The 113618-nt window shown below is 39.3% G+C and overlaps 4 protein-coding genes across 4 annotated transcripts; 1 reads left to right on the forward strand and 3 right to left on the reverse strand.

The window, feature by feature from the left end:
- Window positions 1–481: 481 nt before the first annotated feature.
- On the forward strand, window positions 482–63689 carry gabbr1a (gamma-aminobutyric acid (GABA) B receptor, 1a). The gene is made up of 24 exons (XM_072691608.1): window positions 482–929; window positions 5777–5863; window positions 9398–9462; window positions 9594–9732; window positions 11490–11675; window positions 13238–13255; window positions 21368–21528; window positions 30059–30193; window positions 31342–31512; window positions 34567–34668; window positions 35259–35324; window positions 35697–35888; window positions 37007–37252; window positions 37620–37683; window positions 38109–38186; window positions 42611–42761; window positions 47483–47615; window positions 47830–47946; window positions 52469–52576; window positions 54724–54820; window positions 56779–56906; window positions 57935–58063; window positions 59152–59295; window positions 60206–63689. Exons 2-24 carry the CDS (start codon window positions 5785–5787, stop codon window positions 60473–60475), a joined length of 2979 nt encoding a protein of 992 aa, XP_072547709.1. The 5' UTR covers window positions 482–929; window positions 5777–5784; the 3' UTR covers window positions 60476–63689.
- A 1710-nt stretch (window positions 63690–65399) lies between these two features.
- Window positions 65400–68183, reverse strand: tnfb (tumor necrosis factor b (TNF superfamily, member 2)). The gene is made up of 4 exons (XM_072690979.1): window positions 67920–68183; window positions 67747–67816; window positions 67475–67537; window positions 65400–66458 (listed from the first exon to the last, which is right to left on the reverse strand). The coding sequence occupies exons 1-4, from the start codon at window positions 68091–68093 to the stop codon at window positions 66022–66024; spliced, it is 744 nt and encodes a 247-aa protein (XP_072547080.1). The 5' UTR covers window positions 68094–68183; the 3' UTR covers window positions 65400–66021.
- Window positions 68184–90460: 22277 nt separating this feature from the next.
- lta (lymphotoxin alpha (TNF superfamily, member 1)) lies at window positions 90461–94119 on the reverse strand. The gene is made up of 4 exons (XM_072691742.1): window positions 93978–94119; window positions 93785–93817; window positions 93058–93105; window positions 90461–90851 (listed from the first exon to the last, which is right to left on the reverse strand). Exons 1-4 carry the CDS (start codon window positions 94117–94119, stop codon window positions 90472–90474), a joined length of 603 nt encoding a protein of 200 aa, XP_072547843.1. The 3' UTR covers window positions 90461–90471.
- An 11476-nt stretch (window positions 94120–105595) lies between these two features.
- On the reverse strand, window positions 105596–108308 carry apom (apolipoprotein M). The gene is made up of 6 exons (XM_072691743.1): window positions 108207–108308; window positions 107632–107771; window positions 107147–107220; window positions 106645–106749; window positions 105763–105864; window positions 105596–105624 (listed from the first exon to the last, which is right to left on the reverse strand). Exons 1-6 carry the CDS (start codon window positions 108306–108308, stop codon window positions 105596–105598), a joined length of 552 nt encoding a protein of 183 aa, XP_072547844.1.
- Between the last annotated feature and the right edge of the window lie 5310 nt (window positions 108309–113618).

Consider the following 113618-nt stretch of genomic DNA (forward strand, 5'->3'; position numbering starts at 1 on the left):
CTAAGAAATAAAATAAATTATAAATTGAATGTTTATATATTTTCAGTTTATATAAGTTCAGTTTATATAAGTTCAGTCTTGGACATCATTATCTTTAAAGTCTTTACACTATTATTATCTGTAATCATTTTTTTAACATAACTAAACCCTATTCCAGTTAAATCCTCACCCTTGGTCACACTGCCTGGACAGGCTGGACTTGCCCTTTAGGTCTGAAGGATTTCTCCCTCTGACGCAGCGAGATAAACGGGAACAACGTGACACTTCATCACGAAAAGCAGAATCTTCTGCTATCCTCAATTATTCATCAGCCATGTATAAATAGACGAAGTGCAGAAGATGAAGGGGGAAGAAGAAGGAAAGGGCGGAGAGGGGTGGAGAAGGCACCATCCATCAGCACACAGGAGATTTATCAGACGGCTGCTTTTTTTGGGGTCATTTTCCAGCCAGCCGGTCGATGTGTGACCAAAATAGAAACATTTGTGCTTATTAATATTATTCTTTTTTCATTATTATTATTATTACATATTTTGACGTACGTTTACGTCCCCTCGCGTGACGTCACCGGCGAGAGCGAGCGAGCGCGCGCGCGAGATGAGGGAGGAGGGAGGAAGAGGAGGAAGAGGAGGAAGGAGGAAGGAGGAGCGATGTGGAGTGTAAACTGTGTGTTTTTATGTAGCTTGTAACATACATTATCAGATGGGGTTGATTTCTGGGTTTTGGGCCACAGCAATATACGAGTGTAAGCCATTCATCCCTACACCCGCCTATGCAGCTACGCTGGACTTGCACTGATCTAAACAGCAGGGAGGAGGACAGTCATTAGTGGGGTATGATGTGAAGATCCACTGCACCGACCTTATTTATTTGCCCTCCTGAAGTGGATGGTGAAGGACGTTGCCCTCTCGGACCCTTTCATTCTTACGTCTGTGAGTAAATCAGTTTGGTGCTGATGCTGCTGCTGCTGCTGCTGCTGCTGATGTTGTTGTGTCTATGTGTGTGTATGTGTGTGTGTGTGTGTGTATGTATCCCCGTGTGGTGAGTTTGCCTTTCAGCCTCGTCCCGTCTGGCTAGTTGGTGCTGGTGCTGATGCTGTAGCTCAGCTCCTTGGCTTCAGCAGGGCACAGTTGTTTGTGACTGTGCTGAGTGCACAGATTCAAGTGCATTTGGCACCCATTTCTGCTCCAAGGATGATGATGGACAATTTCCACAGGCTTGACCTGCACTGACCTTAAGGCTCTTCCTAGAAACTTCACTCTAGGTCTACTGTCATGCTGTATTTGAATATGTGTATGAAATATAATCTAATATGTTCTAGCAAAACATATTGTTTGGTCTTGGACATACTTTCAATATGTTGTCATTTACACTGAGTCAAAATATCATGATGAATAGACCAATTAAAAATACTCCATATTGACTTAGGATATATTTTTTTGATTGGTTAGTGTAGTACTTTTTACAACTGACATTGTCACAATAGAATATTGTGCTGCTTTACATGAATCCAGTTAGAGGACAAGAGGCCAGCAAAGTATAAAACATCATAAAGACCCCCGCTGAGCCGTCAAAGGCGACAGTGGCAAGGAAAAACTCCTTCAGAGCTGGAGGAAGAAAACTTGAGAGGAACCAAGGGAGTCCCATCTTCCTCTGATCAAAACTACTTAGTCCACCACATAAGACTGTTCTCCTGCTCAGGTGTGCTGATATAATCATAGTATAATATTACTAATATAATCATAGCAGAGATGGTAAGAATGCTGACAGTAATGGAGGATTTTGCTGGTAAAAATAATAGTAGCGAATAGTTAGTAGGTAGACTAGATGTAAACATCAACATAGTCAGTAGGCAGATACCTGTAGCAGGAGGGTGGGCAGCTGGTCTGATGTAGGTCGTAGGGGAGCCCAGTGGAGTCAGACTGGACAAGTAGGCAGTTATTACCTGGAAGGAGGTAAAGCGATTTAGTAGAATTGTCATATTTAACACTGACTTCCATTGAAAGTTACATTTTCCTGTAAAGTTTCTGTAAAGTTGTCACTTGGCATGATAGTAATACAGTACTGTGCAAAACCACTTGAATAAATAGACTGAATTGAACATATCTGGGCAGTAAGGGGGGGTTTCGTGCATTTGCTCAGTAAAACACAAGGAATAAATATAAATAACATTCATACAGAAATGGGTAGTTTTCCATCACTGTTCATTAAAACATCTCCAAAGTTCTCTTCCTTCCTAGGAGTCTAGTATTATTTTTAGTTATCTTCCAACACCTGATTTGGTAAATCAGGCGAGTTGCTAATGGAACTGGCCTCATCCACGTGCTAGCTGGTCTGGGACGTCCAGGAGAAACCTGGAACCAAGCTTTGGTCTTTGGACTAGTTCACAAGATCTCAGCTACATTCTCCAAAATAAGACAGTCCTGTTCCTCTGTATTTATGTTTACCTGCATCTGTTTTAATGGGATCTGGAGTTTCTACAGTAAAACTCTCTTATTGCTGAGATTAATACTGTTTAATAATGTGCTCATGTGCTACACTTCTGCACAGTACTGTATATAATGGGCTAGTCTTGCTGTTCACACTGTAAAAGTGCAGTGCTGCAGTAGGTGAAACCAAACAGACTCTGAGTGGTAAGGGTGGGCTGATTGCTGGAATAGCGATAGTTCCAATACTGATGTTTCTTCCCTGGAAATACTAAGCCAGTGAGCACCAACTGACCATGGACTTCAATTGGCCCATTGTGCTGTTCACGTCTCTGACCAACATATGGATACCAGATAAAAAGGTGGTGGCCACCAAAGCCATTTAACAAGGGATTAAGACTAATCCTGGTCTACGTTTTATTTTCAGTAGAGAATCTCCATTCAGAATGCTGTGTAGTCCAGGCCAAGTTTAATCCCTGTTTGGGACACTGAGCCAAAGTCTGTCTAAAATATGCTAACATGCTCATTTCACAGCAATATTTACTGGTGTTTCGGTACTGGAAAGGGTTTTGGTTGGGTTTAATCTCAATCTAGTTGCTAGTCATTGTTTTTAACCACAGTTTTTAGAGCATTGTCTGGTGGCCTCAGGACACTTAATGGGCATTTTTTCCCAGCCGGCAGCAGGGCGGACGTTCTCAGAAACTGAATAAAAGAGTTGAGGGTCTGCAGTGTGGAGCTATTTTACAGTGCAACCTGAAAACAGACCATAATATCTGAACCTTTATAAAAGTCTCACTGAAACGCTCTGAAGCGCATTTAGATATATAGATACCCAACTCACAGCACATTCACCCACTATAAACCAGTTATTACACACCAGTAGACCAACAGCTACAGATATCAGTCCAGAGTGTGTACCACTACACACACACACACACGTGTGTCAGAGAATCACATAAGTGATTAGACTGCAGTGTTGTAAAGAAGCTGGGAGCTGATTGGTCAGGGAGGAGAGTTGGATTATAGACTGGATTATAAGATATTAAACACACTATAAAACAGTATTTTAAGAAAGGTCTCCACTAAACTAAATCAGTCAGTCCAGAACGTCTCATTATAGAAACTGAGACTAAAAATAAAGGAATTTTACTGAACTGATTAATCAGCAGCTCAGCTTATCGAAACTGTGTTGTTGTATTATTTATACAACACGAAGATCGGGTCGGTATCAGCTGATACTCAGCATTAAGAGACTCTGAGAATAAGAGAATAGTTTGGGGGCACAGTAACCTGATCAGGTCATCCCTAATTCTTATTTACATTTACGGCATTTAGCTGACGCTCTTATCAAGGTTACCCGTATTACAGAGGTGGGCCAATGTAGTGTTAGGAGTCTTGCCCAAGGACTCTTATTGGTGTAGCGCAGCATACGGTCACCCAGACTGGGAATCGAACCCCAGTCTCCAACATGGTGTGGTAGCTCAGTGGCAGGTAGTGGTGTTATCTGTTGCGCCACACCATTATTTGAGCAATATTTATATGTATATATGACAGATTTTATAAAATAAAGCTTCTTCTTCCTTCTTCTTTTTGTTTTGCTCTACTTAGTAATTCCCTCTGGCTTTGTCTTTTCACCTGTGCACTCGGTCAGCAAATTAAACTGCAGCTGGACTTCTGCTTACAAATCACCTACAAGGTTGTAACAGCTTAAATTAATGCAAGTAGCTCATGCTGCTCATGTACTTTAGGTAAACAGAGCTCATAATGGGGTGGTGCTAGGGCCTTAACAAGACAGTTCGAGTGGTTTCCCACAGAGCTGCGTGATTGTGGACGTGGAGCCACAGGATGAGCTTTTTAAACTTTAACCAGTCTCTTCTGATCCTCACCTCAGAGTGTGTATCACCCACTGCGAGCCTGGAATGCTCTAATGTCCTCTCTCACTCTCGCTTTCTCACTTACACTCTCTCTCTCTCACACTCTCTACCTGCCTTTCTACTACCAGTCTGGCAGCTTGTCTTCTGTCTTTGGATTTATATTGATTTCAGTAGGGAGTGTGCCTGTTTCCGCCTGTAGTAAAATAGACACAAAATAGAATAGTAATATAGTTAAATAGAAAGACAGTAATACATAAAACAGAAATGTTGTATGTATGTGAGGTAAGTTTCTTTATTCCAAGTCATTTTGGAACATTTCTATTCTATTTGTTTTATTGTGTTACAGTGACTAAATATATAAATATATGTCAGGCCCTCGTAATCGCACCCTCACCCGGGGCAATTTCGATCAAATCTCCCGTTTTTTTACGTTCATGTGTGTCGATTCACTGACTCAGTTTGTTTATGTTCATGTGTGTTTTGGTTCGGTTGTTTGCATTCTTTGTTTGGTTTATGAGTTTCACCTGGAACTGGGGAATATTAAAGGAGCCTCCATACCACCATTCGACACAGAGAATTGTATCGTTTGGGACCTCGAGGTTTCACGAGAGGTTCCCCGTACTGTAGAAGTGTGTTGGGGCCAGTTTCTGTTCAAAGTTCTCTTTCAAGAGCAGGTCACCCTTCTATCCACATTTCTATCCACCCCCAGTTCCAGGTTAAATGCGGAGGACACATTTCGCTGTACAGTGTACAGTGACGAAAAAAAAAAAAAAAATAAGAAAAAATAAATAAGAAATAAGGTTCGTTTTTGGTTCGCCCTCTTGTTTGCCACGTTTGTGTTGTATTGGAGTTTGTACCGCTGAGTTGCTTCTTCGTTTGCCTCGTTTTGCCCTGTTGTTTATCCTTGGTTATTGTAATAAATCTGCTTGCTTTGAGAGCATCACTGCGAGTGTTCATCCTATCTTGGTCTGGCCTAGCACACCATGACAATATATATATATAAGATCTCACCTATATATATACAAGATCTCACCTACTTTCTACTTTCTTCTTAGTGTATTTATGCATCTGTTCTAATCTGGATCTGGAGTCTTTACAAGTGACAATAATTTCATTGTTGAGATTCATGATCCAATAGAAGTTCATCATAAAATTCTGATAGAAGATTCGCATTATGTCAAAAAGTTGAAAACAGCAAAGATTAAGATACAAGCAATGATATATATGTATAATATCTGCAGATATATTTTTAATAAGTTTACTTTATACTGTGGTGGAAAAGCTTAGCTAGATTGTGCATTTATGTTCATTTTCTGCCAGCTGTTTTTTACAGCATTTATGACAACTGTACTGTAAAAGAGCTAATGTACTGAAATGAGTTAATGTACTGTAAATGAGCGACTGTGAGTGTTGAAGTACTCTACTGGACTGTAATTGTTATTTTTAACCCATCCTTTTCTCTCTCTCATCCTTTATTAGATGCAGAAATGGCGCAGCTGTTGTTTCTTTTAATTTTCAACATGCTTCCCACTCTTGTTGCGTCCATACATAATTCAACAACCGGAGGTAATGTGTGTATGTGTGTGTCTGTGTGCATGTGTATATATGTGTGTGTGAGAGAGATGTGATGCAATACCATAGAGAGATGTTCAACAGCATCCTCTTCCTGACATGCAAAGTGGTCGGCCGCAGTCACTCTATGACAGTAAAGCGAAAGAGTGTTTTGCATGCAGAAAGTGCTTTATGGAATACTGAGCCTATAATGCAGTGAGCTAGCACAGAGATGGTCATAACACTATATGACATGATCTGTATATGAATGTATTAGTTAGATAAACACATAAATTGAATAAATTAATTAAATTAAATGAGTTTTAAAATTTGTACAGTCTATAGCAGCCTTCTGCCACTTTTAGCACATAGGTTTAAAGCAGCATTATGTAGAATTCTTACCTAAAATAACAGCTGCAAAATCATTGCGATGCTCCACTGACTGAAATAGGGAGAGTAGTGCCGCTATCTTGGATACTCCTGGCTCGAATTGCTGCTAGTTGCAGTATGTAACTTTGGAGAAATGGGCAGGTTAGCGTTCACAAGAACCACATAACACTGCCTATCCTGTAATGTTAGTCCCAGTCTCAGGCAACATGCTTCTTTTGCTTTCATTGATAGTTCTGTATCTCTCAAAAGTCCAGAAAGGCATATGTGCAGTATGTCCTTCTTGAGGAGTGTCTTAAAGCCCAAACTCCTCTCTCTGACTGAAGGGGGAACCCTGGAGCAAGAAATAGCAATTATTGCATAATGCTGCTTTAAAGTGGTCCATAGGGTTAAAAGCATCTTTGTGATAGAGCGTTGCATGTCAGTGGTACTAGATTGTAAGTAATTATCTACAAATATCATTTATATGTATAGCTAAAGACTTCAGGTTACAGTTGTTCATGCAGAAACGGTTCAAAGCACTTCAAAATACGCTAACGTCTTGGTAGCAGATGCCACAGGACAACTTCAGGGGTCTTATGGAGTCAATTCTTAAACGGGTCAGAGCTGTTGTGGCTGCATGAGGGGGACCTACACAATATTAGACATGTGGTTTTAATGCTGTGGCTGATCGATGTATTGAGGTAGATAATATTACACACAATATAACACACCTGCATGTGTCCGTTACAAGCATGGCTCTTCATGAAACCAAAAGTTCTTCCATTGGCATCGCTCAAAGAACCTTTTGAAGCACCTGTATTTTAATGGTTTTGAGTAAAAGTAATTTCTAAAACTGAAGGAATTGTGGAATTCCTTGATGCGTTCAGCGTCTATCCGCATAGAAACTGAGAGGAGACATGGTTGTCTAAATGTCTGAACTGTTATTGACTAAAATGTGTAAAAAAAAGTGTAAAGAAAAAAACAACACTGACAGTTGAAGTTAATAACATTGGTCATCTGGTGACAGTGGCATCTGTTAAGAGGTGGGAAATATTAGACAGCAAGTGAACAGTCAGTTGGTGATGGTCAGGAGAAATGGGCAGGATGACTGGGTCAGAGCATCTCTAAGACATCAGGCAGGGCTTGTGGGGTGTTTCCAGTATGGTCAGTACCTACCAAAAGTAGTGTTATGGAGGACAGCTGTTGAACTGGACTCATGAGTTTCATATATGCAATCCATGGAGGCTCCACATCACAACTTGCAGGACTTGGCTGATCGATGTACTGATATTTGAAAATTCTCAGGAAAGTACAAATCCTCCCAAAGTTTGCTTGAGTGCATGTAACGGTGTGAAAGGAAGTCCTCACATCCTGTAATCCAGTAATTACATCCAAGTTTGCTTAGTGTATCCTGATGGTTGCAAGCTTCCATTACTTGTCAACTACTGTCATGCAAAAACCTTGTATCTCTAGAACTGCAACTTAACCCATTAACGTTCAATGGAAGCCAATTTAAAAATATTTTTTATATTCCTTTTGGAGCATTTCAATTGATTCTGACATGTTATCCCAATGTAAGCCAATAGATCGTTCCTGTTACTCAAAAACCTTGTATCTACATTTTTGCCATTTTTCTTTTTTTTATATAATGTGAATCTGGCACTTAGAATTACATTATATATAAAAAAGAAAAATGTCAAAAATGGAGATACAAGGTTTTTGAGTAACAGGAACGATTTGTTGGCTGATTATAATTAAGGGGAAAACAATCAATTTCCGGCCAGACTGTGTGAAAGTTACATTTTTTTTTCTGTCCTTTAGTAAATGTTCACTCCTTGGATGAGAGGATGTGCGCTCATTCACAGAGCATACAAATTGCTTAGTCAACTGAGGAACAGCACATTAAAATGAACTAAAATATTAAACAAAATATAATAGATTTATATTTATCAGCTTTGTAACATCAATTTAGGTTGGATTTGACTCATAAAAACACAGCAGTGAAAAAGAGAGAGTTGCACACTGATCACCACTGCGGTAGCTTTATGAACTGGAGGTATGTAGAGTTTTAGAAATCTGGGCCCAATATCTGTTACAGTGAACATGATAACTTAAAAAGTGAGTGAAATAGCACACCACTTGTGTGATTGTACACATTATTGTGTTAAAAAATATAACCGAGGGTGTACATTTTAATACAGGTTTAAAAACTGAAACAATTGAAAAAAGAAATACTGTTACTGGTGTGGATTTTGGGGGCTTGTGTTACCTGATATCTAGGGTTAATTTAGCACTGCTCCAGTGGTTGAAGTGTAGCTGTGAACATACATTGCATACATCCCAATGTTTAAATGATAAACAATTCTTCATTAAGAAGCTTCTTTTAAATAGATAACTTATACTATGTCCAAATGTTTGTGGACCCCCTTCTAATGAATACATTCAGCTACTTTAAATTGCTGACAATCTAGAGCTTATCCCTGGAACAGATAAACATGAACCTATTGGCACCATGCTGCCTAATACCAGGCGTGGGCTAGAGAGGTATAAACTCCCCAGCATTGAGCCGTGGAGCAGTGGAACTGTTCTCTGGAATAATGGATGGTGCTTCATCCAGTACTTTTGGGATTAATTGGGGAGTTGGGGATGAGGTGGGGCGGCGATCATCCAACATCCTGACCTCACTAATGCTCTTGTCACCGAATGCAATCAAATCTAGTAGAAAGCCTTCTTCCCTGGACAGTAGAGACAGTTACTCCAACAAAAGCAAGGTACACTCTTTTTAATACCCTTGCTTTCAGAAGAAACAATAAATAAGCAGGTAACCCAATACTTTTGTCCATTAAGTGTAATGTATGGTTCTGCAGTGTGCTTTAGCAGGGTAAATCTCTGGCATTACAATAGTTCAGTAAGATTATGATTATTTATAGGAAAAGATAAAAAAACACATTTCAGTGCAGTTCATATGGCTTGTTTTAATATTACTCAGAATTATTATTAAAATTTCTTATTGATTAAGCCATTCTACAATTGATGATCACCACCTGGGTACATCTGTGCATTTTTAAGTTTTATTGTAAAGATTTTGCTTCCACATACTTTGTCCACATTGTTGCTCTCTCTTTCTCTCTGTCTCTCTGCCCTTCTCTCACTCTTTTCTTTTTCCTTTTTTCTCCCCAGGATGTGCCATCATTCGCCCCCCTAGAGATGGAGGGATTCGGTACAGAGGACTGACTCAGGAGCAGGTAGAGTTGGTGCAGTGCATTAGACTGACAGTTCTACGCTGCCGCATTAGCCTGGAGAGCACATCGTTACATAACAAAGAAATCTCATATGTCACCTCTATCTCTTCTCTCTTCCCTCTCTCTGTCTGCAGATCCGCAGTGTGGAGATTTTACCAGTAGACTATGAGATTGAGTACATCTGCCGAGGCAGCAGAGTGATTGTGGGCCCAAAGGTCCGCAAGTGTCTCACCAACGGCACCTGGACTGACATGGACCTGCAGAGCCGATGTTGTAAGTCCTCCCTCTGCTCTCTCTGCTGCCCTCTACTGCTCATAACCAATCCATCAATGTCACTATACTCTTGGTTCCAGATGCCTTGAGTTTCCAGAGGATTTATGGGCACTGGAAATTCCAAAAACATTGGTGTCCGTCAGATAAAAGTAAATCTTACAGTCATGGCCACAAATATTGGCGCCCCTACACTTCTTTTAGAAAATAGACAACTTCTTCCAGAACATAGTTGCAGTTGCAGATGCTATGGTATTCACATTTTCATTCTTTTTTGTTTCCATTAAACCAACAAAAAAAAGCTGAGAAAAAAGGGAAAATCTGATATAATTCCACACGGAATTCCAGAAACAGGCTGGATAAAATTATTGGCACTTTTAACTTTATTATTTGGAACCTTTTGCAAACAATATCTGAATCAGAGATCACTGGAAATTTGGACCAATCTTCATTTGGCAACCTCTCCAGGACTCTCAGACTTGAAGAATCCAAGGTTTTCTTTTAGTATGCCGGATTCGTTCATTTCAGTTTATGAAGGACACCACCATTCTTACGGCCAATTTACCTACCCGTTTGAAACTCCCCATAGCACCAGCAATACTCCTGACACTAGGAGGATAAGGACTTAACACATGTCCCCTTCTTTTGCCACCCTGGGCCGCAATGGCGGTGCAATAGACTGCCGAGCCACTCTGAGCCCCTGGTTGCTTGATGCACTTGCGCCTTTGCTCTGTAACTGGTCTGCCAATTCGTGATCGAGTTACTGTGGTTCCTAAACGCTTCCACTTTTCAGTAATACCACTCACAGCTGATGGTGCAATATCTAGGAGGGAATAAATTGTACAAACGGACTTGTTGCAACGGTGGCATCCTATTACAGTACCACGCTGGTACCACAGTACCACAATTCAGTGAGCTCTTTAGAACAACCCATGTTTACATTTGCGGCAAAGGGGCTGAATGAAACACCTGAATTCAGTGATTAAGAGGTATGTCCCAATACTTTTGTCCATAGATTGTATACAGTCTAAGGAGTATATAGGTAATATACAATATATGCTGATGGGAGCAGGCGAAAAGAGGCAGATTGTCGGTGGGAACATGTAGGAGCAGAACTTAAAAAGCAGTCCTGTGTAGACCTTTAATTTACATTCATCCAAAACTGCTGACCAAAACTGGTGTGTAGGAGAGAGATGTTACCATTAAACCCCTCTGCATTCAGTTCAGTAGTGAGATTACCTCATTTCCTGGCACCATTTCAAAATTCCAGTTTCAGACATCCTGACTGCAAGTGCTTCAAATGTAATCATAGCTGGTAACTGAAATCGCCCCAGAACAAGAGAATATGGCTGAATAAAAAAAACAAAAGCTTTGCTTCTAGGTAAAGCCGTGGCTGAATCTTTTATATGGTGTTATATAACTATTTGAGCAGTGGAACTGGAGCATTTTGAAGTTTGTAGGTTGTGTTTTATGACTGGCTTATGTGAGAAACACACCGGTTCTGGTTTGTGGTTGTGATAATATTTTAATAAAAGGCTGAATTTTCAGTCTATTACATATGAAGGTTTTACAGATTGCTTGTGAAGCTCTGTTAAAGTATCAGACTGCTCATATGTTGCTAGAAGAATGATGTCTTGATTAAAATACAAAGACAGTGAAGGAGTACTTGGTGTTACATGCTGAAGAGCCATGGATCTGCTGTTGATGTTATATGATGAACAGCAAACCAGATGTACTAAAAGAATCTCTCTACTCCTCAGTGTTGCTGTGTCCACGTGTCTGGACGTCTTTGGAGAACGGAAGAGTCACAGTGCTGCCTGCTGGACCTCCTGTAGAAGGCGCAATACTGCATTATAGCTGTCATGCTGGATTCCTACTGGAGGGCAGGAACATCTCCCACTGCACCAAACTTGGCAAATGGGACTCACCCAAACCACTGTGTGTTTGTAAGTTATCTTAGTTATTCAATAAACTCACACACACATCACACATGTATATATATACATTATATTATAAGTGAATTTTGGGAGATGGATCTCACACCAAGTCCTCCTCCTCCTCCTTATATAAACCCTGGTTTTGAGTGGTGGAAAATCCTCAGCACATCAGTAATACCAACATGGTAGTGGAGTGGGGGTTTGTGTCGCTCTGTGAAATCTCTCAAATCAAATCTTGACATCTTGACTCGATGCACAAAGACTTTTCAGCCTTGTCTAGACCTAACCACAGAGACCTTAACTGGGACTGTCACCTGTCACCTTGTACTAGAGGTATTAACATAGCAGTAAGGAAACTGAAAAGGGCCAAGTATAATAATGGTTCCATAAATTTCACCCAAACAGTTTGGTCAGGCCAGTCTGATTCAGGCCAGTCTGTGATAGCCTTAATCCATAGATTTTGATATGTATTACTTTCATTTTGCTATTCAAATATAATTTTATAGTTACATGTTTCAGTAGGTTTAGGTCTGCACTTCTTCATATTGTTTCAGTGTCAGACGATGGCAAAATATGTCAAAACGATGTATACACAAGTATCACTTTTCATTCAATGGTGCCAAAATCCATTATCTCCTCTTCTATTAAACGTTTAGAATTTGGTTTGAGTGACCTAACATTACTAATTACATCTTGCTTTTGTTATTGTTGACAATCACTGTGACTTCTAGGAGCTACTACTACTACTAGTAATGTACTGTAACTACTAACACAAAGTTAAATACACCTCATAAGTCTGCCCTGCTTTTCCACCTGCAAATGCCCAGGTATAGACTGAAGTCGTGTTGCCATTCTGAAGTCGACACCAGGCCCATATTTGGTATTCTGGGTCTAATTTGGATCTCTGTATGCCAGTAATGCAAGCGATTTTCAGAAAACGCTTCTCTAGTAAACAAATGGGAATGTCCCACACCCGATAGAATTTGTCCTGTTTGCAATTTTGTCCTTGATGCCACTTGATTCTACGAATTATGAGGTTGATAAAGAGTGGAACTATAAATATTGCTATATACGAGCTATATTGCTATATACGCTACCGTGTACTGATCTGAAATCATAATACTGGTATCCTCATCATAATATGCACCAAAAAACAAGCAAGCGTTTGTCAGTGTAGGCCAGTTGAATTTCTTTGGCAGTTGCTGTAGCTGTATGTAATGTTATATAAAAGAAGTGTTAGCTTGCTCTTTTGCCTGCTAGCCTGGATGTGCCAGTATTCATATTTCCACTTATTAACAAACTCAAAGGATCTAGTGCCGTTCAAGAGAAAACTGTACAAAAGGACAAAATCATGAACATCATAATGCGTGACTGGCCATCGCTTCCTACACGTTTATACACATGGCTAATCAATGTGTATAGATTTTGAGCTGCCAGTCTTTTCCTTTATTTCCAATCCCGAAACAGATCAGCTCCTAACACAAGCACTGGGGTCTCTCTGTTGTGTCTATATAACGCCTTCAATTCTTTAACTTCAGTTCTGTTTGCTCTCTGTTTCTGCTCTCCATCAGATGACAGGAATTATACAGGTAAGACCTGAGATTTATTTGACCTGAGATGCCATTGAAATCCAGAATTAGGGGCTAATTAGTTTATTTATATGTATATAAGGTATCAAGGTAAATTATAAAAATCAACTAAAAAAATATATCAAATCAACTAAATCTAAACTTAAATATTGTACTCTTGTATTCCATGGCTCTGACATTGCTACAACTAAAATTAAAAGAAAGTTTGATTTATAAAGTGTTTTTTTGCTGCTGATGGTTGATATGTAAGACTGGGCCTCAGATGTAATGCTTTTGTTGCCCAGAAGAGGGCTGTCTTTTACTGTTAATAGGCTTGCAGTGAGAAGGAAACAAGACTGCCATGTAACAGAAGGAAATGTAAATGCTTAAAAATGATAGAAACCATGTGCAGTTGTGGTTTATAAATGGTTTAAGTTTAAGGTTTTGATAGGTTTAGATAAGTTATTAATGCCAATATGAAAGCTTGGCATATCTTTTTGGGCTTAGAATGAATTATTAAGGCTTACGAAGCCAACCTGAAAGCATCAGTATTGTTATTTTGTGTTATTTTCAGATTTCTGCACCGTCTGGTGATTTTGTTGCTCAAGCCTACCTTTTTAAACTCAGCATTTAGATAACATCAGTCATTTTTAAGGTGTTTTTGAGCTGCTGTTAGCTCATTTTCACATTTTATACACTATTCTGGATTAGTATTCATCTTATTTAAATTTTGGGCTAATTCCTAATCCATCCATCCATACATCATTCATCTATCCGTTCATCTATGCTCCATCCAATCTTCCAATCTATCAATCAGTCCATCCAGTCATGCTGTTTTTGTCCTTTCCATCCTGACCCCCCACATGCTCATCCCACCATTAACTCACAGGGAGGGAATCACTGCATATTTACAGTAGTGCAGTCTCAGCAGGGTAGAGATTAACTCTTGGCCTGTGTTTGTGTGTGTGTAAGCATGTGTGCGTGTTCATGCATGTAGGATCATATACATACAGACATGCTTATATTTCCATGTGTGTGTGTGTGTTTTGTGTGACTGTCATTTGTGAACGTGCAAGTCACATTACTTTGTTAATGCTGCAGTGAGCAGCACACAGATCGTTGATCTTAATCACTGAATGTGCCACTAAAGAACTGCTGTAACCTGCTGAATTTCTTCATTAGGGGTCAGTGCAAGTCTACTGTAAACTGTAAATAAAATGAATCAGGCCAAACTATAATGATAAAGTATCTAAATACTAGAGTTAACTCAGCTTGGTTTAAATATTGTGCAAGATGTCCACCCCCCTCAATCTGTCTGCTGTTTATTCCCATCTGTACATTAGAATGTCCCCTATCACATGACATCCCCGGACTGGAAAGCTTTTGACAAAGCAGTGGTGAGCCACTAGAACTCTGAAATTACACCATATGAAAACACAGTTTTTAGATATGTACCTGGTTTCAGAGCTCTACGTGAAAATTGCCTCCTTGTCAAGACACATCCCATCCCATCCCATTGTTTACATCCCATCAACACTGCAGCCCACCATGGTCTGGAGAAAGGCCTCTCCCCATGTGATAGCGGGCAGACCAAACATCTTTCACAGTATTTAATCAGCTCATTTGCTAATGCTTTAAGGCTCAACTCAATATGTATTGTTGACCAAACTGAGAGGCAGAACAACAAAATGTAAGTTAAGAGAACTTCTGACTAAAATAAAGTTGAGTTAACTAAAAAACTAAAGCTGTGTAATCAGGGACTGTATCATTGTAAGTTGGCCTGCAGTTGAACTGCAGAATCATGATTGAGGAGTTTATGTATTTGCAGGATTGAGGAACAGCCGCCTTTTAATTAGGAATCACATCAATCTTTTTGCAATTTAGGAATGTTAAGGTTTAAAAAGTTCATATATGGGGCAGTGGTGGCTCAGCGGTTATTGATGAGCTCCGGACTATTGATGACAGGGTTGTGGGTTTGATACCCGGGCTTGACAAACTGCCACTGTTGGGACCTTGAGCAAGGCCCTTCACCCTCTCTGCTTCCCTTGTGCTGATGTTGGCTGCCCACCGCTCTGTGTGTGTGTGTGCTCACTGCCCCTAGTTCACTAGTGTGTGTGTGTGTGTGTGTGTGTGTGTGTGTTCACTACCACTGATGGGTAAAATGCGGAGGACACATTTCGCTATACATAGTGCAGTGACAAATACATGCAGCTTTTTACCTGTATTTTCAGTATATTGCAGCTGTCATCACCAAGTCACAACTCTTTACAAAAAGGGCTGCTTTTTATAGTGTGAATATTTTTATACATAATCAAAATGTTCCAGCATTACTTGGAATTACATCTATTTCTTTTCCTTCTCCATCTCCTTCTGTGAAAACCTATATCAAAGTCCAGAATGGCTACCAGATGTCCCCGAGATCAGTCTGGTCTATTTTACTAATTACATAATAATTAATCATCACTTTTGGATCAGTGAAGACCAGTTTCCTTCATTTGAGAATATTTCCATTCAGGGATTTAAAGCCTAGCTTTAAACACACACACACACACACACACACACACACACACACACACACTGTTTTTTTTTTAGAATGTTATATACTGTATATATAAAGACTTTGAGAGAATTTGCTGACAGACATGGAGGTAGTTATGCTGAGACACTCGTATGTCTGTAATTATCTGGCTTCATGGTAGGTGTCACCTGGTGTTCTTTCATTAAATATCAACTAAAGATCAGGAGTAAATAATTCATGAGTGGCATGTGGAGAGACTGAAATTAAGCTCACATGGAGAGGGGGGTGGAGAGATGGAGAGTGTGAGGAAAGCAATAGGAGAGAGAGAGAGATGGAACACTAAATGTCACAGGAAGAGCTTGGGTCTGCTGGAGCTCAGGAAAGGCTCAGGTTAATTTCAAAGCGTGCAAAGCTGCACCAGTCTACTTTGTGCTCAGTCTATATTGACCAGTAGATGATAGACGCATGGACCACATAATAGACACCATTTGCCCCCAAAAAAATCCAAACCCCTCTTTTAATTGGTGAGTTTGAATTTGGTGTGATGTTTCTAATGAAAAGCTTATCAACCTACAGTTACTCCCTGTACGCAATCAAATCGTCACAGAAACATGTAGTGTAATGCCTTTTCTGGGCTGTTACTGCAGCACAGTGCAGTAAACGTCTTTTTTAGGTGTGATGTTGGATGAGTTGATGTAAGTGTGATGGTCACTTGTACTCTGACTTGCTGTGATTGAGATTGATGAGTCCAGGTAACAGCGTCTGTTAATAGATCTATGGTAGACATTAGATTTGACCTTTGTATTGCTGCTGTTTGCATGCTTATATGTCCTATAGTGCAGTACAATATAACACACTTGGAGAACAGATTGTGTATGTATATGGCTGGATATACATCAATCAGCCATAACATGAAAACCACTGACAGGTGACAGGTCAGTGGTTCTTGAAATTGATGTGTCAGAAAAAGGAGACAGACAAGGACCATATTAACTGTGATGGCTAGATCAGAGCATCTTCAAAACATGTGCAGTATTGCTTGGAGAAACATAATCTTAATGGTAAAGTCAAAAGAAGGAAACCTTACCTCTGGCCTAGTCGCACATTGAAGTACACCACAGAACAAAACTAGATCAGCCAGATGAGTTTGGGAGTTTGTGATGGAGTCAAAATAGTCAGACTCCTCCATCAGCAAAAGTGTGATGGGAGAAAATCTTATTTCATCAAAAAAAAAAAAACTCCCGGACAAGCATGGGGGTGGATCTATCCTGCTTTGGGGTTATGGTGCCACCAATGGCAATTTTTGCTTGGGTGGAAGAAAAAATAGATTCAACAAAATACCAGCAAATCCTGGATGAAAAGGTCAAATCATCTGTTAAGAAGCTAAAGCTGAAGAGAGGAAAGTTTCTGGAACAGGACAACGATTTAAAATACACCTCAAAACCACCATAGACTACCTAAAGAGAGACCCACACTGAAGCCAGATGGCTCTCACATTCCCTTGATCTAAACATTGTAAAAAAAAAATGTGGATAGACAGGCTGTGAATGCTGTGAATGCAAGACGACCCAAGAATATCTCTGATTTAGAGGACTTCTGCAAAGGGGCATGGGGAGAAGTCCCAACAAGAAGACACCAGAGACTTTTAGCTGTAAGGAGCCTTAAGTTCTGTACAGATAATTTCAAATCAGTTTGTTCATTTAAATTCTTGTACATAACTATATTTATGTTTACCCGTATCTGATCTGGAGTCTTTACAAGTAAAAACCCTCCTATTTGCTCAGATAAATGCTTTTAAATAGTGTGCTTATGTGCTTAAAACCTTTGCACAGTACTGTATGTGAGTATACACACACACACACACACACACACATATATATATATATATATATTTACACTGATCAGTCATTATCTCATCATCTCCACTTGCTGTATACTTGCTTTGTAGTTCTGTAATTCCAGACTGTAGTCCCATTGTTTCTTTCCAAACTTTGTTAACCTCTTTTCTCACTGATCTTTAATGGTAAGGAGCCCACAAGACTGACCACCACAGAGCAGCTATTCTTTGGGTGGTGGTGCTGCAATGACACTGACTGACATGGTGGTGATGTGTTAGTGTGTGTTGCTCTGGTCCGAGTGAATCAGACGCAGCAGTGCTGCTGGAGTGTTTAAACACCAACCAGAAATATCCAGCCAACAGCGTCCTGTGGGCACCGTCCTGTGACCACTGTTGAACAACTAGAAGATGACCAACACATGAGCAACAGATGAGCCTCTGTGTCTGACTTTACATCTACAAGGTGGATCAATAGGTAGGAGTGTCTAATAGAGTGACATGGTGTTTAAACACTCCAGCAGCACTGCTGTGTCTAAACAGCATGCCGCTTTGCATGCATGCAGCAACAGTATGCAGAGAAACAGGTGGACTATATTATATTGTAAAACTATAGAACTATACAGTGCTCCTACATGGTAAGTGGAACTGATATAATGGACAGTGAGTGAAGAAACAAGGAGGTGGTATTAACGTTATGGCCGGATAGATGGATGGATGTGTGTGTATGGCTGTGTATACAGGGTTGTGTACAGTGCAATAACTCTGTACTGCATAAGGCTTAGACAGATTGAGTGAGAGTGAGAGCGTTGTATATAAAGCCAGTGCATGTATACATCTGTCTGTAAACAGCTCTGTGTACTTGGCTTAGTATATATGACGGTGTGTATATGGCTGTATGCAAATTGTCTGTGCGTGAGCATTTGTATGTAAACGGCTGATGGAAGCTGTGAGAGGATTGCTTTTGGCCATCAGCTCCACAGTGCTGACAGGTGCTTTAAGTAGGCTACAGTGTGTGCTAGCAGTATGTGTGGCTGCACCTGCCTCACAGCCCAGTGCAGTGTGTAAAGCAGCAGAAACAGAGCTGCTGGAGCGGTTGGTTCGCTGTGTGCCGCAGCACATCCGCTGTGTGGCACAGAGCTCGCATTATTCTGCCGTTTTCAGCTATTTGAAAGAGGTCACGTAGGCTGCTGCTTGATTTAATGGATTCCAGCTTGGTATGAGGTGCTGGCGATAATGACTTGAGAGGTTGATTGTTGAGCGTGATTGCGTGTGGAGGGGGGGCTCTGTGTGTGTGTGTGTGTGTGTGTGTGTGAGAGAGAGAGAGAAAGAGATGGTACTGAAAGCTTATACCGGGTTATTCTGATAAAGAAACCCATTCAGTTGTCTTGGACATTATTGAACGGGTTGAAAGCAGTATGCAAATGTTATGTTCTTCAGTCACACCAGAACAGGGTGTGAAAAAGTGGTGAAGTGTGTATCGCTTTATGTTGGGTGAATGTTGTGTGCTGGTTCTTTCATGGCCCCAACAGCTTACAGAGAAGACAACTTACTTAACTCAACATTATGTGGCATTTTACCTTAAAATAACAGCATTTGAAGCATGTTGATGCTCCACTGACTTGGACTTGCTGTTGCTGCTCGTTGCCATTGTGGGCTGGCCATGCCAGAAACTGCACTGTGGAACTTTGGTGAAGTAGGCAGGACAAAGCTCTCAAAAACTGTGAGACACTTTATAACCCGAGTCACATTAGTGTAAAATGATGTAATATCCAGGGCTCTATTTGAAGGGGAATAGTTGTACATGGGCAGTGGGTAATGTAATTATTACTACAGTTTCTCAGTGATTTTAGTCCCGTCTGAACGCCTTGTCAGTCACTTTTATATACTTTGCGCACCTGCGTCAGTAAAGATTCTGGCGCCTTTTACCTTCTGTGAACCGAGCAGTAAAAATAACCTCAGGTTATATGAATCCTGCGTGAATCAACACATGGGTGAATATTCCTCCTATCCTGAGGAAAAATATTTTTTCATGTTTTTTTCCAAGTATTGATCTGTTGAGGAGGCATTAGCACAGATACCTGGGGTTATTTTAGTCTGTGGCCAACACAGGTCAAGTACAACACTCAAATCCAGAAGAGGCGAGAGGCGAGATACTTCTGGCAGCTTTAGTTAAGTCATTGTGTAGCGTAGCCTATAGCCTTCAGCCTACATATGTGTTGCTGCTAATTTTCACAACTACAATTTTATAATTACTATTAGTTAGTTTGGTTTTCCTTTAGTAAAATTGTATTACTCCACCTCCTCATGTAAAACTAATCGCTAACTAAGATGCTGACTCTATGGACCATAGATCACAATTTCAAATTCTGGGTCATGCTGCTTTGCCATCAGCAGCCAGAGTCTGAGAGAGCACAGTCTTTAGGTGGGTAGATGGTGCTCACTCCCCTTATTACCCCCATTGCAATGCAGGCCGGCACAGGCGTCTGTTGGTTGACGTTTCAGAGTGATGCGACATTAGCGGCAGTTCGAAAAGAGGCGGTGACTGACTACACATGTATCAGAGGAGTGTACATGTGCACCCTCCTATGTCCTCACATAATGTTGCTGTAAATACAGATAGAAAAGGGATGGAGAAAAATGAATGGAAATGAAGACTCATAACTCCACTCTCCGCCCCCTTTCTCTCTCTCTCTCTCTTTCCCTCTCCCCCTCCTACCTTTGCTCTCGCTCTCCCTCCCCCTCTCTCTCTGTATATAGAGGTGCTGTCTCTCAGCTCTGCTCTTCTCGTGTCTCCTGCTGCTTTGCTCAGCTGCAGTGCACACACACACAGCTCCACGCTCTGCGCTCCACGCTCCTCGCTCTTCGCTCTTACCCACTCTTTTGCGATTCTCTTTCCATCGGATTATAGGGTTATTCTGCAGAATAATTGCTCTTTTTCACTCTTCCGATCAAATGCTGGACTAGCATGCTGGCGTGTAAAACTTCATTCTGTCTCATGCAGGCAGCTGTGAGTTTGGGAGCGTGTTGAGCGTGAGCTTCTCGGTGGCGGTCGCCCTCATTTCCTCTTCCATCTTCGACTTCAGAAAGGATAATCTGATCTGAGTCTGATTTCTGAGGGAAAAAAAGAACACTTTTTATGACCGTGGGAATGAAAATCCTTTCCTTGAGTACAGTAATGCAGTAGCTCACCTTCGCTCTCTCCGTTCAGGGATTTATGTTTTTAGGGATTTAAAGCAGCAGGGAAGCTCATGTTAGCTTTCTCCTAGTAGAGAGTTAACCTCTGTGCATTGATTTAATCTTTTTTGGCTCTTTTAGAAGACATGCAAAGAATTGGATGGACTAGTGCCGTGAAAAAAGACCAACGGTAGACAGACAAGAGGCACCCCTGAAAGAGTCTCTCCGAACTACATCTATAGTGCTTTAACTGCTCCTTTGCACTGAAAACTTTGGCAAAGCTTTACACAACTAGAGTGGACCCTGTATTTTACCTTTACCAGACCTGTATGACACCTTTATCACACCTTTAATGCATCAGTAACACATGTTTCAGATGCTCGGCTCTCTGTAACTGAGCTGTGTTAGATTGTTTTACAGTGTTATCAGTTATCATTGAGCAGAATCAACCCAACCATAGCCTACTTCACCTGGGACAGAAAATCAGAAATTGAGCCACCAGAAGCATCAATGGAGAACCTCAGTGACGTAAAGAGACTTTGGAGGAGAGTTGCTATCTGCAGTATTTTTTTGACCCTTCTGTCCTGGCCATGTGCGGTTGCAGGAAAGAAGAAGCTGTACATCGGCGCTTTGTTTCCGATGAGCGGCGGCTGGCCCGGTGGACAAGCATGCCTGCCCGCTGCCCAGATGGCCCTGGACCTTGTCAACAACCGGAGCGACATCTTACCGGATTACGAGCTGGAGCTCATACATTACGACAGTATGGTAAGCGAACAACTGAAAGTTTCTTTTGACTGAAAACAAAAACAATGAACACACAAGTTCAGCACTCTCGTAGCTTTATAACTTATACATTGCATTTTATTGTAGGCAGGTATTTCTTAACTTGCTATAATAATTCATTGTTGGATTTAAATAATAATTTCAAGATTTAGAGCTGAATAATTTGCCTGAGAATTGGGCAGTTGACTATTAGGTTATAACTTAACTTAAATGGTATAAAATGATAAAATAAATGTGATCATTTTAACTAATGTTAGCATCTGAAAACAACCTCACAGTATACCATATTGCAGTGATGTGAATGACCATATGGTCTCTGGAACTTCATCCAATGTTGGTGCAAATTCCTCAAGGTTTCACATTTCTTCAAACAATATACGTCCAAATATTTGTGGACACCCCTACTAATGAATGCATTCAGCTACTTTAGGCTGCACACATTGCTGATGCATATGTGCAAATGCACACACACCAAAATATGTGCATATGTGCAAATGCACACACACAGCTTGTCTAGTGCCTGTTGAGAAGTATCGCCATTAGAATACCACTCTCTGGAGCAGAAAACCATGAACTAATGCCATGTGTTGACTGTGGTCTCTGAAATGATGGTTCTCTGGGATGACGTCTTGACCACACTAATGCTCTTGTCGCTGACTGCAATCAGATCCTCACAACAGTGATCCAAAATCTAGTAGAAATCCTTCTTCCCTGGACAGTAGAGAAAGTTACTCGAACAAAAGCAGGAGAAACTCCTTGATTTAGGAAGAACCAATGGATGAGCAGATGTCCCAATACTTTTGTCCATATATCTTCAAGAGTTTTAACATATATACAGTGCATCAATATTTAATATTTGCAGTATGAATAGCTCAATAACAAACGTCACTACAGCAATGCAGTTACCGTACATAAAGGCTACACACATCTTACTTACTGTGTCCATAATAGCATTGGTTGATAGTCCTTCTGGTATTCAGGTTCAAGTCCCAGTAGGAGGCCGAATCAGAGAAGGTTCTCACGGGTTCTCTATAGTTTTATTTCTTCATGTGAAGACGTTACTGTATGCATAACAGTGTCCTCTTCCTTATGAAGTTCTAGATGCAGTCATTTATACATTAGTAGCCCTAACACTCGTATGGCAATGACTTAAGAATTCTGATGGCATCTACAAAAGAACAATTGATCACTGACCTCTTACTTTTAGAGAACACCATTCATTAATTGCAACCCTCTACCAAACCCCAAATACTTCCCCTACGGAAAACCAGAAGACCCCAGTGAGTTCCAGCCATTGTGTCTGGTTGATAAACTTCTCCATTACATGCATTATTTGAAGAACGTGCTGAATGAATATTTATAGTTCCACATCAGTTATATTAATAGCTGCAACTGGTTGTTAGGAACACACACAGCTTGTCTAGTCCATGTAGAGAAGTACTTCCAGTACAATAGGACTATTTGGAACAGATAAACATGAACCTATTGGCACCATGCTGCCTAATGCCAGGTGTGGTCTCAGTATTGAGCTCAGTATTGAGCTGTGGAGCAGTGGAACTGTGTTCTCTGGAATGATGGATGGTGCTCCAGCCAATACTTTTGGCATACGTAAGGGAGCTGGGGATGTGATGGGGTGGTGACCTTACTGAACGCAATCAAATCCTCACATCTGTGCTAAAAAATGTTAGAAAGCCTGTAATAGACAGTAAAGAGTTACATGATAAACCTTGATTTCAGAAGAAACAGTGAATGAGCAGGTGTCCCAATACTTTTGTCATATAATGTATCTGTATGCCCACTGGAGAAAATTTTAAAGAAAAAAAAGCAGCTAATAAGCTTCAGATTTGAAATCTAGGATGAAATTGGAAGTATGCATGGCTAGTTGAACTGTGGAAGAGGTTTCTGGAGTTAGACTGTAGAGGGAATGTGATTGGTGTGCAGCACTCTGCATTGGAATCGCACTCAGTGACGGAGAAGGAGCAGAGTGAAAGGAAAGTTGGCATGGCAACAGCCACAAATGAAACCACTGTTCAAACAGAAGTGCATTTCTGTAAATCTTGCAGCGATAAGGAGAGGAGATACTTCAGCAGATTACTGAATGCCAGCACATCCGTTTTTCAGACTGATTAAAGCAGAGTTAAGAATTCCATAAAAGCAAATGTGACATCCTCTGAACTGTTCTCCTTCAAAACTTCATAGCTTTAGCTTTGACCCCAAAATGCTTTAATAAATTTAGATATAATAGATATTCTGCAGAAATAATTAATGTATGCTAGAATTGATGTTAAAATGGGCTTGATTATGTAGGCCTTCTGCCGAAATATAAATCTGGTAGCATGACTGCCGAAAACACCAAAGTATTAAAAATATACGGACAAAGCACAGAGTTAACAAACGAACCCAGTCGCTCTTGACTAACTAAAAAAACGTGCCCCTAATCCCTCATGAGTCTGTGTGGTCATATGCCAAAAGTCATTTTCTATAATGCTAATAAATTATAAATTAAATTCTCACTCTTATTATATGATGTTTTCATATACTAAGAGAAATTATGCACCTATTATTTTGTATTATTATTATTATTATAATTGCTATGTGTTTATTTATTATAATTATTAATTGTATATATTTTAAATATTTATTAATTAAAATATTATTATTATTCTATTATTATAAGTTACAAGTTGTTGTACAAGTGCTATGACTATCTCTCCACTTATTAAATACCACAAAGTTCCTCCTACTTAAGCTCAGTACATATTGCGGAAAATTACGTTTGGTAATATTTGATGTCAGAGAAGATTTTTTTTAAGGTCAGGAGTGTTTAGCCCATTGACATTTCAGTGCCGATGGGTATTATAAGCATTTGCATTTGATCGGTGAGTGCTGCATACCTGAATGAGATCATAATCTAAATAGCTTTCGGTGCCAGAAAAGTAATTACAAAGAGGGGAAATCAAATTTGATTTGGGTTTGCTTTTAATTATTGTTCAAAGGGCCTGGGCAACGTGGGTTGCTTCGCTTAATCCTTTTCAAACAAGCAATTATCACACCCCGCAGCATTTCCTTAAAAAAATGAAAGTCTCTCTAATTTGCCAATTCCATATGACATTTGATTAATATTTATTTCTTAGATGAGTATTATCAAGCTCTGCCATGCCATGTTTGCAAAATTAAGAAGTCTTTTATCCAGTTCATTATTTTATGCATTTGAATTAGAAAGTAGGCCTTTTGCTTTATCGAAATATTCCATGTGGATGAACAAATTATAACTTTGGGTGTCTTTTGCATTACAGTGCAAATACTGCAATGTGCTGATGTCATAGAAATGAGGGGGGCAAGCACTGAACACTACTTTTTGTCCTTGTTTCCTCAACATGTTTACTCAACATTGCACTTAGTAGAACTGTTTATGTAGTTTGTATGGATTTAAAGAAATGAATGGGATATTATAAATGTTAACATTATATATTTATCGTTAAAAACTACTCAAAAAACTCAAATACTGAATGAAGCAAGTCTATAAAAAATTTGAATTGGTTATATCCAGCCACTTCTTGTGAATGCTCATGCAATATTATTGTCCAGTTAGGTCTCTTGCTATTTTCATTTCTTGTCTTAAGCCTTAATTAAACTAAATCAAGTTTATTTTCAGTTCAGTATTTACAGTTTATTTTTTTATAACTCAGTGTATTAGAAACTGGGATAGAAGCTGGGATAACTACCTATTACACATAACACGTAATCCATTATTAATTATCAAATCAAATTCAATTTATTTGTATAATGCTTTTTACAACCAATGTCGCAAAGCAGCTTTACAGGCACCCAGTATTAAAACAAAAGATTAGCAAATCATAAAACAACATAAAGACCCCCCCGAGAGCAGCCAAAGGCCATAGTGGCGAGGACAAACTCCCTCAGAGCTGGTGGAAGAAACCTGTCCAAAAACTGCTTTAGGGACAGTAGCTGCAATGTGGCTACATTCATTTAAACTGTAATGTTTTATTACAGGAAAAAGTCATTGCATACCTTTGCAGAGATCATATAAAAATGTCCCTTGCTTAGACTAAACAAGACAAGATAAACCATATTCACCCTTTGTGACGGACACAGATGGAATTTGGCTTCTGCTTGTATCCCATCCGTGTAGTGAACACACACATACACACCAGTGAAACACAAACAGTGGACAGTGAGCACACGTGCCCGGAACAGTGGGTAACCATTGCTGTGGCGTCCGGGGAGCAGATAGGGTGAAGGGCCTTGCTCGAGGGCCCAACGGTGGCAGCTTGCCGAGCCTGGGTATCGAACCCACAACCCTGCCATCCATAACCCGGAGCCCTACCCGCTGAGCATGTACAAAAGTGGTTGTCTCTATTTGTAGACAACGGGCTACAGAAATTGGAATTTCAATAGACTATTGCCAAGAGATGCAAAATATGTTATTTCTGTCTATGAAAGTAAGATCTGCATTAGATAGATACCATTCTTACAATATCCTTGTCAGTGGCCTGTGAGATTGGGGTTTAATGGGTCGGAATAGAACCTGGGGTTGGTTGATTAGTTGATGTCGGCCAAACACGAGTCATAAATCAGCAGATGGCAGCAGACGACATTACACTTGTTAGTCAGCCTAATGTCTGGGGTACCAAATTCAGTGTACTTGAATAGTAGGAGCAAACTGACTGAAGAGAAAGGTAGTTATTCAAATTCTGTGTGTATGGCACTGACTTGTGTATGTGTTGTCTTGGTGATTTACAGGGATGCTATACACACATTCCTGCTCTCCAGATTGTTGGCATGATTATATCAAAGCTCAGACTGCAAACTTTGATCAATTATTAACTGTGATGGAGGAAGACAGAGGTAGAGGCAGCAAGAGAGCACGACATGACTTGATGAGGTACTTCGGCTCCCTGCAATTTAATTGGCAGCTGTTGTGTCCAGATTGGAAAGAGTAGGATATCCACATGCGTGCCTTATTCATATCAGTATTTCAGAAAGAGAATCATGGCACTGAAATAACAGACCAGTACTTGCAGCCCAAAGGAAAATAATACAGGGATATTAGCTCTGTAGACAATGATGAAGTTTTTTAATTGTGCACCACTCTGTGAATGATCTGGCTCATGCTTCTCTGCACTGCAGGGGAGCCCACATCATCTATTTTTTATTTTTTTAAATAAAAAATTATTTAATTGGATACAAATCATATGCAGACATTATACTATAAGCAGCCCTTTTTTAATTCATTTGTTTTGTCATGAATAAAATAAAAATCAATATGTATATACACTTCATAGGCTACAGCTCCACCCATTTATGCTGAAGTGTTGCTAACTAAGTGGCCCACAATGCAGACCAAGCAATCACTACAGGGGTCATTAACATACACTATATGTCTAAATGTTTGTGGACACCCCTTCTAATGAATGCATTCAGCTATTTTAAGACACAGATGTGCAAATGCACACACAATAGGACTCTATGCACCTATTGGCACCATGCCCAATGCCAAGTGTGGGCTAGAGGGGTATAAAGCCCCCCCCAGTACTGAGCATCAGTTAAACTGTGCTCTTTGAAATGAGGAATGGTGCTCCGTCCAATATTTCTGAGATGAGATGGGGGAGTTGGGGGTGAGGTGGGGTGGTGATCATCCAACATCCTGACCTCGCTAATGCTCTTATCACTGAAAGCATTTAAATTCTTACAGCAATGCTCTAAAATCTAGTAAAAAAAGTCTTCCCTGGTCAGTAGAGACAAGTCAGTACTCCATCAAGGATAAACTCTTTTTTGAGAAAATTGACCTTGATATCTGGAGAAGCAGCAAATGGGCAGGTGTCCCAAAACATTTGTCCATATAGTGTATGTCAGGCTTAAGAAAACACCCCATTTAATTGTAAGACACAGTATTGGAAATTAGTCCTGTAAAAAGGACATTTTTACATGCACTAACACCCACGCAAATTTAATAGTTGTGATAAATACACAGAAGCAAAATGTAGGGAATACTAATACTGGAATTAATTCTGTTTATATGTTTTAAAGTAGCATCATGCTTTTATAAGCATACCCAAACCCATTTTCAACCGTGGCGACACGCTACTTTAGCGCTGTCAAACTCGGCAGCCTACTTCTTACAGCACTTCAGAGACCTCTAGAATTTGTCCCATTCAAATATTTAATTACCCTCTTATTATTAGACTTAACTAATACCTGTCAGCATTACCAACAGGCATTACAAATAGATGGTGTCAGTGTTTTCTGTGGGCACTTAGCAATGCAGGCCTTGTTTGAAGCCAGAACACATTTCGCCTCCTCCTGTGGGTCCCCCCAGTTCCTCGAGGTGATTGAAATGACTGTGCTGAGACTGGGCTCTGGATTAAAAGGCACAACTCCCGAGAGAACTTTGGGGAGAGTGCAGGAGGAGAGGATGCCTCCAACTAGTCTTAAATGTTTGGCCTCAGTTTCCCAGTGAGGGTACAGGAAGGGCATCTTAAATGAAAGAGGTCATTATGGACAGTTTTAGTATAATCTTAATAATTATACTTAAATATCTTTGTGGAATTTCCTGCGCTATATAGGTGTTATCAAAATAGATTAAAGAGTAATCAGTTCTGTAAAACATAAGATGGATACCATTAATACATTTAATTTTCAGTGAATTGGCTCATTGTGTGTGTACCTGAAAAATCAACTACACTGTATGTGTAGACGTTTGTAGTTTGTCTCTGTCTTCACTAAAGTAACAGTAGATGTTGAAACATCACTGTGAAAATGTCATTGCATTCAGGCACAAGAGCATCAGCGAGGTCAAGTACTGATGTTGGATGACTGGATTCTGGATCGCAAATTTCACTCTGACTTTCCCCAGAGGTTTTTGGATGGAGCTCTATCACTCCAGAGAACACAGTTAGCTTACACTTGGCATCAAGCATAGTGACCTTAGGCTTTGGTTTGGGTGGTCCAGAGAGTCACATTGTACAGGCAGTGATTTTTTGTGGAGATTATGCAAGCTCTGTGTGCACAATTGAAATGTATATGTGAAAAGTATAGTATATTTGAAAAGTATATTTAGTATTTCTTCTGAAAGCAAGAATTGACAACTAAGCTTTTGATAAATAAAACGATACTTCATACCCCATGCATATGAGTTGAACCCACAATCATACAATGTGGCTCTAAATCTCAGTACCGATATGAAAATATAGTGATAGAAATTTATTTACCACCTAAAATCAGAGTCACTTCATTATGCTTCTATTTGTGTTTTTCTAAAAACCGGTGTGGAACTAATGGAAACTGTGTTTACACTATTCCCGACTTAAACAAGCAACCAAACAAATGCATGAATAAAGAAAATCACACCAACATTTGCACTTGCACATTTGCACTGCGCTTATTGGAGTGCCTTTCTGCTTGTCACCACTGCAGTGAATCCATACGTCACATGCCTGGTAACAGTCATCACACTGTTTGAGAATCATTCCCTGTGAAGGGAACATGAAGACTTGCTGCTTACTGCTTTACAGAATATACAAAGCCTATTGAAGCTCCTTCAGCATTTCAGACTTTTAGGTGTTATTTTAGTGGAAGAACCATTTTGTGGTGGTTTAGAGGTGTGTATTGTCTCGTTGGGTGCATGCAGAGTGCTGGGGGATGCAAATCCCTTGCGGATTAAACAGAAGTCAACATCATCATCGTGGTACAGGATAATTCTGTATTTGTCGCTCTGTTTACCGCTGTAGCTCTTCATCTGCTTCTGAAGGCCACCAGAAATAAGGTCACTTACTAAATAAATTGGCCATGGTCATTTTATCTCTGTTTTATTTTAATGTCCATTATTTTTTTTTTGTTAAAGTTGACCGTATTGTATTTGTATTTTGTTTACTGCATTTATGACTATTTTACTATTATTACTGTTATACTCTACTATTATGACTATATCTGCTATATATATGTTATTGCTGCCATGTAAAAACCTTTTATTTGCCACATTTACAGGAGAACCAAAGAAACATCCTAACTTTCAATGGAAGTCATTTTGATTTGGACACAAATGATGTAATGCATACATTGTGTCCAAATGTTTGCGGACACCCCTTCTAATGCTACTTGCTGAATTGCTGACACAGATGTGCAAATGCACACACACAGCTTGTTCAGTCCCTGTTGAGAAGTACTGCCAATAGAACAAGAGCAGATAAACATGAACCTGCTAGCAGCATGCCTAATGCCAGGCATGGGCTAGAAGTGCTCCAGAATCTAGTAGAAAGCCTTGCTCCAACAAAAATGGCAAATTTATTTTTTAAGACACTTCATTTCAGAAGAAGCAATGAATGAACTGGTGTCCCAATACTTTTGCCTATGTAGTGTATGAAGATACAAGTATTTTGTGTGCGACAGTATATGAATATTGCTAACAAAATATGACCCATTTTGATTTGCATAATATCAGTGCTTTAATCTTACGTTATTATGTTTCTCTCACTCTCTCACTTTCTTTCAGTGTGACCCGGGGGAAGCCACTAAGCTCCTGTATGACCTCCTCTATACCGAGCCAATAAAGATTGTGTTGATGCCAGGTTGCAGCTCTGTGTCTACACTAGTGGCTGAAGCCGCTCGCATGTGGAACCTCATAGTGGTACGCTTCGTCTTTGCACTTTTATCCACTTTCACATTAAGCCTTGTCATTGGTCAAGGACTTGGTCTGATCTGTATCTGGAGAGGTAGCCCTGAACTGACTGCTCTGGCTGTCAGTTTTTTATGTACTGCTACGGCTGTGTTTATACATCGTACTTCATACGTTTGTGAAAGGGCTGTAAATAGATGCTAATGATGATTAAATATTGTGCAGTATATATTTTTTGCAAAGATTGCTTGTGGGAGAAGTAGTGTGGGGCCCATGAAGCTGAGACACTGACAAATTGCTTATTTCTGAGTGTAAAAGAGTTGCGGGAACAGATAGAGAAAATTGGAACGTAAATTGGAGAGAAAAAGGGGGAAGAAAGAGGATCTGGGAAAGAGATTAAGTTCAAATTAATTTCTTTCAGTCTGTTTGCATCCACTGAGGTTTGGGTTATGAAGTAATTTCCAAGTAATTCCCTCAAATCTGACTTGGTGGCACAGCATTGAAAATGTGGTTTCGCTGCATTGCATTCTCTCATTAACGGTTCACTTCCCTATAGACCTTCAGAAGGCCTTCTATACATTCTCTTATGGTGGATTTCTCTTCAGTCAAAGACTATAGCAGAGCCATATGGTTATCTAGAAACGTAAGAGTGATGTATTATTCAGCCTGTCGGACAGCTCGGCCTGTTATTTTGGAACAGCGACAGCTTTGTGTTTCAGTTCCACCGCTGCCGATACACTGACTTTCAGTTCATTTCTGTTACGAGTCGCTGTGGAATATAATTAATGTCAAACCTACATGCTGTGCCAAGTATTGGTGGGCTGTTGATGCCAGAAATTGATGCAGGCACAAAGTGAATTATTTATTGAGGCATGCAAAAACATCTGGTCACACTGGGATGACTTTAAGCTCACCTTACAGCTTGCTGAAAGTTGGTTGCTATTTGGAAGTAGTGCGACTTCCCGAGAGGTGAACTGAGGTTGTGTGTGATTTCCGTTACACAGTAACAACAATGCAGCCCTGAAAACCTGTTAAGAATAGCATGCTGCAGTTTGCTGAACATGGCAGTCACACAGCAGTCCTTAGAAACCTACAGTCATACACTGTCTTGATCTGCTCTCTCTCTCTCTCTTTGTTTTTTTGCTTTTCTCTGTCTGCAGTTCTCCTACGGCTCAAGCTCCCCGGCTCTGTCCAATCGCCAGCGCTTCCCCACCTTCTTCCGCACACACCCATCGGCCACCCTGCACAACCCCACCCGTGTGCGCCTCTTCCAGAAGTGGAAGTGGACCAAGATTGCCACCATCCAGCAGACCACCGAAGTCTTTACTTCGGTCAGACTCATTGTTAATACACTGCTTTAAGCCTGGTATTATTGCACATGGACATGGAACTATGATGACTAAGAAGACTTCAGCCTTCCTAAAGATGCCCATGCTAAGCAGCTCAAACCTGTAGGCTATAATAGTCTTATGAATAAGCGAACCAGAGTTGGAAGCACAAATCGAGCACAGTTTAATAATTCCTTTGCTCTAACACATCAGTTAAACCAGGGGTGGCAAACATTCAGCCCTGGGTCCGAACTAACCCCAAAGGCCCGCCACTGTTAATTGAGTTCACCTGTTGATTAACAGAATTTCACCCACCATAAAATACAAAGACGCTGATCTGAAGGCCATTGTTGACACAGATGTGCAAAAGCACACACACCACACAGATTGCCTAGTCGCTGTAGAGAAGTATTGCCAATAGAATCTGGATCAGATAAGAGTATCTGGAGCAGATAAACATGAACTTTTGGCACCATGCCGAATGCCAGGGGCTAGGGGTATACAGCCTCCCCTAACTGTGTTCTCTGCAATGGTAGTGCTCCATCCATTTCTTTTGGGATGAGGTGGGTCATCCAACATCCTGACTTCACTAACTCTCTTGTTGCTGAATGCAATTAGATACTTACAGCAATGCTCCAGAATCTAGGAGAAAGCCTTCCCTGCCCAGTAGAGACAGTTACTCCAGCAAAAGCTGGATAAACTCTTTTAATACCCTTGACTTCAGAAGAAACAATTATTGAGCAGGTGTCCCAATACTTTTGTCCATATTGTGTAGTTATTTGAGTCCTATTTAAGAGTCTTCATGCTGCTAAATGTGAGTAAGTGAATGAGTGAGTGGGTTACAAGCCTTTAGGCGTTTCACCTCTGAGAAGTCAGTTGAAACTATTGAGTTAAAAGATTCTTTATGGAATTGAAAATTATTCTTTTATAGCATCACTTCCCTTTTTGAGAAAGAACCACTTTGACATTTTTATGAGCATATAATTATAAATACATTACATTCAGTCAGCCAGTTGGCTGCTGGGGTGTCTCTTGGCCAGCTTCATCTCACTGCATTGTCAATTCACTAAAGGCCTATAATTGGTGGTAGATGTGCCATTCAGCATTAGCTCTCAGAATGAGGACCAAAGGAGTGTCGGTGTCAGTAAAGTAGGCAATTTTGACACTGACAACTAAAATCAATCAGAAAAACAGAGCCGGAGCTAGAAAATGGTTTGCCAGTTCAACTTAAAAAATGGACTTAATGTGATGGCAAGCTGTTTATCAAGCCGAGGTAATTCTACTCACATAAATACTTTGAATGGGAAAAAAAGCAAAATGTTTATTTAAAATAAACAAAAGCAGCATTTTATATCAGTTCAGACCTCAAAAACACATCAACTTCCTCACTGTTTCACCTGTTACTGACTAGAGAGCACAGATATAGCAAACACCCTGGCAGACCATGGAAGGCTGCATTAGTGCATGTCCAAAATACTTAACCAAACCTTAGATAGACCATGCACAGATTAGCCCAATATGACTTTGTAGGGTCTACACTAGGGGTGAAAGTCCAGCACAGTCTGCTGATTTCCCTGCTCTAACAGACCTACTAAATCTGGCAATTAACAGGTGAGTTAAAACAAGTGTGCTTGGACTCCAAGTGGCTTAGCGGTCTATACACTGCCACTATGGTCCGGGGGCTGCAAGTTTACATCTCGAGCCGTGCTGCTTCGCCATCAGCAGCCGAGTCTGGGAGAGCACAATTGCATGTGATTCCGCTGGGTGGGTAGATGGTTCTACCCCTTATTGCTCCTGAAACTCTCGATGTTGGCCAGCACAGGTGTTGGACCTGACGCTTCTCTCCAAGCATGTCTAAAAAAAAAGAGGAGACGTGTAAAGTCCTTACCCTCCTAAAGCCGGGAGCATTGCTAGTGCTAGGGTTGCGGTGCCAAATTTGATTAAAGACTGCTTGAGCAGGAATCTGGCCCTCCAGGGCCGGAATTACCCACCCTTGGTCAACAAAAAGTGTTTAGGTGAACCCCCTAAAAAGGAAGATCAGGTTTCAGTTATTATAAAGTGTGTAAAAATGTTGTGACGTAAGAAGAACGCAGATGAACTCCTACCACCACATAATGCTAAAGCAACAGTGCAGCTTCTCTGAGGCAGAAAGTCAATCATTTTGGCTAAGCCAGAGCCAAAGCTACAAGGGCAGAGTCAGTGCCAGTTACATACATACTGTGCCTTCTCTTTAGGCTCTGCAGTCTTACATGGTTCTATGCAAACTGCCTTTTTCATCTCGGAACTGCTTTATCGTACCAGCCTGCTTGTTTACAAGTTTTCCTCTGTAGTTTACATCATGAAGCCACAACCTAAGCTTGACTAACTCAGAAAGCTTGAAATCAGAAGGCATGGGTCGGCTCTTACTATTTACTCTTTTCATCTCTCTTCTTTTGGATCTCCTCTAAACCTCTTAAGTTCGTTCTGCTGTTGCTGCTCTCACCTTCATCTGCTTGCTTGTGTTTAGGTTGCTCTGCTGGATAAACATGCCCAGCTTGCTCTGGGGACCTTGCTCTGTAGTTTCTGATTCAAAGAGTGAGGGAAAGGCCTCACTTCTCATGAAGGATCTTTGAAGTCATTTGTCAGAATATTGGATGTGAAGAATATTGACCTGGTCATAAATCTCTCAAGCATTGGTTCGATATTTCGCCAGTCTAATTCAGTTCTCTAATGATCTCCTTTCACCCTTTCTCATCCCTTTCTAATTTCTCTCATCATTTTCTGCTTTACCATCACTTTTTCTCTTCCCTTCTCATGTTCTGGGTTTTAGCTCTTCTCTCTTAGGTCTCTTTGCCATTTCCCCCCCTTTTTTGTCTGACGAGGCCTCCACGATCCTTGGCTTTCATCCCACCTGCCTCATTCTTAATTCCTTCATTGCAAGTTACCTGAACTTTTATGCTCATTTGTTCTCTTTATATCTCTTAAACCCTCACTTGTGTGCTTTGTCCTTCCTCTCTTTCTCTTTCTCCCTCTTTTTCTCTCTCTCTCACACACTATCTCTATCTCTCTTTCTCTCAGACGCTGGATGATTTGGAGCAGAGGGTGAAGGAGGCTGGTATAGAGATAAGCGTGAGACAGAGTTTCCTCACTGATCCCGCCGTGGCTGTCAAGAACCTGAAGGTGCTTTGATGAAAAATTCACCAGCCGCTGCGCTTCCTCAGCCTGCGCCGCGCAGTTCGGCAGGCTGCAGACGGCGGCGCACATGAAAACGTTATGTGAAATAAATCAACACTCTTAGGATCCGCTCCCTGTCGTCTGATCGGGTGACAGCTCGCGTGTCGTATCTGTGACCAGGGGCTAAACTGACAGCCGATGATGAATAGGCATCATTTTTCTATGCAGCATTATTTTACATAACAACCTCATGAGATTTTTAGGCTCACTTCTGTCGAGGTCCAGGCATGCTCGCGCCTTCTATAGCCCTGCCCATTAAACATTCAGAGCCTCGCATAGAAGTGTTGAAGCCCTTTAAGGCCTGCTATCAAACATTAGCACAGATATGAAAGGAACATAGAGAACTTTTGATGCACTGGAAATTTATCATCTGCAAACATTATTTAGTGGCACTAAATATTTAGCAGTGACACAATGTTTATACAGGCAGACTTGTTGAAGGAGAAGACAGCGATAGACTTCACTGCTTGTTTTGTCCGTGTGTTCTGGCCCACTTACTTGAGGCTCACTTTCTTTTTTTTGTTTTTATTCTCCAGCGACAAGACGCGAGGATCATTGTAGGTCTCTTCTATGAGACTGAAGCAAGAAAAGTCTTTTGTGAGGCAAGTGCTGAATCGTTTGGTTGTCAATTCTGTCAAACTTTGTTACATTAAAAGCGTGACATTCTGTACGATTTCCATCAACACAGCTTGAGTTGAAGGCGGCTTGTGCCAACATGAGTACAGCTATTCAGTTATTTTCAGCTCAGTCTGGTAACACACAGGTCTGTTACTCCAACATTCTTGTGTGGATGTTCAGATTACATTCTGAAATAGAATAGAATAGAACTGTGGGTAAAATAGCTGATCGTCTCTTAGCCAAGGATAAGATGGTTTCAAAGAAGCAGAGGCCTGGAGTTTTTTAATGGAAATATTTAATCCTCCAGTCAGAATCCTAAGTAATCCAACACTAGTCGTAATCTCTTCCTCTGCAAGGTCTACAAGGAGAAACTCTTTGGGAAAAAGTATGTATGGTTCCTCATTGGGTGGTATGCGGACAACTGGTTCAAAATCAAAGACCCAGCTATAAACTGCACTGTGGAGCAGATGACGGAAGCTGTGGAGGGACATGTCACCACAGAGATCGTCATGCTGAACCCCGAGACTGTTCGAGGAGCCTCTAACCTGGTGGGTGAAACCTCAAAGCCTGCTTTAGAATTATGTTAACACTAACAAAGTCAGTGTCAGAGGTGGAAAATTTGGGTCTAGACAGAAAAGATTCTCCCGAAGATTTTGTGTTCCACCTGCCCGGACTGCTCTGCTGCTGTTTTGGGCTAACTAAATCTGTCCAGGCGGACTGAACAAAATCCTGGGATTTGTACCTTCTGAGCAAGAATTTTCTACCTTGTCAAAACCGTTGATCTGTCCAAGAGCAGCTATTTAATGCTGATAAAATGTACTATTGCTAAGTGGTTGAAAATTCAGTCCTGCTGCATGTGTAACTCCGTCACAACGGATAATGAAATAGAGGAGGGGTTTGTCTCTATTATTTAGCAGTGGGCGGCAGCCTTCCATATTTTGATGCTCCCACGTACGAAGCGGAAAAGTCTTTGATTGGCTTTATTCTACCTACCCCCTACTCACTAAGCCCTGCCTCTGCACGCGTGCTATCCTTCAAACCACTTAGGATGAATACTTTCGTTTATTTACTGCATTTACATGGCAATTATGCTGAGTTTTTTAACCCTTAAAGAGTGGTGTGTCCACTTCTTTTTAGCTTATTATTCATTTCATGGATAGTAATGTAAATATTGATTATTTAAAATACATAATAATGTTTTCTGCTCTTTTACTTATTAAGCTCTGTATGTATGAGCCCACAGCTCAGTTCTTCAGTTCTTCTATCTGCATTACTGTCTGTCTAGGTTACCATATTAATAAAATTCACAATAGTTTCTGCATTACTATTAATAGCTAAATAAACCTGGAGTTCAGGGGGTTTAATGACTGATTTGTTAAGGCTAACAAACCTGTACACCTTGTACTAATCATCATTTCATCATGCAACACAGATCAAACATTTATGAAGATAACTTTTTATTGGCTCCAAAGAGCACATTGACTTGAAATTTGACTCATCATCCCTTGTTTTTTTATGCAGGACTTTGCTTTGGTTTAAATGTTTGCTTCAATAAACAACGGTAGCGACCTTCTGATTACCTTACTGGTAGTCTGCTGCCCGTAAACAATGTAAACCTTACTAAATGTTTTTCATTTCTTCATTTGCTCCTCTCACATCCATTCAGACTTCCCAGGAATTCCTGGCTCAACTTATGTCCCGCCTTGGGGGGAAGAACCCTGAGGAGACGGGAGGGTTCCAGGAGGCTCCTCTGGCTTATGACGCTGTGTGGGCCCTTGCTTTGGCCCTTAACAAGACTGTTGCACCTCTACAGGCTAAAGGCAGAAGACTGGAAGACTTCAACTACAACAATAAGGACATCACTGCAGAGATCTATCGAGCCCTTAATACCAGCTCATTTGAAGGAGTATCAGTGAGTAAATTATGGCACATATAATGGCACTGTTGCTACAATTTGATTTGAGTTAGATTAGAATTTTAAGTAATCCTCAATCAGTCAAAAATAATTGAAATTGAAGTAATATAATAGGGGTCCAAGCACAATAGTCATGAGTAATATAAATATTAATTATTTGATCACTACTAAAATAACGAGTCTAAGATGTATGTCCTGCAAGTGAAGGAGTAAAGCGTAGGGCCTATTTTTGAAATTTCCTGAAAATGCTTACAGTTATAAGGGTTTTTATTTTCTGGTGGATGTGTATGTCTACATACATCATGATCTCTCTGGAAATGTGTGTGTGTGTGTGTGTGTGTGTGTGTGTCTATGTGCTTTTCAGGGTCATGTAGTGTTTGATGCCCAGGGTTCCAGAATGGCTTGGACACTTATAGAGCAACTGCAAGGTATTGTCCTTGTATTTCCTTCAAAACACATTATATAAATAACCTTCTACCACAGGAACAACCTCTGAAGATACATTGAGGAACAGATCATTCATGAAATTGTTAACCTGGTCATTTACAACAGCATGCTTAATTAGCTAGTGTTTAGGAAGCTCAATTATAATTAATATTTTAATGAAATTTTGTTTCTTCTTTTTTTATGTGTTTCTAATTGAATCTGGGCCGCCAGAATAGCACTAGCTATTCCGACCTTTTGAGAGTGCTAAGTTGCTGGAATGGCTTTTTGTTGTCTACCTATACTCACATTACAGAGCAAGATAGGATGAACTGAGTCACTCTAAGTAGCAGTTTATAGCAGTTTAAATTTGAGTTATATATTTATCTCTCTTTTATGCTCTTTGAGTGATGGCTGTTTAATTTCATAGGGGGCAGTTACAAGAAGATTGGATACTATGACAGCACAAAAGGCAATCTTTCCTGGTACGGAAATGACAAGTGGATAGGTGAGACAGATTGATTCTTTTCTCCTCCGTCTAGACATCTGTCCCTGGCGCTGTCCATTCCATTCATTCCACCTTTCTCTCCCCCTGTGTTTTGCCCTGATTGAGGATTACTGTTATTGATTTTTGTTGTCCTGACAAAGCGCAGCTCTGGCATTAATATGTCACAAGCACCTAACTGGCTTTTGAGCCGACTGTGGCTCTACACACTGGGGAAAACTGAAATGCGTGCAAGAGGTGAAGGCTACAGTGTCCTATAGATCTGTCTTTTAGATGAACAGTTAGATGAACAATGACTTGGCAGCATTGGACCATAGCCTCCATTTCAGGATGAGAGTACCACTTGACCAATGAATATTACCTAAGTAGGATCAGTATTCCACTTTATGACTTCAGAAAGAAAGTTTCTTATTTCCTTCTTATAAATAATGTGGCTACATAAATTTTATCTGTGTATTATAAACCTTGTATCTCCAAAATAGCAACTTTACAGGAGAAGAGGCCTTTTTTTTCTTTCAGATGAAGTCAATGACAAAAGAAGTAATTTTCTATTGGTTCATTTATCATGAATTTCTGGCACAGCATGAAGAACATCTGCCAGATTTATGTTGAAAAATGAAGATTTAAAAAAATGGAGATCTTAATAACTGCTTACAAATTTGATGTTTCAGCAAAAGGTGTGGCTAACTTCATATTAATGGGATGTCATAACGGGTGTCCCAATACTTTTTTCCATATAGTGTACAAAGTTTTTTTTATGTGACAACAATGTTTATGATGACTGGACCAATAGAAATGAGACAGATTTCATGATAAATGGACCAATAGAAATGTTCAAAAATAACATGATTTTATTTTTTACATTGATATTCGAAAAAGGCAGAACACCATGATTAATAAACCAATAGAAATTATTCTGAGATGTGAGGTTTTTGTTTGACGGTGACTGTATGTGATTAACTAGGCAGGATTTTATATGCAGCACCTCTTTCCAAATTCCAGCACAGTTTCCTAGTTAGTAAGTACCATGACTGGATTGTCAGCAAAACACTATTGCAGTGAGGGGCCACATTACTGATCATTAAATAAAGATTAAGAGTTGGTAACATTCCAATTACATCTCAAATGAGCTTGACTGTCGAAAGTCGATTTATATGCCGCTGTGTGTTTCTGGGTTGACTCACCCTCCATATATTTAGGATGCTATTTACCTGCCCAACCACCCCTATGAGTCAGACTTGATTGAAGCACTAATCAATCCTCCATGCTCTGATCCCATTGAGAGAATAGCTCTGTCTGCATGGCATTAGTGAGCTGACACTGCCCAACAACAGAGGGGAGGTTTGACCTGAGAATTTGCTTTGACTAGTTTTAAGAGCAGACAACAATGTCTTTTTGAAGTCCTTATATCAGAAATGCCAATCAAATGAAGTGTTTGAGAATTATGAATATGTATGAAATATATGAAATATTTTGTTCAACCAACATCAAACCCTGTTTTCATTTATTTAAAGTGTATAATATTAATAATATTAATAATAAGAAGAAGAATTAGATGACAACAATAAGAGGAAGAATTGTAAAATACTCCTTTGAGAACTCACTGGTCACTCTATCAACAGAATCTCGTAGCCTTGGTGTAGTCATGGATAATCAGTTATTGTTCACGCGTCATGTTGCAAATCTAACTCGATCATGCAGATTTCTCCTGTACAACATCCGGAGAATTCACGAAGAGAACTCTCTTCACTTCAAGACTTGACAACTGCAACTCTTATCTGGCTGGTCTCCCTTTACGCACCATCAGGCCCCTGCAACTTATCCAGAATGCAGCGCATTCTGCCTGCATCTGATTCAAAACCCTGATGCTGGCCTACAAAGCCAAGACTGGACCAGCCCCTCTGTGCTAATGGCAATGGTTAAAAGATGATCTGCACCAAGAGCACTTTGAGCTTCAAGTACGACTCAGCTTGACCCGCCATCCCTCAAAATCCACAGAAGACAAGCGTCCAGGACAGACAGAGTCGCTTGGGCGAAGAGTAGGTCTCCATATTGACTTGTGTTTAGTAGTGTCTAAGCTTAGAGGCATCTTTGAATGTTTAGCCTATTCAAACTAGCAAAGGTTATTCTTGCGTAAACAGTGAAGCACTTTTGTAAGTTGCTCTGGATAAGAGCATCTGTTAAATGCTGTAAATGTAAATACTGTATACTGTCAAACCATATAACCATAAGATCTCTTACCAATGCAGCTGTACTCTCAGTATGATGGCTTGAAAGGCCTTGAGTTCAAAATAAACAGACTCTAAAGGTTAAAGGAAATTGCTGGTCTATATAGCGGGTCTAACTTTAGCCGGCATGCTGCTGCTGCATGCCAGCTTCTGAAACCCAGTTTTCCTTTTCGGTACTGGCTAATTCATATCTATTTGCCTGCCAGTTGTTGCTAATTTGAGTAAACTCTGTTGTGAGTTGTGACCCATTTACTTTCAGCTCACTTTTCACGCCCACAAAATCACGGACATCAGACCGCGGAATCCGTGACATTGCCCCCCCTTCTTAAAAGACCAGAAACCGGGGCACAATCCAAATAACCCAGAATCTCCCGAAGGGCTCTTGCTCTGTGGAGGCTTTTGGGTTTAAATTAGCATGAAGTTAATGCTGCCATGCTCAAGCTAGTCTCGCAGGCGCTAGCTTCTAAGAAGAGCGCTGGAGCGAGCGCTGGACGTTACAACTGATCTCGAATCAGGATGTATTTCCTGAACTTTGTGATGAACTCATTTGCAACCTCTGTGCATGTTCGCAACGTATTGCCTCCACTTGCTCCCCTGGCTGCCTCGCGGTAACCCCTGACAACCACTTGAGCACGACTTTTCCTTTCCAAATTGCTTTGGCAATGCTTGTGAAGCAGAGTCTCCATGGCAACACCCCGTCCTGATTCTTAGATCAAGGACGAAGGAAGGTTTGGTGTGTAAATGCGTCAAGTGACAGTGCTCTCGAGCTCGCACCCACCCACATCTCCCCCAAACATGCGGACGCGCTTGCTTAGCAACAGGGCCGCCTGGCACAGGCAAGTGTCAGGATGTCACTCTGGACCCATCTGTGCCTTGACATTATGAAAAAAAAAAGTATCACAACAAACACAGACGCCGTGACACTGTGTGGCGCCTGGGGCCTGGGCACTAACAAGGACACATGTCCCTCATACTCCGCATCCGGTCCCGGATAATGGCCAGCTTGTCTCTTGCGGCCATACCGCCTCTTCCCATCTCAGCAGACTGGTAGCAAGATGTTTGTTTGACAGAGCGAATGCCTCCTGCCAACCACAATGCCCTCGTTTATCGACAGAGGTCTGCCAGGTGCTCTGATTGCTATGCTAACTTTAGCGCTACTGCTACACTATATGGACAAAAGTATCGGGACACCTTCTCATTCATTGTTACTTCTGAATTAAGGATGTTAAAAAAAGTTTATCCTGCTTTTGTTGGAGTAACTGTCTCTACTGTCCATGGAACACTTACCACTATTTTGGAGCATTGCTGTGAGGATTTGATTGCATTCAGCGACAAGAGCATCTTCACCACCCTACCGTATCCTCAACTCTCCAACTCAGTGCTGGGGAAAATTATACTCCTCTAGCCCACGCCTGGCATTAGGCAGCATGGTGCCAATAGGGTCATGCTTTTCTCTACCAGAGAAGTCCTACTCTATTGGCAGTAGTTCTCTATAGGGACTAGACAAGCTGTGTGTGTGCATTTGTACATCTGTGTCAGCAAGAGGTGCACCTTAAAGTAGCTGAATGCATTCATTAGAAGGGGTGTCCACAAACATTTGGACATATAGTGTAGTTCTATGCAGAGCTCATTCATAATATACATAACAGCTGGTGTGAACAGGGTTAGGCCCTTAGTGTTCACCGCCATTCTGAAGGACTTACTGTATTTAGTCATCGACATATGCTCCGCTTCATCTCGTTAGCTTCTTTATGTACTGACTTATGATGGAATTTGAAGTGATTCACTTTTCAAGCTGTACAGCTACTTTAAATTCGGTGCTCTGCTAAAGTGCGAATGAAATGCCTTATTTAAGAGCCTTTTTACGCTGTGCTCCTCCTGCCAGTTCTCCGGATGACTATGTTGGTGCCAGGTGGCTTTATTTCCTCAGTGATAAGCCTCCACTGCAAGTGTACTGACTGGTCTTCATTGATTCTGAGCGTTAAGCTCTGATCTCTTAGCTCCCCTGAACGTTTCTCAGGGTCTCTGTTTTTTTCTTCCTCCCTTTTCAAGGTTTTTGGTCTTATTTCCATGCTCTCTCTGCTCTTACTCACCCTGCTGTTATGGTGTTTAAGTGTGTTCTGCTCTGGTCTGCTTCCAGTTCATCTGGTCCTCCATTTCTTTTCTATTTCTGATGACCTATTTCTCTCCTCTCTGCAGGCGTTGGCCCTCCGGCGGATCAGACGATGGTGATTAAGGAGTTTCGCTTTCTTTCCCAGAAACTCTTTGTTTCTGTGTCTGTCTTTGCGGGCCTGGGAATTCTTCTGGGCATCGTGTGCCTCACCTTCAACATCTACAACAGTAATGTTCGGTTAGTGCGCTGAAACATTGGGCATGCACTATACAGTACTGATGTGTGTGATGGAGTTAGGCAGAGGGTTAAGGTGCACCAATTTGTAATTTCATAGCTGAAAATTGATACTCATCCAATATATATTTTTTTCATACTGTAAAACAGGTTCACACTATAGTAGATTGATGAAGGGGGGTATGTTTTTAGAAAGCAAAAAAAATCCTATGACATATGACTTATAGAAAATGAAGGAAAATGTTTCCCCTTTCGCAAATTTCTGCATTTTGCTGCTAGAAATAATTAAGAAAAAAATAATCTGTGCGTAGTAAAGATTAGGTGCGCTTGTTTCAGTATGGAGTTGGCTTGTTTGCTATTGTCTGCTTTGGAGGGCAAAGCAAGTTAAAGTGGCATAATATTGTACATAAAAAATAAAAAATAAAATAAATAAATAAATAATAATAAATAACGGCGATGCCACATTGGTGGCAGTTTGAATAGAGGCGATGGCTGTCTTTGCATGTATTAGAGGACACGTGTTTAGTCTTTAGTCTCCTAGTGTCGGGAGAATTGCTAGTGCTAGGGGGTGCTACGAACGAGGGGGTTCATTGGTAGTACCAAATTGAGAGAAAAAATAGGAAATCGGACAAAAACTAAACAAAACAAACAGGAAACTCCCCCATCAGTGCTGCGACAGTTTCTGCTGATTATTTAAGAAACTGAACCGAAAGTCATATCAGTCACTGAAAAATTAAAACTATTGGAGTATTTCTAAAAATACAATGTCTGCCAGTATAACTGGATATTACTGATTAATGAAAGTTTGCATGTTTATCTACAGAGTCGAACTTTCAGCTGTCTTTTCATCACAACAAGCTGAATTGCCTCCCTCGCTAGCCGTTGACTGCTGTGGGGGGCAAAGCAAGTAAACGTGGCATAATATTGAATATTATGAATTGTAAAAAATTAACTAGCATAATAATATCTCGTGTTTTGACTGCATTATATCTTTTTCATGTAGCTGAGACCACAGGCGATATAATCAGTTACAGCTTCCCATATCAACAGTTTTAATTAGTTGCTGCTGAACTCAAAGGGGGGTGAACTGAATAAACAAAAATGTGTATCAATTTGTATAATATCAGTGTGCTCACTTTTCTCAAGCACTCTAATTGGAAAAGCAGTGACATCCCTGCATGTGCAGGGAACTGAATTTTGAACAGTTTTAGTAGGATTGTGCATTAAAAGGTTCTTCTGAGTGCCTCAGAGATATAATGTGCTACCGCTATGGCCTGGGGGTCAGTTCAAATCCCGAGCCATGCCATCCTGATGCTTGACCATCAGCAGCTGGAGTCAAAGTGAGCACAACTGGCCGTTCTCTCTCTCTGGGTGATTAGATGGCGTTTTCTCCCCTCATGACTCATAAGTGATATTGGCCAGCACAGGTGTCTGGTGGCTGGTGTGGTGATGTTGGGGACCCAGTGCTTTCCTGAGTATGTCGGCTGCCTGGCAATGCTTCATTGGCAGCAGTTTGAAAAGATGCGGTAGCTGGCTTTGCGTGTATCAGAGGAGACATGTGTTACTCTCTTAGTGTCGGGAGCATTGCTAAGGGGTGGGTTAATTAGAAAAGTTAGAAAAACATATTATTTTATAATAATAAGGGTCTCCACACTCACACATCTCTATTATGTGTGATTGTTTTATGGAGCCAAAAATGTTTCTTCAATGACATTGCTTAAAGAACCATTTGTAGCACCTTAATGTATTAGAGTGTAGATTCTCCTCTGCAATTATCAGCTATAATTTCAATATTTTTACATTTCTTATTCATTGGCAGGTAATATATCAGCAAATATATATTGCGCAGGGTTACGCAGGGTAACTTAGAGCCAGTAACTCTCGTGTCTCATACAGCTACGTTGATATTCTGGGGGCATGCTCCTGAATCTGTGGGCCAGAAACTAATTCGGCCTCTCCCCTTCCAACTTTCCCTTTCTGCAGTGTGTGCACTATGACTGAACTAATCTGCAGTGCTTAGCCAAGTTTTTATTATGAGGAGAAATGGAGCTGCCAAAGAAGGTGATTTCACTGGATTTAGCATGTGCATTACCCGTGTACTCCACCCATAACCTCCTGTTAAAGTTGCTGTGCACAACCTATGGTGTATGATGTACTCACCATGCATCAAGACACCTGCAGAGAAATGCATCACTGTATGCAGCGATACATAATGATTTAGTTAGTATAGAGTATGGCAGGGGTTCCAAGTTGCCAACTCGCAACTCATGGCTCAGGCAACCAACCAGGTTACCAAAGCTTATTCAGCCCACAAGAAGAAAATGCAAGCATCATGTATTATACACTATATATTATACGCTATATAGACAAAAGTATTGGGACAGCTGCTCGTTCGTTGTTTTTTCCAAAATCAAGGATATTAAAAAAGAGTCTATCCTGCTTTTGTAATATATTGAATTGCACTTGACACAACATTACAAAACATCTAGAACATTCTCAAATTTCATGATTTATGAATTGCATATTGATGCATATGTTAGCTGACAGAGGTGACCATAGCAGACGCTGAGCCATTCAGTGACATTGTTCGTGATGGCAAAGCGGTTGGCAGGCTTCATGTGATTTAGATGAAACATGTGTTCTCTTGCACCCTCCCAGTAAGCCGTGTGTGATCGAGAGAGTCTTAGACAGTGGGTGACAATCGGAACTGACTAAATTGGGCCAAACAATTGGAAACTGTGGTTGTGGTTAAGCATACTGATCGCCAGTGGTCCCCTAGCAGTAACGCGACAGCCCACTAAGGGGCTGTGCCCCACAAGTTTAGAAGCACAGCCATATAGAGTGCTAATAGGGTAGTGACCTTTTGAGAACAGTTTAACATTATTTTTATTTTTATGAAGACAAAAAATATAATTTGAGAACTGGAAATTTGAGAATCATCAGTCATATCAATCAAGTCAAGTCAAGTCAAGTCAAGTCAAGTGGGTTTATTGTCATTTCAACTACATACAGAGTACACAGTGAAACGAAACAACGTTCCTCCAGGACCATGGTGCAACATAGACAGTGCATACAGAACACAAGTGCAACACAAACAAACAAGTGCGGACAGACAACACAACACAGTACAGACAGAGGATAATAAATAATAAATAATGACGGTAGTCAATCACTACTTAATTTGGTCTTTTGGAGGAGTCATAAATAAATAAAAAATTCTGAATGAATAATGTATAACCATATGGGGTCTAAGGGCATTTACTTGATTTTTGCGTGTCTTCTTAAATTCGCCTTTAAAGGCATATCCTAGATGAGAGGCAGATGATGGACACAGAAATCCACCAGTTAGACACGGTGAGAGGTAGAAAATGTCACTTGATACAACATCATAAAACATAATAAACATTATAAAACATTGAAAATCCTTTAATGTCATGATTTATAAATTGCATATGATCCATATGTTAGCTGACATAACAGAGGTGGCCATAGCTGTCTCCTGCTATGATGACAAAGCAGATGGCTGTCTTCTTGTGATTCAGGTGAAGCACATGTATACTTTTACCCTCCAAATAGGCAGCATGTGGTTGGGGGAGTCCTAGCAAGTAAGTGAGAATTGGAGATGACTGATTGGGGAAAACAGTTCAGAAATGTGGTTGTGGTTAAACACACTGATGGCCAGTGGTCCCTTAACCATTAATATCAGCATCATAACAAAGATATTAATAGAAACAAAGAGAAACAACACATGTGACACGCCAACACTTCTATAGACTGCAGAGGGTTAAACCACAAGGCAACTCACTCTGCGATACTGAGACCGTATACCAGTAAATAAGCTCAAGTACGAAGGCAACATGAACACACGCACACACAGCAAGAGAGACAGAGAGAGAAGCCAAGATCCACAATAATAATTACTCTTATTAACTGTGAATTCTTCAAAAAAGCACCGGATCTGTTTATATCTGAGCTCACTTGGACATTACCAGGACTTTGTGCTTGAGGGCCGGCAGGCTAAAGTCTGGGTTATGTCTAGTACAACTAATTTGGACATTTGCAATCACACATACAGCTCCTCCTAGTAATGCCTGGAAAGGTTTGGGGTTATTAACCTGCATAACCTTTTAACAAATTAGCTTTTATTTTACAGGATATACACTACATGTTTCTAATAAATGCATTCAGCTACTTTAAGTTGCACCCATTGCTGATACAGATGTGCAAATGTACACAAACGGCTTATCTTGTCCCTGTAAAGAAGTTTTACCAATAGAGTAGGACTCTAAAAATGACCCTTTTGACACCATGCCTAATAGGAGGCGTAGGCTCAAGGGGTATAAATTCCCCTAGTACTGAGCTGGGAAGCATCCAACTCCTTGACCTCACTAACGTTCTTGTCGCTATATGCAATTAAATCTTCACAGCAGTTCTCCAAAATCCAGTAGAAAGTCTTCCCTGGACAGTAGCAGGATATACTCTACTTTAACACCCTTGATTTCTTAAGAAAGTTATAATGATAGTATGTTGATCTATGCTTCATAAAGGTAGAGGCATTAAAAAGACATTTAGCTACTTTTGGCTGCCCTTGTCACCCATGCCTAAATCCACTAATGATGAAACTGGCAAAAGTATGAAAAAAAGTACAGTACAGTATTTTGGCCTTGCATGTATTTGAGAAGTGTTGTGTCCCTCAGTTTACAGTTCAGTCTCTCCATTCACAGGTACATCCAGAACTCTCAGCCATACTTGAATAACATTACAGCTGTGGGCTGTGTGCTTGCTCTGGCAGCTGTCTTTCCACTGGGCATAGATGGCAATCATGTCCATAGATCTCAGTTTCCTGTGGTGTGTCAGGTAATGGAATACATGTGATTCTCTCTCTCGCTCTCTTTTTCTCTGTCTGTCACCCATCTCACACAATCTCGTTCTGTCCTGTCCCTTATGCACCACTGTGACTGATTGTGGTTATATCAGGGAAACGTGTTCTCCCTGCACTTTGCATATTGCTCTTATTGCCTCTCTCTCTCTCTCTCTCTCTCTCTCTCTCTCTCTCTCTCTCTCCCTCTAGTTTCGCCTGTGGCTTCTGGGACTGGGTTTCAGCTTGGCCTATGGCAGCATGTTCACTAAAATTTGGTGGGTTCACACCATCTTCACCAAGAAGGATGAGAAGAAAGAGAAGAGAAAGGTATGGTGTGGCTTTTAGTGGATGACAAAACGAAAGCAGTGCTGGTAAAGCAGTGGCATTCCTGCATGCATGAGGAGCTGAACTTCACTTTCCATCTGTGGAAGGCTGGTACTTTCCACTATGCTTGATCTTAGTCTGTTGAAATGAATGGAGCCCAGACTTTCAGTAACTCTCGTGTCTCATACAACCCATTTTATATTCAGGGGGCATGCTCCTGAAGGCCAGAAACTAATTCGGCCTCTCCCCTTCAAACTTTCCCTTTCTGCAGTGTGGGCACTGTGACTGAACTAATCTGCAGTGCTTAGCCAATTTACTCTTATGAGGAGAAATTGACTTGCCAGAGGATATGATTTTACTAGATTTAGCTTATGTATAACATGTGTACTCAGCCTATGACCTATTAATAAAGTAACTGTGCATAGCTTATAATGTACTTTCCTTTACGCTGAGACTGTGTGCAGTGTTATGGAGCAATGTCTAATGACTCAGTGAAGTTAGTATAGACTATAGCAGGGGTTGCCAATGTGTGATCACAACCTGTGGCCCACACAACCCATTATAAAAGCTTTCTTGGCTAGAAGTAAGCATAGTCAGTTGAACACAAAACTCAATATATCCTATTAAACTTCAGTTTTATTATATGTGACGATACATATAGTCACACAACATTACACACATTAAAAAAAATGAAAAAGTCTCACAGACTACATGACTATATAGGCCAGTTTTGCTAGACCAATCAACAATTTTAACATAATTTGTATTTGTTATATTTTTGAAACAAGCACAACAACAGTACTTTGAATACTGAATGTTTTTTAGCAGGTTTTCCTCTTTTTTCACTTTATTTCATTGCATAAATGTTTGGGTCATTCTCTAACACACTAAAATGCTACACTTAAAACCAGCATGCTAACAGGATCTAACAGGACTGGCTTTGCTGTCTCTTGCTAACATGTGAGAGGCTGTGCTTGTAAGTAATTTATTAAGTAATTTATTGTTAAATTCCATAGGCTGTTATATGGAACTGGTGCCTCTGTGGCATTTAGCCTAATTTAGTGTACTCAGTCAGGGTGGCAGCCAAATAAAAAGAGGAAAGTGGACCTTACATCATGTCCAAGTATAAAAAAAAAATCTGAAATTGCTAATGTGTGGTTTCAACAATAATGGTAATAATAATAATCACCAAAGCCATACATGTTTTGCTGACTGTTTATAAAGTGCCTCATTCGATTAATTAAGATATTCTTCAATTCAGTATAGACTAAAACCTAATCGTCAAACCCTGAATAGCATTGTTTTTCCAGTTATGAATGTTTACTTGTTGACTGGGATGTTGTTGGTTAACATAATCTAACCTGTGTAATTACGAGTTTCCACTCGTTCAGAGCACAGTGCACGTCACTAACTATTCATTTGTTCCATCAGAATCACAATAAAAGGTGACTGAAGTGTGAAATAACAAACCGGACCAACAAAGTGCACCAAATTCCGCAACAGCATTCAGAAACTGCGCCATTAATGGAGGCAGTAGATGAATACACAGAAACAGAGTGAGAACATGTTTAGTGAACTGTCAGAACTGCAGGGTCCAGTGCTGCTGAGTCCACTGCTTTGTTCAGCATGTTAACGAATCGTACAGTCAGCTCTGCTTTGCATTAAACCCAACTTCCAGCATGAAATAGGATAGTGAGGTTTACATTACAGACTATCTCACTCTCACTCACTTTGACATTCTTCTCTCATTCTCTCTATATGTCTCTCCCTCATGCTTTTCTCTCTCTCCATTCATTCTTTTCTGTCTCTCTTTCGCCTACCGCCTCTCTCTTCACCTTTCTCTCTCTCTCTGTTCTAATTTCTCTTCCTCTATCCTTCACAATCCCATTCTCTCTCCTTCCATCCTTCTCATCTCTTTCTCCATTCTCCTCAGTGTCTTTCCCCTTCCATGCACCTCACTCTCCATCCAACTCTCTCTGTTTCTGTTCATCCTGGCTGTCATTCACTCTCTCTTTTCCCCTCCATCCTGTTCTCTCTCTTTTCTTGCTCATTGTGTCATTCTTGCTCTTCTCCCTCATATTTTTCTTTCTCCATTCTTCTCTCTCTCTCTCTCTCTCTCTCTCTCCTTCCCTCTCTCACGCTTTCACCACCCATGAATGACAGTGTAATTTTTGTCTCATATCACTGCAGGCTTTTTTCCAGAGTTACTCACACGCCTTGCATTTCACACTTTTCCTCAACACCTCTCTCCAGGCACTCACACTCACTCACACACACGAACAGATCCTCTGCTCGCGATATTGGTAGCTGGATGGGTGAACATGTGTGTCTTCTCTGATATCATGTCCTAAAGAAAAGGAGATATGGCTCCATGTGCAGTGGAGACCCTGAGACTTAATCAGACCAATACCAGATTACACCAACTATGGAATATTTATGAATATGGATGAGTATTAAAGTTCTTTGCAGAAATCCGACCTTCGGGGGCTTTATTATTTGAGCCTTTGCACGACGAATCAGGCTGACTTTCAACTCTCTTGATGTCCATGCTGGGGCAATTTGCCAAACCGCTGTGAGAAGTGCTTGAAGAAAGTCAGATAGACAGCCGAAATGTGGCAAAAATTGGGCTCTCAAGTCATTTCATGCACTTCAAGTAGACGGAGAGAGAGCGGTATGTGGAACACAGCTCAGTACTATCCTATTTAACCAGTCGGATGGCCTGGAGGTAGCTGGCAGGGCTGTCTTAATGGAGGGAAAATGAAAAAGGAAAAACCCCATATTTTGTAACGTTTGATTTTTCGTCAAGTTTATTTCGTCATAGTTCGCGTACTGCGTTGTGCTCACAAGGGGAGAGTAATTACAGGTTGCCTCTGAAATGCTTCACGCCAGTAAAACACTTTATTTATCCACCCTGTAATGTTGTACTCACTATTTCAGGAAATTATACTGCTTGTCAATTATACAACAATGTAAGAGTCATCTGCTGCTGCATCAATGTTTCTATATAAAATTCCTTTAGCTATATGTTTTTTACAGTACGGCTGCAATGAAGCACAATTTTGATAGTCGAATATTCTATCGATTATTGAAATAAATATAGTTTTTCAGATTATGAATTGCTCAAGTACCAAATAACTCTTATAACAGCTTTTAAATTTAGCTTGAGGTTTTATATATTTTATATGTTTTCTATTTTTATATTATTTTATATGTTTTATATATTTGATAACTAACTCAATAAAGACAATAAAGATGAATATGTTATTTAGAAATTTTAATGAACAGCCATTCTGATATAGAAGATAAATAAACCTCCAGTATCTTTTTCCTGTCAAAATTTTAAACCAGGGATGTGCAAAGTAGCAGCAATCAAATAAAACACAACTAAACACGTTCTCCCTTCTTCGGTTTCCCATATTTTTCAGATCAATATAAAAGAGAAAAGGGAAAGAAATGTGAGAAAGTAATTTTTAATTTCTGTTGCTGCTACAATTGTTTTAGTGACTTTTATTTTGACATAATGTGCCGAGCCACGTAAACCCTCTTCTGTTTGCAGCTTATTGGCTCTTTTTGTTGAAGGCCGGGACTTTACACTGTTATGGTTAAACTTTGTCTTTTAATCTGTGGTTTACATCCTGAACTGTTCCTAGTTAGTGCAAGAAATACACGTCATGATGTCAGCAACTAATCGACTATTAAATTACTTGGCAGCTAATTTGGTCGTCAAATTTTGTCGACTAAGCCGATTGTTGCACTCATTGCACCCCTGTTTTACAGCATAAAATTGATCCACTATTGTTTTAAGTTAACAAACCCTACTAAACACTAAAGTGAACCGGTTGTGCCCAGAGCACTGAAGGCTGAAATGCCTCTTTGCTTGGTTAAAGGCTCTACAAAAAGAAAACCTTTCTTTGAGTCTTTGAAGTGTTTCTCTACAGCAATACAGAAGGGTTCCACTACTGTTATTAGTCAATAAACCCATTTTAATACTATATAGAACCTTAAAATGCTGAATGATTAAATGTTTTTTTGCTTGGTAAAAGGATTCTTGAAATACCAAAAAACCCACCTGCAGATGCATTTTTATATAAGCTTTTAAAAAGAGTTCTATATAGCACCAGAAACAGTTCCACTAAGAGTCAAAGACCCTTTTTAATACTAAATAAATCGTTTTTGCCTAACATGCTGAATACCTAAAAATGCTCTATGCTTGGTAAAAGAGCTCTTTGGTTTGTAGGTGATTCTTTAAAATAGTTATATGCTGCAAATTGTTATAAGTCAAAGAACCCCTTTCAATACTATATAGAACCATTTTCTTTAAAAAAAAAATTAAAACGCTGAATGCTTAAATGTATTTTGCTTGGCTAAAGGGTTCTTGAAATACAAAAAAAATCCACCTCCAGATGCATCTTTATATAACCTAAGAATCTGTATAGTACCAGAAAGGGTTTTACTATTTGTACCAGCCAAAGAACTATGTAGAGTGTCAAGGACATTAATGACATACTGTATGTTTTTCTCACAGCATTTGGAGCCTTGGAAACTCTATGCAACTGTTGGTGTTTTACTGGCTATAGATGTCCTTTCTCTGATGATCTGGCAGATTGTTGACCCCTTGCACATTACAGTTGAGGTGAGTCGGTTTAATTCCCAAGCTGTAAAATTACATGGAAATGTGGGTAACACTTTATTCCAAGGCTATTTACATAAGGACTGCATGCAGATAGAAAGGGAACAGGTAGAGCTAAAACAACAGATTTAAAAGAGAGAAGTGGCAAATTGACAAAAATAAATAGAATAGGAGACTTACATTTACATTTACATTTATGGCATTTAGCTGACGCTCTTATCCAGAGCGACTTACAAGGTTAATCGTATTACAGAGGAGGGCCAACCTAGTGTTAGGAGTCTTGCCCAAGGACTCTTATTGGTGTAGCGCAGCATAGTCACCTAGACTGGGAATTGTCTCCCACATGGTGTGGTAGCTCACTAGTAGTGGTGTTATCTGTTGCGCCACACCAATCACAGAAAAATAGTTTTCGCCCAACATGGGCGAAATAGAATAGAATAGACTTAATAGAATAGTGAAGGAATTATGAAATGTGTAACCTGGATTTAAAAACTGCTACACCTAGGGCACACCTGAGATCTTTTGGCAGAAGGATTAAGTTCTTTTTAGTTTTTTAGTGTAGCAGAAATGCTAAATACTGCTTCACCGGGTTTAATTTGCACTAGGCTCTGTTGTACTAGCTGATCTGTGTCCATGGATCTGAGAGCCCTAATCTGGTTATACTCTTTAACCCTTTCAGTGATGTATTCTAGTCCTAAACAATTAAGCAGCTGTTCAAATTCTGTCCCCCAGCTAACTGGAAGCCAGTGTAAAGCTTTTAGAACTGGAGTAATGTGCCCCGTTCTCTTCTTCCTGGTTAAAACTCCTGCAGCAGCGTTGTGAATCAGCTGCAGCTGTTTAATTCTCTTTTTTGGAAGTCCAGTTACAAGGACATTACAGTAGTCATCCCTGCCTCAGATAAAAGCATGGATGAGTTTCTCCAGGTCTTGTTGGGACACCTAAGCCTTTGATTCTGGCTATATTTTAAGATTTGACATGGCTTGTGAAGGTGAGATCTGAGTCTGGAATACCAATATTTCTGACTTGAACATTAGTTTTTAGAGTTTAGTTCGAGTGCTTGCTAGATATACACTAACTTTAACTCTTGTGCTTTTGGTGCCAAACAATAATAATCTATAATGAAGATGTTTGTGTTCCATGAACACTATGGGGCTGTAATCATCTGGTGAAAGAGCCATGTGTAACTGTGTATCTTCAGCATAACTGTGGCATTCAGTTGTTCTGTTCTGAAGGACACAATAGAGATTAACCCTCTGGACTCGAAGGGCATTTTCTTGTTTTTGAAATATCTTCTTGAATGTACCTGTAAAGTCACTGCATGGAAGATAACACTCATCACATTAAAATGTCAGGATTACTTTGAGATTTTAGAAATTCTTTATATTCCATGTAAAAACATATCTTTACTTACGTGGACTAATTGTTTTGGTGCTCGGAATGAGTTTACCATTAAAGTAGTGGACTGTATATAAATTGTATATAAATGGTGAGTTTCAGAGGACGACTTTCTGACTGTCAGTTGGTCAGTTTCACGCAAAACATAGACAAAAGCACAAATCCACCAATTACAAATGAAAAGCAGATGATGGACACATAAATCTACCAGTTAGACACAGCGAGATAAAGATATTAATACAAACATCAAGAAACATAGAATTTGACCCACTGGCATGTTCGCTGACCCCAAAACGTTAAACCAAAGGGGCCTGAAAACTAGTCCTTGGGGGACTCCGCAACAGATTCATAGCTTATAAATATGACAAAGTAACTCTGGCCTTCTAAATAAGACCTGAACCATTTACAGACTGTTTCAGAAAGTCCCACCCAATTTTCCAGCCTGTCTAGAAGTATTCTATGGTCTACAATGTTATGTATTATCTGCACACATTATGAAGTCCCTGTGTGAATATGCTTTATAAAAGTGTGAAATTGTGAAAAAGTGCGTTATTCAGGCATTTTAATACATTTGTTATTTCTGCATTTGTTATTTTGTATGCTGTGAAGATCTGAGATTGAGCCTATCTGGGTTTTTAGTCATGCATGGTTGAAACTAAATTCCCTCTTTCTCTTTATCTCTCTCTCTCTCTTTCTCTCTTACTCTCTCTGACTTCCTCTCCTCGCCGCACAACCCTCTGCGTCTCTCTGAGCAGAAGTTCACTAAAGAAGCTCCTAAAGAAGCCGGTCTGGATGTGTTGATTCAGCCACTGCTGGAGCACTGCAGCTCAGAGAAGATGAACACGTGGCTCGGTACACAACCAGCACTGATGTCTTTCTCTTCTTTCTCTCTCGCTTCTTCTCTCTCTTTCTGTTTTCCTTCTGTTTTTTTTTCTTATCCTCGTTCCCCTTGGTCTCACTTCCTCACCAGACAGCACAGTGTAAAATTCAGTCACGTGGGTCAGTGCACATGTCGTTCACCCATTGCACAACCCCTTCACACTGTAAAGGAAGATGTCACACTCTTGAGGTGCCTGGTGAGGAGCGTCCAAACAGCTTTTAAATTTAACATAAACATATTTTAGACTTTAGAGCTGAATTCATGTGATTACTGGCTTGTAGCTCTAACTTATAAAATAAAAAATAAATATTCCTAGTAATTTTGGAGCATTTCTATTGGTCCACTCATCATGAAATTAGGACACAATGTGAAGAACTACTGCCAGATTTAAAGACACTATATGGACAAGTATTGGACACCTCTTCATCTCTGAATTCTAGTGTTTCATTCAGTCCTATTGCCACAGGTGTATAAAATGAAGCACCTAGCCATGCAGTCTGTCTTTACACACATTAGTGAAAGAGTGGGTGGCTGTAAAGAGCTCACTGAACTCCAGCGCGGTTCTGTATGTAATAGATTGCCACCATCGCAACAATTTCTTCCCTCCTAGATATTCCACCATCAACTGTGAGTGGTATTATTGAAGAGTGCAAGCATTTAGGAACCACAGCATTTCTGCCTCAAAGTAGCCAACATAAGTCAGACCACATAGTTACAGAGCAGGGTCGCCTAGTGCTGAGGAGCATAGTATATAAAAGTCTCCAACGCTCTGCTGACTCAATAACTGCAGAGCTCCAAATCTGCTGTTGAAGCTGCTAAGGGGGACCAGCTCCATGTTAATGCCTTTGGATTTAGAATGGGATGTCCTAAAAGCTCTTGTAGGTGTAATGTTTAGGTATCCTTATACATTTGTCCATATAGTGTATGCAAGAAAAGTAAAAAAAATGTCATGTTACCTATATAAATCATTTTTCCATTGCTGTTTCCCACCCACTGAGTAGCTTTCTCATGTCACGTGATCCCACCAGCACTTAGAGGAGTGAAGGTTACACGTGACTCCACCCATGAGTCACAAAAGGCACCACTGTATAGAGATTTAGAGGAGAACATGCCAAATATGTAACATCAGCTAATTATTGTTCTGACTAGCAGTATGATGAGTGTTGGGGAGAAGGCAGAAGGCCATCCTATCCACTTAGAGAGAGTGAGGCCTCCCTCTTGGATTTTTATCTACCGATGGCTGTGGCAATACAAGATCAATACAAGTTCAGTTTTCCGACAATGGTCACAGACTGTGCACACTTTTAAATCACTCATTCAATAGGTGTTACTTCGTCAGTTTGACAACAAATGCAAACTTAATTAATTAATTCATTAATGTATTTATTTATTGATTGATTTATGTATTTATTATAAATTTAATCAGATTTTCCCCCATTGGAGAAAGCAAGGCCAATTGTGCACTCTCAGGGCTTCAGCTGCTGACGGCTAGCAGCATTACTGGGATCCGAACCAGCCTGTGATCATGGTGGCCGCGCCTTAGTCTGCTGGACCACACCTTTTTCCCCCTCGTGGTTTTGGATCTGTAGGGCACTTGCTAAGCTAGTCTTTCTAGACACAAGTGTTGACTATAAAAACTTGTGTCTGAGAGAGCGAAGCCAAGAGACTGGTGTTGTAGTAACAGAAAGGTGACATGAGACAAGTTTGGACTTGAAGTTTGCTTGCTCTGCCTTTTAATCGAACTCAGCATGTCGCTAAACTTGCAGCTACATAGGGCTTGTTTTTTCCCACCTGTTCTCAGAGCATGATGTCTACACAGTTTGCAGAGCTTTTAGAAATAGTAATATTAATGTCAATTGTAATTTGTATTTACTAATGTAGAGATGAATTATTAAGGGGAGAGGGTTTATTCATGACTTTCTTCTCTCAGGTGTAGTGTATGGCTACAAGGGACTACTCCTTCTGCTGGGGATCTTCCTGGCCTACGAGACTAAGTCCATCTCCACTGAGAAGATTAATGACCACCGAGCTGTGGGAATGGCCATCTACAACGTGTCTGTAAGTGTGGCTGCTGGCACTTGCTATTTGCAGCGCTGCTAATGATTTCCTGTCTGTAGGCTCTAACTGTAGCCTATATGGAGGGGTGTTGTCTGCAGATGTTCACTTCTACAAATGTTCTCACATTGTCCAGCAGACCTTCATACTAAAGAAGCTCTGGTGAAAATTCCATTGAGAAAGTTTTATGGCAACATGATACTGTCATTTTTAAAATGGGTATTGTAGAGACTCTGAGTCTGAATGGAAATGTGAAGATTTTGGAGCTCATTTCATGGAGATATTTTTGACTTTTTGAACGAAGCCTTGATTACCGCTGCTTCGTGCTGCGGACTCGCGCTCGACTGCTTGCAAACAGTTTGATTCCTGTAATAACTGCAAGTGCTTTGAAGGATGATTTGCATAATTGCTACCATTTCACAAACCCCCCTCTAAAGCGGGCCTAATGAGAAAACATGGAAACACTTGACTGGAACGTGAACATGGCTCCAGTCTTTACCGCCACCTGCAGCTGTTTAAGATTTGGTCCCATAATGCTCTGCTCCAGCTACATGTCTTAGCTTTACCTTATATTATGAGGTATTATATTAACCTGGTACATTAAGAGGTGCACTGAGTTGGGTTTGTTTGATCACTTTACTGAGCTCTTATTTGACACGGGTGAACCTGGATACCTTGTGTGCCTGTGTGCTTATGATGATGACGATGTAGTCAATGAAATCGATGCTTTTGCTAAAATGCTTATGAAGCAGTTAGTTTCCCACAGTAACCAATGTCAGTTTGAAAGTCTTTGAGGGGTATTGTGTTGCTCTCTTGTGTCTGTCTGGAGGGTCATTTTTGGAGGTTACTGTAAACTGTAGCTATTTTGCTCTAATGCTCTCCTGAAAAGCGTCTTCCACTCCGTCACATCAAATCTCTGTCTCTACCCCTGTCCCCTGGAAGTGTTTCTACAAAGTGACCTGCCTATCTCTCTCTCTTTTATTCCTGATCTTTTTGCCTCTCTCTCTCCCTCTCTCTCTCTCTCTCTCTAGGTGCTGTGTATGATCACCGCTCCAGTGACTATGATTTTATCCTCCCAGCAGGACGCCTCTTTTGCCTTTGCTTCACTGGCCATCGTTTTCTCTGTCTATATTACCCTGGTGGTGCTCTTTGTGCCCAAGGTATATAGAAATTCATTTGAAATATTTTGTTTCATTTTAGGCCCTGTTCACACACATCTCTATTTTTAAAATCATATTTTTTTGTTGTTTTGGTCTCGGGAAAGTGCAAAATTAAAATTCCACTTATTTGTCTGATCAGTGGTGTGTGGGTGATTCAGAGACAGTAGTGTTATCAAATTAACATAACAAAATGCTATTGTAGAACTTTTTCTCTGGTACAAATCAGGTTTTGAGATCGAGTTATGGATACTTGCTGTTTGAATACAGTTAGAAAATCTGGCTTTATTTGGTCCGTTTCAGAAGTAATTAACAATCATCATACTCTCAGTAACAGATCAGCAACATATCAGAGATGTTGTAGCATCTGAACATTCAGTAGATTATCAGTAGACTTGACTGAATTCAGCTGATCTTCCCTTTATTTTGAGAGTCCAAGTTCAGATCTGTAGATGTTCACCTAAAAAAAAACAGGGCCAGGATTAAGGTTAGGTTTTGAATTAAAGTTAGGAATAGGGCCAGAGTTGAGGTTAGGTTTTGGGTTAATGTTAGGAACAGAACCAGGTTTGAGGTTAGGTTTTGGGTAAGGCTGGGTTAGGTTTTGCTTAATGGAAGTAACATATACGTTAAAGCTGATGTAATCCAGCAACAGTAAATCTACTTAATGCAGGTAATCTATCAACAGAACATCTCAGAATTCAGATGCTTCACTGCTGCTGCACTGATATGCTGTATTTTGTGTTTCTGATACACTGTTAAGTGTTTATTTAACATCTACAAAGAATCACTTAAAGGGTATATAAAGGGTTATCAAAAATTAGCTTTGCACTATGTTTAGGTCTATTATGGCTGTTACACTTGCTTTCAATGAACTTGACATCAAACTTTGTGAAGTGTTAGCACCCCCTGCTCATGCGAGTATCATAAGGTCATTTTTCTGTCTGAAAACATCTTTTTGGTTCTTTTTACATGTGAAAAGTGAATGCCTTCTGTGTGTGGATCTGTTGATGCTGAGGTTTAGCCCATTTTTGCATTGCAACTATATGTACTGGTTGTTGTGATTTTTTGGTGTTTCCCATGTGATCATGTAGATGCGACGCTTAATTACACGTGGGGAGTGGCAGTCCGAGCAGCAGGACACTTTGAAGACAGGGTCATCTACCAACAACAACGATGAAGAGAAATCTCGACAGCTTGAGCGCGAGAATCGAGAACTCCAGAAGATCATTCAGGAGGCATGGCTAGCTTATCTTATCTCAGCGTTTTGCTCCACTAGCTATATTCTAAGGTCTTTTACCAATTGCGTGCAAGTTCATTCCAATACACTTCAGGGGTTCTTCAAGGGTTTCTTTTTGAGTGATGGCATAGATAAAAGTACTGCTATTGGTTTCTGAAGGAATCTTCTAATGGAAAGTTCTTCAAAGAACCATTGAAATGAAAGAAGAGCTCACCGATTTCCCTACTGAAGACTCTTAACTCCACTGGTCTTAGTTTGTTGGCCAAAGTGAGAAATAGACTGGAACAAGGCACGTCTAAGCCAAGAACTGTTTAGGATCCTTTATTATTATCATTTTTTTAACATACATCTTATATTTTGTGATTGTTTGTGGACACCCCTCATGAATCTTCTGATAAATGCATTCAGCTACTTTAAGTTGCATCTGTTGCCAACACAACACAAGTTGTTCCTTTAGAGAAATAATTCCAATAGAATAGGACTCTCTGAAGCAATTAAACATGAACTTATTGGCTAATGCCTAATGCCTAATGCCAGGTGTGGGCAAAAGGGGTATTAAGACCCCCAGCATTGAGCTGTGGAGCAGTGGGACTGTGTTCTCTGGAATGGAGGTACTCCATCCACACTTTGGGATGAGTTGGGGAGTTGGGGATGACATGGGGTGGTGATCGTCCAACATCCTGACCTTGCCAACGCTCTTGTCGCTGAATACAATTAAATCCTCATAGCAGTGCTCCTCCAAAATCTGGTAAAACGCCTTCTATGGACAGCTGACAGTTACTTCAACAAACGCAGGATAAACTCTCTTTTACTCTTGATTTCAGAAGAAATAATAAATTAGCATGTGTCCCAATATTCTTGTGCATACACAGTTATATTTATGTTAGCATTTTTTTCCCTTGTCACAGAAAGAGGAAAGAGTGACAGAGCTGAGGAACCAGCTAGCAGAGCGCCAGGCTCTACGTTCACGGAGACACCAATCGAGTCAGAACCAGAACCAGAACCACAGCGCCCCCTCGCCACCCTCATCTCAGGCTGAGCCCCCCGGCTACTCGCCAGGCACGGAGCAGCAGTCCCTGCCTCCTTCCTTCTCCAACTCCTCCAACCTATACCAGGGAGAAGGCAAGCTGAGCCGGAACCACTGCCACAACAGCCGTCTGCCTTTGCTCTACAAGTGAGCCTAGCAGGACTGGCACTAAACAGGTTGTGTGATGAGGAGGTACGGTTTACGTAATGTAGTGCAAAAACTACCCCTTTCTGACTTCAGGCATGACGACTCTCTGACTCTCTTCTCTTTATTAGCCTTTTATCCCACCAACGTCTTTCTGTTTTAAGTCATGGCATGTTATATGTCAACCATTGTATCAATATACTACTGTGTATCATCTAATCTGATATTGTCCCTAGTTTTGCAACATATGCAGGTTTGCTGTGCTACTTTTGTCACACCAACACAAGTAAAGGAAGCACTAATGCTAGTTTAGCCTGTATCAGAGCACTAGACAGTAGAGCAAAATTCATGTCGTCTTGCATCAGGACAAGGTTACATCAAGCAAAAAAATGTTATCCAGAAAACAGACCTTTTTTGGACAACAACTCTGCAGTTCCCCTTAAAATTGTCCTGTGATTCCCCTGGGTTGCATGAATAAATTGTGGTTTATATATATATATATATATATATATATATATATATATATATATATATGTATCTTGTCGCTGTCACGCAAAAACCTTGTATCACCAAGATAGCAATTGTACAGGAGAAGGAAAAAAAATACAAAAAATATATATATTTTGAAGTTTTTTTTTTTTATTGGTCCATTCATCATAAAAAATTTACACAGTAAAGAACAACTGCCAAATTCAAAAATGAATTTACAAGGTTATTGTGCAATGGAGATGATTTACACAGGCTATGCATAGCCACTGAGGTCTGAGGAAGTGAAACAGAGGAGGAAGCTCAATTGAAAAGGTCACTCTCGCCTCCCTCCCCTTAACTTAATATTCTTTCGTGGGGAATCCCTTGTAAAAGCAGGAGTCCTCTAGGAGGGGAGTCCCTGACCATTTTTAGAGAAGTTGACATTTCCAACATTAGAGTATGAGAGGGAGTGTGTTTTCAGTGAATAACCTTACTGCTGTTTGCAAGCCCTTAAATGTACTGTTGCTTACTTCAGTAAAGTATTGTTTTCAATCTTGTAGATCCTGTGTAAATGCACTTATGCAAAAAACATGCATCTCCAAAATGGCAGCTTTACATTAAAAAATAAATTCAATGGAAGTCAATGTAAAAATATTTTATTCCAAGCCATTTTGGAGCATTTATGTTGGTCCATTTGTCATGAAATCTTGGCAAGAACAACTACTCTTCTGTTGTAAGTCAATTTTGGAAATTCTTGCACAAAAATCCCATTTATTTTCAGTTTTTCACTTTTTGACGTATTGTGAATCTAGCACATTTTGTCAAAAAGTGAAAAATGTTTTTTTGCATGGGAATTTCTAAAATTGGAAGTTTCTTACAACAGAGAAGCAGTTCCACCACAAACGATGTCTACAATGGCCATTTATTTAGCAACCAGGGGTCAACAGGACGATACAGTTGGGGTCATAAAAAATACACTGACCCCGTTTACACCTGATCTGCTTGTGACAAGTATCTGGACCGTGTCCTGATAAAATGTTAGCCACATGCATTTACACTGGGTAGTCAAATGCATCTCTGGAGAGATGGCTGCAGCAACTTTACACTTCTATAACGTGGCTCAGATGCATCTCAGACCACCTCATTAAGTGGTTTTAAACGAGTCTTGGGTGTGTTTACATTTTTGTGTGGCTTGGCCTGATCCAGATAGAGTCCTGATACCCAAGAGATATGAAGTGGCCAGGTGTAAACAGGGTCGCTGTTATCACATATAACATCCAGTCAGACCACACATATCCAGTAGAATGCACATACAGACTATACTATTGGTTCTTAACACTTGATCCAAATGAGTCTTCCTGCAAGTGTCATCATCCCTACACACAAATCCTGGTTCTGGAGGGGAGGAGTGAAATGAGATTTTTTTTTAATCTGGGTCAGTGTTTTAACCACTAAAAGCACATATTTCATCAATGTGTGGTCACTGCCCTGTCTCTTGTCACATCCTGGAGTGCTCCAGTGACCTGCTCCTTATTCCTTTAACCTTCTTTATAAATGTCACCATTCGCAACGGAATTAACTCTGTATTAAGTTCTGCCTTTCTTTCTTTTTTTCTCAAACCTCTCTATTGTGCTCATGCATTTTAACAAAATTTTAATATTTGGAAAAAAAGCCACATTTGTACTCCAGTATGTTCTTCTGACCTTTTTGAACCTCTTAAAGGGTATTTAATTTGCATTGAGGAAATATATTGTAAATGTAAATGACATCTTCTTGAACAGTTTAGACCCTTTATTTCCTCTGCTATATTGAACTTTGATACCCTCTATAATATCATAGAGGGTATATGATATTATTTGACAATACTAATATCTTAAAGATTTTATTTGATTTATTTCTGCATTTATTCTGTTATTAATTTCTTCCTCCAACCTCCAATCAGAAATACAGTGTGTACACAACATGACACGTTTGTCAGTACAAAGCATTTTCAGTTGTATGTATATGAGGTTAATAAATGGTAAAGCACAGTGCACAACTAAAGGTACATCTCTTTCTAGATCTAGCACAACACATTATAAGCCTTTTTACCCAAACTCTTAACTGTGCACTTTTCAGATAGGGACAGTATGTATCTCGTATTTTTACAAAGTAGTGTCATTGAATGAAATGGAAAATCTGAATGATTCATGATATATGTCAGTTTATCAGTTTGGGTGGCGTTGCATTTTGTATTCAGAGACAATCATTATGAATACTGACACGATTGTGCAATATTGCAGTAATAATAAGGCGTACTGGACATTGGGTTTGCACAGCATCACAATAATTTATTTAAGATTCAAACTGATAAATTGTGACATTACATCATTGTGTTGTTGAAAGCTTGTTCAGAAAATGCAAGAAGTAGGTTTGTTTAATTGCTTAGCTGGACATATTCATAAACGGAGCACTACCTAATAAACGTTCCTACAGCATGTAAGCATTATATTCAGTAAATTAGCTCAGGGTATGTAATTATAATATCACTTTATATTAAATAAATGTTTATTTATCAGATTTGTGCACTGTACTACAAGCTAGAAATTCTGAGAATCATTCCACCTTTAAACCAATAATCGAATTCCTATGTCATTTTTGAAAATGTATTTGTAATTAATATATGTCTTGTAAATATCATACAAAAGTAATCTTTATGCAAACTCTATGGATGTCATGGTTCAATAAAAGTTTTTTTTGCACTAACCTTAAAAGTTGTGTAGCGGACTTTACTAGATGACTGATTGTTTTTTAGAGGTTTTTTTTTTTAAATAATGCATTAATGATAGTGGAAATTTTCATTTCTACAGCTAAACTATAAATAAAATATAACAATTCATTTTAGAAACAGTTTAACCTGTACAGGTACTGTATCACCTACTGATAATGTATGAATTTAATATCATGCAACAGTGTTAAATGTAAATGTAGGATTTTTCAGTGTGATTATAATACAAATTCATGTATTACAGACTGGACTCCATTAGTTAGATATACAGAATCTCTGCTGTGACCTCTGAGTCTGGTCTGTGACCTCTACACTACACTCAAACACTATTATTTTAAGATATTTTTGTCGTTGTCTTTGAGATATGGCTCAGGTTATCTTTTAAAACCAGCTTAATCGATTTTATACAGATCATCAGTTTACATCACATTGATATAAATATTAGAAAAAAGAAAATGCTCTTAAAACACTTGGATAAGGTCACTTTCTAATACAATCAGCCATAACATTAACAGTAGATCCCCCTTGTGCCTCCATAACAGCTCTCACCATTCGAGGCATGGACTCCACATTACCTCTGAAGGTATCCTGTGGTATCTGGCACCAACACGTTAGCAGCAGATCCTTAAAGTCAGATTGTGCAGTGGGGCCTCCATGGATTGAATCAGTGAGCCTTAGGTGCCCATGAACCTCATCACAGTTTGGCTCTTGTCAAAGTGGCTCAGATTCTTACGCTTGTCCATTTTTCCTGCTTTTAACACCTTTATCACCTTCAAGAACTGACTGTTCACTTGCTGCCTTAGACAGACGCCACTGTGAATGAAAATAATCAGTGTTTTTAATTTCACCTGTCAGTGGTGCTAATTTTATGGCTTTTTGTTGTATACAGTACAGTACAGCTTTTAATTATTATTATTATTATTATTATTATTGTTGATCTTCTCCTGGACAGTCACCAATTTGGAGTTAAATGTTTTTCATTGATCAGCGACTATATGAATTGAACATCATGCAACTGTTTTGACTCCCTCTGTTTTGACCACTCTGTGGAACCACCAGTGGCTTATTTTTCCTCACTGATATAATTTATTAATTGATTTGCATGTATTTACTGATTAGTAATCCTTAGGGTGCAAGAAAACAGAATGAGGGGTTAAATGTAAATGTAAGAAGTTTTACAGTGTGAGAATATCATGTATAGAATATCATACAGACTGGAATCTATTTAGTTACATATAAATAAAAATCCCATTGTCTCCTGTAGAGGGCCTTCTTGGTCCAGTTGAACTGAGCTGCACTAATACGCCACTACAGTCAATCATCATACCATCATAGCGTGAAGGGGGGGGGGGGGACGCCTAAAGCACTTTTATTCTCATGAGTGTATTTCCTCCTGTATACTGATGTCACTTTCTTTGTTTTATCAGTGCTGACTCACAACCCGAGGCATACATGCTAATTAGCCTGATGTAAAAAAAACAATGACTTCATATTTGAACAATATTAGGAAGTGACAGGAAGCAAACAATCCAATTGCTGTTTGATCCTCAGCTCTGACTTGTGTGTACCTCGGGGACAGGGGGTGAGATAAGAGACAAGGCAGGATGTGGGTTCTGGTTCACACAGCAAATACTATTAAAATTTTTTTTTCAGCTGCTTTTGTCGTCATCTTCTAGATATGACTCCTGGGTTATCTTTTAACACCAGCTTTATTGAATTGCATACAGATCATCAGTTTACATCACATTGATATAAATATCCGAACGAAAAACACTTGGAGAAGGTCACATTTGTGAGCATATGATGCTCAGTACAGCTTCTTTGCACAGTATTGCATTCACACCCATTTAATAAATATAATAACAATAAATAAGCAAGTTCAAAAATATTAAATACGTCTTTTCCTTAAATAACTTTAAAAATAAACAAACAAGTGCTTCTTTTCTAGCATTTGAGTTCTACAGCACTTTCTGTAGTGAGCTATATTCAAATATTTCTCAGTATTAATCGGTACATTAACAAGATTCAGAGGATTCAGAGGAGTAGTGCTTAGCTATTTCTCAGCTAAGTGGCCCAGTAGTACACTAGGCATTACATTCGATTACAATACACAGACAGGTCTGACACATTGTGTCATATATATAACACTAACATATATACTACAGCAGTCTTAATATCCCTTGTGTGATTAATTAGACTTAACCACTCAGGAAAAAAACAATTCTGATGTTTTAACATAAAACATTTTGTCTTAAAAACTTGTCAACCAGTGACCTACTCAGCAAACAGTCCTGGGCAGCTTGGGGGTGGGGGGGCACTCACAGTTGAAACACCCCGAAGAATGTTTTGGAGCTGTGCTTATCGATGTGCGCAAGGTGATTGGCATCCGTCGACAGTTTGTCCCCCTTATAAAGCTTGAAGACTGCTCCGAGATAGATGATTTCGTACACATGCTCGTCATTTCCCTCTTCCTCGCTGGACTGGCAGGCCACCGTCTTGACACCGTTGAGCAGATACTTCGGAATGGAAGATGCTGCTGGAGATGACCACTGAATGGCGTAACTCAGTAGGGTACCGCTCTCTTCGTCTCTCTCAATCGACTCACACATCACGTCGAACGAGGCCTGGCTGTAAACGAAGTACAGCCCATTGGATGGGATAACAATCTCATTGTTCTCCAGCTTGAGGCCTCCCATTGCAAAGGACTGGTCCGCACCACTCGCCCACTGCAGAGAGCCATCGACAGCACCTGAAACTAGAGGAAACGAGCAGTTTAAGTGGGCTGCTTGAGTGGGCAGTGCTTTTTCACTACCTTTCAGTCAGACTCGTTCCCAGATCATGCCGAAACAAAAAAAAGGAAAGTCCCGACACAGGATGACGCTAGGGGGGCTGCATACTTCAGCATAGGACCTTTCCTTAAGGGCTATTTATGGAATGTAAATGGGGTACACCTTACACTCAAAAAGTCCCTAAATGAGTCTAAATTTAAACCTTTAAACCTTAACATTTAAGAGATAAGGTTTGAACTGATGGGAAACTGGAAGGACCTGTGATTTGACATCTTTGCTGACCGTATGCTATGTTATATTACTCTCTATACCTACAATCTTAAAAAAACAGATGCTACAAAGTGGTCCTTTTTGTGATGCCACAGAAGAACCACTGTTGGTTCCATTTAGAACCATTTAGAACCAAGAGTGTGAACATCTCTTTTACATGGTCCTTAATGTAACTGGAAGTGGTTAGTCTATGGCATTACTCAAAGCACCTTTTGTAGCCCCTTTATTTTTAAGAGTGTAGTTAGACAGAGAAAAACTTTTGAGCATTTCTATTGGTCAGTTCATCTTCTAAGGATGATTAGACCAATATAAATGCTCCTAAATTGCTTAAATACAATCTTACATGAAATAATATTTTTTCTTGTAAAAAAAATCTTTTTACATATTTTTTTAAATATCCAAATGATTATTTTCTGTCATTACCATATATACTTCAAAGTAAAGACAATTTACATCCAGAATATACAGAATTACATAACTTTGGTCATGCTTCGGTCACATCCACCTCCTTCCCTCTTTTCTATGTTTCCATCTCATGCAATTGTTCCCCAACTCATTGCATTGCATCATCAACAGAATAGGAAGCAGCTGTGACCATTCCGGCTAAATAGCCAATCGAAATACGATCAGACCAGATCTGATTTACAACCATATTGTGGCACGGGAGAATAAAGGAAAAGAAGCAAAACAGGAAGTAGGTATTGAAACTTACCATGCAGGTGAATGGCTGCCTTTGTTTTATTCACTGTCTGAGGGAGCATCTGCTGCTGATGCACTGAGAAGAGAGAAAACAGCAGCATGTTAGTTTTCTTAATCACCCGAGACTCAAACAGTGAAACGTGAATTCACTCAGAATCAGTCCTGGAGTTCAGTTCCACTGTGCTTGGAAATGCTTTTCTAATGAATGCTATGAGTGTCTCCCTCATTTAGACTGCTGTGTAAGTCTGAAAGTGATCTGATGAATCATCCCCTCTTGTTGCTTACCTGGGGCTGGGGTGCTGTGGAGTGCTTCAGTGCTTTGGAGTGCTGAGGTGTGTTCTCTTTGAACGTGATTCTGTGGAGAATCATCAAAAAGAGAGTTAGTCTTTGTCATCGCATATCTCACTCTCATAACTGTCCAAATCAAGCAGATTCCCGTAAGACGGCTTCACACTTACCATAAAGTGCCATACAAACAAGACAGATGCCACGCTTCCGAGGGCAATCAAGAAGATGACAGCAACCGCCTTCCACACCCAGCTTCTAGAAGGCTTCCCGCTTTGCACTGTAGCTTGGTAGACGTCACCCATGCCGGCCTCAAGATCCGCTGCTGTCATTTGGTAGTTCTTCATTCTGCGCTAGATGTCCAAGCGTTTGATCCTGTTTATGAGCCTCACAGCAGGCTTATGGTCAGTGTACTTGTTTAAGGGTACGTGTTTGGAGGTATGTCTTGTACAGAATGTGTTCATGGACTCCAGTTGCAGAAGTATATATTGAAAAGCAAAGGGAAAGTCCAATGATGTCAGGGGAGTAGAGGTTGGTTTGAAAAGGGAAAGACCGCTTGTGCACAGAGACACACCAACGCTCTCTCGTACACCTCCCCCACCCCTACTCACACTTACACACACAGTCACAGGCGTAGACCTGTTAGCCCACACAGCTGACAAGTCTGAATCTATCAAAGTAGCTTTTTAAAATACCAAATCTAAGCAAATCCATTAAGGTTTCAAGAAGGTAATCAAGTCACAGGATTTGTTTAAAGGCTGGTATGAGGACTCTTAAGTACTTTTAAGAGCATCAAAGATGTAGCTTTGCCTTTGTGGAATTTCCAAACCACACTCTTTTCCACAATGTAATAGAAAGCGCAATCCAGAAGGAAAATCCATGGCTAAACGTTAGCCCTGGATAGAAGGCTTTCACTGACAGCATACAAATGAAAGAATTAAGTTTGTGTAAAGCTTTCCTTTAGATAATAAAGAGTCAGTAAAAGGAAGTCTTTGTTAAATGTTATAAAAAGGAATCTCACAGTCCAGATAAATGCCTGTGACAGCACACTACTCTACTGTCCTGTAGTTCACTCTACCGGCTATCTACCAGCATCGCATAGTAATATACACCACTAGACGATTTAGCCAGATTCCGAAGCCAGAGCATGTTCATAACCTGTTCGGCTATATTTACAAATGCATACTTCACATACAGTAATTCAGCTCATAATTTCTGTATTTGGTTTGGGAAAAAAATTATTAGGCCCCTTTCAAATGTTACTACTTTTACATAGGGAGCTCCTCACTTCAACAGATATCTGTGATTCTAATCCAATATGATTCTGCATTTGTCATATTTTTTTACGTACAGTAGGGATTACCGAATGTCTTCTCTAATTACCTGAACACAGAACTAATTGTAGTTCAGTATAACTAAACACATTTGCTGTTCGTTGTAATTAAGTGTAGACTATGCCTTGCATAGTCAGACTGGGCTCTGAGGTCATTCAGGAACATTGCACAGCTACTTTATTCCAGATGAATCAGTCAGACCTGTTGAAAAAGGAGGTGGATCCTTTTCCTTTCATGTTCCTTCATTTCCTTCTTTGCATTGAATTTGTTTAGCAGTTGATATGGTAAGACATGCATTCACTAAAACCTGGAGAACTTGAAGATTACTTAAGGACTTTTACACACTGTCTCTGTAACTGACAAATCAACCAGATAATATAGTACATTAGATCATGTATATATATATATATATATATATATATATATATATATATATATATATATATATATATGTGTGTGTGTGTGTGTGTTTTATTTTTAATAATAATGATAATTATTATTATTGTTGTTGTTGTTAAGTTTTATTCTAATCAAACAAACTCATCAAACAAACAACATCAAACTGAATATACTAAACATGGAACAAATGGAAAAAAAGATCTGTAATAGATCACAGTGATGAATAAACAGGACAGACATGTTTTCATACATTCCAGGACACAGTAAGTACTCTTCTGAGCTCTGAGTATATACAGATGTAGTCAGAAGTTTACATACATTCAGCTTTCATAATATTGGAGGGGGGGTCTGAAGTCAATACAGTCCAAATTAACTGCCATAACATTAGCACCACTGACAGGTGATGTGAAAGACATTAATTATTTTAATCTACAGTGGTATCTGTCAAGTGATGGATATATTAGGCAGTGAGTAAACAGTCAGTTCTTCAAGGGGACAAAGATGTTAAAATCAGGAACAAGAGCCAAATTATGACGGCTAGACGACTAGGTCAGAAAATCTCCAAAACATCAGGCAGGTCTTGTGGGGTGTACCTGCCAAAAGTGGTCCAGGAAAGGACAACCAGGGAACAAGTGACTTGAATTGAATATGACCCATGGAGGCCTCACCTCACAGGACTTAAAGGATCTTGGTGCCAGATGCCACAGGATGCCATCAGTGGTCCTTATGGAGTCTATGCCTTGAATGGTCAGATCTGTTGTGGCGGCACAAGAGGAACCTACTTAATATTGGGGAGGTGGTACTAATATTATGACTGACTGATGTTCACCCACCAAGATTGTTAATTCAGTAGGGGATGTTTGTTTTTTATGGTCAGAAATAACCCAATAACTGCTGGAAACCAGTGTCACTGTCTACAGTCAAGTGTGTTTTTCACTACCATAGAACATTTTATGGTCAGATGAAATAAAGAGTTGTTTGGCCACAATGACAAGAGATATGTTTGGAGAGGTAAAGGCAAGGCATTCAGCTTTTAGAACACTGTACCAGCTTTAAAGCATGGTGGCGGTAGCATTATGCTCTGGGACTCTTGGAACTAGTACATACTCCAAAGTGGATGGAAAAAATGGTAGATGGATGAAGCAAAAATGTCAAAAATGTCACTATCCAACAATGCTAAATTCCTAACAGTCTAAAGAGATTGACGATGGCCTCTAAATGGCCTCTAAACTATATATATATATATATAAATCTCCTTTAAAAAAACACCTGTTGAATGTGAATCAAGAAAGCATCACAAATAAAACAGTTAGAAGTTAGGCCATTGGTGAGGTGACTTACTATTTATGGAAGCATTATTCATACTGCAGTATGAATAATGCTTCCATAAATAGTAAGTCACCTCACCAATGGCCTAACTTCTAACTGTTTTATTTGTGATGCTTTTTGGATTCGCATTCAACAGGTGTTTTTTTTAAAGGAAATTGGATACTATTGCTAAGATATAGATACTACAGTTGGTTAGTATGTAACCATATCATTTACATAGTGTTTTATGGTGATACATATCATGTTTCGTTAGTATAGTATATTCAGCTGCCTGAATGATAACTGCATCACAAGCCATTCTATCAAGCTGGATTCACTTTAAATCGGGCTGCTCTATAATTTAACTGGTATCCAACAATTCTAGTGACTCCGTCGGTTTTTAAATGTATGACTAATGATTGCAGAGTAAATGTCCTTATGAAATGTCCCTCAATGTTCCTCAATGTTCCTCATATGTGGCATTGGTGGCTTAGTGGTTAGGGCACTGGTTTATTAATCACAGGGTGGATGAGATATCTGGATCCACTAAGCCACTGTTGGGCTCCTGAGCAAGGCCCTTCTATTCACTCTTTGTCCAGGGGTTTCATAGCATGGCTGACTCTGCGCTTTTTGAAGCTGTGATATGTGATGAGAAAAATCACAGGACATTAGAATCGTCCTAACTACTTACCCCAAAGAATACAGCGCCCCCCCTCCCCATATAGTGCCCCGCCTGGGATATAATGTATTGATCTGGGAGCACATCTGCTTTATTCAGAGAAGATCAGACAACCAGTTAAACCAGTTACAAATGACATTATGTAACCCTAACTGATTAACCATAATTTAACTCTAACGGTGCTTTAGTAGTACACACACACACACATATATATAGTACTATATATATATATATATATATATATATATATATATATATATATATATATATATATATATATATATATATACTAAAGCACTGTTAGAGTCAACGTCAAACTGAATATACTAAACATGGAACAGTAGTGATGGATAAACAGGACAGACATGTTTTTCATACATTCCAGGACACAAAAAGTACTCTTCTGAGTTCTCAGTAAATACGGAACAGAATGTAGCTCTAACAGTGCTTTAGTATATATATATATATATATATATATATATATATATATATATATATGTATATATATAACTTATGGTTTATCAGTTAGGGTTACATAATGTCATTTGTAACTGGTTTAACTGATTGTCTGATCTTCTCTGAATAAAACAACTCTATATGTTCTATTACCAAAGCATAGCCCCACCAGTTTGTACAGAAGTCTTTATAGTTACTGAGTAATGCCTTTCTGCATTAAGGGGTTAAAAGATGAACGAACAAGCTCTTGACCACACATTTTCTCTGAATAAAGTTTTAAGCTTTATTTAGTTTTGAGAAACTGTTCAAACTAGAAAACAACAAAGCAGCTAAACTAAACACGGAACTAAACACCATAAAGATGTGGAACTGATAACTGTGACACACAAACAGGAAAGACATGATTTCATACATTCCAGGTCAAGCTCAGAGTTCATTAAATGACGAGACCGCCATTACGCCTTTCTTCTAAAACTCGTCTTCTTCACTTTTCCAGCAATGGTTGTATTTGCTACAAGAAAGACCTCATGTAAACTACACAGGTTATCTAAAATAAACAGGCTTCATAATGAACAATGGGAGTTCTCGGCCATTTACATTTTTTAATTGCTGCATGTTTACTTTCTAAATTTCAAAAGGAAAATGTATACTTACTGTATATATTTCTATTCCATTTACATTTTTAATGATATTATTATCATGTTATATATTTTATCTTATTTTTATCTCATTTTATTATATCTTTGCTTTTATCTTCTTCTTTATATTTATATTTATATGTTTAATCTTTATTTGATATATTATTGGCAGATATCAAAGCATTTCACCACTAGTTGTATCATATATGACCATATCACAAATAAACAGGTGTTTTGCTCTATAGTCTACATATGTGATTTGCTCATCAGACTCCTTCCTGCAGTGCCAGAATCCTGGATGGACTGACGATGGCCACGATGGCATGCAGCTGTACGAACGGTTATTTATCTAATATTAAGTGACCTAATGATGTAGAAAGAACAACTCTCACAAGTTATTTTCTCATCATGGACTAACTTCTGTCTCATTTGGGATTTTTTTTCTTGATCAGTGTTAAACAGAGAATGTATTTGATCAATGTTCAATAGAAGTCAGAAGAGTGCATTAGAAACAAGCTGTTATAATTACATTAGCTAGAGCAGAGAACTTGATATTGAGGCTTTTCAACTTTTATCTTAACTTTTAGGTTTGGCAGCCCAGAAAACTCACAGAACAATTGCTACTCAGCCAATCAGATCTGTGTGACACATAAGGGAGAGAAGAGAAACAGAGTCGGACAAGATGGACATTAAGTAACTAAACAGAGTTTTTAATCAAGAATAGATGAATTTGCTGGTTGAAATCCTGAGCCAGAGTCAGAGAGAGCACAATTGGCCTTGCTCTCTAAGGAGTGGGTTGTGTGATGTGAGACTGACACATGCTGTTGTACCTAGCAATGCTGCATTAGCGGAGGTTCGAAAAGAGGTGGTGGCTGACTTCACATGTGAGGAGACAAGTGCTAGTCTTCACCCTCTTAGTGTTGATAGTGATAAGGAGGGTTCCCATGAACAGGGTTTGGGTAATTGCCTTCCTCATTTTGAAGAAAATGGGGTAAAATTAAAAATAAATAAATGAGAAATTAGGAATAAATGAAAAAAGTGGTATAAAAGGATGGATTGACTCATACAGACATATTCTTCCCATGGGCAATTCTAAACCATTATGTCTCATATGTTCAGAGACCATGGCTATTATTAAAAGCAGTTATGTCAAGCGGCACTATGAGACCAGTTTTTAAACACTGGTTTAAAAGTTGTTTTATTTTGAAATTTTACTTTAAAGGAGATTTTTTAAATTTTATTTTTAACAGATATTGTTCAAAAATACTGAACTGTAATGTTGACTACATAACATGTTGATATAACTACTAGGCTGCTTCAGTATGCAGGATATGGCACTGAATCAGACATAAATTAGACATAGCAAAATTTCTGTAATTGGAACTTATTGAATTTTATTTTAATACCCTTAGCCATGTAGACCACTTAAGGTCCAATTAAAGAAATGACTGGAAACCATCATCAGCAAACAGGTCAATACAAAGCAATGGAATTTGTTTAATTTCCACTTTTCCAGCTTTTGACAAAAAGATTATTTGTATGTAAGTAATATTGCAGAATGATATCTTTTTCCGATATCATGTGCTTTATTTTAATAAATACTATACTTACAATCAAATACTACTGATTCTGGTAGGTTTGACACATTTATTAACCCCTTAACTAATAAACTAATATTACCAAAGAATAGTCTTACCAGTTTGTACCGAGGTCCCTGCAGTTATTGAGTAATACACCTTAGTTTGTAAAAAAACTTTCTACATTAAAGCGTTAAAACCCAGAATGGAGTTTTAGTTCTGGCCCAAAAAGAAAAAAAATATGAATGTGATAGTCTATAGTATGTCAGAGTGCCAAGACAATGATCATTACAGGGCAAAACGTTCTTCACTGAGCCCTGTCTAGAGATCGAGAGCATACATAACTGGAACTTAGCAGTAGACCAAATATAGTAATTTACTATATGTTTCCATGAGTATTTAAAACTCTTGTAGCTGAGGAGAGTGTGATTTGAATGATGATGACCCTGTTGCGCTGGTTTCTGAGCGTTTATAAATACTGCATACACTTACTGGTCACTTTCCTGGTTGTAGGTGTAGTATTGGAGAATACAGCTCATCTTTCTCTACACATAATTTATATTTATCACATCATGATGACATAATAAATTGACTAGAAACACTTATTCTTTTTCTAAGCCCTTTCACTCTTGCAGTGTATGTCATCATACAGTTTATTCTAAAGTTGACACCATGCAGGAGAAATGCAACAGGGTTGCTTTATTCTACAATATCGTGGCCAGAGGCCAGCAGCATTTAAATTCTCTCCAAGGCCATCCCCTCAGTCCAGGTAAACCTGTTCCATCGCATGTACAGATCCCCTGTCAGCAACTACCCGCTGGCCTTTTGACAAGATATGCAGAAGATTTGTTATCTCAGAAGATATGCAGTGAGATAACAACAACATTAAATAATTGAAACAAGAAATGACGTGTAAGCTGTCTGTGCAACAACAGCTTGGGCAGGTTTAACCAGAAAGGCCGGTAGCTCTGAAGAGCCACGTCTGAAATCATCAGCAGGCAAACAGCAATGTTTTCTTAGATCATGATGTAACATCTGCTCATGTGCCAATGGCTGTCAGCCTATTCACTTTTCTGTGGAGATTCCAGTTATTGAAATCCCCACCCTGTCTTTCGTTTTTGAAGACAGTGAAGTCGTAGCTGTAGCTGAATGTTTGTGTACTTTACCTTTGTTCCTCTTTCTATCTCTCTTTCCCTCTCCTTCTCTCTCTTTCCATCTCTTGTATAATTTCAGGGCTGCTTGACTCTACACTTCATGGCCTAAGTTTTAAATCTTTTTGATAATGCATGCAGTATACAGCCCTTTACAGGGGTTGTCACTTTCAACAGCTGCTGGGGTAGGCTGGACTGGATCATGACAGACGAAACCCTATAAACACACACACACACACACACACACACACACACACACACACACATACACATACACACACAGATTGCATCAGCCTGAGAAGCAGAAGTGTAATGACTGCTCCTGTTTTGTGTCTCAGAAAGCCCTGCAGCTGTATAACATTGAGGGTAAATGTTTCGACCTGTTACATCACCAACCTCACTACTGAAATGACCAGTTCTGCCATTGCTATCAGGGTCCAGGTATGGTGCTCCACAGTCTTTAGAGCAGTGATCTGGTGTGTGATTACATTGTAAACTTCCTTTTAAATAAATCGACTCTCAGTAATTCCAGGGTCCACATAATGGTTAATATGTTAATACATTGTTCTCTTCTCATTCCGATTAGCATATTGATGGTGGCCCTGTTACATACCACTGATTTGAATGCTGTTTGAGATAAGGAGAACTAAACTTGGACAGACGATTCAGCCTCAGTATGACCTTAAAACAGAACACCTACACATGTAAAAAGAAAATTTCCTATGTGCTCTAGGAAAACCGTCATTGTAGAATCTTATGAGGATGTCCTTTATGCCGTTGCTGCAAAGTTCAGTTTTTATCACCTTCACCTTTTAAGTAGATTTAGTGTCTGATACAAGGCAAATTTGCTAAACGCTGCAAAGCTGCCTAATATTTAGTAGCCCCCCCCCTTGTGGCACCACAACAGATCTATCCATTTGAGGCATCACCTCCACAAGACCTCTGAAGGTATGTCCTGTGGTATCCTGTGGTATATGAGCAAGAGATCCTTTAAGGCCTCCATGGATCGCATCAGTAAGTGTTAGGTGTTCATGGCCCTGTCGCTGTTTCACTTGTTGTGCTTTTTTGGACCACTTTTGGTAGGTACTGACCACTGCATAACAGAAAAAAACACAAAACCTGCCATCCCATCCCAGTTTGGTTCTTGTCAAAGTGGCTCAGATTCTTATGCTTGCCCATTACTCCTGCTTTTAACACTGACTGTTCACTTTGTGTGACTGCTAATACACTATATGTTCACATACACTGTAGGACTTAAACTATTGGATGATAAGTGTAAATACTAGCCTTCCCAGGTTAAGCTAACACATTCACATAAAATCAAAATGAGTGGTCACCTTACTGACTTGTGTTTAGTAGTGTCTAAGCTTAGAGGTATCTTTGAATTATTAATCTATTCAAACTAGCTAAGGTTTTCTTGAGTAAATAAATCAAGCACTTTTGTGAGTCGCTCTGGATAAGAGCGTCTGCTAAATGCCTTAAATGTAAATGTAATGTAATGTAACAAACAAATAAAACAAAACTGCCCAGATAAACAGATTTACGTTTACAATTATGGGATCCCTAAAACTGTCTACTATAGTTGGTTATGAGTTATAAGCTTTATAGTCTTTATGGAATTGAAAGCCACCTACATCTACCTAGTACTGTGACAAAGGTAGCTAGATGCTGGTAAAAGCAGTGCTTTCAGGCTGATCTAAGACCAGTTTATCTCATAGAAAGAGTAAGGATAGGATTTGACAAAAGAGGAACCGATCTGTCATCAGTGTAAAAATGAAATGAGACTGAGAAACATAACAAGTGTGTTATGAGTTTCAGGTAGAGTTCCTTTCTTTGTGTTTTTTGATTGCATTCTTACAAAGAAATTAGTCACTTTTTCAGTGTTTTATCAAGAATGCAAAAACTAAAAACAGCAACTGGGGATCTGCAGATACCCATAAATGATCTACGGACAGGCCTGCGCTCACTTGGAAGCTTGGCTCACTTAAACTGGAAAGCTTGTGTGTCCAAATTTAATATAAAAAAAGTATTGCCATGACTTCTCCCTTTTTTTGGGAGAGTCCTTTCATCATGTTTGTGAATAGCCTTGGCAGCTCCAATATGTCAAAAGCAGGGGATGTCACATGATGTTTTTTTAATGTCTTAAACCATAGTCAAGATTCAACATCATTTAAATAAGATTGTTCAAGTCATTAAATGATTGTTCTTCACAGTAAATACAGTGTGAATATGACATGGAAACACAGCTTCTTGTCTCCCTTAGAGAAAATGTGCCTGAAAGGGAAATAGCCTCAGTTGCCTCAGTTTTAAATCTTAATGGCAGACAGTCCTTTTACACTGACCTTACACTGAGTTCAAGCTAAACTTATCAGTACAATTGGAATATATGGCGAACACGTACTAAAGCTGTAGACACAACAAACGAAATCATGCCCATGAGACTTTGAAGACAGAATGTAAACATTAAGAACAGAAACCAGAAGCACAAGAGCTAAAAACAGGGGAGCAACAGCTGCAGCTAAAATAAGGTTGTTAAACAGGAAGAGGTAAAGACAAGTGGCACACGAAGAGGTCAATTTTGACTAGACAAAAGAGATGAGAAAGCAATTCGAAAGGCACTGAGGGAGACAATTTGAAAGTTGAGAACTATGAATGCTAGTATATGAATATGCTAGCAAACAATCTGGCTACGAAGACCATTCAGAATTAGATCAGAATCAGAATCTCTTTATTTCACCAAGTTTGTTACACATACAAGGAATTTGTCTTGGTGAGACCAACACAACGTATGACAAGTAACAAAAAACACAGAACACAGATTATTTACAGTATTAAACTAAAGGAAAATGACACTAAACAATAAATAGGGTAGGGGATAAATTAAAAAAGTAAAAAGTACTAAAGGTAATAAAGAGCTGAAACTATATTTACAGAAAAGAACATTAACATTACATGTCTTGTGCTTGCGAACCTGAGTGTGTAGGGTTGGAAAACTTCCAACTAGATAGAAAATAAGAATTAGGAGATTGTATTGTCGGACTTTGTACAATTTGTAAGTTAAACCTCTTAATGTGAATAATTTATTTTTTAAGGAAGGACATGAAATCCAACAATCACATGAATTCTGAAGGAGGAAGTGGAGATTTTTTCAGTGTAAAAGTAAACATCTCAGAGCTATTAGGGATGCAATAGATAATACAATAAAATATTACATTTATTACTATGTAAATACAAGTAGTTCAATGCAAACACTATGACAGTAAATGGTCTACGCTATGCTGCAAAGGCCAGCATATGAGACCATTAACTGCCAAAGGGATGGAAAATGTTCAACTAAATAGGAATGCTAAAAAGCATTACCAACATAAGATAGACCTTGTCATGAGTATCCAGAAGTCAATGTTTTTTACTTATAGGCTACATTTATTAGGTGCACCACTATTTTTGTGTTAGCAAAAAAATCCTGAAGGCTGTTTGCTGACATTCTGGGGTTTTGCTTTTAATTTGTGGCCAGTATATGGCTTTTGTCTGAGAGTTTTCTTGGTCTTTCAGGTCTTGCCTTCATATCCACAGTTCCCTGAACTACTGTTTCTTTTCGGCAAGTCAGATAGAGGGAATTAAGATCTAGAAGTGCTTTGATATCTTTTTCTAGGCTTCCCCAGAGCAGGCTTAAACACTGAATCTGTTATGCCCTGAAATTGTTAGCAGCTGATCATTTCTAATGACGTGTCCTAATCAGTCAGTCAGGCCTGACAAGTTCATTAAGTTCTGAGACTGTAAATAAAAATGTGTCCAAATATGAAAAAACTGCACAATTACTATTTAATTTTTACAATTGATTTTGAGTTTTGTTTTTTAAACATTAAGTTACTGTTTATTGACAAACATTTACTGCAGTGGTTGTGTTGACGTCTGTTCACATCACAAATCCAAGCCAGGGGTCCCCAAACATTTGCACGCGAATAAGTTCCAAAGGGTGTTAAAATGAACTCCACAGGTGTTAATTTACCTGATTAGCTGATTGTACTGATTTCATAAGTATCAAAATAATATAGAAAATACAATGTAGATATACAATCATTATATCAATACAGTATATGGGCAAAAGTATTGGGACATTGGGGGGATTGGAGTTACTGTCTCTACTGAAGGCTTTCTACTAGATTTTGCTGTGCATATTAACCAAAACAACTTGCGTATATTCAACCCCCTCCCAAAACCTGTTGGTCTAATAAATAAATAAATAAATAAATAAATAGATAACTAAATAAATAATTAGGTGTTTAATGAGATGAGAGATGGAGCAGAAAGTAATAATGGGAGTATGGTGGGTACACAATATGGTCAATTGATTAAATAAGGTCTCTGTAGAAATTATCTGTTTATGGACAAAAGTGGTAACTGATCAAAAAAAAAAAAATTATATATATATATATATATATATATATATATATATATATAAAATTTTCCAGACTTTTTAGAATGTGTAAGTGGAACCTTTTAATGTGAATTTTGTTGTTTCAAATTTTGGAAAGGACATGAAATCTGAAGGAGGAAGTGGAGATTTCCACTGTAAAAGTAAATATCTCAGAGCTGTTACGGATGCAAAGATAAAACATTGAATTTATTGCCAGGCGAATACAAGTAGTTTAATGGAACAGCAAATATAGCTCTAGTCCTTGCTTGGCATTAGACGTGGTGCCAATAGGTTCATGTTTATCTGCTCCAGAGAGTCCTATTCTATTGGCTGTACTTCTCTACAGAAACTAGACAAGCATTTGCACATATGTGTCAGCAATGGGTGCAACTTAAACTAGCTGAATGCATTCATTAAAAAGAGTGTCAACAAACATTTGGACATATAGCGGATAATCATCCTTTTCTGTAAATGAACTAAGCAGTATTGACTTTGACAGAACTTTGAAAGTCCATTAATTTGATCAGTTTATCCCTTTTATCCCAATGAACAGGCGCACTACTGTAACTAAGTGGTGTTTGTAATACCTTTAAATTGACATGCAAAATTGAAATATTGTTTGGAACTGACCCTAAACTTGTGGCCACCAAACAAAGTAGCCTTCTCTTGCCATGTTTTGCATTGCCCCAGATTAAAGTAACCAGGCTTTTGGGGCTTTATCAAAAGGCTTTTACCATTTATGAATCATGCAGAGCAGATATAATACATAAACAAGCACAATCTTGATAATACTACATGCTTTCCATGAGGCTTTCTGTGCTGTCTAGTCTGTGTCTCATTTGACTACAATTTCCATAATAAAGCACAGGTTTAACACATGCAGTGCCTTCTCTGTACTCTTGTCTAATGACCATGTTAAAACCTAAATGGACTCTTAACTATCTGCCACTATTAATATCACCACTATTACAACTATCTACCCCATGATCAGAGCAGTTGAACAGTATAGATGGTTAGGTAACTTTTATCAATAATGTTTAAATAGTTCTGACCAGAGGAGGTAAGTCGGGTCCCCCTTGTGATTCTTGGTTCCCAACCTCCCAAGGTTTCTTCCTCCAGCTCTGAGGGAGTTTTTCCTTGCCACTGTCGCTGTTGGTTTGCTCACTTGCTTACACAGTCTTTGATCCTTCATGTCTTCTTACGTTATTTTTTTTTGTCTCTGTCTTTTACTAATTACTAATTATGTAAAGCTGCTTTGTGATGACAACAGTTATAAAAAGCGCTATACAAATAAATTTGACTTGACTTGACTTCTAGGTCTACATCACAGCTCAGTTATGTGGTAGTGTCGTCTATCTCAAAAGCAAGCATCTTAAATTTACTGATTTTCTTATTCAGACAAACATACAGTTTAATCCAGCATCTGTTTTATTTAGCTGCAATACAGCAGCTAAATAAAAAACATTAAGTTGTAAGATTCTTTTTCATTTTTGGTTTTGTCTCTTTGCTTTTCTGCTTTAGCAAATGATTGCCAGATATGTCCCTGCTAGTTTCTCTGAGTCATTTCAGCTGCAGCTGCTAGAATTTGTTCAATTCAGAGTGATGGAAAATTAAAGTGCTTAACACCATTATAGAGTATCCTTCAAATATGACCAGTACCTTAGAGTATGGATTTATTTTGCGGCCCAATTATGTCCAGCAGAGTGGCATCAAGATGTTTAGTTAGAGGTTAAGTATCTTATCCAAGGGCCTAACCAGGAGTACCCACTGTACCCACTGTCCAGCTGTTGGACACTACCCTGGTGGCATCTCACCACTATGCTACCAGCCACATCATCATAGGCTTTAGGGGAGGGAAATGGTAGGTGTAAGCACAGACAGTGTATGGTCAAATGCAGTGGACTGTTTCTGTTGTGGTTTGTGTGGCAGCTATGCAGTAATCACAGTGTTTCTGTGGAATCATTTTGCCATAGGTATAAAAGTGTTTTATCTCAAGAGCGTCTTTGAACTCTGAACACCTGTTAGCATTAGCTTAAGGACAAGTACCCCACAGAGAGACTTCTGTAGAATTCTGTAAATGTAAAAGTAAAGGCATTTATAAAATATGAGCTTTTGACATGTAAATCACTGAGTTGCCAAAGTGTTTTTCATATCTTTTACAAACTCGATTTTCAAAGACAATGCACTGTTTATAGCTTCCCTGTTTTGGCTGATTGGATTAAGGTTAGCTAATGGTTTATTTACTGTGGAGGTAATTTGTGAAACTTTGCTCACCCTTCTGCCAATTTCTGAGATAATTACAGTTTAATTACTAAGAGAGGAAGTGATGGAAGATGCTGTACTAGTGCCCATAATAATCCCATTTCCTGTCCAAATGTCCTGTTAACTTCTAAAATGGCCTAAAATACTTGTCACTTACTCATTTCCTCATTTCATCATGCATTTCCTCCATCAACAACTCATTTTGCTTCTACCACTATTTTATACTGATATCACTACAAGCATTTCGTTATTTGGTTCCATGATGTGCCTCCACATTGCTCAATGCTTGAAAAGTCTGACACACTGAAATTGCATCAGGCACATGTCTGCCTTTGTGACATGCTGCTAATTCTGTGTGTACTGAATGTGACAGACACTGATTAGGTTTTGTAATCTTTGATAAGAAGCCAGTTAAAAGATCAACATATAGAAAGATACAGAGTGGATGGAATAATGAAGAAGAAGAACTGCCTCAGAATTAGTTAGCATAACCTCAAAAATAGGTGCAGAGGTTTTTAGAGGATCATTTGTAATTTGGTAGCAATCAGCAAGTTTCTGTCAGAATTCGGGTTGAATATTTGACTGGCAGAGTTCAGTTAAATTAGTTGGTTTCCTTGCACAGTTCATGTCATTTCAATAGGGTTGAGGTCAGGGTTCCAGGGAAGGCCATTTCAAAAGCCTAATGTTTGCATGTTTTTTTCCATTTCACAACCATGTTGAAACAAAAAATTCTAGTTGTCTTGCTGGTGGTTTGAGGATTTGCTGACAAATTCTGGGGTAGTCCCCCTTCTTTATACTGGCAGCAAAACAGCTCAGGAGCAGTACAGTGTTCTTGGGGTTGATTGTTTTACAATTATGAATTTACTTCAGTTCAATTCAAATGAATTTCTATGGTGTTTTTTGCAACGAATGTTGTCACAAACCAGTTTTACAGAGCTTTGGGTTTAAGCCTCCTTTGAGCAAGCCAAGAGCGACAGCAATAAGGAAAAGTTATTATATTAAAATACTGATATGATTGTAATGTCAAACAGCCACTATCTTAAAGAAACTATCTTTTGAAAAGCAATTTACATTTCATCAAATGACAAATAACAACGCAATGACAAGAAAAAGACATTCTTCAATTCTTAGTTATGTGTTGAGATTTTTGGAGCATTTTCATTTGGTCTATTCATCATGAAATTTAGATGTAAATGTAACTGCAAATGCATAGAAATAGCATATAGCATGTAGCAAATAGCACAGTAGCATATAATAAAAAATGGAGATATAAGGTTTTCTTCTGACAGGATGAAAATGTAAACCTTTAATCTCATTAATCTCTTTATTTTTAAGTTTTCTTTCTTCACAGTTTACTTTAAATTCTTCTTTAAATTACCAGATTTTAAAGCAATGTTCTCATATTATCATTCTAATAGTAATAGTATTCTAAAAGTTAGTGCTATCAGGGTCAATGTCTTAAATCGTGGAGTTCATCTGCAATCTTTAACATGTTTTTATTTAAGGCAAATTAATAATTTTACCAAGTATCAACTTCCTCTCGTAGCTCACTCTCTTTACAGAGCCTAGTGATGTATTAGAGGTTTTATTTAGCGATGTAAACATAGCGTTGCTACTGTTGAGCTCAGAGGGTAGATTATACTTTATTTATGCTGAAATATGGATTGAATCTCATAACTAACTCTCATTCTCTCACCCTACCTCTTACCACCCTACCGTGCGTAATCCATCCATTTACCGCTCAAAAAGTGGTTGAAGCATATTCTCCCTTAAAGTATCACTGAGATATGTGAAATATAAGAAATGGATTCCTCTAGTTTGTTGGCATATTTACATTTACATACATTTATTTGTTCTCCAGCCCAAACATTCAAGGTCATGCTAGTTATAATTAATCAAAGTATTGTTGTGATTAACATGATTAAGCTTTTTAATAGATTGACACCACTAATTTGAGTATATGTGGCACATGAGATTATTGGGGGCTTTTCCTTAATTAATACACTAGCCGAGATTCATGAGACGAGATTTCTTTCAAAAGCAAATGTCAGTTATCCAGTGAACTGAGAACAGCTTTATTGATAATGATAATTGTGGTGAGTTTGTCAGGCAGGCATTTACATGTTTTTACATCGTGGTGGTTGAGTAGGCCTTTTCTAGTATCGAACACACCTACATGGTTGCTTATAATCTTACAGTTGCCTGGTCATATCCAGAATAGGTCAAGTAATGTTGACATGTGCCGCCTGCCGACACAAAGTACCCTGAAAGTCGATGTGAGGGAAGTTCAGAGGTTAACCTTTAAAAGATAACAGATGGGGAGGATTTGAGGTTATACTAATGTGGTTAGCTAGCATTACAACCTGGTAAATGTTAGGATTCCTCCTTCTCGCCACCCTCATCGCCTCCTCTCCGTCTAGGTTCTCTTCGTCTGTGGTATGACTCTCCACAGAGGAGCGTACATAAGCCTACACGTAACACTTTCGCAGTGGCTTTCCGTTCCAGTACTAATGACACCTAGGGGTGTAAAGCCATCCCAGCTTCCTTCCTTTCTGAGCTAGTCCTCCATTACCTCTTTCATGGGGGATTTTAGCTGCATGGCTTACAACATAGTGTTTCCTCCCCCTCAAACATCTGTAAATGCTGGCAAATGGTTCTCAACACATATGTGTAGGCTAATCTTTAGTCAATAAGCATGAGTGTGTCTCTCTGGATTAGTTTGCGGATGCTTGAAAGCTCTGCATTTCTGAAACCTCAAATGAAGGCTGCAGACAGTCTTCTTTCTATCTCTGAAAGGCCTACATGCTGCTCGATTGTTACAAGGTTGCCATTTTCCCTGTCCCATTTGCTTCCATTATATTTATTACACCAGTCAATGACACAGGCATTACCATGTCTGGTACACTCTTAAAAATACAATATTCTAAATGGTTCTTGATTTGGACATCCAGTTTTAGGAAAAAGATCCAATTGGCATAGAATCAGAATCAGAATCCGAATCAGAATCTCTTTATTTCACCAAGTATGTTACACATACAAGGAATTTGTCTTGGTGAGACCAACACGTATGACAAGTAAAAAAAACACAGAACACAGATTATTTACAGTATTAAACTAAAGGAAAATTACACTAAACAATAAATAGGATAGGGGATAAATTAAAAAGGTAAAAAGTACTAAAGGTAACAAAGAGCTGAAGAAGCTGAGAGATGTGAAACCTTTACATCATGTGCAGGTTCTTTACACATTACAAATGTTCTTCAGACGTGAACATTTCATTTTCTCATGTCACCAATATTGTTTTTGGATAGCAACAATATTTTATACATCTTAACTTAATGATGATATAGTCTTATCATTATTAAAAATAATGGGTGATGGCATTAAGCAGTATGCAACATTTTACAAGTCTTCTACACACATAAATATAAAGGGTTTAAAGTGCCATGGAAGAACCACACTGATGCTCTCAGTGATCTTTCAGTGGATAGTGCTTTTACCACTTTTGTAAATGGGATATACCAAAGAACCTTTTAAAAGTTTCCACTCCACATAAAATAAATGGTTTAATGGCAGTGGTCTTCAACCCTGCTCCTGGAGAGCGACCGTCCTGCAGACTTTGGATTTAACCTTCTTACAGCTACTTTAGACAAAGATTTAACTTGAACTCTAAATGTTTTATGATAAACAATGTTCACATATTCTGTGCAAAATGGTCTCTATCCTCAGGAGATCACAAGTTTGTCCCTAATGATGGTGCAGCAATCTTTGGGTTGGAGTCCAAGAGAGCATAATTGGTGTCACTCTGTTCTTTTGGGGGGGTGGGGGGGGGGGGGGGTTGGGAGGTGTTGGAGTGGTAGGATTGGCCCCCCTTCTCCCTCCATCACTGAGCATGATGCTGGCCAGCCTGGGTTTCTGTTAGCTGACGTAACAGAATTGGCAGTTGGTGTTCACCTCCAAGTGTGGTTGTGGTAGTGACAGTTTGAATAGATACAATTGTCTGGCTTCACATGCCTCTGAGGAAGCATGTACTAGCCCTCACCTTCCAGCGCCGGTGGCATCAGGTAATAGGGGGAGTTCTAGGTAGTTGGTGGGAATCTGCAGTGGACCATGGGAGAGAACTGTGGGGAAAGAAAACTAAGAAAAATAAATGCATATTACCCAGCTGTGTGATTTAGTACTGTTTTACAGCTTCAGTCCAAAAGATGCTGCCCCGCTGAAGGGACATGAATCAGTCAAATGAAACAGCTAACATATAGTCTGGTGGTAGTGTGTAGCCTTAGTCATGGGGGTTGAGTTTCCTGTGTACATGCACATAGAAACCACTTGCTCACAGGAAATAACAAGGGGAGCACAAACAAGCCAACATGATAATTTCACGAGCTAAAGGTCAGGTTCAGGCACCTTAATTGGGCTCCATGATGAGACATTATGAAAGAATTGGGTCCCACACACTCACTCGCTGAGGTAGGCAAAGTCTGCGTTTTGTTACTTTGAACTGTTTCTGTTTCTGTTTCCTTAAATATGGGTCAAGTCACCGTCAGTTCAATTCAGTGTTGTTAAGACGCTCCCTTGTCTTGTCTATATTGAATTGCTCAAGGCAATTAGACACACGAAACATCGCTCGAAAAGTGTAACTTCCTCTTACAGCCGGTCCCCACATTAGGAATGTACTCGCTCAAAGGGGAAGTCATGTCCAAAAATAGAATAATAATGTCTCCCATGAGCTAAAAACTGGGGAAGTTGAAGTGTTTTCGTTCTTTAAACATCAGTCATGAAAGGCTGGAGGAAAACCATGTGATATGCTGGGCTATGTTTAAACACCTTAAACAGATCTCATGCCTATTACGGCCACCCATCTGCCCGGGCCTAAAGGCACCCAGGAGCAGAACTGATAACACATAAACAAATGCTTCCTGGTCTAATGCTGTAGACAGTTCACTAACTTTGAACTGAAGACTGGCTCTAATATTCTGGGAGGCCTTCATTACCTGGATCAGGTGTGTTTAGGGTTGAATTTGGGTTGGAGCTAGACTCTGCAGGCTTGTAGATCACTAGAATCTGTGGTAGATTTTTTTTTTTGGTCTAGTGCTCTTTTTGACTGATGAGGGAAATTCAAAATCATGAATCATCCACCTACAAAGCAACCATCACTGTTTGCTGTGGTTTCACGGTGTGGTAGGATGTGTATGCTTGAAATCATTAGTGACTCTGTCTGCTAAGAATTATTACATGAGACTGACATTCATCACTTCAACTCTGATTGTCTCTGGAGTGCTTATATAGTCAATATCATTTTTGCTTGTTTATTGTTATGCTTATCATTGCTTATTATAGCTTATTTTTTATTGCTTATTATTTATTGAACCCTCAAAAATCATGCAAATTTCATCACCCTAATACATAGGTGTAGGTCTAAGTGGGCGGAGGGAGCGGATGGGCGGATTGGGTCCCCCAATAGTTTGCTCACAATACATGCAGGGTGTGTTGGGATTCATTTTGTTACTTTTAATTGTTAAATTGGGTTAATTAGCCTAGCAGTTAACAACACTGCCTTCTCTATGGCAGACTAGGGTTTGATTTCCTAGCTGGGCAACCACGGTACAGTACACCAACACCAATAAGAGTCGTTGGGCAAGAATCCTAAGGCTTCATTTTTCATCAGAGAATGTGATTAAAAACCCATGTTCAGCCTCATGGGAGATGCAGTCCATGCCTAGCTAGCCAGTTTAGTATGTGTAGATTTATTTACTTGATTGTTAAACCATCTAAATGCATCTAAATGTGTCTTACACTGTATGGACAAAAGTATTGGGACACCTGTTTATTCATTGTTTCTTCTGAAATCAAGGGCATTAAAATAGAGATGATCCTGCTTTTGTTGGAGTAACAGTCTCTACTGTCCAGGGAAGGACTTTTCACTAGATTTTGGAGCATTGCTATAAGGATTTGATTGCATTCAGCAACCTCACTGCATTACCAAGGTCAGGATGTTGAAGGATCACCACCTGAAATCTGTTAGTGACTATCTTTTAAAAACCTCTGTCATTTGTCATCCCCAACTCCCCAACTCATCCCAGAAGTATTCATTAGAAGGAGTGTCCACAAATATTTGGACATATAGTGTAAGCAGCGTTCACACCATCACAGCAAATGGGTTTAGGACGATATATTTCTTGAATGATAATAATAAAAAACAATTAAAACATCGTTTTGGTGTGTGTTTGTGTGTTCTTAGTGCTTAGCGATACCGTGAACAGAGAAAATGTGTTTAAAATATTATTAGCAAAACAAACACACCATGTGATTGGTCAGGTGATGGTCATGCGCCACCCCTCCAAAGTTGAAATGAAACCCACTCCACTGCACTCATATGACTCATATGATCTGAAATCTGTTAGTGACTATCTTTTAAAAACCTCTGTCATGTGCCATACCCTGAAACTGAAGAAGTTTAGTGTTTATAGCCAACATCAGCTTTTTCACATTAATGGTTCTTCAGATGTCTGTTATAGAGCAGCTTTCTGTGTAATCACAATCACAATCTTGTAGCACCATCATGTGGTCTTTATTAGTAAGTGAACAAGGATGGACCACATCAGTAGAAATGATTCAGACGCAGGACCATTCACTATACAGGTGTATTACACTGTTCTTTTAGAGGTAAGGGGTAGAAGTGGATTAAAACCTCACACATTCAGTTCAGAAACATACAACAGTGCTCCTTGTAGAGAATAGAAATTCTATTTATTATGATATTTAATGTATTTGGAGCCCAGTGTGACATGTTTGTGTCACACTCCACATGTTCTTTGAATTTTGAGACCTGTATCATTCGCTGAGTGTACCATTATTTGTCTCTACTGTCCAGAGAAGGTTTTCTACTAGAATTTGGAGCATTGCTGTAAGGATTTCATTGTAATTAGTGACAACAGCGTTAGTGAGGTCAGGATGCTGAATGAGCACCACCCCACTTTGACTCAAACTCCCCAGCATATCCCAAAAACCTTGGATGGAGCACCAGCCATCATTTCAGAGAACACAGTTCATCTACTGCTCCACAGCTCAATGCTGGGGGGCTTTATACCCCTCTAGCCCATCCCTGGCATTAGGTATGATGCCAGTAGGTTCACATTTATCTGCTCTGATGAGTTTTATTTTATTGGCAACTTATATAAATGATATGTACACCAGTCAGCCATAACATTAATACCCCCTGCCACAACAGATCTTACCATTCAAGGCATGGACTCAATACCACATCCTGTGGTATCTGGCACCAATACATTAGCAGTAAGTTAATGTTAAGTACTGAAAGTTGTGAGGTGGGGCCTCTATGGGTTACATCAGTGAACTTTAGGTGCTCATGACACTGTCGCCAGTTCACCCGCCGGTAACCCTTTCTTGGACCTCTTTGAACAGATACTGACCACTGCATACCAGAAAAATCATCCAGCTATTGATTCTTGTCAAATTGGCTCAGATTCTTATGCTTGCCCATTTGTTCTGCTTTTAATTTATCACCTTCAAGAACTGACTGTTCACTTGCTGCCTAATACATCCACCTCTTGACAGAAGCCACTGTAGATAAAGATAAATAAAGTCTTACACTGTATCTGTCAGTGGTGCTGTATATATAATGTTATGTGTATATAAATATTTCTCACACAAGATGTTGTCATAATCATTTTTATTGCCATTTATAACCATTCACATATATATTAACATGTAAACTGACATGAACCGCATTTGTAACAAAGAAATCCCAGTCTTGGGGGGAAATAAAAATAAAAATGTTTTAAGAAATAAAAGAAATGTGAATTCACTTAAATAAACCGCATAAATAACTACTTAACTATTAACAAAAACATTTTTGGAAAGAAAATTCTTTAAAAAAATAAAAGATTATTTAAAATATTTATATGTAGAATATATAACCCCACTAGGGCCTGAGAACAATTAACCATATATATATAAATCAGAAAAAAATACAGCAAGTTTATCCCTTATCTATTTTGTAACTGGACTGCAGTGTCTTGATTGAATTGTAGTAAATTGCAACTTGGATGATGATTTCATGACCGGATCTGCTACAGCAAGCTATAGCAAATGTGTGTATAATGGATATAGTATAAGACAGCATCAAATTCTAAAGTCTAGAGAACTTTGAAGAATAAAACCTCTTGCTTCCTTAATTTCCAGGTGCTCATAGACGTGTCAGTGAGCCTGTTGGGTTTTTTAGAGGTCAAGTTTGGAATATTTTTCTTCTGTTGGCTTTGTTGATTCTTGGCTCTTTCAGTGCCAAAAATGACAGACCGCAAATACAGAAGGCACAGCCTTGAGACTCCAAAGACTACTTGAGCACTACTAGAGCACTGACAATGTAGTCATGTCTATTTCAGTATTATCCAAACTGACACATAACAAAAGTAACGTAATACATTAATAATATATTACTTTCTTTGGACTATATTGAGAAGACATTGCGCTATATTCTGCAGATGTTACATTATATTGTCCTCCTGCCTAGCCAACAGAAAGAGACCCCAGTATGTGTCTGTCCCCTGCTTTGAGAAGAACTTTGACTCGAATTCCAGTGTCACACTCTCATCCCTTCTCAAATGGATCACCCCAGACATGGACACAGTACCTGAACCATGGTGATGTGCTTCACTGAGCTTGCGGACCATTCTACCCTTCACGTTCTTGTTTGCGACCAAAGTAACAGTTTCATCAGTTACTTCTTTTTTGAGGAAGGTGACCTGGGCATAGATGTGGTAGAATCCTCCCACTTGGATTGTGACCGTGCTGTTCTGTAGGAGGAGGGACGTTTCTTGGCAGGAGCAACTTTGGCTTTTTACCCAGGTGATGTGTGCATCACTTCCTAAAAAACACACACAATGGAATGACCAACAAATGTCATCTGCCCCCCCCCTCCCCATGAGACATGGGCTCCATCTGGGTTGCACACTGCACATGGTGGGCTGTATATTTGGGAAGCCCAACTAGGTCCCAGTAACAAAGTATGTACAAATGCACTTAGAGCCCATGCTCACCTGGAATCCACCTGGAACCCACATGGAACTCACCTAACCCTCGTTCCACCCATGTAAGCCCCGCATGAGTATGTCTGGCTAGGCAATTACTGACTGCACACCACTGTTGCTGTATTATGAATCTTCACCCCTCTTTTACATGCATCAGAGAAAAAGTGACCACTGTTGCACCACCATTGATCATCCGTTATGTGAGTGCTGGATCACTCTCAGCACAGCAGTGATGACAACATTTAAGGTTGTGGTAAATATGGTCATTTGTGCAGTACTGGTATGAGTGTATCTGACTCAGATATGTTTCTGGAGTTTTTAAACACCTAAGTGTCACTGCTGGGTTGAGAACCAAAAATATCCCACCTACAATGCTCTTGTGGTCAGAAAGAGAGGATTACTGATAATTAGTCTTTAACTAAAGGGTCTCTTATAAAGTGGACAGTAACACTGCTCTGTGTGATAAACTCCTACCAGTGAAAAACACTACTATGTTGATATCACTGCTCTGCTGAGAATGTTCCACCACTGAAAAAATATCTGTGCTGAGCTGTGGTGGTGTCTTTCCACTGATACGTGCGGTATCACAACAGCATGGTAAGTGTTTCTGATAAAATGGCCAATACATTTTGGTAGGCAGGTAGGGGTAGCTAGGAAATTCCCAGTTTACAGCAAAAAAGCTTCTCTAATGTTGTATTGTTTCTCATTTTTCAGATCCTTATTATGATAGGTCATAAGAAATGACAAGATAAGTATGTAATGGGAGTTACTGGGCCTCATTTAGCAATATCTCCCTAAGAACTTCATGAAATTTGTTCTTGAGAAATGCCCTAACAAAAAGGTCTGCGTCAGATTCATGATGTGTTTTTTAATAATTCCCAATAAGAAAACCCTGTTGAAATGTCTTCTTGACAATGGTTGGTGAATGCGACCCAATGTGACCAGAATGGAGGGAGCTGTTTGTACATCAGAAATCATACCCAAGATGCATATCGTTGTTTATTTCCTCTTGCATTTCCTATTGCATTTCTTTTTTATCAGCAAAAAAGATCATCCACCTCAAGCAAGTGTACAAACTTTCATGCAAAGTTTGGCAACTCTAGTCATGCGGATATTTGCTGTTTCCATCAAGACTATTTCATTTGATATGCCAAAATACACATGAAAAGCAGCTGATGGGAATCTTGCTAGTGAAAGCAACAGTTACTCTGTGAAAAAACCCTCCCTGTTAACCTACATCTGAGAAAGTGGTCGTTGGATGCATCTGCTATGTAAACCAAGCTGGAAACGAATTTAGAGAGTAACGTTATGCCTCAGTTGGATGATTTTGTTCCATTTGTGTAGGCCTCAGCAGACAATCTTACCGCACTTATACTGTGCGAACACCCACCACCAAGAGGCAGCGGAGAAGATATTATGGGAGGAAAGACCTTTAAAGGAACAGCCCCCCATCCACACATACAACAAACATAAAGCTGTGTTTTTTCCACACTGATTCATTACGCCTCTACGAATTTGATGCATCATTTTTTTGTGGTCACTTGCAAACGATTGCTGGTGGCCACAAGAGAGTTATGCTCTGCAAATTGATGTTTAAAGGAGACATCCAACAAGGATGTGTTCCTCTGATTACAAGCTAACACAGTGATGAAAGCTGCAGTGCTTTGGCCTTGGACATTTGTGGTGAGGAGTGGGAGGTACCATAGTAAGTGGTTTCAGTTTTAGACCTCATGTACTGTACGCTGCACATTTTTAAACATGGCTGACTTGTTTCGCACCACTTTTTTTTTCTGATGATTAATTTCTACAGTACGGGGAATTAGGAATTAGTCTGCTCTCTGCATCCAGTTATGTTTGCTTGCCTTTTGAGTTCATCCGCAGTGGATGTGTAGCTAAGTGACACTTCCTCAACTAAGTAAAGAGAAGGAACAAAATAACAAGATCATCTGGCAACCGAAAGTCCCTGCCGGAGTTTTGTTTCGTTGAGAGTGAGGGAAAGAAAAAAAGGGAAAGAGAAAAAGAGATGGCTTAGAGATTGCTTACCACTAACAAGGTGGATATGATTTGTAGAGGCCTGACCAAAAGAGGATCCTGAAAATGAAAACAAAACATTAATTTCACTCTTTAACTGATTTGATAAGCTATCGTGTTGAGACTGTTGGTACATAAATGTGTCCTTTTCATATGGTTTCACACCATCTGGTGTACACAACATTTTACATAGTTTTATGACATCATTATTAATGGAATAGATATATGAAATATGAAATAATTCAAATCAATAGTTTTTCTTCCTTCTCAACTTTTGTTCTGGCTCTGATGTAGCCACTATAGTATACTTATAAGAATAAGTATGAACCATAGTACTGTACCTCTTGTACACTCTGTTTTAACCCCATAACCCCTTACTGCAGAAAGGCTTCTGTTCAAACTGGTGGGGCTATTCTTGGGTAACAGAAGTTTGTAATAACACTTTCAGCCCACCAGCAGTCTATAAGCTTTTAAGCTGTTTTAAGGGGTTTTAAGTGTGACTTAAAGTCCATGAAGTGGCAACATTGTGATTTTAGTTGTATTATATATTGAATATTGTCCGGAAACATCCCTGTTCATCTCACATGCAAATTCATTGGTTTATCAGGTTCAAATCTGCCTCTTCTGGCAGTGTTAGCCTACTGATGGTAATGTGTGGTGCAGTGTTTCCAGTGGCCTATTTTATGAATGAAAATTGTGAGTGCACGCCTACTCATGAATAAAAGGACATATCTCTCACCTTGAATCCGTTCAAAGGTAGGGGAAAAAGGTTCTAAAAGAAAGACAGGTCACAGTTAAATCCTACATTAAACTGTACTGAGATGAATCAACATCACTAGTACTTTCAATCTTATCATTAAGGCCAAATGAGGGTATCAGCAAAGTCCCAAACCAAACTGGCACAATTTTATCAAACCAAAATTAAGGCATACCTGTTGACCTGTTGTTCTTTTCTCTATCTGGGCAATGGCTGATTGTTGTAGAGAGCACTATAGCCATGATCACAACGGCGATTGACAGCAGGCAACACCAACCCAGCATGATGTTGAACCTGATGTGGCTTTGGCTGTTCATTGCTGCCTAAAATCCAAAAGAGAGACAGTGGCTAGATAAGAAGACCGACACCATCCACAGTACTGGACAGTCAGTCTTGCTTGTGCAGAAATGCAGCTACCATATTGTTCTTCTGAGCTTCTCCCTTGCTGAGGATAATAGGATCTCACGGTCCTGGTGAGCGAGAGGCAACTATGTTCTGTAAAACTGACTCTGAACTCAGGTGGACAACGGAATAAAAAGGTGCCGTTTCAGGTAGAGCTGAATCAGGGCTTTAATGTGGCATGACACAAAAAGCAGGGGACTCGCTGTATCTGGTATTCACCTTTTATGGGTGATTTCCCTTTTGAGCCACACAAAATTCACCCACAGGTGACTGAAACAACCTACAGTTGATTACACAGCACAAGCACCTGCCATGGGTTTCTAGGTCTTAGGGAATTCTTCTCAGAGTTCTTGATTTCTCTCCAGTGTGGGAGTCATATCCAGTTTCAAAGTACACAACTTTTGCATGTGATCTTCTAAACACCAAAAGCTGCATGGCTTTGCATGGCGCTTGTGCAGAAAGTGTGCAGGCTAGCCCTGCTTAACATAGGCATAACATTGCATCACATCACATAGTCAGTGGCAAGATGTTTTGCAGGAAAGACTGTATTTCCAAGAATGCTCGGATGAGTTCCCTTCTGAAGTGCCAAATAGCAGACACAGCTTTTCAAGAATTTGATCTTCTTCTTTTTTGTGTAAAACCCACTTATGTGGCCAAGTGTTCACCCAGACGAACACTTTGAAAGTTTGCTTTGATCATCAAATCTTTCTGTGATTTTCCCAATAAATGTCAGTCACCAAGTCAGACACTGGAATTGAACTGCAGAGCGGAGTCATATTACTTCAATATACAGCCTGTTTCTTTTAATCCTAATCTAGTTATTTTTTCAACCTGCTTGATTAGACAGTCTTAAGTGAGCCACTGCATACTATATTACAGTATACCAATAATCCCCAAAGTCTGTCTTCATATTCAGGTGTACAATCAAACCCCAAGCACTTCTCTAAGCCACTCAAATCCACTCATTAGTAAGCATAACTCTAGTATCAGAATGGGATCCAGCCAATGTGTCTGTAATCTCAGAAATATGGTTAATTTGGCATTACAATCAATATTAAAATCAGATGGTAGAGAGACTGCACTTACCTCACTGTAGTGTAAGGACCAAAGGACTAATGTGTGTTTGTCCCCAGTACCACACATCAGTTCTGTCCTCAGGATTTCCCCTTCTTCATTCTGTCTTTATATAGATGATCTCTCTCTCTCTAATGGTCTCTCTCTCTCTCTCTCTCTCTCTCTCTCACACACACACACACACACACACATACGCACACACACTCACTCACTCACACACGTTGTTGGTGTGGTTGGAAACAAGGTTAAGTAGCATGGGTATCTTTAAATCAAAAGTTAGAGAAAAGAGAGAAATTTCACAACTCATCATTTCTCAGAGTCTGTCTGGGGAGTAAAGCATTGTTGTCCACAAATGAATCTGCTTCTGTCAATCTCATAGAAAGATGTTTGGTCTTGCAGTACAAAACCAATTTTCCTCTGGACATACCCTTCTCAAGTTTGTGGCCATTCACTCTTTCCACGTGCTTTCTTTTTAATTGCTAGGTTACTCTGACTGCCTGTGCTGGGTTTCTAGAACAGTACTACGATGAGAACTAGAGAACTAGACCTTGTTCACCAACATCTTCCTAAAAATGTTCTTAAAGTGGTCTTGAGAAAAACCTACGGGTCTAAGGTCTACATTAGATTCATGAGGTGTTAATGAGTTGTTAATAGCTCTGCTCATGTGAAGATGAATCCCATTGTCCTCCTAAATTGTAAAAATTACACATTTGTACATATTTTCATTCACAATTCATAAGGAGTTCCCATCCAAAAATGTTATACATATTTTACATTTATATTTTGCTTTAAAACACATTAACATGTGTTGTGCTTCTAGACGGTATCTGCATGTTCAGAATGCCAGCCCAAATCAGATTTTTGGTGTATCTAGATTATATCCAGATTGATCATGGGTAGTCCGGACAGCCAAAAGCCACAATTCTGTGAAGGATTTGAAATGCGAATACGGTCGAATTTGTACAGATGCAACTCAGTCTGGACACTCTGGTGCACAAATCAGATTTCCAAGTTTCTTTTGCGTCACTCGCAACAGGACAGATGATGACCACATCAAATCTAGAGCAACCTCCATCTCCCCTGCTTTCACATATCAAAGCAGCTCAACACAGAAAACACATTCCATTTACACTTGTATTAAATGTGGACGAGATCCATTTCTGACCACCTTCGAATGTGGTTTGTGTGATTCGATCACAATCTGTTCACAGTGCATCCTGGAGGTGTTTACACCTGGCTTTTCATGCGAAAATGTGACATCTGTTTTGCCAAATACACACAACCCAGCCTGTCGTGTGCTCGAAGAAGATGTGAGAAATCAGTGGCACCAAAGAATGCTGCTGGATTAATGAGGGCCGCTCCTGCAGAAAGTAAAAGAATTTAATGATTTCTACAGTTACATTTAGAGTTAGGATTGGGGAAGGGTTCGGTTAAGTTATGGTTATGGTTAAGGTTAGGGTAAGTTTTATGTTCAGTTTAGGTTAAGGTGTAGTAGGTTAAGTTTAGGTTTAGGCTAAGGTGTAGGTTCAGGTAATAACATTTCACTGGTTGCTTTGATTGATTTGACTGATTTCTGTGGTTCTGGGGTGCCTCAGTACAACATGCATATGTGTGATGGCCGAACTACATTTAGTACAAATCCTGAAATGGTCATTTAGTCACATATGTACAAATTCCTCTTGAGCCCATGCTGAAATTGGACAAACCCCAAAGAAGTGAACATTAGTGAATGTCAGAATCTTAAAAGCTGCATAAGTGGATTTTAAAAAGAAATTTCTTCTTAAGAATAGATGGTGAATAAGACCCATTGCTCCAAAACAGTGAGAGCAAAGCCTCTTAGCTATATCCAGTTTAATAATGCTGAAAATCAACACACAGTGCTGCAGTCTAAATATTTTCAAGTAATGCAACTGAATATCAGTTCTTCCTCAGACTTAAGCGCTCCTGTGTATGAGAGCGTGACAATCTTCATACTGTCTTATCTAGACAAGGCTGTCAAATGACCCAGCTTTCCCATAGGCATACAAATCAAGGTCAGTGACTCAGTACTTTGTTTGCTGGGCCCTGATCTGAGAAAGTAGAGAAGAGATTTGCGATAAATTCAACATTTACATGAAGTAAAACAGGGGTGGAATTCTGCCACATTCCAAAAGAGACACAGTGCCCATATTTGTCAGTCCTGTGTGGAATGTTATACAGCTTGTAACCAGTTATATGGGACATCCCCAGCAAACCCACTTGTACTTTCCTGCAAAGACACACAGGCACCCACACACCAACAAACCTCTCCTACACAAGTACATACACAGTGGTGCTGTCCCTGAGCTGAGCTCTTTATAAGGCTCATAATGATAGCCATAAACAACGACGGGCGATTCAGATCAGAAAGATTTAGATCAGATAGACTTCATGGCCAACTAATCTGGCTAAGATATCATTTATATCACTTGCCCTCTCAATCTCACCACTATATAAAAAGGGTCTTTTCAGTGGCATTTGTTGTATCGTCATAACTTTCAGTAAACATGCAACACAATCTACACCATGGGATTTGCTTATTTATTTAGTTTTGCTGATTATTTAGAAGCAATGTGACCAACGCTTGTGAAAGTAATGTAACAGGAATAAAATTTTAAGCTAAGGTAAGAGTGAGACTGATATGTGCTGATTATATGAGGTTGTCTTAGATTAAGGGACACAAAAAGGAGTGCTGACTCACAAATCACTGAAAATCAAATGCATCGTTCCTCACAGTAGTACAAACAAGCACACCTATCGACAAAATGGAAATATTGAATATTTACACATTAAATTATACTATACATATAGACACATTATATACACACACATTATATACACACATTATACATACTCTCTATTTGCAATATTGCACTGGTTTAAAGTGGTTAAATGTACAGGTTTCATATAATCTGGATGCTTACATTATTTACAAAATATTCACTAATAATAATATTATTTAATATTTACTTGCATTTATTAAAGCAATAATATAATATGATAACAATAATATGATAAGGATCAGTGTAGCATCAAAAAGATCAACCAGTTATCAAGAAGGAGGATTACAGGTTTGGGTGCGTGGGAAGAAAGTGTTTGTGTGGGAAATTCTTCTGCAGGGCTCTGATGTAGGCCTCTGAGCACAGGCAATAGTCTTTCTGTTTTCATTTGTATGGGAGGGGGAAAGAAAAGGGAGGAAAGGGAGCACCACAGAGAGATGTGCTGATATGTGAAAACTGTACTGCTATTCCATCGCAATTGATCAAGCAGGTAAGGTGACCTTACTCTTGCGGTTAACTGCATGGTGATGCACAGCTCTCAGAATTTCCCCGTTGTGTGTGTGTTAAACGCAAATTAACACAATTCAATGTGTTCAGAGGTTTAACTTTTTCAACCCTAGACGCCTGCATGTGGGCCATGCTTCAGTTCCTCGCTCTTGTTTAGAATACAATTAGGGCTGCTTTCCCAAACAGGAATTAAGCCTAGTCCTATCACTATTCATAATGCTCCAAGACTGGTCCAAGACTAGGCCTAATAACTGTCTGGGAAATCGGCCCATAGAGTAGAACTTAATAAGGTTAATGTTTCATGAAGAGTTTATTTATCGGTTGAACAGAGTTCCAAAATTCCTCCCTGCTCTAGGTCTTTAAGCGATGCCATAAAAGACCCATTGCTCCATTTTTTTTGTAAAGGGATGTATGTGTGAAGAACCTTTTTGTTCTTTTAAAAAATTTGTTGGTCAAATCCCTTTTTCTCCCAGTTTGGCTCTGCCTATTAAACCTACCCTATCGTTACATTAGCTATGATCTAGACACTAGGACTGTAAGGACATAACACATCTCTTTTGAGATCACATCTCCCTGGCATTGCCAAGCAGTTGACACACTAAGACTCTCGGAGGAAGCTCTGGTCCCCAGCTCTGCCACAACAGCTAATAGTCCTGTGCTGGCCAACATCGTGTTAAGAGTGTTGAGGGGAGAGAAAGAAATCTACTCAAATGGAGAGAGCTTGGCCAATTGTGCCCTCTCAGACTCCGAGCCACTGATGGCAAAGTGGCATGGTCGTGTCCCCCTCACCAGGCTATAGTTGAAGCGCATTAGACCACTGAGCCCATGAAGAACCGTTTTAAGGTTTATATATATAAATATAAAGGTTCTTTAACCAATTAAGTTCTTCACACTCACAGTTTCTTTACAAAAACAGTTCTTTGATGGCATTGTTTAAAGAATCCTTTGTTTTCTTTGGGAAATTTTTCATAGTATGACTAAAATAAAGCTTAAAACTATGTGAAAACTCCCAGTCCTAACAGATGACAATTAAAAGCTCAACATGTGAAAATCATGCCTACATAAAAGATATTAAAGTGTATATAAATTGTTTCAGCATTATAGAGATTTAAAAAGGAACATATGTAAAAAAGAGAAAAGTAAAAGTAAAAACAACAGAGTAAAATTACATCAACAGGTCAACCCATTCATTACCCAGAGACAGAAAGAGAGGAAGAGAGAGAGAGAGAGAAACGAAAAGCACAGTGAGGAATTGAGATCAGCCTTGGTCGTCCCCTCTCCATAACCACCACAGACTTCATCAAAGCCATTGTACCTTCATGTAAGTTGTATGTAAATCAAAAAGATCAAATACCTGACTTCAAAGGTATTTATGATTGGTCAAACTGATCAAATTGATCGAAACTAATACTAGTGATTAAACCGAAAACTACTGGATAACACCTGTCAACATGACAACATGTTGTTTAGCTCAGATGGCTGTGTGGGGGGGTCCACTTTGACAGTTCCCGCAGCTTAAAGATGAAAAGTTCTGTGAAGTTTTATAAACAGGAAGTTCTTATCTAATGTCATCATGTCCTTCTTAAAGACAACCAACAGTCCTCCTGCGTTAAAAAGCCTTTAAGTGTTTTTAGGCTTAAAGTCTCTGAAAAGGTGAAAGAGAAGAAAAGAGTGTTTGGTTAAAGGCCTGGTCTCTATATGGCTTTGTTATGTAGTTATGCAGTTATGTAGAACATTATCTCAGATGACTTGCTGCCACATAATTCCTACTTTTGTGGCTTGAGCGCACTTCTTAAGTTTCAGATCTGCCCAACACAGCAGAGGCATCTTGATAACGGTCTTCAGCAGAACATCTCAGCCTCCTGAAATGAACAAAGCCATACAACTTTGAAGGCCTTGTCCTTGTCATTGGGACTGAGCTAGCATAGGAGTGTAAGAGTGTGCATGTTTTCAATCACTCCCATCAATTTTTGTAGAGTGTGAAGACTGCTAAATTAACTCAATAGCGTACATGACACAAGAAAAAGGAAATTCATTTACGTTATTGAATCAATTTAAAACTGATATTCTAATAAAGACAGATTGTGCTAATGTCTAGTGGTATGAGTAGGTATGTGCTATGGTGTTTGAAAGAGGTTATTTTGCAAGTGAAGCACATACAGAATTGTCTAAAAAGTATATTGTATAAAAATAATATGAAAAGACTTTATTTACAGTGATCAAGGTGCAGTTTGGTTTGATGCACTAATTTGATGTGTTTAAGTGATATTTACAAGCCAACATACTAAGAAATATCATACAATTTAAGATAAAAGTTTATTCATATAAATAGCCTAAGAAGCCAATAGTAGCCTAATATGGCATGTCAATTGAATTGCGTGTCACCTGAACTGGAAGTGTGTTTTACTAAATTTAGTTAGTAACACTGAGATAAATAACTGATCATCACAGTGATTTATCAGTCTACTCAGGCTTTAGTAGAGCTCAGTAACACAGATAAATAACTGATCAGCACAGTTATTTATCAGTCTACTCAGGCTTTAGTAGAGCTCAGTAACACTGAGATAAATAACTGATCAGCACAGTGATTTATCAGTCTACTCAGGCTTTAGTAGAGCTCAGTAACACAGATAAATAACTGATCAGCACAGTTATTTATCAGTCTACTCAGGCTTTAGTAGAGCTCAGTAACACTGAGATAAATAACTGATCAGCACAGTGATTTATCTGTCTACTCAGGCTTTAGTGGAGCTCAGTAACACTGAGATAAACAACTGATCAGCACAGTGATTTATCAGTCTACTCAGACTTTAACAGAGCTCAGTAACACTGAGATAAATAACTGATCAGCACAGTGATTTATCAGTCTACTCAGACTTTAGTAGAGCTCAGTAACACTGAGGTAAATAACTGATCAGCACAGTGATTTATCAGTCTACTCAGGTTTAAGTAGAGCTCAGTAACACTGAGATAAATAACTGATCAGCACAGTTATTTATCAGTCTACTCAGACTTTAGTAGAGCTCAGTAACACTGAGGTAAATAACTGATCAGCACAGTGATTTATCAGTCTACTCATGCTTTAGTAGAGCTCAGTAACACTGAGATAAATAACTGATCAGCACAGTTATTTATCAGTCTACTCAGACTTTAGTAGAGCTCAGTAACACTGAGATAAATAACTGATCAGCATAGTGATTTATCAGTCTACTCAGGCTTTAGTAGAGTTCAGTAACACTGAGATAAATAACTGATCAGCACAGTGATTTATCAGTCTACTCAGGCTTTAGCAGAGCTCAGTAACACTGAGATAAATAACTGATCAGCACAGTGATTTATCAGTCTACTCAGGCTTTAGTAGAGCTCAGTAACACTGAGATAAATAACTGATCAGCACAGTGATTTATCAGTCTACTCAGGCTTTAGCAGAGCTCAGTAACACTGAGATAAATAACTGATCAGCACAGTTATTTATCAGTCTACTCAGGCTTTAGCAGAGCTCAGTAACACTGAGATAAATAACTGATCAGCACAGTGATTTATCAGTCTACTCAGGCTTTAGTAGAGCTCAGTAACACTGAGATAAATAACTGATCAGCACAGTTATTTATCAGTCTACTCAGGCTTTAGTAGAGCTCAGTAACACTGAGATAAATAACTGATCAGCATAGTGATTTATCAGTCTACTCAGGCTTTAGCAGAGCTCAGTAACACTGAGATAAATAACTGATCAGCACAGTGATTTATCAGTCTACTTAGGCTTTAGTAGAGCTCAGTAACACTGAGATAAATAACTGATCAGCACAGTTATTTATCAGTCTACTCAGGCTTTAGCAGAGCTCAGTAACACTGAGATAAATAACTGATCAGCACAGTTATTTATCAGTCTACTCAGGCTTTAGTAGAGCTCAGTAACACAGAGATAAATAACTGATCAGCACAGTTATTTATCAGTCTACTCAGGCTTTAGTAGAGCTCAGTAACACTGAGATAAATAACTGATCAGCATAGTGATTTATCAGTCTACTCAGGCTTTAGTAGAGTTCAGTAACACTGAGATAAATAACTGATCAGCACAGTGATTTATCAGTCTACTCAGGCTTTAGTAGAGCTCAGTAACACTGAGATAAATAACTGATCAGCACAGTTATTTATCAGTCTACTCAGGCTTTAGTAGAGCTCAGTAACACAGAGATAAATAACTGATCAGCACCGTTATTTATCAGTCTACTCAGGCTTTAGTAGAGCAGTGTAACTGCCTTTTTTTTTTTTTGGAATGATGGATTGTGCTTCATCCAGTACTTTTGGGTTGAATTTGTGGAGTTGGGGGTGAGTATGTTTGCTCTTCTGTTTTTGTTTCATAGTGAAATGAAGGCTTGAACTATAGGCAGTTTGCATCTTTTGCAAATGCCCATCAAGTTAAATGCATTTTTCACATGCTTTTGGATAGCAGTGGCCCAGCACTTAAAGCACCGGGCTGTTGATGGCAGGGTTGTAGATTCGATACCCAGGCTCCACTTTTGGGCCCTTGAGCAAGGCCCTTAACCATCTCCGCTCCCTGGGCACCACAGGGATGGCTGCCCACTGGTGCCATTACCACACTGATGGGTTAAAAGCAGAGGCCAAATTCCAACACCAATGGTGAATATGGATGGCTTTGTATTTTGAGTGTCTTTGAGCTCACTGGGTAAAATACCACGTGGTTCTATTTTCAAGTAAATGTTTTCTTCTTTTGCAGTTTATTTAATTTTACAAACATTTCTCAGTTCTCGTGTAGATATATATATACACGTGTATATATATATAATGTATTTAAAAGCTTTTATTCTGGGTTTCTATTAACACACAAACCAATTAAATGTAACTCATCACTGCCAGCCCCTGTTACTAAATCTCAGCACATTTTTAGGGAAGAGTCTTTAATGTCATGACACTTACAAATGAATCAGACTGAAGTGAGAGTTAACAACACACTATTTTCAGTTTTCACACATAATTAACAGTTACTGAAAGTGACCTCAATGAAGCATTACGAAATAATGACTGAAAACTGCACTGACCATAAATCACTGGACTGCCCCAAATGCCACTTTATTTGGTTGACATAATGAACGTATAATTGAAAGTACTGAACAGTGAATAGGATGACAAAGTGTGGGCTGGAGCTTCACCAATGGATCTTTGTGTGTTATGACATACTGAAGTTCACGTCCACTAGCAGGAAAGGTCTCTCTCCATATCTGGTAAAACATTATTGACGTGTGAGTCACAAGCACTGAACAAAAAGACAAATAGGAGCAGTGGCAATGTTTTAAATAAGTATTGCATCATCTGCCACTGTTCGTGAAGTGCTCTGGGTGAACTATACGGCTGACGGGTTTCCTAGAAACTGGCCTGGTCAGGCATGTGAGTGAAACTAAATCAGTGAATCACTGTCCAGTGAATCAAGTTCACATCTGATTCATATATCAATCAAGTAAAACCATCTTCTCTGCTTGAAACGTAGAGCGTACTGTTTCTAATGAAGATGCCGGTCTTTGAGTTTTCTTATCAGTTGATGCTACAGTGGTGTCAGAAATGGGATACCATCACAAATCTGGAAGAAACTTGCTGGTGGTGTGAACCCCAATCTCACATAACTGTCCTGATTTGGTACTCAATGACTCTCAGGCGGGTTTGTGTTCTCTGCTACATCACTAACTGTTACACTGTCTGCAAAGCCTGTGTTTGCATTTGTTAAACCTGTTAGCTAGAGTTTCAAGCTAAGCCTGTCTTAACTTAAAAGCCCTGCTGCGGAATTGGGTTAGTCAGAACTGGCTTAAGGTTTTACCCTGTTAGCCCTGTTGGCTTGCATTAGCCTTTTAGCACTGACTTACGAGGTATGGCATATCTAACATTCAAAAGACAATGCAAGAAGACTCAGCACTGGAGCATTTCCTGAACACGCCACTGCCGTAGGTGTTAAAGCAGCAAGTACGGCTCACTTCACAAGTCAGCATCCAGGCAGCTGCTGGAAAGAACTCATCTTAAGCAGCAAGAGCAGCAATCAACACCATAGTGCCAAGTGGCCCTACAGCAAGCAATGGCAGCATGGCTGGTGTACTGTCAGTGTAAGAAGAGGCAATGCCCACCGTGCCAGACAGTGTCAAAAACCTGAAAGGATCAGCTGCTCCTGCACACTTTGAATTGAATGCAGTGTAGGAGGAATGTGGCTCATTGCTGCCATCATCACCAAATTATCGGGGTTGCTGTTATGACTTGGCCCGCTCCCTCACACCGCAAATGGCACGACGGATAGTTGGAAAACACCCACTGTCCAACTCAACTCTGTCACTGACAGCTGAGTCGACATGCAAGGTTGTGGTAGGGGGCTGAACCAAGTGCACACATTCTGGCTAACACCCCTACAAGATGAATTGATTACCTTGCGCTGCCGACCCACAAGGGCCGCGGGCAGCATACATTCTTGTCGGCACTGATGGTGCAGTGGACAACAAGGATTGTGGAAACCACACAAAACATAGGATGACATCGCAGCTGGAGCAAGCTACACCAAATACCGCCACCATTGTCTCCATGCTGTGCAACAGCTCACCCCATACCAGGCCTGTGAAGGAGCTAGGAGGCTGAATTGACTGTTGAAGCACCTTTGCGCAAGTAGCACGACCCCAAGGAGAGGCCATAGCATGAGTGACACATACATTTTAAGGACATTGTAGGGCCTTTTGTTAGGTCGCAGGGACTTCTGACTCTTGAGCGAGGCACTGTGTGTGGCGTCTGCCACTGTTCATGAAGTGCCCTTGGTGGAGTTAGGCAGATTTTGACTGCTGGGTATTCTGGGAACCTAGCTAAGGAGTGTTTGTTTTTATTTAATTTAGTGCAGCTTCACTGGGGTTCTAGAAATGTGTGTTAAATGTTTTATTGATCTTTTGGGTGATATTTTGACATGTAAGCACATGTACATTCGGTCAGTTAGCAATTATTAGAAGATCAATGCTGTGTTTTTACCTGCTCAGGGAAGTTCTTCCAGTTTACAGAACTCTGAAACGACAGATAGACATTTGGATGTGAAATGGCTAATGATTTAGAAATCAGTGCATTTCTGCACTCTGTCATTTGTGCTGTAAAGAAATGTGCTTAATTGTAAATGAAAGAGCTGGAATCATGTGTATGACACACCTTTTGTCTGAGGAGGTATCATAAAATGCTCAAAGATCCAGTAACTTTCCATTTTTGACTTAAATTTTTTCACCAGCTCTGCCCGCGAGTCCTGATTACGTGCTGTAAAGATAAACAGACTGTTTTTCAGGTGATTTGTAAGCCTATAAATGATTATACAGATGTAGGTACAGTGTGGTGATCATCATTAAATACATCAAATATATCTTTAAAACATACACATTTTTTTTAAACATGTAATCATGGTGCCAAAGAATTTCCAGTACACTAAACTTCTAATATCAATTTAACAGAACTTAAAACACAAACACAAATACTTTAGAGTACCTTAAAGAATCCCATAACATATATTCTAAAGGTTTTCACTCCTGGTCCTGAACAGCCATAGTCCAACCCAATTGGGTATTTGAGCATTTCCTGCTCAAACAAGAGAAATTGAGCATACTTAAAAATCCATGATTTTGTGAGTATACACAACTTGTGGTTTAGATGGACACTATTGTCCTACAATGCAAAGTTAAACAGAAAGGGAAGGTCTAGTAGTGATGTAAGTGCAGTAGCAACAACAGCAGGAGAATCACACATCACTTCCTTTTAGTACGAAACCAAACTGTACGTTAATACTTTGTGTACTAACTTGCCAAACTCACGCTCTGAGGATTAATGTATAGTTCATACCTTATAGTGTTAGTGTGTAGTATGCAATCAGCAAGTGTGATGCACCCACTTTCTAAGCCTGGCAGCTAACAGACAAGTTGAACCAAATCTGTACTATAGCCCTCTAGGACCGTGAGTGAATACCACTGGAGTACTACTAAAATAATCTTCAGTTTTGTCTGCATATTTTAAGACAATTGAATAATAAGGCCTGGAGCAACTGACCAAAAAGCATCATTCTGATAAAGGCATCATCTGGGTGAATCTTCAGCACTAGCAAGCAGGAGTCACATTTAATCCATTTGCCATCAAACATTAGTCCAAGATTGTCTGTAAAAGAAAAGAAGTAGAAAAAGTAAAGCAATCACAATATTAACTACCTTTTTAAACTATAGGTTGTTACTTTGCCTTTAAGACAGATCTCTGTTCTGATTGGCTGTCATGTCCTGTGTCGTATAGTAAACAAAATTAGTAAACTAAATTTGTAGTACAACTAAATTTGTACGAAAACTCTCCTTATGACGTCAGTGTGAAAGGTCAGATTAAACAACTGTAGACTGAATAGGTGGGTTTTAAGTACGTGTTGGTTGTTCTAATCCAGGCTGTGCTGGCTGTAACAGCCCCACCAGTTTGTACAGAAGCCCCTGTAGTTACTGGGTAATACACCTTAGTGTGTAATAAGCCTTTCTGCATTAAGGGGTAAATATAAAGGGGCCAAGAACCTTACCTGCCTCTTCCATGAGGGGATCTATTGATGGGTCAACCTTGTAAGTCCAGGACATTTTCTGACACTGACCTCCTCTGTAATAATAGAGTAGAGTTTTGTTCAGGGGTGGTCTGTATTACAGTTAATGTTACAACATGAAAGGCTTACAATAGCTTGATTGGTCCAGAGACTTTAATGTAGATAAACTGAAAGTCTAATAATATACACAAAAATAATGAGTTTCAAAAATGTTACATGATTTAATGTAAACTGGGGATAGACCACGCTAAATTTAAAATTGGCTGCACATAAAAATGAAATTGGAGAAATTTGGTTATTTTGAACCACGTAATTTAAATGTTCTGTACTGATTAAATTTTTTGCCATTCGTCTAAACCTTTATTTTAAGGAGTGTATGTCACTTTTGTGAAAAATCCTTGGCCTACATTAAAATATATTGCTGATTATTAATACAAATGTGTTATTGTGTGTTTGCAGACACTCACTGATGAATTGCCGCTGTCATTACCAATGAGTCATCTGCGCTCTTCTTCAGATCCGTTACACAGTTATCTATTCCCTGATATACTTCAATGTCCTCTGCATCCAATGAAGCTACTCCAATGAAATACCACTGTCCTAAATACTGCATTAGACAGAACACAGTACCATCATTTATATACATTTATTATATATCATTTATAATTATAACATCACATATATATTTCACTGTAGAAAATAAAGCACTGTTCTAATGCAACCTCTCTGAGATACTGGAAATATTTTATGAATAGCAAATGAATAAATAAATTAATAGCAAACGAATAAATAACTGGCCTGGTGCCATATGTACTATGTAAGAGATTATATAGAAATTTATCAATTTAAATATAAAAGTAACTCTCAACAAAACTTTCCTGATAACTATATTTCAGGCAATAGACCAGTGAAATAGTGCTCTTGTATAGTGCTGTGACAGCGCAGCAGAGTCATTTTAATAGTAAACATGTACTCAAACAGTCACTGTGTGGTGTTATCTGTTCAGTGGTGCTTTTATGAAATTCACTCACTTGCAGCTTACCTTGTCATTGCTTAGGAGAGCTGTGCTGGACAGAGGAGCTGGAGGAAGAGATGGCACCAGAAGCTGGGCCACAGCATAAAGGATGCCCAGTATGTCAAACATACCTGCAGTTCAGAGAGACAGATGGATATCCTGTCACTGACTGACTTTGAGAGCAACTCAGCTTTAAATAAATTGCTTAAGGGTTCATTCACCTTGCCTGATGTTGCACAGGAGCAGCCCAGGCCTGTTAATAATTGCTGGTGTGTTTGTTTATGCAGTTTTAACAGTTCCTTGTGTCTTTTCGTTTACTGAATAGTGTTGCATTTAATATTTTCAGAGTAAGTAGTTTATTTTAATATCAATGCAGTAGATATTATAGACCTATATAATATCTATCTATATATCTATATCTATATCTATATCTATATATAATATATATATATATATATATATATATATATATATATACTGTACAGTCGCTGCCAAAAAAAATCCTGACATTCAGTAGAACTCAGTATACAATTTTAAAGCATTTTAATTGGTTCGCTCATCATTGTCAATTTTGATACAGTGTAAAGATTAATTCTGTCAAAAAGTGAAAAACAGCAAAAATTGAGATATAGTGTATATGGAGTATATAGGGATGCTCATTGCAGTGTGAAATTTGTAATGCTTCATGCAATACTCTCTGGAAAACATCTGCTTTGAAAGAAAGCACATTGCTGACAGAACCAAGATGTACTTATCTTATCAAGATAAGTTCTCTGTTGTTCTCAGAAAAATGAACTGGCCCAGAGTCCAGACATACCTCACAAGACCTCAACCCAATGTTTTCTTTTTCTGTGGTGATTTGACTGGTGAGAAGCAGAACATGCTCCAGCTAAGACAGGAACTTTGGAGGCATGGAAAAAAGTCTGAAAGTGAAAAATGAAAGTGCAAGAGGTGGATATTTCACTGAAGAACATGCTTAATAATGTGCATAATATTGTTTTGACTACATGAACCATGTTTAACAGTAAGTCTATGTGCATTAACTAGACAGCATACAAATATATACTGGGATTATTGTGTGTGGGATTACTGTGAGTGCATTTTAAAATCTTGACCATTTTAAAAGCTTTCCTTGAGGAATTTACAGTTTCTTCCAGTACCTAGTTAATCTAATCAACGCTTCATAAAATGATATCAGATGAGCTCCTGACCAAAACTATATACATATTTAAAAACTATAGAAACTATATAAATAAAAAAAAGCTTTGCGTCCTCAGACTGTTCTTACTTAATTTAAGTAGTGGTGTTATGTAATAGTGCAGTAGAGTCAACGGTCATCAAGACCGTTTGCAGACATGTGACATTTGTATCACACAGTCAGGGCAAATCTAACGTAACAGTAGGGAATTGTCCCTTTAATAATCTTTAATGGCATTAAAAAACTTGAAAATGCATGCCATTTTAAGGAGTATTATTGTCTGTTTAGACTCAAGTTTTGGTGTTTGGTGCAATAGTAAATGTAAATGGTTAGACGTGTGTAGTTTATTGACTGAGTACACACCAGAACTCTGAATGTGTGCTTTACGTGTTAAACTTTGCCCTTGAGAGTGATTAAGCCTAAATAAACTGTGAGATGGGAGAAATGACAATGGAAGAACAGCAAGCAACCTATGGGCTAAAAAGAGGGAATTTATGTTACTAGTTAAGTGAGAAGAAAATGAACTAATCTTGAAGATTACAGAAGAAACATTCATCTCAATGTTTTATGCAAAATTTTATTAAGTAGCTAATTCCTCAGTTCATGATGTAAATAGGAAAGGGCATGTTACAAGGAACCACGAAGTACCAGAAGAAGTTGAAACGCTTCCAGGAAAACTGGCCATAGAATTGCTAGAAAAGCGAATCAAAACCCCAACATGACTACAAATAATGGAGAGAAGATTTAGTGTGATGGAGCACTGTTCTACTGTGCAGTGCCACCTTATTTGAATAATTATGCTGATATTATTCATTATGGCCAGAACAAAAAAAAAGTAAAAAAAAGTAATTTTAATGATGTTGAGTTTTTATTCATTTCTATTTACTCTGAGCAAATAGTTTCTATGAGCTGCTGACCCAACAATCTGTACACAGACTAAAAATTACATTTTAATTGACAGGTGAAATTATACTGTATTTGTTCACTCATTATTATTTTATTAATTTTACCACCTTTATTTAGCTTATGTAACCCGTAACACACACTGGGTTAAACTGACCCAGCATGAATAACCCAGCACACTGGGTCATAGAGCTTGTCCAAACATATGGTTACTGTGACCCAGCACTGTGTTTTAACCCTTTTTTCATTGTAACATTAGATATTATTGATATTATTACTTTTCATATTTAATGAACTATGTTTAAAGGATGTTTGCCAGAAATGCTGCTTAATAATGACAAACAATTAGAATAAAACCAAATCTTTAATATTATGTAAGCATCTTCTCAACAGATATTGTACAGATATTGTGGCATTTTTATTCCAACCTGTAAAAGAAAAATACACCTTTACAGACGCTCAACCAAACACGGTAGCCAACTACAATAAAGCTATTTCACACAAAACGTCTACTTAATGTCTAAACATGACTTATGATTTTTGGCTATACATTGACAAATAACACATCCCATACAGAAGAACAGTAGAAAATATTATAACTCTACAGCAAGCTAACTATGATTAATCATATCCGTCACAAATCAAGATCTTTTATGATAGTTTTTTACTTGTAATAAAACACATAGCTTGATCAGTTTAACTAAAATGTGTGTTATAGAAGGTTTCTTACCAATTTCTGTCAGTCATGACTGTGTGTTGCTGCCTGATGAGACGCTGTTTAACCAACTGAGTCCTAATAAGCTTCCTTTGATTAGATGCTGTTAATTATTCTAACTGACTTCTGTTTAATTAACGTTAATAGTTAAGCCATTGGCTGGGTTGTTAGCCAAAAACCACCCAGCACTCTGGAAATAATCCAACAAAATTACCCAGCAGTTTCTGGAGTGCAGGAATACTCTGAACATCTGGTTTTCTCTGAATTCTTTGGCATCCCAGTCATTTTATTTCCCTGTGATGTAATTGTCGGACTCCCTCAGTCTTCATAGAATTTCTAATTTCTTCATAAAAAATCATCTACAGTGATCTGTATGGTCTCTATGGTCTCATCTGCTCCTCAATACCTGCCACCCTGGACCCATTTCCACATTTTTGCGTATAGGTGGAACAGATCCACTGATGATGCTATTGCCCTGACTCTGCATACTGCCCTCTCCCACATGGACGAGCAGAAGACGTATGTGAGAATGCTATTTGTGGACTACAGCATTCAACACCATCAGTCCCCCAAGGCTTGACATTAAGCTCCAGGATCTGGGTCTAAACAGCAACACCAGGACCCCCCAGGGCGGTATGCTCAGCCCTCTCCTGTACACCCTGTACACCTACAACTGCACAGCCAGACACAGCATCCAATATCCAATATCATCATTCAATTGGCTGATGACATGTCAATCGTGGGCCTGATCTACAACGATGACCAGGCAGCATACAGAGAGGAGGTCAGCTTCCTGATGCTGGTGGATCCTGCATCTCTTAACATCAGCAAGACTACGGAGCTGATAGTAGACTTCAGGTAGCAGGAGATCACTGCTAATTCACACCCCTATCTCTATCAATGGGACCACAGTGGTGAGGGTCAGCAGTTTCACGTTCCTTGGTTATGCACATCACAGAGGAACTTACATGGACAGGACACACCACATGGGTGGTGAAGGAGGAACACCATCCCCGCACACTCAGGACGTTCTACACCTGCACTGGGAGAGTATTCTGATGGGCTGTATGACCTCGTGGTACGGGTGCGGGGGTGCTGCAGAGGATGGTGCACACAGGCCAGCACATCATCGGGGTTCAGCTTCCAAACCTTCTGGATTTATACACCAGTCTGAGAAAGTCCAGGAGGAGTATTAAGGGCCCACCCACCCAAGCTGCTGCCTGTTCTCACAGCTGCCCAGTAGCAGGAGGTACAGAGATAGGAAGACCAGAACCAGCCAGTTCCGGGGCTGCTTCTACCTCCAAGCAATTAAGCTGCTGAACAGCCAGTAGGAGATTATATCAGTCCAGTCCCTCTCAAAGCTATCTCACCAGTCTCTTCACACAAGATATCTCATCACACCTTAACTCCACACACACACACACACACACACACACACTCTGCACCCTAAACTTACTTACTGGAACTGTGACCTCTGCTCAGTCACACTGCACTCAATAAAGACTTCTCTTGACTTCACTTGAATTCACACCTTATCCAATGCCTGCAAATCCGTCAAGGACACCGACACCCACAAATCACCAGGCCCAGACCTGGCAGACTGCTTAAAGCATGCGCTGATCATTTACCTGTGTAAATGTGATGTGACAATAAACATGATCTTAAATCATTTAAATAAATGTAGCATTTTAAGACAACTCAGATTTAATCAAATGTGAGGATGTGTGTGTGAGTATTTAGCCATTGTGTGTACACCATGCTAATTAGTATATGTGAGCTGAATTATCACTTTAAGAGCTACATGACCCTGATCACCTGCAGGTAGTCATAAAATGATCTTTGGCTCCCTCTAGTGCTGAAGCTGCAGCACACGAGTGGGAATTCAGTCAGTTCTGATGCCATTTGACTAGCAAATACAGCAGTGACTTTACATAATGTTCATCATCAATACTTCCCATGCAAACACATACATAGCTTACAGTTGGAAATATCTCTCCATGTATTAAAGACCTCTTACATTTCTCACTAGCTGCTATCACATGACATAAAGGCTATCTGTGATATCGATATATTAAAGGACTCTGTTATTTTTAAGGAAGTTATAAACCAGGGTGATGAGAAGTACCAGGCCTTCTGCAAGCTGTAAAGGTTAAAGGCTGCCAGCAATAAATACTGAAAAAACTGACATTTGGTGTCATTGTCTGTTCATTATTCACTGATGAGCCATAACACCTGCCTAATATTGTGTAGGCCCCTCTTATCATGCCAATACAGCTCTGGCCTGTTGAGGCATGGTCTCAGAAGGACCTCAGAAGGTGTCCTGTGGTATCTGGACCAAAAAATACAACAGCAGCAGATCCTTTAAGTTCTGTAAATTGTGTCCTTTACATCTTGGTTGTTCCAACACATTCCTCCAGGGACTCCATGGATTGATTGCATCAATGGCCCATGGTGCATGGTCATTCCTTGGAGCACCTGTGGTAGGTACTGCCCACTGCATCTCCACAAGGCCTGCCTGATGTTTTGAAGAAGCTCTTGGTCCTTGTCAAAGTGGCTCAGATCTTTATGCTTGCCCATTTCTCCTGCTTTCAACACACTACCTTCAAGAACTGACTGTTCACTT

This window comes from Salminus brasiliensis, chromosome 11 (assembly GCF_030463535.1).
Source record: "Salminus brasiliensis chromosome 11, fSalBra1.hap2, whole genome shotgun sequence".
NCBI classification, from domain to species: domain Eukaryota; kingdom Metazoa; phylum Chordata; class Actinopteri; order Characiformes; family Bryconidae; genus Salminus; species Salminus brasiliensis.

Bases quoted from the DNA above. Each gene is read 5' to 3' on its own strand.
- apom (XM_072691743.1), bottom strand. From the start codon at position 108,308: ATGTTTGACATACTGGGCATCCTTTATGCTGTGGCCCAGCTTCTGGTG. The intron at 106,750-107,146 runs GTAAGGTTCTTG...TTTCTTTTACAG, and splicing joins TCCCCTCATGGAAGAGGCAG to ACAATCTTGGACTAATGTTT. The intron at 105,625-105,762 runs GTGTGTCATACA...CTGTCGTTTCAG, and splicing joins GATACCTCCTCAGACAAAAG to AGTTCTGTAAACTGGAAGAA.
- gabbr1a (XM_072691608.1), top strand. From the start codon at position 5,785: ATGGCGCAGCTGTTGTTTCTTTTAATTTTCAACATGCTTCCCACTCTT. The intron at 47,947-52,468 runs GTATGGTGTGGC...TTTTTCTCACAG, and splicing joins AGAAGAAAGAGAAGAGAAAG to CATTTGGAGCCTTGGAAACT. The intron at 59,296-60,205 runs GCATGGCTAGCT...CCCTTGTCACAG, and splicing joins TCCAGAAGATCATTCAGGAG to AAAGAGGAAAGAGTGACAGA.
- lta (XM_072691742.1), bottom strand. From the start codon at position 94,119: ATGAACAGCCAAAGCCACATCAGGTTCAACATCATGCTGGGTTGGTGT. The intron at 93,106-93,784 runs GTGAGAGATATG...TTTCATTTTCAG, and splicing joins TACCTTTGAACGGATTCAAG to GATCCTCTTTTGGTCAGGCC. The intron at 90,852-93,057 runs GTAAGCAATCTC...TGTGTTTTTTAG, and splicing joins TCATATCCACCTTGTTAGTG to GAAGTGATGCACACATCACC.
- tnfb (XM_072690979.1), bottom strand. From the start codon at position 68,093: ATGAAGAACTACCAAATGACAGCAGCGGATCTTGAGGCCGGCATGGGT. The intron at 67,817-67,919 runs GTAAGTGTGAAG...GATTCTCCACAG, and splicing joins TGTTTGTATGGCACTTTATG to AATCACGTTCAAAGAGAACA. The intron at 67,538-67,746 runs GTAAGCAACAAG...CTCTCTTCTCAG, and splicing joins CCACAGCACCCCAGCCCCAG to TGCATCAGCAGCAGATGCTC.